The sequence below is a fragment of the Erpetoichthys calabaricus genome, chromosome 8 (genome assembly GCF_900747795.2).
Source record: "Erpetoichthys calabaricus chromosome 8, fErpCal1.3, whole genome shotgun sequence".
Taxonomy (NCBI): domain Eukaryota; kingdom Metazoa; phylum Chordata; class Cladistia; order Polypteriformes; family Polypteridae; genus Erpetoichthys; species Erpetoichthys calabaricus.
In genome coordinates, this window is record NC_041401.2 from 69,140,648 (window position 1) to 69,262,543 (window position 121,896).

Sequence of the window (121,896 nt, forward strand, 5' to 3'; positions counted from 1 at the left end):
ATAATAGCCCATTTTATTAGTCAATATTATGTTGATTTACCTTGTTTGTTTTAGTCAATCAGGGAAATGTAATGAAAAAAGATGTCAACCAACCCCCTTCTACTTCCTGACAATGCCCCAGCTCACACTGCATGGGTTGTAAAGGCACCTCTGTAAAACTGTGAGGGCAAAGAGATGCCAAACCCACCCTGGCCCCATGTGACTACAGGCTGTTCACCAATATGAAGGCATATTTTTCCTGTGAGTTGCACAATGTCAGTGTTGAAAATAACAAGTCACCTACAGAGAAGTGGTTGCCACATGCAAAACATTTTTGAGTGGCAGAGAAAAGCTTTGTGATCATAATAAATTTATTAGTATTTGTGTGTTGTATCTTGAAACATAAAGCTTGTTGGGATTTTCCCTGGAATTTCTCTTATGTGATCAGGTTCAAAACATTTGATCAGTCTTTGTATAATTAACCAGAGATATTTAAATATTGGCTAGCATTAAACACTTATTACATCTTGCCTGAAGAAGGGGCCTGAGTTGCCTTGAAAGCTTGCATATTGTAATCTTTTTAGTTAGCCAATAAAGGATGTTATTTTGCTTGACTTCTCACTATGTCTATAATGGCTAATACAGTACAACAAACATTGTGATTTGGAATGAGAATTAGCAGCTGATGATAACACAGGCCCAGGCTTGAGAGGCACTTAGCTGAAGAAGTATTTGTCCCAGCTAACCTAATGCAGTAATTTCTTTAATTAAATAGCAGTGTGTTTGCTTCATCTACTTGTAAGGATAGTTGGAATTACACTTGATGTAACTAAAGTAATTTACTTTAACTTATTTAATTAGTGTTTGTTCTATCAGAAGAAAACAAACATTTCAGGTATGTAAAAACCCTATTTCCTGCATTTAAGTAGTATGCTGCCAGTGTCATTCATTTTTCCATCTAATGCTATACTGTATCTGTCTCACATAAAAATCCAACACCCGTGTAGTGCTTCCTGTATGCATGCATAAATCAAAGGACAAGCTAACAGTAGCTTTACTAATACTTTATATGAGTTAGTGGTAATCTGATTATGCTACAAACTACATTTTAAGTCACATTAACTCAATGTGACAAAAAGCTGTATGTAGAATAATATTTTAAGTTCTTTTGTTGTCAGAATGTTTTTGCATTTCACCATAAAGAAAATCAGAAATAAAATATATAGATGAATAGCACAACTGAAAGACTGCATGAGAATTAGCATGAGTAAGCTGAACTTTACATACCGTGAGTCTATAACCAGCCGTGTTGTACAATCTTCAAGTTTAATAAATTAAATACAGTGATCCCTCGCTATATCGCGCTTCGCCTTTCGCGGCTTCACTCCATTGTGATTTTTATATGTAAGCATATTTAAATATATATCGCGGATTTTTTGCTGGTTCGCGGATTTCTGCGGACAATGGGTCTTTTAATTTCTGGTACATGCTTCCTCAGTTGGTTTGCCCAGTTGATTTCATACAAGGGACGCTATTGGCAGATGGCTGAGAAGCTAGATTGCTTACTCTTCTCTCTCTCTCTTGCGCTGACTTTCTCTGATCCTGACGTATGGGGATTGAGCAGGGGGGCTGTTCGCACACCTAGACGATACGGACGCTCATCTAAAAATGCTGAAAGATTATCTTCACGTTGCTATCTTTTGTGCAGCTGCTTCCTGAAATGACATGCTGCACGGTGCTTCGCATACTTAAAAGCTCGAAGGGCATGTATTGATTTTTGACTGAAAAACAAACTCTCTCTCTCTCTCCCTGCTCTTGACGGAGGGGGTTTGAGCTGCCGCCTTCAACAGCTTTGTGCCGCGGTGCTTCGCTTACTTAAAAGCCAAACAGCCCTATTGATTTGTTTGCTAGAGATTGTTTTCTCTATCTATGTGACATTCTGTGCTCCTGACACGCACTCCTTTAAAGAGGAAGATATGTTTGCATTCTTTTAATTGTGAGACAGAACTGTCATCTCTGTCTTGTCATGGAGCACAGTTTAAACTTTTGAAAAAGAGACAAATGTTTGTTTGCAGTGTTTGAATAACGTTCCTGTCTCTCTACAACCTCCTGTGTTTCTGCGCAAATCTGTGACCCAAGCATGACAATATAGAAATAACCATATAAACATATGGTTTCTACTTCGCGGATTTTCTTATTTCGCGGGTGGCTCTGGAACGCAACCCCCACGATGGAGGAGGGATTACTGTACTGCTTGCTAGGAAATGAGCTTGTGTGTTCTGAATGTTTTTTGGAGGTTTTTTTTTGTTGTCAGCCAAAGTATAATTTATCAGATCCATGATGCACATACGAATCTAATGAGTTGGATCCATATATAGTGTAAACAGGGTTGGCTGTTGTTTTACACAGTCAGGATAGGCTACTACTCAGTACTAAATTGGATTTTGTCCATTCCAGAACAAATGTGTGGATGAATGAATATTTTAAAAAATGTTTTAAATCTTGAGAAGGGTGTTCCTTTAATTATTTATCTTACTAAGGTACTGGGCAGTCCTAATTGTTTGGGGAAAAATCATATTAAAGGATGAATGATGAAAAACGGGAGTTCCAGTTAACTTCTGATGGCTCATGGACATAAGTTGAGGTAGTTTCCCAGGTTAATTTACTTTTACCTCATTTTTAGAAGCTCTCTTCTCTTAAATTGCCTTACAAATGTACTTAGCACACCCCCCCCCTTACAATCTGGAATTCATGAAGGGCATATTGATCAAGATGAAACTCATTTTGATGTCTCTGTGTACATATGCAGCCATGCCAGAGCATGCTAGTGGAGAAAACATGGAGACTCTCATTGATAATTTCAAGCAGTTTACTTGTGACCAGCTTTTGGTCACTTGCAAATCTCTCCAATAGGCCTCCTGAGTTAAGCTCAATACTGTTTACAGTAATAGAAAAGAACTTAAAGCCAACCACAAAAAAACTTCAGAATTTGATAAGTCATGGAAAAGCAGATCACTGTACTGTACTGTACTGTACATCGGATTTCCAATACATCTCTGACTCCTGCCACGTGCAAAAGTTTGCTGATGACAATGCTATTGTGGGCTGCATCAGGAGTGGGAAGGAGGAGAAGTATAGGAACCTAATCAAGTACTTTGTTAAATTCTGCGACTCAAACCACCTACAACAGAACACCAGCAAAACCAAGGAGCTGGTGGTGGATTTTAGGAGTCCCAGGCCCTCATGGACCCCGTGATCATCATAGGTGACTGTGTGCAGAGGGTTCAGACCTATAAATACCTGGGAGTGCAGTTGGATGATAAATTGGACAGGACTCCCAATACTGATGCTCTATGCAAGAAAGGACAGTGCAAACTATACTTTCTTAGAAGGCTGGCATCCTGCAACAAGATGCTGCAGATGTTCTATCAGACGGTTGTGGCAAGTGCCCTCTTCTACGCAGTGGTGTGCTGGGGGGGGGGCAGCATAAAGAAGAGGGGTGCCTCACGTAAATTTTCAGCTTTCTGATTACAGAATTGTGAAGTCTTCACATCTGTTACCACCATTACAAATACATTAGGACACCTCATCAACAAACTCTAAACATTAATACCAGTTTTATGAGTTTTATTCTGAATCCTTTTCTGAAATCCTGTTTGCTTCCCTTTTGAAACAAGTTTCTTTTTAAATGTCTTGTCCCTCACCAGGCTGTCTGTGGAGGATTCTCCAGTTACTCCCTCAAACGTAAGGAGGCTCTGGATTCCTTGAATCTGAGGGAATCTCTCTATCTTGATGGCTTACCTCCCTGAGCTTCTTTCAAATCTTTTAGAAATCCACACCCCATGTATGCAGATACTGAATTCTCCTCTCTGTTCTTTCAAATTGAACCCCTAAGTTAATTCAAGTATGATAACTCTTCTTTTCAAACAAACTAAATTTCCTTCTGACAATATTATCACTTAGTTTCTTTAATGAACGTTGATGCAGAGTTCATGCACCTCATTTACAGTTGGTTATTTGGAAATTAATTATTTCCAAGGTGGGTTTTATCTATTCCTGCTAGGCAGCAGATAACATTTGTCGCCTTTTAACCATCATAAGTGTAGCCGCAAAACCTTGTCTCATATACAGTAAAAGCTTTTCTCACACTTGGTATGTAGAAGGCTTTTGATTGCTTAAACGGAAAGTTTCTTTGGAAGATTTTTATACTCTGGGTTTTTCTGAGAATTATATAAAAATATCACTTTTTATACCCCTCTTTTCTAATACTGTACTTGAAGTCCTTTTGCTATAGCTCGTTGCAATCTTTATTCAATCCACCCCTACTGCTGTTCACAACACCTATAAGCTAATTTCTGTATATGTTGGACAATATTTTGCTCTTTCTTGGAAATGCATCCTCTAATCTTCCTCATACTCTTAGATTGCTACAATATTTTGAGACCTCGCCACATACCCCCACCCCCACCAGCTTTGTAACATTTAAATTTTATTTTCTGCAAAATTAAATCAATAGCATACTTGCAGCACATGCAATACTACTCAATGTCCGGAAGACCTCTACCGTTGCTCTCTGTCTGGCAGTGTGAATCCCTTCCTTGCTGCCCATCTCCTCGAAAACTATGTTCAACATCATCTGTGCATCCCTCATAAAAAAGTCAAATTATCAGTATGTTCAGTTCAAATTTATACATTGCTTATACCTTGTACCTCTTAAACTCTTATCTGTGCTCTTAGTTACTGATCCTGTCACTTTCTTTTTCCTTAATTACTTCTGACATATATTTTTTGGTCATTTTTGAAATTGTTAAACCAATGTCTGTTTTCGTATACCTATCTTGTGTTCTTTCAGTTAATATTTTCTGTCTGCTGTGCTCTTTGACTTTAGGAAAGATTTCTGTAAAATTACTCCAGACTTTCAGTAGAAATCCCCTCATTCTCGTTCTTTACATTTTAGGATTCACCTTTCTTTAAGTTATCCTTACTTGAACTTTCAGAATTAAGGATCAACTGTTCATCAGGCTTCAGTATGGAGAAGTAGCAGGGCACTAAATGCATGGTTAGGAGCTGGCTGGCTGGCTGACTGTCTGGAGTTGCACTTCCAGTCTCAGTTCTTAACTTGTTTGTCTGATATAATTCTTCCTTGCTGTGGGTCTTCCTGAGTCTGCTGTACCTCTCTTCCCAGTTTGCATGAACATTAATGCACTTTTGATCTTGTAGGAAATTCCATTACAAACAAGTCTGGGAGCACCGGGGAAGTGTTTTTTTTTTTTAATGTTATTTATGTTGGCTAATGATTGATGAATGTTATTTAAATTTTTAAAAATGTGATCAAAAATTTGTGTAAGCCCCAAATTAATGAAACTGCAGGTGAATGTGAGAAAGCAAGTGGTACATGATCATAATTATAAAGCAGAATCTGGTTTATTATAGACAATCTCTTCATGGACTGTATGGCACTTTGAAGTGAAAAGCACACAATGTATCTGTATATCATAAAATTTAGGGCAAAGTATGTACCAACATTTCTTTGTAGATTAAAAAAGGGGGTTTAAAATGTGGCAGCTAGAATAGTACCTATAGATCAGCCCCTAATAATGTATCTTTAAATCATGTTCAGCATTTTGCCAGTGTTAATTGCGACAACTTAGTCTGATGTTTTAAAAATTATTTAAAATGAGAAAGAAATATTGAGAACCTCAGAAAACACCTCTGTTGAGATGAGGAAGGCTATTAATGTAAAACGGATGCTTTCATCAAGCACTCATAATTAGTCTATTACAAAGAACATTCTGAAACCAACCTACTCCATTCTCTGCTAGGAAAAACTCCAGCTCCCGCAACCTAGACCTGGCTTCATTTGTTTGAGAATATAATGTCATTTTAAATTAACAAAAGATTTCGGTTAAAAAAAAAAAAAAAAAGACAGGAGATTGTATGAAAAAGTCCAAGGTAAGAAGAAAACCTACAGAGCAATTGGTAAATAAAAGGTGCTATCAAAAAAGTTGGGTATTCACTCATGTATATTTGTTGGTCTGTCAGGTCACCTTTTTGCCACACTTCAGAAATTGAGTCATTTTGTCACATGTAACACTTGAGATGTGTTGAGTTAAAAATATGTGAAGTTTATTGTTTTTTTTTTTTGGCTTACTGTTGCATGCTTGTGCTGTCAAACCAATATGTCTTCAAGAATACATACATAATCTTAATGACTATCTTCTTGCTGCTTGTTTTCTTCTCCATTATCCTTCCTTCCCCACCCCCACCCCTTTACCACCACAGGGGCACATTCAGATTTGAGAAAACTGACGGCTCCCATTTTGACGTGCGCATCCCTCCTTTTTCCTTGGAGAGCAACAAGGATGACAAGGTACCCCCTGCAGGATACAGCTGGTAGAAGATAACTGGCAAGTGCAGTGCCATTGAAGAAATAAGCTTTGACTGATATGTTAGTTTTTTTTTTTGTTTGTTTTTTCTTTTAATACCTGTGAAGAAAATGAACCCCAGGAACGTGGGAAGACATGCTTTTATTGAGTCTACAGACTGCAGTATATGTAGGTTCAGCTTGTTTTGGCTGCAGCAGAGAAGCTCTGTATGCTGTTTGTACACAGCATGCATGTGGAGTACAGTTTGGTGAACTATGTCCGAAGTTATTTGAAAATATATTTTCTTTGTTGCCAAATGGAACTTGCATCAGTTTAATGACTGTAAAAGAGTGATACTTAATGTAAGTATTATCATCAGGCTGCTTTAGAGTTTAGTGGGTTGTGGTACTGTTTGCCATGGTTTCCTGGAGGAAGCATTCAATCACAAAGGGAAGGTAACTGGAGATGGCTCTTCAGAGCCAACATACAAGCAATTGCACAATTTCAGTTAGCACAGCTGAATTTGTGCTGTGTGCCTTGTGTATAAGGACATTCTGTGCTTAGCCATATGTGATGAATGTGATTTGAAAGCTGGGTGAATCCGGCTGATGAAGAGCTCGATTTCAAGGTGTAATGGTCTTCTGCACACTTGCACTAAAGCCAACGGCTTTTTATTTATTGCTTTGAGAAAATTATTAGGAAGGTCTATGATTCTTTTATAGGTTTCAGCATCGGTTGAGTTAAATTTTGTAAAGCTCTGCTTCATCCTTTTCTAAATTTTGATGCAAATTAGCATAACTGACAAAAATAATGACAATTCTTGGGAACACAGCCTCTCCTCTTATTCTGCATATACAGAGATGGGTTTGGCATTTATAGATGACCTCTCTAATCTTCTTTAGATGCCACCTTTAGTTACTCTGAGGGTTTGTGGCTCCATCCAGTTGGTTGCAGCAGCCACTGTGACTTGGATAGAAAGAGAACGACCTTACATTTTAAAACGGGGAGTTCCACTGATGTCAGTATGGCCAGCAAGTCATTTACTGTATCCATGAAAAAGTGGCGAGTTTAATTTTAACTAACTGTGGCACAGAATGAAGAATTATTTTCCTGACATCTGCATAACAGTAACATCACTATCATGAAATGAAACAGTTTTCCATCACTCGGTTATTTGGCTAAAAAGTAGAACTTTTTTCTTTATCTTGTTAAGCCATTGGCCATAATGTGAGGGTTGAAAAGACACACGGGGAAGGGGTAGTGGATTTGGAAATGAGAAAGTTAGGGTTAATGAGCTAATTTTAGTAAGAAACTGTAACACTTGTCCAGCTAAGAGGCAGAAAGAACCACTTTTTGCCTTCACTGTTTAGCTGGGTAACCATGCCATTCATCTTGAATAATAATCAAACAAAAGTTATCTTTGAAAAGTAATTAATGCCTTGGTATTCTCTTTTCAGTTACTCTTTTACTTTCAATAAGAAGACTAAGATTCCATGTGACTCTGATGTTCTCCTAAGCATGGTTTCGTTGATCAGCCCTGCATATTGTGACAGTCACCATGGTGTCCTTTTCATATTTTTTTAATTTTTCACCTTCTTATTTGTTTTGTGTATTTCTGTATTGTCTCTCGGGTTTTTCAGAATCTCTGCATGCTGCTTTCTGACAGTAAACTACGGTACATGAAGGAAATCAGTGAGATATTAAACATACATTATGTTAAAGAATGCAAGTAACATCCCATATGTCAAGGCATGTTCTTAAAATTGTTGCAGACTGCAGTCTGTCCAGTGTCAGTATACTTCACAAAATATGCTTCCAGATCTACCATACAAATTAAGTACTGTAATTAATACTGTAAAAGGATGAATCAAGCTAATACAAAACTGGATTTTGCTTATTATTACCTCCCACATTTCCTTGTCTTTGTAGAATAAAAACATTTTAGTAAGTATAAAAAGGCAGTTGTGAGGATTGCTTTTTTGTAAATAGGATTGCAAAAAATAAATATTTAAGTTTTGAAACTTTTTTCTTGTTTGATTTTTTTTTTACATGATTTTTAAATAAAATAAACTACTGTTTTCCTACTAAAGAGCAAAATGTTACCTATCTTTTTATTTTAAATTATTTTGTGTAGGATGAAATGTCGAACGTGTGAAAGTGAGTGAACAGTCGTCATTTTAAGGTAAATAAGATGTCATGTCTACTATGTGTGGATTTCCAAGAGAAATAGAATTGAAACTTGCATGGACTATAGTAAACTCCCAAAGAGTTCTGCTTTTTTATCACATTAGTTATTTAATGAAAGTTTTTTTATTGACTGGTACTGCATATTTGTGTTTTTGTCCACTCCAAGATTAGATGGTGATCTGATGGAATTTTTGATTTTTAAATTTGAGACAATTAATAAATAGTTTGTGTGGTGGGAGAGGTGTGAAGCTGTTAAAAAGGTGCACCCAGAAGAACTGTTGGTCTTGTTAAGAACTGTCAATCAAAGCTAATCAAATGTACCTGTCAATCATTAGGAGTTCGAATGATTGGTTAGAATTGGGATGCTGAATTTACATGTTCAGTGTGCAAGTAGCTATACAGTAGCAGTCAACGCCAGGGCTAACATGGAAGAGCGTCAGTAACCCTCTTATTCTGCTAACATGATAGTGAAGCTCATTTCTTCCATACTGCATCCTAAAATACTAAGTTGTCCCAGCAGTAATGACTGCAGTACACCGGATAAGATTCCTTTAGGAGCCTGGGTTCAAATTCCACCCCACTCTGTGCAGATTTTTTATGTTCTTCCTCTATCTATAGTGGTATGAAAAAATATTTGCCCCCTTCCTGATTTCTTATTCTTTTGCATGTTTGTCACACAAAATGTTTCTGATCATCAAACACATTTAACCATTAGTCAAATATAACACAAGTAAACACAAAATGCAGTTTGTAAATGGTGGTTTTTATTATTTAGGGAGAAAAAAAAATCCAAACCTACATGGCCCTGTGTGAAAAAGTAATTGCCCCCTGAACCTAATAACTGGTTGGGCCACCCTTAGCAGCAATAACTGCAATCAAGCGTTTGCAATAACTTGCAATGAGTCTTTTACAGCGCTCTGGAGGAATTTTGGCCCACTCATCTTTGCAAAATTGTTGTAATTCAGCTTTATTTGAGGGTTTTCTAGCATGAACCGCCTTTTTAAGGTCATGCCATAGCATCTCAATTGGATTCAGGTCAGGACTTTGACTAGGCCACTCCAAAGTCTTCATTTTGTTTTTCTTCAGCCATTCAGAGGTGGATTTGCTGGTGTGTTTTGGGTCATTGTCCTGGTGCAGCACCCAAGATCGCTTCAGCTTGAGTTGACGAACAGATGGCCGGACATTCTCCTTCAGGATTTTTTGGTAGACAGTAGAATTCATGGTTCCATCTATCACAGCAAGCCTTCCAGGTCCTGAAGCAGCAAAACAACCCCAGACCATCACACTACCACCACCATATTTTACTGTTGGTATGATGTTCTTTTTCTGAAATGCTGTGTTCCTTTTACGCCAGATGTAACGGGACATTTGCCTTCCAAAAAGTTCAACTTTTGTCTCATCAGTCCACAAGGTATTTTCCCAAAAGTCTTGGCAATCATTGAGATGTTTCTTAGCAAAATTGAGACGAGGCCTAATGTTCTTTTTGCTTAACAGTGGTTTGCGTCTTGGAAATCTGCCATGCAGGCCGTTTTTGCCCAGTCTCTTTCTTATGGTGGAGTCGTGAACACTGACCTTAATTGAGGCAAGTGAGGCCTGCAGTTCTTTAGACGTTGTCCTGGGGTCTTTTGTGACCTCTCGGATGAGTCGTCTCTGCGCTCTTGGGGTAATTTTGGTCGGCCGGCCACTCCTGGGAAGGTTCACCACTGTTCCATGTTTTTGCCATTTGTGGATAATGGCTCTCACTGTGGTTCGCTGGAGTCCCAAAGCTTTAGAAATAGCTTTATAACCTTTACCAGACTGATAGATCTCAATTACTTCTGTTCTCATTTGTTCCTGAATTTCTTTGGATCTTGGCATGATGTCTAGCTTTTGAGGTGCTTTTGGTCTACTTCTCTGTGTCAGGCAGCTCCTATTTAAGTGATTTCTTGATTGAAACAGGTGTGGTAGTAATCAGGCCTGGGGGTGGCTACGGAAATTGAACTCAGGTGTGATACACCACAGTTAGGTTATTTTTTAACAAGGGGGCAATTACTTTTTCACACAGGGCCATGTAGGTTTGGATTTTTTTTCTCCCTAAATAATAAACACCATCATTTAAAAACTGCATTTTGTGTTTACTTGTGTTATATTTGACTAATGGTTAAATGTGTTTGATGATCAGAAACATTTTGTGTGACAAACATGCAAAAGAATAAGAAATCAGGAAGGGGGCAAATAGTTTTCACACCACTGTAGCTTTACCCCTCACATTTCAAAGAAACATAATAGACTCATTGGCATCCTTCAAATTGATGTAAATGAATGTGGATAAACTATCTGATGCAGTGGTTCCCAGTCATGGGTTGGTTCTTGCCTTGAGACCAGTCCTACCAAGATAGGCTCTGTCCTTTGTGACCCTCATTTGGGTTAAGTCGGTTCAATAATGGACAGATGAATCTCTTTGTGTGCTCTTGAGTGTAAGTGTTGCATGGTAAATGTGCATTTCTGTTAACTCTTTTGTTTGTTTATTTATTTATTTATAAATCTGTGGGTTCACTCTTGACCTGCTTAAATAACAACAGCAACATTTATTTCAATAGCACATTTTCCTAGAAAGCATGTAGTTCAAAATGCGTTGAAAGATTTTAAAGTGAATAAATAAATAACTAAATAAATACACGTTACATTATATTAAAATTGGAACAGTGAGGAATTTGAGTAACCCAAGAAAACTCATGAAAACATTTGGAAACACACAACATTATTCAGAAAAAAACATTTCTGGGATTAAGATAATGTCATGGGCTGTAATATGTGTACTTTATCACTTGAAAAGAGAAAAAAGGTTTTAAAAATGGCTTTATGGCTGTAAGACGAATGGAGGTGGGCAGCTCGTATCACCAGCTGTTTAAAACTTGTCAGATCTGTGCCATACCCTGCTGTTTTTTGTTATAAAGAGTATACTTGCTGAATGTGCATTTATAGAAGGTGAGGAGTGTGCAAAAACTGATCTTAGTCATTTATGTTCTTCCCATATGGCTGTTTCAGCAGGCAGAGGCTAAGTTTTAGAATCTTGTGTTAATTAATTTGTTTTAAGCAGAATAACAGATGATAAAGCATTATGGATCCAGAACAATACAAGACACAAGGACATCACCTTACACTTAATGTAATCTGACCAGTAATCGTTTCTGTCAGTTTTATATTCCACTATCCACAAAAACTGTGTTTGAAAACTTGTTAAAAAACTAGCCGTATAATGTTGATGTCCTGTGGCATACCAACGACAAGCCCAAACCACCTCAATCCATAGAAACTGTGGTTCTATTCTGAGTTCCTCTCGCACTTCACCCTGTCACGGACCATTCATTTTGGTCACTTGTACTCATGTTCTCATATTTTCAGTCCCTGTTGTGCAACGTTTGTGTCGCATCATGTACTTAATTTCAGGCAGAATACACCATGTCACCATCTTCACTGCGATGTAGAGCAAAAGGGTTGACTGTCTAGTAACTATACAAATACAATCCCAATAGGCCAAATAACAAAGATGGACAAAATAATAATCCTTATCAAAGAGTACAATATAAAATCTTTCTATACAATTCTGAATTCTTTCATATATCATAATTAGCTGTGCTACCCATCTAGGACTGGTTGAAATGTAAGTGATCAGTGTAGAACTTAGCGTTAATGTTTGCAATGCACCATCTATTGGAATTTATTTTGTAATTCATGTAGTAATAAAATGCATTGCATCTGTCATTCCAATAGACGGAGTGTCACAAACATTTGTAGTAATAAAAGACATTACAGAAAATGTTTGTGATACACCATTTGTTGGAATAACAGAGAAATAGCTACCGGATGGACACACATATATGATGACACGCATTGTTTTATTTTATTGGATTTGGGGACTGTAGAATGAATCCAAAGGTGACATCTGCATTAAAATAGACTCAGTATTGAGTGGTCTGGGATCAAAATATATCAAGAAGTGGCTTAAACTGTTGCATCTCTTGTTTTTGTTTCATTATTGAATATCTACATACAGTATTAGCTGTTATACGAGGCATACGCACTCTAAAATGAGACTGAGATTCTTCTGTTTTACAGATGCAGGACTCAACAAACTTCTCTCCTTCTCTTCACAATTATGCAATGGTGTAATGCAGAATTCCTACCTAAAAAGTGAGCAGAATCTTTCATGTTTACAGTGTACAAATGTTTTTTAAACAGTCACAAACACCAGGCTTTCAGTTATTAAAGCAGTGAGGGAGTGAGGTAGAACAAACATGCCACCCATTTGTTATGGCAGCTCTCTCCTCTGTAAAAATCTCTGCTGGTCATATTTTCTGCGACATGCCTCTACAGCTGCAATCTGTGTCTGTAGCTGTTGCTGTGGTTCTATCTTTAAACCTATTTCCACAGCTTTCTTGCATCAAAGGTATATTAAAATAAAATTGCAAGAATCGTCTCTACATTGATAGATATAACTACATTTAGAATTTCTCCATTTTTTACTTCTGTTGCAAAGGAGCATTTGTGCTTAAAGATAGACCTTTTTTTAGGATTTCCTTCAACTGTTCCCCGGGGATGCCTTGTCTGGTAGCTTATATATGACTGAACTCCTAATCAAAGGTTGGCCCCTGCCTTCTTTTCTCATGCATGAAGTATCAAAAGCATTCACCCACATACAATACACAAGATATCCAAAGTCACCCTGTTAATGTAAAGGCAGAAATAACAAGGAATTACATCTTTAATCCTAAATAAATGGATCATTTTTAGAAAGAAGTTAAAAAAAAATGTGGTTTACATAAGTTTGTTATCTAAAGTTAGTGGAAGCACCTTCTGCTTTGCTTACAGTCTATTTGGCGATCAACTTAGAACACCAGAGGTCTCCCTTATAAATATGTGTGGAATGGAGCATAAAAATAAGCATACACCAAAAAAAAAGGAAAATACTGTTTTGTCTTGGTGAAGTTGTATATCGTTTATTACTCTACTTGCCCCTTTTGTATTCTTTATTATGTAGCCTTTGTCAGAATGCCTCAAATCCATAAAAATAATAATAATAAGTTGCATTTATAGAGCGCCTTCCACAAACCCAAGGTCGCTTTACATACAGAGTAAAAAAAAAAAGAAAAAAAATGTACACAGAAGACAAAAGTTCATAGAAGAGGAAAGTTTTCAGTTGAGATTAAAGGTGCAGTCTCGGAGAGACTGAGGAAGAGAGTTCCAGAGTTGAGGGGCTATAGCACCGAAGGACCTGCCTCCCAAGGTGGAGAGTCTGATGCGTGGGACAGTAAGGAGATTACTGCTCGAGGACCTGAGAGAGCGACAAGGAGTGTAAGGAGCTAGGAGCTGAGTGAGGTAGAGGGGGACAAGGTTATGTGTAGGGCTTTGAAGGTGAGAAGCAGAATCTTGAATTTAATCCTTGACGGAACAGGTAACCAGGGAAGCTGAAAGAGAACACTGGAGATGTGAGCAAAATGCTTTGTGTGGGTGAGGACTCTGGCTGCGGAGTTCTGAATGTAATGTAGCTTCTGTATAGATTTTGCTGGGAGGCCGATGAAGAGGGAATTACAGTAATCAATACGAGACATTATGTAACAATGAGCTAGAGTTTTAGCATCATTAAAGGACAGAAGTGGACGGAGGCAGGCAATGTTACGGAGATGATAGAATGAAATTTTGGAAAGAGACCTAATGTGTCGCTCAAAGTTAAGTGATGAATCAAACAAAACACCAAAATTTCTGACAACAGGAGCAGGTTTGACAACTTTATCATCAACAGAGACAGTGAAATTGGACGCCTTAGAAAGTTGGGAGTTTGGACCTACCAGTAACAAGTTTTTTTGGCATCAAGTTTGAGAAAGTTATTTTCCATCCATAGCTTAAGATCAGTGATGCAGTCAGTGAGTGTGCTGGGAGGTGATTCTGTAGTAAGATAAAACTATGTCATCTGCATTACAGTGAAAGTTAAGGCCACGTCTGCAAATAATCTAACCTAAAGGAAGGATATAAAGTAGAAAAAGTAATGGCCCAAGGACTGAACCCTGAGGAATACCACATGACACAGGTGAGGTGGAGGATTTCTATAGCCGAGTGTGACAAACTTGCCTATTAGAGAGATATGATGTGAGCCATTGAAGGGCTAAGCCAGAGATGCCTACAGCAGAGCGACGTGACGGGGATTTCATGATTAACAGTGTCAAATGCTGCACTTAAGTCAAAAAGGAGGAGAATATTAAGTGAACCATAGTCTGCAGACCGGAGAAGATCATTAACTACACAGAGAAGAGCTTTCTCAGCGCTGTGCTGTGTGCGAAAGCCAGACTGAAAAGACTCAGAGTGTATTGTCTAGAAGAAAAGCATGGAGTTGTGTAGCAACCACACGTTCCATCACCTTAGCCAAAAAGGGAGATTAGAGATAGGCCTGTAACTGGAGAGAGAAGAAGAATCCAGGTTAGGTTTTTTAAAGATTGGCGTAACTGCAGCAGTTTTGAGGGCAGTAGGAACAGAACCTGAACTGAAACATGAATTTATCAATGAGGCAACAGGAATACTAATTTTGGATGAGCATGTCTTAAGCAGAGAAGTGGGGGCAGGATCAAGCAGACAGGAGGAGGAATTAGACTTATTAATAAGTTCAGAAATGGCAAGAGAGTCAACAGGCGAGAAAAAAGTGAGTCTTGATGATGGAGATGGCAGATCAGGATGAGTGAGTGAGTGATTGATGTGTGGAGGGGAAACTGTGAAAGATTTGATCAATTTTGGTATTAAATGTAAGAAAGCCTGACACTGTTCAATTGTATTGGGGCATGCTTGAGGAGGGGGTTGGCAGAGTTCTAAAAAGAGTTCTAGGCCTAGACTTACCACCATTTATGAGAGAGGAGTAATAGTTGGAGCGAGCAGTGTTAAGGGCATCCCTATATTTAAGTATGTGCTCAGTGTAAAGCTGTAATTGAATTATGAGGCCCTTTTTCTTATAAAGCTGTTCAAGACACCGGCTAGTGGCTTTCATAGCTCTGAGCTCATTGGTGTACCAGGGACTGGTGCGGGAGGCTGAAACCTGCCTAGTCCTTAAGGGAGCAAAGTTATTTAGCAGTTGAGAAACACAGTTGTTATAAAGGGACGCCATGTTTTCAGGAGAGGGAAGATTATGCCAAAAATAGACGAAGACATAAGGGAAGCAGCAAACAAATCAGCATTAACAGGCCTAATGTTACGATAAGAGACAGACTTTTTCTCGACGAGTATGAGTGGGGAAATCAACATGCAGTGTCAAGTCAAAACAATCCAAAGTTGAGATAAATTCAGCTGTAAGAGAGCAGTTGATATCAACATGAATATTAAAGTCACCAAGTACAATTACAGTAGGACAAAGAGATGAGATTACAGTGAGAAGTTCATGAAGTTCAGACAGAAAGTTCACCACAGTTTTGGGAGGGTAATAAACAATAGCAGCACAGGAGGGGAGGAAACCAGTTTCACAGCAATATATTTAAAAGACGTGTCTTCAAAAAAGGAGAGTTCGTTTATTGTTAAGATAGATTTATAAACCACAGCCAGGCTTCCCTTTTCTTGTAAACCTGGGTTTAGATATGTGGCTATAGTCAGGGGGAGACAGCAAGTTTAAATGTAAATAGTCACCAGGTTGTTGCCAATTTTCTGTAAAAAGAAACATGTCCACTTCCTTCTGGGAGATGAGGTCGTCAATCATCGAGGTTTTGTTAGTGACGGAGCGAGCGTTCAATAGGGCAAGCTTAAAGTTGGAACAGCTGGGAGAGTAGGACGCAGACACTTCCTGAACAGGACGAAGATGGCCCATGTTTATTCCTTGAACAACCCTAGCATTACGTCAGTGAACACGGTGAGATGTCAATATACAGTGCATCCGGAAAGTATTCACAGCGCATCACTTTTTCCACCTTTTGTTATGTTACGGCCTTATTCCAAAATGGATTAAATTCATTTTTTTCCTCAGAATTCTGCACACAACTCCCCATAATGACAACGTGAAAAAAGTTTACTTGAGGTTTTTGCAAATTTATTAAAAATAAAAAAACTGAGAAATCACATGTACATAAGTATTCACAGCCTTTGCTCAATACTTTGTCGATGCACCTTTGGCAGCAATTACAGCCTCAAGTCTTTTTGAATATGATGCCACAAGCTTGGCACACCTATCCTTGGCCAGTTTCACCCATTCCTCTTTGCAGCACCTCTCAAGCTCCATCAGGTTGGATGGGAAGCATCGGTGTTCAGCCATTTTAAGATCTCTCCAGAGATGTTCAATCGTATTCAAGTCTGGGCTCTGGCTGGGCCACTCAAGGGCATTCACAGAGTTGTCCTGAAGCCACTCCTTTGATATCTTGGCTGTGTGCTTAGGGTCATTGTCCTGCTCAAAGATGAACCGTCACCCCAGTCTGAGGTCAAGAGCGCTCTGGAGCAGGTTTTCATCCAGGATGTCTCTGTACATTGCTGCAGTCATCTTTCCCTTTGTCCTGACTAGTCTCCCAGTTCCTGCCACTGAAAAACATCCCCACAGCATGATGCTGCCACCCCCATGCTTCACTGTAGGGATGGTATTGGCCTGGTGATGAGCGGTGCCTGGTTTCCTCCAAACGTGACGCCTGGCATTCACACCAAAGAGTTCAATCTTTGTCTCATCAGACCAGAGAATTTTCTTTCTCATGGTCTGAGAGTCCTTCAGGTGCCTTTTGGCAAACTCCAGGCAGGCTGCCATGTGCCTTTTACTAAGGAGTGGCTTCCGTCTGGCCACTATACCATACAGGCCTGATTGGTGGATTGCTGCAGAGATGGTTGTCCTTCTAGAAGGTTCTCCTCTCTCCACAGAGGACCTCTGGAGCTCTGACAGAGTGACCATCGGGTTCTTGGTCACCTCCCTGACTAAGGCCCTTCTCCCCTGATCACTCAGTTTAGATGGCCGGCCAGCTCTAGGAAGAGTCCTGGTGGTTTCGAACTTCTTCCACTTACGGATGATGGAGGCCACTGTGCTCATTGGGACCTTCAAAGCAGCAGACATTTTTCTGTAACCTTACCCAGATTTGTGCCTCAAGACAATCCTGTCTCGGAGGTCTACAGACAATTCCTTTGACTTCATGCTTGGTTTGTGCTCTGATATGAACTGACAACTGTGGGACCTTATATAGACAGGTGTGTGCCTTTCCAAATCATGTCCAATCAACTGAATTTACCACAGGTGGACTCCAATTAAGCTGCAGAAACATCTCAAGGATGATCAGGGGAAACGGGATGCACCTGAGCTCAATTTTCAGCTTCATGGCAAGGGCTGTGAATACTTATGTACATGTGCTGTCTCAATTTTTTTATTTTTAATAAATTTGCAAAAATCTCAAGTAAACTTTTTTCATGTTGTCAGTATGGGGTGTTGTGTGTAGAATTCTGAGGAAAAAAATGAATTTAATCCATTTTGGAACAAGCCTGTAACATAACAAAATGTGGAAAAAGCTGTGAATACTTTCCGGATGCACTGTACTTGGAATCGACGCGTCCGAGCCATAGATCCTTGAGGGGTCTCTTTTAGCCCGGCGAATATAGCGAGGACACCTAGTAATTCCAAGCGACTGGCAAAAACTATAAGTCAGGGAGACCAATCGTGGATGATAGTCAAGATGTTTTAAGTTCATATGGAGAATATATGAGCTGCATTGCCAAAAAAGTAGAAATCACAACACACAGCAGAACTCCAAACCAGAGACAGAACGGGCTAAGATTATCCAGACACCAGTGGACATCGTCAAGAGCGAACAGAATGCCACACAACACCATGCTAACTCCAGTTACACACGTTAGCCAACCCAAATCTCACTGCATAACCAGCTAGAAAAGGAAAAGACTGGCGACTACAAACGAAGCAAGAATAGATTCATACTCTCCACGAAGCCAGTAACAGGAGAGAAGGAAGAGAGCTCGCAGAGGACTGACACAGGTATGATCTAGGTAATTGTCAATGGCATTCATGTAGTAAGTAAAATTCAAAAAGGGTAGTCTAATCAGAAGATAAAGGTGAAAAAGTCCGATGGGACAAAATAAAACAAAACAAAAACAATGACACCACTGTTTATAAGGTATTGTACAGGTCAAATTCTATTACAACGAAGTGCCAGAGACCTAAAAAATATTTTGTTGTAATGAAAATTTGATAGTAGTGAGATTCTGTATTTGTCACTATAGTGCTTTCTTTAACTTGCATTCAGGCATTTGTAATCATTTCAATAGCTTCTTTCACGTTCATTTTTATTTCCTCCTGTCTACAAGTTATGCTGATGAGAATTTTTCTCAACATTTCCTTTGCGATAATACATTTTCAGGGCGTGAATGATGCCCTCATCCAATGGCTGAAGCCCTGCTGTGTAACTGGGTGGGAGGAACTCAGCTCGAACATTATCTAAATGTAGAAGCATGCTATGAACAGCAGTTATCAATCAGAAGCAGAATCTTCCTTCTTCGTATTGTGAGGTTTCTCAACTCTTTTCGTAGCGCCGCAGAAGCAAATCCGAGTCGGTCGCTGTATCGTCAATGGGTGATGCAAGGAACATTATAAATGCAGGGAACAGTATTATTTGGCCACTAACTTGGCCTCGACCCTGCCTGACTGCTGTGTCTGTGTATAGGAGAAGGGCAGATCCTGCTACAATAAATAACCGTGTTGTTCCTGTTTCAAGCTAAATAAAGCTGGTTTTGCTTAAGTACTAAGACTCAGCCTCATGTTTTGGGGGTGCAAGACAGTGACTCACACATCACAATATCCTTGTCAAGTTGTCGCAGCCAGTTTCCCATAATGTCTTGAGTCATCTAAGCTCGCTGGTTTGCTTTATACTCGCAGGGAAGGAATGTAACACGCTTAAAACACAGAGGACTGGACGGCTTGCCAATGATGAGAGGAATAACTGTGTTTTTGAAGTCTTCCAATGCAGCAGTTTGCATAAGTTTGCACTGAGGCCAAAGGTTTGCAACCTGATATTTTTCCTCTATTTTTGCTCGATCTTTAAAGAAAGTTGACAATGTCAGTGGTGAAAGTCTGAATTCACTGGCAATGTCTTTTTCTATTTTTGCTGGAATCAAGAACTGCAAAAATGTCAAGTTTTTTTTTCATTCTAATGTGAACTGTTGTCATTTTTCGTGTCTGCCATTTCTATAGGAGGGCGACAATGAGTTAAATTCCAATGGATGTTTTTCAAATGTTGACGAGCAATAAGCAAAAGGTATCACTGAAAACAACCGAGAACAAAAACAGCAGAAAAAACAGTACGAGGAAAGTTTGAAGAAAGAGAAAAATGTACAAAGTTTCTGTTCAGGGATCGTTGTGCACAACTGAGCTGCGACCACATAACTTAACTACTCTGTGGAGGATTAATTCAGGGCACTTAATTTTAAATGTAAGTATCTGCTCAATGTATTTCGTAGTAATGAGATTTTTATAGAGTTTGTCTTATGGGGAAACTGTTGGGACCGTAAAATACTTTGTTGTAATGAAAATTTTGTTGTAAAGATATTCGTTGTAACAGAATTTGACCTGTACTTTATAATTCTCCCCCACCTTCCCTTCTTCATCTAGAACTTTAGGCAATTGCATAGAGTAAAAGTAGGAGTTAAGTTACAACTTTTAATAATGGTATTATTGATATCATCTCTCTATTATAAAAAGAAAATCTTGTCCTGGAAAGCAAAAGCAACGCGACGATACGTGATCTTCTCGGAAAACATTTAAAAAACCCGCGAGACCAAAGAGACTTGCCACAGTGCATCTCGCGGGGACCATAAACATGAGACTTGGTGCCAAGAGATTGTCCCAGGGCCATAGCAAAAAGGACAGTGGCTGTACAGGCTTTAAAAGATCGAAGGGCAGCGCGACAGCAGACCCCCTAACCCGACAACGCGAGCAGCGTTATACGTCCTGCAAGAAAGAATTTAACCACGCCCGGGGCCAGAAATAAAGGACAAGTATTGTTTTTACAACGTCATGCGAGACCAGGCAGTGAGCCATCATTTAAAACAAGTCCACAGACCTCTAACTAAGCAGTTGTTGGATTGCTTTTGGCAGACAAGCATCGTGTGCTCCCAGCTCTTAAAACAACGACATGCGACAGGCAGAAGAGACAGCTCACAAGCAGCAGAAAGACAGCAAATGATCCAAAGACATATCCTTAGCGTGTGTTCAGATGACCCCCCCCCCCCCTTCACAACACGAGCAGCAATATACGTCTAGCAAGAAAGAGATGTAACCACGCACATGGCCGGAAATAAAGGACAAGTATTGTTTTTACAAAAGTTTTTAAAGTAAAAGTGAAAATAATGCATATGTAACAATTCCCAAGAAAATAACAATCTCTTTAAATTGTAGATTGCCTGCCTAAGGTAAAGTCATCCCTGTTGACTGGGGACGTGGGAATGAGGGGTCCTTTCATCAGATTAGCGCTATTTCAGATATGGAATGGCAAAGTGGGGGAGGAAGCTTGATGAATGAGGTCTCCAGGACTTAAAACAAATCCAAATCATATGTGATATTATCTAATGTGAAATTCTACTCCGTACTTCTAGAATTTTTATTTTTATACTGTATTGAGGATTTATTCTGTTCTATGTATTGTACTGTATTGTATTGGGGGGCTGTCAAGAGGCAGGGCCTGTTAAAGCCCATTGCGGCACTTCTTGTGTGATTTTGGGCTATATAAAAAATAAATTGTATTGTATATCCAGTAAACCAAACACAGGGGTGGACGAGCGAAGCGAGCAGAGGGTGGAGCCCCCTAGTTCATAAAATTATAATAATGAAGCTAAGTGTAGTTTCAGGTGGCACACAGACTTGTAGTTGCTTAAATGTCTTTGGTCAAGTCATCATTTTTAGTCTGTTTTTTTCAGGACAAGCCGCATGCCTATCTCAATATGGCTGCCGAGTTGTGTTCTTCATTATGGTCTTCTCTTCATGGCGATGGTGTGAGAGAGAGAGGGAGGGGTAAAGCAACCAAAATTTAAACATACCCTGTCTAAATCCTTAGGACAATAGGGCGTCATGGTACAGGAGGACCTTTGATTCAAAACCAAACCTAATCAGCCATATTTCAGACCAACGGGTGCACACACTACCTTTTCAAACCTGCCCCCAAGACCTAAAGCTAAAGCTTGCCAGCTACTGTAGGTTTTGTGAACCACCAGGGGTGTACAGTTCCCCAAAGCCGGACACAACAGACACAGAGCCAGTCTTGCCACACAGCACCTGTTTATTTTAAGTGGAGAAGCGCTTTTCCTTTGCTTCCCACTACACAGCACAGTACGGTACAAAGCACCAATGCACTGTCCCTTTCTTCTTTTTTTTCCTTTCATTCTCTTGCCTCCACTCCTTCTCCAACAAGCTTCGTTCACCACCTCCTAACATTGGCTCCTTGAGTTGTGGCAGCTGGTCCCTTTTATAGAGCACTGGAAGTGCACCACGTGTTCTACAATCTCCTTCCGGCTGCATTTTCAGGTGTGGCAGCAGCCCTGCCAAGTAGTGCTCAGCCGTTCTCCATGCACCCCCTGGTGGTGGTCGTCTCAGGCCCCAGCAGGGATGAGCTTCCGTGCTTCAAACCTGTGGCATTGTAGCACACCACGGGGGCTGCCCTCTGTCATCCTGGGGGAGGTACTGCCCTGTGCAAGCTCCTTCCCCTGGTCGTTCAGCAATGGAGGTGTCCCAGCCAGGTAAGTATCCCAGCTATCCGTTACAGTTTATAACCTTCATGTGGGGGTTGGCTTATTAAGAATGTCCTGCAGAGAATTCCCCTTGCCAAACCGGTTTGATGCACACCCCCACCCAAACCGTGCAATAAATTTACATCCTGAGTCCATCCTAAAGACTCAGGGTTTGGTTAGCTAGACATGAAAGCATTGCTTGTCTCAGAAATGAAATAGAACATTCCCCCTTAAACACTAATACTACATTTGCTTTGTCTGACTTAAAAATGAAGGTATACAAAATATCTCTCCATCACAATGCAAATGCCAAAAAAAAGTAGATTTATAAAACCTGGTGTATGCACATTTCTATACAGTTTATGAATAACAATCATCTTGTAAATATGCATTCATGAGTGTGCCTTGAACCCTGCGCAGTTACCACCATGAAAAAACATATATGGACTATGCTAATCAACCTCGTACATATGCAATCCTGCAGTCCTCATTGGCAGGAAGAGCAACCTCCCACATAACACAGCATGACACTGCCACTTTCATTTATAATACCCTCAGCACAATATTGAACCACAAGGTCGGTGAAAGGCATAAGGTACCAACATCCAAGCAGATATCACCTGGCACATGTAATAACGTGATTGCTGTTACAATGAATAGTACAGGCCATACGAAACACTGAGGGTCCAACCAGTTACTTTACCAACAAACCAGCTACCATGTACAATCCCATCACGTCTGATAAAGCTACTTTACATCAAAATGAATGAATCCTGTGTTAAACCCAGGGCACTGAGCCATGATGTTTGTCAGTCTCATCTTGGCATCACAGATGATTTGTGCATTAATAGAATGTCACTGCTTACAGTTAACAAAGGCAGCTTCCATCTTGCTAGGTGCCCTCATTGCAATATGAGTGCAGCAAGTTGCTACGATTACGTTAGGAAAACTGGAAACTGTCGAACATTGCCTTTTTATGTTGGCCTATACGGAAACTGAATGTACCAACACATCAGTTGGTTAGTGGCTTCTACCACAGCTGGCATGATGATGTGAAGATTGGCTGAAAGATTCCTATGAAGTTTTCTTTTAGAAATCCTGACTTTTCGTGGAAAGTTGTAAATATACCGGGCCTCTTTTTGCAAGATTTATAAATATGACCTCTGGATTGCAATTTTATTTCAATCTTCTTTGTAGAAGACTTCAAGTTCAGTCTAATTGTGAGAGTATATATAAGTATTGTGGAAACCAGGGACACTCCAGCCACCCCAACACAGACAGGCAGAGACACAGGTGCAGCACACAACACATTTATTTCCGTGGGGAAGCGTTTTTCTCCTTCACCCCACAACAGCAAAATATAAATAAGGAAAGCACCAAAGCCCAGTCGTTTTCTTTTCTCTATTCTCTATTTCTCCGTCTCCACTCCTCTCCCAGGAAAGATTTGTCCTCCTCCTCCTCCCGACTCTGGCTCCCCAAGTACTGGTGGCTGGTTCCTTTTATAGGGCACACAGAAGCACTCCAGGTGTCCAGTGAGCTTCTTCCGACAGCACTTCCGTGTGGGGAGATAATGTCCTGAATAAACTCCCCTGTTCCTTCTACTAACAAGGTGTCCCAGCTGGGTAACGGCCCCAGCGGTCTGCCACAAATTATATAAAATGCTAAGGTCTGTAACACAATTACTTGTGAGTTAGCACCTTGATATTGGTTTTGATTAAAAGCTTTATGACCTGGAAATTCAAAAAATTGAAGATAGAGACAACCTCTGCAAACTCACCTGCATGTGTGTGTTTTATTTCAGTAAAGTGGGAGATGCAGGATGCAAGAACGACAAAGGCAAAGAAATGCAGACGATCGGAGGTCTGTGTGTTTCACTAGTATATACATACATACATAGTGGAGGTTCACTGAAGGTTTGGGGGTGCATTTTTGCAGAGTTGGTGATTTGGTCAAAATTGATGACCCCCTCACAACTGAGAACCACAGGCAGATTCTTATCCCTCTCACAATACTATCATGGAGGCATCTGATCAGTCCTAATTTCATTCTGCTTAAAAATGACCCCAAACCAACAGCCAGAATCATATAAAAAAAAAAATGCTGCGATAGGAGGAACAGGGAGTTCTGCAACAGATGGTGTGGCCTCCACTCAGCTCTGATCTCGACTTCATCAAGGCAGTCTGGGATTACCTGGAGACCGAAGTAAGAAAGATGGCCAAAGTCTGCAGTGGAATGGTGGCAGGTTCTCCAAGAGGCTTGTGAACAACCTAAAAATGTGAGTACCTTCAGAAACGTCACTCAAGTTGACCTAAGAGAAATATTGATTTTATTTGTTTGGTTTTTTTTCATTTACTACACTGTCTAGGGAGTTTATTGATTAATACAGTTTCAGGGCATATTAATTTTGAAAGCACTCCTGCCTTACGTAATTATTCAGAAGTACGTAAGACTTTGCAAATCACAGTGTACAATAAAAAATGGTAAAATATAAAAAGTAAAATGGACAATTTCTTTTTTTTACTTCCTTTTTGCAAGGTGTTCCTTCCTGATGTTGTGTGCTTGCTTTGGACCATTGCTGTGCAGAGAGTTGAAATTCCTCATTAACTTCAGGTTTCAGGCAGTGGCCAGCAGGTTTCATACTAAAATTTCTTAATATATTTTAGATGTTTATTTTCCCCATTAAACTCACCTGTGTACTTTTGCACCTTATGAGAAGCAGCCATCTTAGATGTTAACATCAGTCTTGATGAAATATGTGTTCTTTGTGTGATGAGCAGTGCTGTCCTAGCACCAAAGACCTTTTTTTAATAATTGAGAGTAAAATGTGCTACCTTCATCTCTTCAGACCATTCCACTTTCCATGGTTCCATGGGTTTAAAATGTTAAGGTATCTTCTTGTAAAATATATTTTGGCTTAGATGTTCTTTTTGTGTGGAATGGCTTTTGTTCTTGTTACCCTACTGCATAGCTCAGACTTGTGGAGAATATGCAAAATGGTCGTGTCAAGCACCGCGCTTCCAGTTACCGTTTTAATTTCCTACATCTCCTTTAAGGCTGTTGTTGGCTTCTTTTGTCAATTTGAGAAATACCTCATGATCTGGTGATGCCATTTTCCCTCCGCTTCTTAATCATTTTCTTCACAGTGTTCCATGACATATGTAATCTCTTTTGAAATTCTTGCATCTTCCTCTCGTGATCCATAACTTTAAATAATGACATCTCGTAGATCAATGTTTCTTCTGTGTATCCAATAAATCCAACATTGATATCTAATTTTAGATGTGCTAATAAAAATCACTTTAATGAATATCTGGAAAATAATTGATCAAATCTGAAAACTGTTACAACTCATACATGTTACAGCACTAATACTGCTATGCCTGTTACAAGGCCATTCACGCTTACATAACCATGGCATTGAAAGTTATTTTTTTTTTATCTTAGTTATATTCCTTAAAAGTTATACCTTTTGATTTCCACTAGAATATTATTAGTTAATATATAAATGTGTCATATGCTTTGTCTTGATTTCAAAGTTTACATCACCCAAAGGCAAAATTGGATATAGCATATATAATGCCAATTTCATTCTTTTCATTCTGACCACCAGTGCATCATCTTGTGCAGCAAGGAAATGCAACTTATCAAATATACAAAAGCTCTTTGAATCTTTCTTGCTAATAGTACATCTAGACAGAACAATGGTGTATTAGACATCAAAGATATTAATTAAAGAAACTTATCCTCTACTAGTACACCCCTTTGAGTCAATGATCATGCAGGATAAAAGCTGTTTATTGTGTCATTAATTATTCCTCAGTAAATGCCTTAGAGGTAGCATCCATCACAGCAGTCTGTTACAGCATGTTCTGAATGGTCAGAAAAACAGAGGGCAGAGGTTTGATTTGTAAATTGTTGAATTTACATTCAGAGTCAATCAATGTATACATTTACTCTGGTTGGTTCATTGGTTTACAACCAAATGACTTAATAAAAGTCTAGTTTATTATATTCTGGTATGTCTTATACCATTTGGGTTGAGCCACCAACCCAGAAATGTCTGTGTATGTTGGCATCAATGCCAACACAACAATAGACTTCATAGCCATAACACCTGGCAATAATTTGAAATCTAGGTCAAAGCTATCATATGTAAAAATGTACTACCTTAACAAATTGTCAACAAAAGTTCAGAAACAATGTTTTTATGACCAAACAGTAAATTTTGTGAGCTGGTATGTCAAAGTTCTCAATTATGAATTAAAGAGAAAGAAAGCATTCACTCACTTAACAGGTTTAAATGCCAAGATAGTATTTTACAGGAGACTAACATAATAATGAAGGACCAGGTTCAGTTGCAACAGGATTGGATTGGCCAGATTTTCTTTTTACGAAGAAAACTAGGGTGTGGGAATCTTAATACACAGAACTATCCCATTTGTAGTATCAGACATAATATGTGATCTTGAAAGGTGAGATGTCATGGTGATGAGCAATTTGTTTAATACTAAAGTGATTCTGATAAATATGTATGCACATAACAAGGATGATAGAGATTTCATCCAATGCGTATTCACATCTATTCCCAATGTGAACACTCTTAAAATTATAAAGACTGGAGACTTTGATTGTGTTTTAAATCCAGACCTGGATAGGTCTTCAACTACAGCAGCGATAACATCTAATACTGCAAAAATAATTACACAGTTTGTAATTGATCACAACTTATTAGACCCATAGAAGTTTTTAAATTTTCACCTAAGAGCTTATTCCTTCTTCTCATAAGTTTATTGCTGTTACTCAAGAATTGATTATTTCTTCATAGACAATAATTTTTTCACATTATCATATCATGTAAGTACAATAATATTGTTATCTCTGACCATGTCTCCCTGATTATGGATCTTAACTTATTATGTCCTACACACTCATCTCATAGCTGGCATCTTAACCCCCTGTAATTAGCCAATGAGCACCGTACAGTATTCATATCCAAGCAAATTGATTATTTACTGTAGACAAATGCAGGATTCTCAGGGAAACTCTGAAGGCATTTTAAGAGGACAGATTATTTCATATCTTTCTCACAAATACAAATTGAAAACCAAGAAGGTTATTCTATGAAATTACCAGAATAGAGCTAGAATACACCAGGGGCCTCATGTATAAACGGTGCGTACGCACAGAACTGTTGTGTACGAACGTTTCCACGCTCAAATCGCGATGTATAAAACCTAAACTTGACGTAAAGCCACGCACTTTTCCATGGTACTTCATACCCTGGCGTACGCAATTTCTCCGCTCGGTTTTGCAGACTGGTGGCACCCAGCATCAAAGCAGTGCTACTGTTCCTGTGTGGTTACCCTTTCTTTTTCAGATCCACATCCCTGACGCGGCTTACTGTTTATTAGTGTAATGCATCTGATTGTAATTAACCTGTAGCAATATAATGGTCCAGGGAATAGCCATAGTATTCCAAATACCATAACTGCTTTAGCGTTGTTACTCTCAATGCATCTTCTTCTTCTTTCAGCTGCTCCCGTTAAGGGTTGCCACAGCAGATCATCTTTTTCCATATTACTCTCACTGCACCGCTCGGAGTCTTTACAGGGTATATCACTGTATCTGAGTGGGGAATCACAGCAGCAGCTGTTCTGAAAGAGAATTATCGGTATACAGTTTCAAGCACACACTACCTCAGCCACGGCAAAACGTGTCAAAGCCTTTCCTGTACGGACCTCGCGTTTCAGAAACAGTTTCATCCCAAGAACTATAAACGCACTCAATCAAGTGCTCCTTGTAGAACTGTTTGTACTTATAAGTACAATTACCCCACTGTAAACTTGCACTACAGTTATAATATTGCACAACCTGCGCTACTTTATAAAGCACGTATGATGACGATATCATTTTTAAGATGAAATGCAGCAAAGTATGTTGCTTATAGTATACAGATAAAACTTTAACTTCATTTAAATAATCAGTATTGTTAATAATTAAACATGTGAGGACACGGTGCCGCAGCGCTAGCTAGTTCACGGATAACTCCTGCCTTGCGCTGTATTACTGCTGGTGCTGACGCGACACTGGAAGGATAGACGGATAGAATAATTAAACATTTACTACAAAGATATTTCAATGTTCCTTAAAAGTTTTGAAGAATCGGCATTCTAAGCTTACAAATGGCTTAACGGCTATTACAGAGCTGGTTGTGTGGCGATTGGGTATTTGGAGAAAGAAAAGTAAGGACAGGAATTGGAGGTTAGTACGTTTGAAAGAGACAGTACTTGTGTAATAAATTATTTCATCAAAGGTCGCGCATGACGCAGCAAGCCTCTTGCATGAGATATGATTAATCACTGCACCACCGTGTTCCCATGTTTAATAACATGCTTTCATTCCTATCATCATGAAAAAGATATCACGTATACATCTCAGTATTTTAATTATTCAGAGAGCTGTAATATCACAAATGTAATGGATTCTGTGTTCTGTCGGAGAAAGAGAAAGAACGGAAGCACGTAGTGATTCACACACACAGAGCACATTGAAGATCAAACACAACAAAGCATTTAACGTCCTACTTTAGTTACGATGGGATTTGAGAAACTAGTAAAATAAACGATTTTAAGATGAAGTTTATGATGTTCTACTTTAATGACAAAATAAACTACGTGATTAAAGTGGAAATTTCGAGATTAAAGTGGACATTTCGTGCTTTTTTCCCCACTGTGTGCCTGTTTTTTTTCTCTGTACCCTAATAAGCTTTCATATGACACTCAGACGGTCCGCTACGAGTCGCCTTTTCACGGCGACTTTGATATGTGACAACTTCTTTTTTTATTTCGGGCACTGTGCAACTTTGTGAACTTGAGCTTTCGAGTTTCTCCAACACTATGTCACTGGATCAATTTTTTTTTGTTGATTATACCACTGTTTAAACCAACAAATAGTACGTTTTTCCTTTGCCTCCACTTGGTATTCGCTGAAATTCTTATATTTTCTCCTGTGCTTTTCCCATTGTCTTTTCACAGAAGGCTATTTATATCGATTTGCATATTCAAAGAGGCATAATTCTGGGAGGAGTTGGGGCAGAACAGACGGCACGTGCGTTACTTTTCACGCTGATCTGGATTTATGTAGCTGAAGAACGTGGAAGTTTGCGTACGTACAGATTCCTGCATCTGGATTTTTCTGTGCGTACGCACATTCCCACTTTTGTGCTTACGCCATGTTATAGTGTGAGTTCTACGCACGGCGTTATGTATGAGGCCCCAGGTCTCCAAGTTAAGTACTTTATAGGAAAACACAGGTTTTGCAATCAGAATTTAACCTCTTGACTACTAAAGAAATACAACAGCTCATCTTTAAATCACAATATCATTATTATGAACACAGAGAGAAGGCTAATAAGATTTTAGCTCAGCAAATCCACAAGCAGGAAGTCTGCAATGCAATAACAATAATCACCAACACAGACGGAGATAAAAACATAGACTATCAAAATATAACTTACACATTTAGAGAGTACTCTAAGTCCTTATATTCTACTCGGTCTAAAGAAGATAAGACGCAATCTAATGAGTTCTTTGACTCATTTAAGATACCACAGCCAGATACACTTAGTGCTGTAGAACTGAATAAACCTCTGACACTCAGAATTAGTAAATGCTAAAAACTCACTTCAAAGTGCGAAAGCAGCCAGCCCTGATGGCTACCCTGTGGAATTTTATAAAAAAATTTCAAATAAGTTAGCTCCACTATTATTAGCAATGTTTACAGAATCTAAAGACAACAAAATTTTTCCTTAAACTTTACATCAAGCATTAATTTCCATCTTTCCTAAGAAAAATAAGGACTTACTACAATGTGCATCATATAGACCAATCTCACTCCTGAATGACGTTAAGATACTCTCCAAAGTTCTAGCTAGAAGGATTGAGAAAGTGCTTCCTTCTGTAATATCGCAAGACCAAACTGGATTTATTAAAGGCAGACACTTAGCTTCTAATCAACTATGTTTGTTTAATATAATATATCCACCCATTAAATCTAGCACCCCAGAGATCTTATTATCTTTGGATGCAGAGAAAGCATTTGATATGGTTGAATGGGACTACCTATTCACCACATTGGGCAAATTTGGTTTCAGCCAAAACTTATTTGCATGGATCAAACTATTCTATACTAGTCCAGAAGCTTCAGTTCATATTAACAACATTATTTCGGACTACCTCAAACTAGAGCACGGTACTGGACAAGGATGTCCCCTATCACGATTGCTCTTTGCAATCCCCTTTGAGCCATTGGCTGGTTACTTTTGAAATGCAACAGAGATAAAGAGGGTTTTCAGAGACGGACTTGAACAGAAAATATTATTATATGCAAATGATATGGTACTGTATACTGTATATCTGACCCCCAGAATTTGGTGCCAGCAGTATTAAAAGCACTAGTTGATTTTCAAAAGATATCTGAACTCAAAACTAATTTGAATAAAAATGTACTTTCCTCAGTGCACCCTCTAGCACACGATACTAGACTGGACACCTTCCCATTTAACTTAGTAGATCACTTTAAATATCTATTGGTGAATCTCTCAAGTAAATACAACAAAAGTTTGCTGTCTGCACTGGAAAAAAAAATAAACAAGATGTGTCCACCCTCCATCTCACATTAGCAGGGAGAATCAGCACTGTTAAGATGAACATCTTTCCCAAGCTTCTTTTCGTAATTCAAACCATCCTCATATACATTAGCAAATCTTTTGTAAGAAATTAGATTCAATCATATCCTCCTCTATTTGGAATTCGAAATGTTCATGCATCCAAAGGACAACTCTATAATGACCTAAAGCAGAAGGGGGCATGGCATTACCTCCATCCATCCATCCATTTTCCAACCCGCTGAATCCAAACACAGGGTCACGGGGATCTGCTGGAGCCAATCCCAGCCAACACAGGGCACAAGGCAGGATGGCATTACCTAACTTTTAATTTTATTACTGGATAGCATATATACAAGGTATAAAAACCTGGACATCGACGCAGATCAATGAATATCCATAAGCCTGGTCTGCAGTAAAATTAAAATCTTGCAGTACTTCTTTATATAAGAAATTAGATTCAGTCATAACCTAATTGATTTGGAATTTAAGATATCCATGCATCCAAAGGGCGAGTGTACAATAAACTAAAGCTGAAGGGGGCATGGCACTACCTAATTTTCAGTTTTATTACAGGGCGGCAAATATACTGGCCATAAAGACCGGAACATCGACGCAATATACACAAGCCTGGTCTGCAATAGAATTAAAATCTTGCAGTACTTGCTTATGTTCCCTGCTTTGTACCCCAGTAAATGCAAATTATTGTCAGTACACTAAAAATTTAATTGCCCTTCATTCACTCAGAATATGGAACCAATGTAGGAAGCACTTTTAAGACAGAGAAGCTCTTATCTGTTGCACCTTTACATGACAACCATATTTTTCCAACCTCACAAACCTATACAGTATTTAATACTTGGAAAATGTCAGGATTTAAAACATTTAGAGACTTATACATCAATACTGTTTTTACATCCTACGAGCAATTAAGCTTCAAATTTAACATCAACACAATTTTTCCACTACTTTCAAGCTAGAAATTTTGCTTAACTGCACCTGCCCAATTTTCCTCACATTCCACCTATTCTATTTATTGATCAGTTTTGAAGACTCAGATAGGATTTCCATAAGTTATAAAAACATTTTAAAGTCCCTTCCTTTCAAAGACCCCGAGTACAATGGGGAAAGGATCTTTCACTTAACATTTCAGAAAAGGTGTAGAAGGCAGCCATTGCATAGAATACACTCTAGCTCCATATGTGCAAAGCACTCAATTATTCAACTAAAAATCTTCTATTGAGCGCATTTATCTAAATTAAAACTATCCAAATTGCTTCCAGAGCAAGATTCAACCTGTGAATGTTGCAGTCTAGCTCCAGCCTCACTGGGCCATGTATTCTAGACATGCACCAAATTAACATCATTTTGGACCAAAATCTTTAAATTCCTTTCAGACAAACTTTGTGTAACAATCTCTCCTAATCCAATAACAGCTGTGTTTGGTGTACTCCCAGTCAGCCTTAAAGTGGAGAAGGACAAACAAACTGTAATTGCCTTTACTTCACTATTAGCTCGTAGACTTGTCTTGCTCAACTGGAAGAATCCCAACCCACCACCTTTAAGTCAGTGGGTAACTGATGTCCTATACAATCTGAAATTGTAAAGAATGAAATTCTCACTTAAAGGATCTGTTCAAAACTTTTTTCTTTAATATGGCAGGATCTAATCAATAATATTTTAGAATAATCATCTATATTGGGGAAAAGGATACTCTTCTTTCATTGCTGCTTCAAAGATTTGCTTTCTCGGCTGGTTCTCCTCTCTTTGTTTTGGGTGGGGGTTGAATTTTGGTTTTGTTAAGTTTGATTTGATTGCATGGATTGTTATTTGCTTTTAATTAAAATCAATAACAATACACAGAAATTTCTATTTTTTTTATATATAGCAGCTGTCCATTCTGGTTGTTTACAGGATATCTGCTGATTTCTTAGTCATCTTTTAGTACATTTTGTGTACTACATCTTTGTCTTTGTTATTCACTTGACCTTTATCTGGATTCCTGATATGCCTGAACAGGTTTCTGACATTTATTAACCATTTATGGTATTTCATTAAGATGAATGACATATTACCCTAAAATTATTCTCTCACACTGATTGATCAGGTCGCTTTTAAAAAAGCCTTAAAGCTAAGGTCACAGCAAGACAAAGCCACGCTTAGCCAGTGTGTTCCATAATGTTCTAATGCTACCAGAAGAAAACAAGAGGGCTAGTGGCAGGTTGCAGGCAGGTATGTCAAACGCCATTGTCAGCAGACACTACAGATCAAGTTACTCCACTGTCTCCTGATTGCAGGCACATTTTGAGCAGACCAACGAGATCTGGTTGCCCTCAGGTGAACGCAGCAAAGCAAAACCAGTGCATCAGACTTATCCACCTGAGTTATTGTTTAAGATCTGTGAACCGTACTGCTGCTGAAACTGCTTGCAGACATGATGCTCACAACAGTGGCAGGACAAAGAGGAACATGCTCCATGCTGCTGGTCTTAGAGTCAGGTGACTGGTTAGGGACCCAATGCTCATGCCTCTTAAACACCTGAAAATTCCAGGCCACGCACAGCTGCCCTAGTGAACGAATGCTGGTGTGCAGATGCTGCCTTGCCCTGCCTTCTCTCCTCACCTTATCCCACAGAGCACCTTTGGATTGCAACATCTGAGGACAAGACCCTCTCCCTCCTAATGGCCAGTAACTTCATCAGGCCCCTCTACAGGAGCGTGATAACATAGACTCACTGGCTTTGTGTACCAGAGCTGTGCAGCAGTGGCGTAAGCAGGAAGCAATTGCTCAAGATACTGGCAGACTGCGGCTGATCTTAATCTTTAGTGGTTATTGTTTTCCAGTTGTTTTTTGTTATTGAACCATTTTCTTTTCTTACTATTCTCATTTATACACATCAATCTGAAGTACAGATTATCACAGCCATAGAACTCGAGTAATTAGGAGGGATCCATCATAAAAGAAAAGCTTTACTTTGACATTCCTACAGTACACATGTGTAATTAGAATACATACAAAAATCCACAGAGAAACTCTTGATCTTGTAGATAAATAGATATGATTTAAATATGTCTTCCTGTTATAACATGTGCAAACTATGTAAGCCTTGCATGCAATTGGGGATTAACAATGTACCAAATACCAAAACTACAAGACATTGTTCATATTTAAAGCTACTTGCCAGCACTTGGTTCTGATTTACAAAAGTTTATATTTGCAAAGGTAAGGGTAGTAAGGGTAGTGTACTTTTGTTATAACTTCAAAGCAGATCTTTCTTTCTTTCAGCACGTTCCACTTTTATGCATGAGAGGATTTTCAGCAAAATAAAGCCTAGGATGCTGTGAGTATACAACTAGTTTTTTGACATGTGGATTACACAACACAAGTAATGAGATTTTTATTTGGAGGTTTTTATATTGTTTTCTGTTGTTCAGCATTGCTGCCCTTTGATGCCTATGGTATCAGTAATTGTGTTACCTTCATTCTCTGTGAAAGTATGCGATTAATGATTTTTCTTAGCCATTACTGCAAAAAAAAAAAACACACTGGGTAAGTAACATAAAAAATATTTTTAGGTGGAGTATTCCTTTAAAAGTTTGATAAATTTGAATGATGATGCTGTACATTCAGTAAATGCTTTCCCACCTAATTGGGGCAAAAATGCAGTTTGATGACTTTAAGTGTTCTCTGTGAAGGCTTATATTTTTTGAAGTGTCCCCTAATTTTGTAAAATTGCATGGTGTGTTTTATGCCTTCATGATAGAATGAATAACCCCAAGAAACATACCTGTACATGGACCCTGCTAAACGTCTGAAGTAATCACCCATCCAGCAACTGGGGGCATACAAAATAAAAAAAACTAATAATTCAGCATGTTGTTAATTTATATATTTGAGATTATTATTTTTTTCATATTCTTCAAACCTGCTTACAGCATTCTATTTATAAGGGTGAAAAGATAGAAAATACTCAATTAACCCATTCTACCACCTGCACACACACACAACTAGTCCTTCTTGTAAAATCCTAACCATTTACTATACAGTATTTGACACTTTTTTTTTTCTTCGTAATTGCAAACTTCCGCCTCTTTTCTGCAGACTAAATTAGGTCACCACTTTGCACTAAATAAAGGTTTCTTCTTCCACACTGTGGTCCTGAGCTGCTGCTCAGTTAAATTAAGCCGTTTGTTGTTCAGCAAAATACCACAGAGCTTCCTCGTGGTGGAGTCCTGCCATCTCCGCAAGGCACAGAAAGCACCTGAGAGACCATTTCAAGCAAAATGCACTTGTTAGAGTGCTTGATGGCACAGGAATGGGAGGACACTTGTGACAGCACCAGGGACTGAGGATGGACATTTCCTGTAAGTTCATTTCTGTGTATTTCTGTCATGAAGATGGTTGCTGTCACTAAGTAGGAGACTTTAAAATGGGATGTTTCTTCAGCTGCCATTAAAAAGAGTCTTGTGTGTTTTTGACATTCTCATGTTCTGTAAATGATAGAGAAGCATGTGAGACAAAAATTGGGAACCGCCATATAGGGGATTTTTGTGTTGTGTAAACCTGTGGAAATTAGCGTTTGCTGATTTTGTGATGATCAGCTGGATTTGGCAGGAGAGACGACTTCACTGGTGTGATGAACAAAGATGAATGAGTGTGTTGGCATACAGGTGAATATACGAGTATATATAGTGTGCTTAAACCTATACAAACATGCTGTGCCCTTTACAAAAATCATCAGAAATTAGTTAATGATGACACTTTCTAACAGAAGTAATAGTTTGCATTTATGAGAAATAAGTCATCTTTACTAATATGAAAGGGAAATGTATATAGTGGTTTAAAACTTTACTAATAAAGGAAAAGAAACAGACTGCTTAGATGTTTTCCCCCTGTAACCTAGTGGTTCTAACATTTAAGGTGCAACAAGTTGCCTTAAGATGGTGGTGCAGTGGTTATCACATTCATTTGACAGATCCACTCTCATGGAGCGCTAATATTGTAGAGTTTGCCGCTTGTCCTACTGACTTTGAGTGTTTTTCTCCGGTTACTCATCACAAAGCATGTATTAGCTGGCCCCTAATGAGTCTGGGTATGTGCATGAGTGGGCTACAACAGGCAGCCATAATATTAAATTTGCTTTATGGCACTATAAAATAATCTGGTTTGTCCCTGGTCTTTGTGAGGCTTCCTGGCTAGGTTATCAATTTTAAGAAAAGTACAAAAATGAAGACTTCACAGTTTAGGAGTATGCAGATGGTGTTTTACAGGAAGATGAGATTAAGTACAAGTTTTAGTCCAAAATTGAAATTGCAAATATTCCACCTCACTTCTCTTCAAGCAAAGTCTGTCACATTTGTCAGACTACTTGAAAAAACAGATGGGCACTACAAGTTAAAATGGCGTCATTTTCACTTGAGTGAAAATGAACCTTCCTTGAGCAAGGGTGTGAATCAAAATACACAACTTAACCTCAAGAATGAAAAGGTCATTGACTGTGAGTGACCAGCCTGTTTGTACTCTAGAAGCCTTGAGAGTTTGCACCCTTGGAAGCATGTCCAGGAAATGTGGCAGAGCAGGACCATCTGGGTGGTGGTTGTGTAATGGTGCAGGTTGTGGGATGTTCTGGCGTAAACAGAGCAATTGAATGCTTTATTTGTGTTCTTGATAAAGGCAAAGCCATCTGGTAAGTGTGCCAGAGCCAATCAATGGAGTGAAGTCAAGCATATTTTGGTTCAGAGCTTCATATTTTTTAATAAAGAGCACAGAGAGAATAAATGGAACACGGTAAAACTTGTGCTGTATTTGACATGAGGTGTCCTTTCACTGCAGTTTGTTAAGACTGAAAGGCAAGAAGAACAGCAATGAAGATTAATCTATTAAAATACATACAGTATATGCTTAATGAAATGCTAACGTCCCATCTGCTATCTATACTGCCTCTCTATAAACTTCTCTGCTCTCAGAATTTGTTCTTTTTGTGTATGATTGAACTCCATAATTCCTGTAACTCTTTGTTAGGTTGGAACCAAGAACTCTCCCTCTTTGTATTTCTCAATTTAGTGTAGTTTCACAACTAGATGTTTTAATCACATATTAATAAATCGAATGGCTTGCTGAATAATTGAATCTATAGACTACAGAAAGCATCTAAAGTAGGGCCGCTGGGGGAGATTGGGGTTCACAGACATCGCTGCAGGTCTCCATATTATTACAGGAGACCGCACCAGTGATTATAATCAATAATGTTATAAAGATGATGGAAGATGATTCATTCAACAGTGATTTAAAATTGCTACACATCACAATGCTGTATGGGCATCCAAACCTAAAATTAGAACTGCCTCATTATAAAATGGACTGAAATAAATGTGTTCCATCAAGAGACAGTCACGCTGTTCCCATTTGCTTTCTTTCTACTGTAATCTGGACGGTGACTCCAAAAAAATTGCCTTTCATTCTGTTTTACCGGTGTACGGTAGCATTGGCTTTTTAGGTGATGTAAAGTTTTGCTTTTATTAAAAACTGTAGTGTCATCAGATCATTTTAGAGTTACTATCACGTGTGCTCAGTCTAATGAAATTATTATCTGCATATTTGACCGACACAGCGCAGGACACCACTGTCCTTGTCCAGTGACCCAAATTTCATACTGTTGTTTATATATAATATCCTTCCATGCATTTTCTAAGCCTGTTTATAATAAAACATCAGAAAATAATAGGTAGCGGAGAACAAAGCAGTCAAGTTTCCTTTCACATACAATTGTGTGAAACTGACGCTAAACTTTGTTTCACCAAGCTCACTACAAAGGGTGTTTTAGAGTTTTAAACATTTTTTAGAACATTGCTCCTTAACAGCTTGGCAACTCCATACGCCACTTTTGCACCAATATATTTTTCAGAAGAGGGCCTAGAGGAAAATAAATGGGGGAAAAACTGCATTTTAGGAAGTTCTACATGGCTAAACACAACTCGCGATGAGACAAAAAGTCGTACAAGCTGTAATCCAGCGAGGGAATAAAATTGTTGTTCAAGTTAAATGAAAAGAAAATGCTGTATCTGTGTTATGATTTGTATTATTCGTTAATTTTTTTTATCCTTTGACCTAAACAAGGGGGGTTTAAAAATCAGGGATTCTGATTTTGAAGTGCTCATAATTTATTAGTATTTTGTTCCCAAGCTATATTCTTTTTTTTTATTGTTATTTAGTGGATCCCATTGTCATGACGTGGGTCTCAGTTGCCAGGGGTGTGGCCTCAAAAATTGGGAAATGAAGGGGTCAGTTAGATGAAGAGTTTAAAGGTTGTCTCTCTGAGTTTGAGAATAACAAACTTTTTTCCGATTGCTTCAAGTCTTTTTGATTTCCCAGTTCACAAAGTTCTGCTCGTCACTGACTTCATTTTGGATTTTGTTTTGGGTTCAAAGAAACATTGGTTTGATATTTGGTTTTGATCGTGGCTAGTTTATTTTGGCTTCATGTATCTCCCAGTCATTTCATCCCTCATACTATCTCTGTTGCATCAGTCAAATCTGGGTCTTAGATGAGATCTCGTTTTGGCCAGTATGAAACTCTTTGTGCACTGATAACAGTGTCCCCTCATCAGGCACATTACAATCTTGCTGCCTGATGGGAACTGTAGTCCCCACATACTGGATTTTGGGTTGCCCTCCAATCACAACTTCTCTCCTGATACAACCTACAAGCTGTATTCTAAGTTAGAGCAGCAGCAACTCACGTGAAAATTTTTTGAAAACTGGTTCAGCCACTTTTGCCTGATTGGCGAACAGACAAAAAAAAAAAGCTTATGATTGTTTATTTGTATATGTACTGTATATACACTCTCCGGCCGCTGTATTAAGTGCACCTTGCTAGTACGGAGGCGGACCTCCTTTTACTTTCAAAACTGCTGTAATTCTTTGTGACTTTGATTCAGCAAGGTGCTGGAAACATTCTTCTGGGATTTTGGTACATACTGACATGATAACATCATGCAGTTGCTGCAGGTTTGTCAGCTGCACATCCATGATGTAAATCTCCCATTCCTCCAGATCCCAAAGGTGCTCTATCAGATTGAGATCTGGTGACTGTGGAGGCCATTTGAGTACAGTGAACTCATTGCCATGTTCAGTAACCCAGTTTGAGATGATCTGAGCTTTGTGACATGGCGTGTTATCCTGTTGGAAGTAGCCATCATAAGATGGGTACACTGTGGTCATAAAGGGACGGACATGGTCAGCAACAATACTCGGGAAAGCTATGGCATTTACACAATGCTCAGTTGTTACTAAGGAGCCCAATGTGTGCCAAGAAAATATCCCCCACACGATTACACCAACACAACCAGCCTGAACTGTTGATATAAGGGAGGATGGATTCATTCTGTCTTGTTCACACCAAATTCTGACCCTACCATCTGAATGTCACAGCAGAAATTGAGACTCATCAGACCAGGCAACGTTTTTCCAATCTTCTATTATCCAATTTTGGTGAGCCCATGCAAAATGTTGCATCTGCTGGCTGTTCTTAGCTAATATCAGTGGCTTCCAGTGTGGTCTGCTTCAAGGTTGGGACGTGTTATGTATTTATCATTCTCTTCTACATACCTCGGTTGTAATGAGTGGTTATTTCAGTTACTGTTGCATTTCTATCAGCTCAAACCAGTCTGACCATTTTCCTTTGAACTCTGGCATCAACAAGGTATTTTTGCCCAGAGAACTGTCACTCACTGGATATTTCCCATTTTTCAGACCATTCTCTGTAAGCTATACAGATGGTCAAGCGTGAAAATCTCAGTTTCTGAAATAATCGTCCGTCTGACACCAACAGCCATGCCACATTCAAAGTCACTTAAATCACCTTTCTTCTCCATTCTGATGCTCAGTTAGAACATCAGCAGGTTATCTTGATAATGTCTATATGCCTAAATGTATTGAGTTGCTGCATTGATTGGCTGATTAGATATTTGCATTAACAAGCAATTGAGCAGGTGTACCTAATAAAGTGGCCAGAGTGTGAATACTGTATATGCAATGGTATTTGTATTTATATACAGTAGAACCTCTGGTCACAAACGTTTCAACACGTACAAATCGGGTTACGATCAAAAAGTTTGCCAAAATTTTGCATCTGTTCATGACCACACGCTCTGGTGGCGATCAAAAACACTGGCAGCCAGTTTCTCTACGCGCCAATGATTTGCCATTCTCCGTTTCCCATTTTCTTTTGTTTGCATATACACGGCCTAACAAAGCAGCTGATGTTGCAAAAGGAATTACAATGTTAACCAAGCAGAGGCCTCAAGTGCTTGAAGAGGTGGAAAAACTGTTGCTAGTGTGGTTGAACGAGAAGCAACTTGCAGGGGATAGCGTAAGTGAGGCGATCATATGTGCGAAAGCCAGGAAGATTCATGGTGATTTGCTGAAAACAAATCCTTCTTCGAGTGGCGAAGGTGAGGAATATAAAGCCAGTAGATGATGGTTTGAAAAGTTTTTGCAAGAGAAGTGGCATTTAATTTTTTTCTCCCTGTGTTTAAAACTCATAAAAAAGTGTTTACAGCGAGCAGTTCGTAAGGGTCTAGCGCAAACTCTTACAATGTTAGTTTTCTCTGTTGTTCAAGGTTTTTTCAGTGTTATTCAATGTTTTTACGTTTAGTTTACTATTACACTGTGCATTGTGTGGTATAATTAATTATTTTTGTGCTAAAAAAAAAATATATTTACATACGGTTTGTACAGTCTGGAACGGATTAATGTGTTTACATACAATTTTATGGGGAAGTTACGTTCGGGTCGCGTCCAGAGTTTTGGAATGAATTACAGTCGTGACCAGAGGTACCACCAGGTATATCCCATACCTAGCCAGGAGGCCATGGCAGTTAGGGGGCCCATAAAAGGGCAAGATATTACCTGCCCATCCACAAAGAAGGATTAAAAAAATTCTAAAACACAGGTGGCCACGTTGCTGTCTCGGAGGGATGGACCAAAGACCTTCAACTAGTGTGAGGCTATTGTGATGCTTGGACAGGGGAAGCAAACTATCAGTACTGCATGCCCTTCCGATATGCTAGATGGCAGCATCCTTGGGCTAGGGCCACATGGACTTCTGCAAGGTACGCTGGGAAATGCAGTCTTGTAGGGCAGCTTTGTCGGGTTCTGTGGGTGCTGACAAGGTTTGCTGCAGGCTTTCATTATCCTTACTTTATAGGACTTTTATTGAACTGGAAGTACTTCCATCAGAATATGCCCTAGCACTAGAATTACTCCTGGGTCCAACACAAAAGAAGCAGCTCAGTCTCATCTAGGCAAGTTGGAGTCTGGTGTGGAGGACGGACAAACTCACTTGGGAGGAAAGGAGAAGCAAGCAAGAGAGAAAAGAATCTGAATTGGTGATTGAGATTATTAACAGAGCCTTTTGTAAGGTAATTTATCATAATAAACCTTAATTTTGCACCTGGAACTTCTCTATGAGGTTAGGGGAGCTGCACAAGTGGCATAGTGGGCAGGATTTTCTGGCAGTCTGCTTGGCAGGAAGCTGCATTTAAAAATACTTTTCTTGTGGCCAAAAACACCTCAGACCCACCATACATGGGGCACCCTAAACATGACTGTTACCTTTAAAACCATTGGGAAGAGAACACCCAAGAAAGATGGCAACACTTCAAGCAACCAAGGTGCCCACCTGTATTTTGGCATTCTTTATCAGTTTTTGGGGACGGGCAGAGAACCTTTTCCCCTTCTTTGTGCCCCGTCACTGCCGTGGCCTAAATAAGGTAAATTGGTTTCAAGCTGCATTTAAAAAACTCTGCATGATGTTTTACTCAAACTATTATTGTTTTAATACTTGTTTTAGGCCCAGTCCACTTAGAGAGTGCTCTAAAAATCTTTGATCTCATTTCACCCCAGCGTATTGCACCAACAGAGGCGTCATGCAAGGAACCTTTTGTGACTAACATTACGGCCAAAAACCACCAGAACACGTGGTATATCATCCATGATCTATCCCCATAACTGAACTATTCTCACCCTCAAACAAATGCTGAATATTCCCTTCATTCATTTTGTGGTCTTATTTATTGTAAAGCAGAGTTGTGGGTAAGGGCATGCACACAACCATCTTAGAGTTGCTAATTTATCTCACCCACAAGCAGCCATGGGGGGAATGTGCAGACCGTTTGAACAAGTTCAACCCCTAAAGCTGTGAAAAGGAAACTCACACTGCTGAGACTCTGCAATTTCTTACTGACTTCTTAATGACTGCCATGCACACTCCTGTCAAGGCCATGATTCTTGACTTCAGATAAATAGCACATGATATTCAGTTTTAGAGCCCATCTACTGTGTTTTTCTCAAATATTTAAACTCCCCGAGAGTCATCAGTGGAGTGGAGCAAAGTAAGTTTTGAGGACATAAGGAAGAATCTACTGAGCTTGTGTTATTGCTATTTCTATATTTGACATCAAAGTAATGAAAGCCACAAAGCAGCTCATTTTGCTGATACTTGTAATCAAGGGCTGTCAGTCACTTTGTTGCAGCAGACATTGAAAGACCTGGACGTTCCACATTGTGAAGCCAGAACATCTTCTCTGAATCAACACATTAAGAAACTATGAATCTTCATTGTCCTTCTAAAAGGTATGTTGAGGAACTTAGTGTCAAATTTCATGACTATTGTGTCTCTGTGTTTGACTGACATATTGCACTATGTAGTGAGCCATATGAGGAAGGCATGGTGGCACAGTGCGTTGTCTCACACTGAGCCCTGGTTCAATGACTGTCTTTCTGGGTTTTGCACATTCTCCCATTCTCATGCAAAGTTATGTGAACTAGTCACTCTAAATAAGTAAGTATGTGCTTCGATGGACTAATGTCGCATCCAGGGTAGCTTCCTGCCTTGTGCCCAATGCTACTTGGATAGGCTTCATTCTCTACAACCCTGAACTGGATTACACCGGTTCAGTAATGGACTGACATGACTCCTTAGGCCAGTGGCACCTTACACAACTTCCAGTCGGAGGAAATGTCAAACTTGATGACTGCAGTTGCTGATCTTGTCGCCTGAGTATGTCAGATTACATGACTAGAAATCAACAGGGTATGTCAAGTTAGACAGCTGTGTGGCATCTTTCCAGCACAGTTTCATACTTCCAAAGTATCGCAAGCTCGACACATCCTGACAGCTAATAACCTGCGGCCAGACCAAGCCATGGCTGTACAAATGCTTTACAGATGTGGCGACTTCAGCCCCAATCTCTGCACCTTTTCTTTATTCTATCATGGTGCATAAAATGCGAGATATCAGACAGATGAGCTTCTCTTCTGTATTCCTTGTAGTTGCATTATATGTATTGTTCATCTGGGTGAGGGCTCAGTGATGGACAGTTCTTGCATACACAGAGCCCTCACCTACGACATATGACTAACTCAAATCGCCTGCCTGGATTAAGTCATTGGATATGTCAGGCTGCACCACTGGAATCTGCAGGAGTACCCTGTGACTTGCTAAGATTATAATTAAAACCTGCAACTGGAAAAGTTGTGTAATGTGACAGGCCCTTTACCCTTCAACAGGCTTCTTGGCTGCACCCTGCCACTTAAAGGTATGAGAGAATGAGCCCAAATGAAAGTTGTCCTTCACTTTTAGAACCCTTCTTGTCTGTAAAATTGTTTAAAAAGCTCTTCACTCTTGACATATTGTGAATGGTAAGCTCGCCGTGGCCTAACAGTGTGTTCTGTCCAAATCAGTTCTATCCTGTTTAAAATAATATTCTTCCCCTTTTTTCCGGCATTGTTCATAGCTGTCATTTTTTGTTTCACCTGTCAGACTTGTGTAGCATTTTGATAAAGCAAACAGCTAGCATTTCAAAGAATCTGAGCACACACTTGTGACAATCAGTATTGCAGAATCCATCAGCGTAATGTGGAAATTCTGGGTTTGAAATTGTGGCCATGCTTTTTTATCCACAATATAGAATTAGCATGATAGTTAACACAATTAAGTATGTTACTCAAATAGAAAATGTAAAACATAAATCAATCATTTATTACAGAAGAACCAATCTATAAACTGAAAAATATAAAATTCTGTTAGTCATGCAGTAAATATACATAGAACCATATACATTATATTTTTTATTAAAAAAGAAGAACCAATTTTACATAAGAGAAAAGTAATCTATACAAAAACCAAAAAAAACAATTGGTAACTAATAATACATTGCAATAGGATATATGAGAAATATTAACATATTTATATGAGGCTCCAATGCATTGATAAGATGAAAATCTCTATTAAAATTTCCACAAAGATTACAAAAGTTGAAAAAGTGAAACAATTGAAAGATTACAAGTGCCAATAAACATACCAAAGGACATGGAATAGTAACCTTCAAAGAAAATTTATATAAAAAAAGTGAGGTAGGGGTGATAAAAACAAACAGGGTGTCTAAAATTACATGCCTAATGAATATAACAAATGAAAAACAGTGGGAGCCCACTGAGTGGACCAGTGAAGGCCTGGAAGAGTGTGTGGCACTGAGCTATTACTGGGAGTTGTTTCACTGGACTCCTGACCCTTAAATGTGATACAATGTGTTGGCTGATGCGTTTCGTGGAAAGACCTCTTCTTCAGGGCTCAGCATACTAAGTTTAAACAATTGCATGAGGCCAGGCAGTCTCACAGTTGATCAAACTTTCTAGCAATAATCAGAAATGGGAGCTGACTGAAGGGGCTTGAATCCAGCTGAGACAGTCCCTGCACAGCACAGAGCAGTCGACAAATGTCTGAATGGAAATCGAGGCTTTTTTATATAAACTTAAATATATATGTTTCTATACTTGCATATATTTACTGCATGACTAGTGGAATTATATTTTTTCTGTTTTGGTTCTTCTGCACTAAATGATTGATTTATGCTTTACACTTTCTATTCGTCTTTTCTACTTAATCTTTCCTGCTTGTTGTATATTGTGGTTTAACAATCGGTAATCTGATTATTTTGTATTTTTTATGAATTTCATGGTAGTTTTATTTCATCTTATTTTTTATGTTATAGAATAAATAGTAAATCTTTGAATGGTACAGGAACTGACTCCTAAAAACTGACATGATTTTTAGAATGTTATTACCTTACCTTACCTTACCTTACACTGCTTGTAATTAGATGACAAGGTTAATTTAACTAAGGGAAGGAAATGAAAGAGAGAAAAGCAAAATAATGTTATGAAACTGTGTATGGGTTCATAATAGCTGGCCTCGTGAGAATGCCAGAATAAAAAAAGAGAGAGAAGTGAAAGAGACAGAAGTGTGCTGACAAGCCAGCTAGGAGCTCCCACAAAACCGTACATCTGGCACAAGAAACAGCGTGCGTCAGCAAAGAAGGAAATGGAACCTGAGTGTCAGCAAGAAGAGGCCAGGGTTTTCAGATGAGAAGTGCACAGTAAAGACTCCCAAAAGTTTGGAAAAGGAGAACATGCTGCACTGGGAAGATGATGACATCATATAAAGGGATAAAAAAAAAAAAACAACATCAGTGATGCAGACGGTCTATAGGGTGAGTGTGAATGTAAAGGAAGTTAGAATGGCCTGTAACCTGGTATGGCTTACTAAAGTTTTACAAGGAATATTTGCTGGCAAACCTGCAACAATTCTTCTGTTTTACTTTATAAATAACCTTGCTCTGTGTTTTAATTTCACCTTGGGAACAAATAATTATCCATCTGTCTATCTGTATGTCTGTCTGTCAGTCATGTAGTGCATCTATCTATCTATCTATCTATCTATCTATCTATCTATCTATCTATCTATCTATCTATCTATCTATCTATCTATCTATCTATCTATCTATCTATCTATCTATCTATCTATCTATCTATCTATCTATCTATCTATCTATCTAATGTATGTATGTAAGACCCCAGCCGCCCCTTCAAACTTGTGTTGAAGTAAGCAGGTTCAATGAATAACGTGATGGTGTATTTTACTTTAATGTAAATGAAAGTTTGGTCATGGGGTCAAAATTTTGCTACTGAATGAATTTCTGATATACTGTGACCTTTAAAATGCAGAGAAAAGTTGATTTTAGCATGGTGTTTGTAGAAACCTATGTACAGTGATAACTTCCAAAACAATCGAGTGATCTTTTTTAAACCAGTTGTGCTGTGTTTGCCTTGTTCAAGGCTCCAGGCCTGTTGCTTTTGGTCCAGTTCTTACCTCATTATCCTTCAGAAACAGTCTGAAGTATGTTCAATGACAACTACAGCAGAAAATGTTTCATTTAAAGAAAGACTTTTGCCATCTGCTCCATTTAGTAATGCGAACAGACCTATTGATTTTTAAAGTTCTTTCAGAAGTAGTTATTTAAATATACAGGTATGCATGCAAGCACACACACTCCAAAAAATGAATAAGTGAAGATAGCTAACAGTTTGTTTGCCCTACTGGAGCACATGCTGGTTGATGAAGAGAAAGAAATGCACACTCATAAACGCACAAAGACACCACATACACATTTGTAAAGGTCAACGTGCACAGAGGCAGTAAGCCCCCCTCTACCAGTCTGTGTGTCTGGGCAGCTTGGTAACTTCATGTGACTCAATGTTCTTACCTTCAAATTAAATATTACTGAAGTTGTTCACTTGATTCAATTTCCTGTTCATTTGATTTTACATTTATTCAAATTTATAATAAATATTATATATGTTAATGTATATGATTGTATATTATTGCACAGTACAATTTGTTGTATTGTAAAATCCTCTGTTGGGTGATTTCCTGTGGTATTGCTAAAATTGAAATTAAATGAAGGTTCTGTGTGGACTATTCCATACTTATTTTTTACATATATAAATTAAGTTATAGTAAGTGATTATACGAGTTTCATATTCAAACTCAGGTTCTGCCATTTTGAATGCTTTCCTCTATCACATTTTGATGTTAAAATGGAGGTGTGCTGGCTTTAATGTCTAATGTAATGATGCATATAGTCATGTTTTCTTTGTCATTTTAAGATTGCATTAAGCATAGGCAACTATAATATCCATGTATTTGAATATATTGTGTGCCATAATTCACAGATGTCTTCAGGTGCAGTCACACTAAATGCACACAGCATGTATGGGAGATGGCTTTGTTGGTAATGGAGCCATGTGACCCAGCAGCAATGTTTATAATCTTATATATTTTTTGCCTATATTTATTTTTAAGCATTTTGCTTACTGGCTGAAGTAGTTAACCGTAGAGGAACAAGCTGACAACTGTAGTCTGTGCTTTTTAGGAGTGAAAATATGAGTAAACATGTCCAAACATTATAAATTGAAGACTTTGTTAGGCACCTCCACTACATGACGGGTATTTTCAGTTAAACTAATTATAAGATAAACAAGTTAAACCTGAGATGACACAGTTGACCATTGTTTAGTGCTTTTGCCTTGCAACTACAGAATCCCAGTCTGAGTTTGTACTTTCTCACCTTGTCTTTGTCATTGTCCTCCTATTTGCCAAAGATATACAGTACGTGTTAGATTAACTGGGGGGGCTTTAATTTGGCCCCGGTATAAAAGTGTGTGTGCATGTCCTCTGGGATGGACAAGTGGTCCATCTGGCATTGACTGTAGCCATACAGGACTTACTGGGCCAACGTACAGTGGATTCCCCAATAACTCAACATATATATACATTAGGGCTGGCCAAGTTAACTGGCAGCAACAGATGTTTTATGTTGATTTATGTGTGAAAGCTTTGCTTTGAGCACTTTTCAGAAAAACTGAGTTTTTTGGAAAAAATATTAGCCCTTAAAGAGTTGCTACTGAACAGACTGTGTATGCTGCTCCCTGATAAAAGAAAATGTTTCTGCTGGTATCTGTTCAGATAAAAAAGAAAACCGATTTAGAAATGTTAACTTGCTATTGCTCAGAAGGTGCCTGTTATAATGTTGTGATCGTGGCTCTGGACTCTGAGGGTAACTTGTTTTTCTATAACAAACTAGATAAAACGTTAATGCCCCAGCAGTGGCAAATAGCTTTGGTTTTATATTTGATTTGATTACATTAATGTTTAAGCTGAGATTTAAAAGACATATTTTAACTGCTACTACTTAAAGGGAATACAGGCTGTTAAAGAGCACCTTATTTGTATAAAATGTTTGCAAACCAAATACACGCAATACACTACTTTTGAGTTCATTATTGAATTTTGCACATAACAATGTGATTGTCTGTGATTAATCACGATTAAAAATTTTAATCCCTGCCCAGCACTAATATACTGTGTGTGTGTAAATATATATATATATATATATATATATATATATATATATATATATATATATATATATATATAATGTATGTGTGTGTGTACAGTGGGGGAAATACGTTTTTGAGCCCCTGCTGAATTTGTAAGTTTGCTCACTTACAAAGAAATAAACAGTCTCTAATTTTTATGGTAGTTTTGTTTTAATGGAGAGAGACAGAATATCAACCAAAAATTCAGAAAAACCACATTACATAAAAGTTATAAATTGATTTGTATGTCATTGAGGGAAATAAGTATTTGATCCCCTGAATTCTGGCTCTCACAGATTGACTGTGTGCCCATGTGGCACACAGATTTCAATCAATCAATCAATTTCAGATACTCCTGATCTCAATTCATTATGTGTATAAAGCACACCTGTCCACAGAATCAATTTCTTCCATTCCATCCTCTCCACCACCATTGGCAAAACCAAAGAGCTGTCAAAGGACGACAGGGACAAGATTGTAGACCTGCACAAGCCTAGAGTGGGCTACAAGGCCATCAACAAGAAGCTTGGTGAGAAGGTGATAGCTGTTGGTGTGATTATTCAGAAATGGAAGAAATATAAAATGACCATCAATCACCCTGCTGTCTCCCTGTACAGAATTCTGTACAAGCTCAGCTGCCTTCTCTCCCATTTATGTTTGTTTGTCTGGCTTTGCCAACACTGCCCAAATTGTGCCTCTAAGTTGACATAGCGTGACTTCATGCCCTGCAGCCAACTGCCATCTTTCCCAAGATGCTTGCAGTGTGTTTTCTGTTAGCTCGGGCATGTCAGGTCACTTTAACAGTAAAGGTGACTTCACGAAATGGAAGGATGGAACACTTATTGTATTCAATTATAGATCTGCCATTTTGTCTCACTGAAAATTTAAAAAATTATTTTTTGTATCAGAGTTATGAAATATTATTTTAATAATTAGCATCGCTGAATGGACCCTGTATGAGTAGGAGTGGGCATGTGTGCAATACATGCCCTGTAATGGACTTGTGTCCTGTCCAGGGTTGGTGCCTGCCTTGCTCTTTATGATGGGTGACTCTAAATTGGATAACCTGATATGGAAAAGGAATGAATTTGTTTTAGTCTCTAAGTTCCCAAAATTGTAAGTATTTGAGTTTATTTATATATTTACTTTGAAAGGTGCGGTACACCAGTTCCTATTTTAGTGTGAGTTTTACTACTATGAATATTTAAGATCCATTTTATGGTATATTCATTTTAATTATATTTTACGACTACTACGGAAAAACGTTTTATATTTTATTAACACATAATACACAACATTCTCAAACTCTCTTAATCCAAATAAAGGTTGTGGGAGCTGTAGCCCATCCCAGCAACATTAAGCAGGAACCCACCCTGCATCACAGAGGCTTGTCATACACACATCCATGTGGTGTCAGTTTAGGATCACCGATTAACTGAACACACAGACACTCCTTTGGGATGTAGAAGGAAAAGTGTGTAGAAAATGCCACGCTGACATGTCAAGAGTGTGCAGATGACACAAAGCCTACAACTTGCTTTGAAACATTCACATCTAGGATGTTGGATGTGTGAGGCCGCAGGGTGAAGCAGCACACCATCAGGTCATCACATTTTATTGACGATTTAGATTTTTTTTTTCTCAAAAGTACTATTAAGAGAAATGTACAATATAATTATAAAGCCCTGTGCTTTTTCACATACAAGCAGCTTATTTCTTGTTATATGACTTATCAAAGAGTTCTGTTTTTTTCCCCATCAGAAAAAGTATCTCTGGCTGTCTTATTTTGTCCTCAAACACAGTATACCCCACCTATCAAGCAGACAATTTCATTAAGAGAGAATCTTCCATTATCTTGTCCTCTTTTCGGCCATGTCTCTTTCTGTGGTTTTTCTCAGTTGTTTCCTACTCTCTGACTCTTACAGCTACACATTTGGTTTTATCAGTTGTTTCACATACAGGCGTTACTGAATTTTGCCCGTCTATGACTCATTGTTTCTGTATAAAGGATGTGGTCGTTGAGAAAAGGCTCTGCAGGAGACCATCTCTGACCCATGACTGATGTGGGTGACAATGCACTCACTGTACATGTGCAACGTGAGCAACCAACTGCATCGAAATTTACTTGACTTTCCACTTCAGAAAAGGTGCAAAGATGTGTTTATAACCTACTGTAATAAAAGATCAAACTGAGAGCTTATCTATGGATAACTAAGTGGACCGTTCGCAGTCCATCACTGCAGTTCTAGGCCCCAGTTACTTTTATAAACTAATTTGCTCCTTGGGTCCCTCAGTATTAAAACAGCCACTCTGGGAGGCTGAAGTCTCATATCGTGATCCTGACCTGGCAGCTTTCATTATGGATTTTTCTCCAGTGTACCTGGAAGGGTGAGAGAGTCCGCCATTGTGCTCAAGGCCCCTTGTTAACAGCTCGATTGGTCATTTGGCTTTTGGAGATGATCCAGTAGCCCAAGTTCAGTCTCCGCCACTGCAGTCATGTCTAGGAGGACACGTGACTGACATAGATGAAGTGTCTCCTTAAGTGACTGCCTGAGCAGAAACATCTGACTTATCCAGCATCTTCTTGGATCTCAAAGACTTGCATGTTGGGTTGTAGAAATGCTTCATCCTAAAAAAGAATATTTTTTATATCCTACTTACACAATGTAGTTTATAGTGATGGACAAGAAAAGATTTTAATTTCATGTTTGTTTGCAGAATGGAGATAAAAATGTTTCTGAACAGAACTGAACGTCTATGGTGAGCAATGGTGGACAACAACAAACAATACCATACACCTATGAAAAAAATCCTTATGTTACTCGAGTCACATAATCCACATCTTAAGTCATCCAGTCATATGCTCACAATGCCCCAAACATAAATATTCTTACTTTGAAATGGTTAAACTAGCTGTTGAAATCTAAGTAATCGACATTGACCTCATTTGTAGTGCATAATGCGATGCATGCGTCTCTGTTATATGCCATTTGTTATGGGATTCGTAAAAGCATTGTTGATGTTTGTGATGTGCCATCTGTTGGAATGGAAAATGCAATGCATTTTATCAGCACAAATGTCTGCTGTGCCATCTTTTGGAATGACAGAGACATAGCAACAGGACGGACACACAGACATCCATTTATTAAGGTGGTTAAATCACCTTCGGAAAATGGCCAAGTACATAAAAATTGAATTGTTTGGAATGTTGTGGACATACAAATGGATAACTTTGAATGTGAATTGTGCAACATGAGTAATGTGAGATATTTTATGGACTTTTTTATATTGTTCACTCTTGTCCACTTACGACTCCTATTCTATCAGAAACTTTATTATCTCAATTCTGCTTTAAAACATGTGATGAAAATTGTCACTACAAACTACACAAGGTTAGTAAAATGTAATAAAATCTCTTTTGGGTAAAGTATTCCTTTAATTTGGCACTCCAAATTGCTCCACTATGGAGATGAGTGTGAGTACAACCCAAGGTGGAATGTTGTCCCAACTAGGGTGGGTTCTTGTCTTTCACGAGTGGGCTGTGGTTTCCCGTGACTCTGTATTGGTCTTTTTAAAGCAAAATTATCAGAATTTCCTTTTTCTCGGGTAGTGGATTTTAGAAGTATCAAATCTCTTCAGGTTTGATTCCCACTGGGTACTATGGAATACCATTTGTGCCAAAATTAAAAAAAATAAGATTACAGTTATGAAATAAATAACTACATGCAAAAGTACAGTGATATATATAAATGAGTAAATAAATTGTGAAAAAAGCAATTAATTTAGTCTTCTAATTATTATGAAAAGTCATCTAACTATTATGTAATACAAAATCATTATTGTTATTAAAGGTTTTATTTCACAATGGCCATATTTTTAAGGACCATTTTTATTTCACAGTGTGACTTTTCCAAATGGCTCTTATTTATTTCCCAATGCCTTTTTTCATGATGGTTCCGTCACTTATCAATGAAAATAAGTACTGCATCCCATTTACCATTGAAGTCAGATGTTGGATTTGGGAATGACATTACATCTGAGTTGCCTTCTTTCCCAATAAACTCTAGCTGTGGACCAGCAAAACATTCAGAAAACCAATATGGATGTGTCTAGGGAAATGTTTCTTGTGCTTGCTCCATCAGAATAAATAGCAGTTGATAAAAATGCATCACGGTATGTCGTGTATCCAAACATTGTAGCAACATGTCCACAGATAGAAGTTGGACAGTACTATGTGTATGACTAATTTAATAAGACACAAATATGAGAAATGCTAATAAACAGCAGAATAATACAGATTTCACTAAAATTTGTAACATCGCCATTTTGGATTGACATCCTGATCTGAAGTTAACTCAGACTTGATAGACCAGGCCTGAGTTTCCGAATTGGAAAATTGACTTAAGAGGGAGTTCCAGTTGAGAAGTCCGACTAGGAACTCAGAAATTCAGACTTCCCACTTCAAATGGAATGCAACATAAGACCACCTGGCTTAACCTGTTTCTATTGGTTAATCATTTGCTGTTGATTACTTTTCCCTGGTGGTAAACTATTTGAGACAAATAGGCCAACAGTTGGAAATACTCAGACACTTAAGTGCTCTTAAAAATGTTGATGTTGTTGAAGACTTTAGTAGTTTAAGACTAACTGAGAGCCTTACTCACAAAAAAAATGCGCGTGAAGAATTCACATAGCCACGCATTAATGTTAAACGTCAATGGCCAGAAATTCAACCTGACATTCTTCCTGGAAAACTTTGTAAAGTGTTTGACTCAGTTGATCGAGTTGCTCTATGGAACACCCTGAGACTTTGTGGGACCCTCCTGAAGTTGCTGCGGATATCATAGCCAGCCTTTACACTGGTACTGCGAGTGCTGTGCAGAGTAAAGGCAGAACCTCTGCGTTTTTACCAGCTGATTCTGAGGTTTGTCAGGGGTGTGTTCTTGCTCCTACTCTGTTCAATGCTTGCATGGACTGGGTGTTGGGCAGGACCATGGGGTCCAGAGGCTGATTGGGATCCTCGAGAAAGTGAGCAAGGACTCTGATTGTCTGGGCTTGCAAGCATCCTGGATAAGAAACAAGATCCATAGCTTTAATGACCTCTTGGGCACAGCCATCAGCAGTGTGTCTGTCTGTGGAGACAATGTTTACACCATTGAGAGATTTTCTTACCTCGGCAGTGACTTTCACGTCTCTGGTGACTCTTCCTATGAAGTCAGTATATGGGTTAGGAGAGCATGGGGGGGTCATGAGGTTGCTGGAAATGGGTGTGTGGTGCTCCTAATATCTTTGCAAAGGGACAAAGATCCAAGTCTTTAGAGTCCTGGTGCTTCCTGTTTTGCTATATGGCTGTAAGCTATGGACAGCATTCTGAGACAAAGACTGGACTCCTTTGGTGCTGTGTCTTTTCAGAGAATCCGTGGATACCGCTGGTTTGACTTTGTGTTGAATGAGCGGTTGCTCACGGAGTCCAGAATGAGACACATTACCTGCATTGTGAGGGAGTGTCAGTTACGGCACTATGGCCAGGTGCCGCAATTCCCCAAAGGTGATCTGGCTCGCCGAATCCTCATTGTTGAGGAACTTGAGTGGCTAAACTAGGCCAAGGGGACGCCCATGTAACACCTGGCTGCAGCAGATAGATGGTCATTTCTGGAGGGTGGGACTGGCTGGGGGGATACCAACCAGGATCATGAGCTGTTCTGTTCTGTGGTGGGTGTGGCAACGTACTGTACCAGTGCATGCTCCCCAAACTGACCTGACCTGATACTTCCAGATGATATTCTGTGCAGACACTGTACTCAATTGATCTTCAGCTACCCAGAATCTCTTCATCAGCGTGAATAATTTGAGGATCAATTTTGAGCATTCCTCAATATATTGTCAATTTGTCTTAAAACAGTGTCATGCTGTAACCGACAGGCTGCGCTTCAGATTGGCAGCACCCCACCACAGGGCTAGATGCTTGACTGACAGTAAGCCCGTTGGAAAGAAACAGGGAGGGAACCCCTGCATTCCACAAGCTTCAAGATCATTCAAGACGATGGACAGAGACTTTAAAATAGAGAATGGGTTGTTACTGTTTTGTTACTGATTTGGGGAGAAGGAAAGCGAGGGAGAGACAGAACGACCGTGAAAGGGCAATCACAGCTACCACCGGCAGTGTTACATTAAGGAGGGGTACAGAGCGCAACCAGCAGTGGGTCTTCTTTTACCAGGTGTATCCCCTGGAATGTAACAGTGAGAACAGTGAAGTTGTTAGGCTTTTAATGTTCATTCTTTTATCATTTAATAAATACACCCATTGCTTGGTACAGTTACAATATGTTAAACCGTGTTTATACATTTCTCCTGCAAAACTAAGTATCATAATGCTTACTGCCTCTGTGTTTTGTCAGATTGAATGTGAGGAAAGAACAAGTAATGCTAAAAGATTTGTGGGTAACCCAAGGTCCAGCCAGTTGGTCCTGGTTGTCAGTTGACAAAACCTTCATAAACGAGCTATTCGGAAAAGTCGCTTTGTGAAATAAAAAAGGGTCTTTACAAATAAGCCCATTGTAAAATAAAATCTGCAATAATAATAACATAATGATTTTGTATTTCATATTAGTTTGTTGTCTTTTCATAACAATTAGATGACTTTTATTTAATTAACTAGGAGGCTCTGCCCCCTGCTTACTTTGCTCACCAACCCCCACTCGCAAATGGGGAAGTGGATGTACAATTTAAACAGATTGTTATTTTCATGGGAATCGCTACATATGCATCATAGACCTAACTATTTTACATTACAGCAAGTAATTAACCATAGTAAAAAATAGTAAAATGAAATAAATTGAAAGAAAATTATGTTTCATGTTGCGTTAGAGGTATTCATTGCGTTATACGTTTTTGTTCTGTTTGGCTTTGAAATTAACATGCAAATACTTTTTAAACTTACACTTATACTGTAAAACTTCAGTAAAACAATTTTTTTAATTAACTTTTCGTCAATATCAAATTGAATTTTGATTCCGTGTTTGGACTTACATCGTGACAACATAACATATAACTGCCCGTGAGTGAATATCGTTTCATTCTCTCTAATAAATAAACCAACTTTTTCGAATGTTTGTCCCTGTGATTTGTTAATTGTCATAGCAAAAGCTATTCTAACGGGAAATTAAATGTTTTAATACGAATGGCATATCAAGATCTCAATTGGTGTCTAATGGTATCAGGGGAAGATGTACTATATTACCTTTCTTGTCGCCCGTTAAAATTTTACATGCCATTTCCGTGTAACTGAGTAACAGTTTTTCCGTTAATTCATTTGACTTCATCGTTTCTCTGTGTTAGGATTGCCCATGTACTCATTTCTTCTGTTGATAACCATTCGGGATGAAATTCTTCAATAAGATTTTGACATCATAAGTCTTTTTTTTATTGGGAACTTAAAGTGAGGAAAATGTAAAAATCTATAAGAGCTGAGAACGCAGTAATGTATCTGACAAAAAACATTCACACGAATGAGCGGTGAGAGGACCGTGGGCATGGTTGGAAATGGTTGAGAGGAGGGCAGGACTTGACAAAATCTCTTGGAAAAAGTCTCATCTCAAGATCTTCTTTTATAATAGAGAGACATGTTTTTTCATAACTGACATAATGTATTTTTCCATACGATAATTTATTTCATAACTACTATTTTATTTACTCCATTTTGGAAAAAAATGCTATCCCATTGCGTACAGGTAAGGAGCCAGTCCTGAGTGTGATGCCAGCACTTTTATTTTATTCTTACCACATTTAGCATGCATAGCCATGCTGTTTCTTCAGTGTTCTTTGTATGGGTACTTCCACCTGTAGAAAGCAGCCATTTTGTTATATGCAGGACATGCCCCTTTGATTAGTACAAACTGATCAGGCATCTTTAGCAGCTGTCTCTACTTGTCAGATATTAGTTTCCATCATAATGCTGATTGTAATAAATTAGACAGCCTGAATAAATATTGTGGATTAACCCAGTGTGGGTGACCAGAAAATAGGTAAATGAGTCTCCATTCACAGATTACCAGAATTAGGGAAACTGAGCTTAGTGCGAGAGAAGAATTCAGTTAATGGTGGTGAAGGGTGAAGTACAAATGAAAACCTCCAGAATAACCCAAGTTCAATAGCTGTGGCTTAGTGGTCAGTGACTCAGAGTGGCAAGGTGTCTGGGCCAGCTAACCTTGAGTATTATGTTTGACTGCAGGAGATGCCTTGAAATCAAATGGAATGAATCTGTATGCAATTGAATCTTGCTCAGACACTCTTACACTAAAAGAAAGTGCATTAGCTGACACAAAACAACCAACCCCTGCATTCTTTAAGAAGTCAGGCTGTCAAATTTTATGAGAGATCCTTCTTAATGGATTTTTAAGAGTGGTGCTTTATAGCTTCCTTCACCACGCAAAAACAATGTTTCTCATTTGTTGTTTCTTTTCTCTCATATAGTCCCTTCCAAATCTTGATAGATGTCACTGCACAACAAGACATTTTATAATACGACTTCTCCTCCAACACACAATTTAATGGCACAGGTAAGTTAACAAGATTCATCTGCCCTGGCTGCTGGCTCACTGCTGTGCTGAAGTGAAAATAAGCTGTACTTCATTTTGGAATCTGTGGACGGAGGACAAGCCAATTCACCTCAAAGAAAGTCCAGCATCAGCAAGAATGACACCGTGTGTGTGCCACCATATATTGGATGTTTATATAAATGTGAACAGGATGTCGCCATGTTTCCTCTGCAACTGGCAATGAACCTAAACAGTTTGACAATACCCTACCTATTGCAGACACTACGCAGCCGCTAATGTGGCATTATTTTTGTCTGTCTCCTACCCAATATTGACCTGGGTGGGCGCACAATGACAATCCTGTCTTCTCTCATTAGTCTGGCTGCTAACACAACTGTTTTCACTCTTCCAGAGAAACACAGCATGAATGATCATTTTCAGTTATACCTTTTTGGCGCTTTCGGGATTGCCACAGTCCTGGCAATAGCCCTGCTCTTCGTACTGTACTGTAAAAAGTAAGCACTTAACTTTATCTTTCCTGTATTTATTGTATAGCTTGAACGATGGATGAAAAAGGCCACACTTAAGCCTAAGCAGAACATTAAAATGTCAAATGCAAAAGATACGAGTCAGGATTGTGAAGATGTATGCATGTATGTCCCTTGTATTCAAATAGTAAAAGGTGTGTGTGGTAACATACTAAGCACTCTCAGAAGATATGGAGGTTGTTTCTAGAAGTACAGTAGTTTTTTAGCTTTACTCATAAAAATGTATTTTATTTTGACTCAATATGTAATGTATTCACATATAGTATCAAGTGGCCCATTTCGTATGGATGTGAAATTCTTACATTGTTTAAAGTTTTTGGTAAACTTTTCCTGCTCCATTAACTAGGCTTTTCCTCCCTAACACAGAATTAGGAAAAAGTAAATTCAAGAGTAAATGACACATTTTTTGTATTTTCTGTATTTTTGATTTAATTGACAAAGATTAAAAAATCTAGTTTATATACTTACAGGGAAAACAGGATTACATAATTTTAAAAATGATTGACTGCATCGTTTAAAACTGTTCACAGTGAATGGTGTCACACAGTAGTTCTGATATAAAGTGTCATTTAGGTATGCTTTAACTGTCTGTCCATTATCTGTTCCTGCTCTGTCCCTCTTTAAAGATCGTTTATCCATAACATAACATTCTCTGACCTACCTAATCCAATTCAGGGTTGTGAGGGGCTGAGCCAATTCTAGCAGCATTGAGTGCAAGGCAGGAAGCAGCCATGGATGCAGTGCTGGTCCATCACAAGGCATTCTGTACTATAATATTACATCATATATAATCATATTGTTATAATTATTATTATTGTTATATTTAAAGAATTTTCTGAGATAGACCTGTTGCTATTGCCTAGGTAGTTTTATGTGGTATGTATGTACAGTATATGTTTTTAGTAGATTGTGTTTGTGTTAAGAAATTTCCTCACTGTGTGAAATATATTTTAAAATGGGTGCTTTCTGTAGTGTTATGTATATGTATTGGTTTCTAATGTCTGTAGGCTTTTGTGTAGTGTATGTAGGACGACAATGGGCACAATGATCACCTTGTCCATTCTGCACAAGTGCCGTATTTCATCCGTCATTATTACTGAGTAATGTACTGGTCAAAAGTTTTAGAACACCTGTATGAAAATCAGTGCTTCTCTACAGACAAGGGGTTTGTAATTAACCAACAATAGTTATCAATCCCGGTGGTATTATGCTATTGGGCAGATTCGGAGGGTGCAGGGGTTGCTGGGAAGACGGTTAATTAAGCAGCCTCTTTAAAAAGGAGCCAAAAAGACACTGAGGGAATCGCAATCATCTTTGTATATTTGTTTCTATGCATCACTCACTATTGAATTACAGTTTCATTCCGGATTTATGTGATTGTCTTGTGCTTGCTTGTTTATGTGATTTTCTCAGAGTTGGTAAACATCTACGTCTGGGAGCGCTCCCAACTTTTCCAGATGTTCACACAACATCTGGAATGTGGTAGGAGAAATCATTCAGGAAACTGTTCACTTGGCATCTCAACTCATGCTCTCCATCATCCACGCCTGTTGGATGGGACTGTGTTGTTAAGTGTTGATTGTTCATCGTCTAGTGCTTGGGGTTTCATTAGGTTTCTTTTGCATAATGCTCATAAATTATTATTACCGCTGGGGACACTGTTTTTTTAATATTGTGTTGTTTTTTTTCTCTTCATTATTTGCTTACTATAACTTTAATTTCCTTATTATATCCCTATTATTGATTGATTAATTGAGCTTCTTTATCAGTGCCTCTGTGTGAGTGTGCGTGCCAAACCAAGGCTGGGTGTGTTCCTGGCGTCCCAGTAGTAAAATAAAAAAATCATTGTTTTGGTACGGTGTGGATCTTAGCATTCTTGCGACAGATACAGACCACAAGAGAGGGAAGTAATGTGTAGTTAAGGAAGAGCTTCTGAGGGCCACAAACAGTCTACTGCGCCATTAGCTATCAGCATATGAGGCCTTTCCCCTAGTTTATTAAATATTTTAACTTTATGAACTTAAAATTCCAAAATGTTCCCACAGGTACCGGCATTTATACCAAGAGCTAAAACTGCTCCAACATGCCAACAAACTCACTCACATTTCCAACGACATGTCCCATGAAAATGTGCCGGACGCCTCTGTGCAGTGCATGCGTTACCAGGTTGAGATGGAATGTGTAACAAGTGGCACCTTACGCAGGGAAACAGAGCCACATTACAACAGATCTGTGTGGAAGCCTCCAGCAACGGAAGTTGTTGAGTTTGAGTATGCGACGTGATAGGATTTGAATGTATATGGAACATACACATCTGGAAACCACTGGGAACAGCATTCCATTTATAGGTAGAGAGGAAAAATACATTATTCTGGGACACCATGTTAAGGCAAGGCACACAGAACTTTGTAAGCTGGTGATGAGGGCATGGCCGTAGTTTTCATACCACACATTGGGTCCATTGATATGATTAGAGCAGAACATGAAGGGCACAGGGATATCAGAACACAGTTGCAGATGAAGTGCATCCCTTCATGGCAGCAGTTTACCCGCCTGCCATTGGACTCTTTCAGTGGGCTATTGTGGTGGAAATTTAACATCTTATTAAAGAAAGAAACATCCTCTAACACCGGGGTGTCGAATGCCATGCCTGGTGGTCCACAGTGGCTGCAGGTTTTCATCCTAACCGTTTTCCTAATCAGTGACCAGTTTTCAATGCTAATTAACTTCTTTTCCCTTCATTTTAATAGCCCTGTTTTTAAGGATTTGGTGCTCTGAATTGATTTCTTTCTTCAATAGATGAAAGACAAACAGAAATGAGATGTGAAACAAGCTAACAGATGACCAGCTACATTGGGGTTACAAACTCCAAACAATTTCACTTGAATCACTTTCTTAATGAGAAGCCGGTTCTTGCTGTTAATTAAACTCCTTATTTAATTCCATGGCTTGTTGCTGCTCTCATACTGTCACAGCACACATTTCTAAAACTGTTGATATTCTGTTTTTTTTATGTGCTGGCTTGTTTTGTGTCTATTATTTAGCTGCTAATTAATGAAAAAGAAACAACAAAGGGGCCTGAGTCAAGTTAATTAAAATTAAGGCAAAAGAAGTAAATTAGCAGCAAAAACTGGTCACTAATTAAGAAGGTGGTTAGAATGAAAACCTGTAGCCACTGCGGCCCTCTAGGACTGGAGTTTGACACCCGTGCGACAGGACAATTCAGTAATCAGGCAGGAGAAAAGCTGTTCATTGTACTGTATCTTTTAATGACTCCTCGGCAAAATGCCTTGGAGGGAGCATTCTTCAAACACAGTCTGTTACAGCAAGGTCAGAGAAACATAGAATATAGGTTCATTTTATAAACTATTGAATTTACATACTGTGTCCGTCAATGCATACATTTTACTCTTGTTGGTTCATTGGTTTACATCCAAATGATTTATATAGAATAAAAATCTATTATATTATATTCTGGTTCTTCTTATACCTTTTGAGATGAGACACCGCCCTTGAAATTTCTGTGCATATAACAACTGTCCAGTCTCATTTATAGGACATCTGCTGATTTCTTAGTCATCTCTTAGTCATCCTTCAGTACATTTTGTATATTACATCAACCTTTCTTCTGGTACATTCTTTATTTACTTGACCATCTCAGTATTTTTCCTAAACCAAATCTTATATTTCAGTATACATTTGTTGTTCACTTGACCTTGATTTGGTTTCCCACATTTATTTACCCATTATGCTAATTCATTAAGATGAATGCTGTGTTACCCTAAAATTATTCTTCCACACTATTGACCAAGGCCAATATTAGATTTCAGTTTTAATAAGGAAGTCAGTTGCTGTCAGCCTATGGAAAACAGTCTGACCATCAGATACAGCGCAACATCCCTTTTCTTTCTTGTTATTTGGGGGGGGGGGGGGGGGGGGGGGGGGGGGGGGGGACATTAAACTGATGCAGATGGCATACAGCTCTGTGATCTGTGCAATAAACATGTCTAATGCTACCATAGGTGGATGAAAAATTCTCCACTGTATGGGATAGTTTAAAAAAGCTTTGATTTCATGCAGTTTGCTATACCTGAATTTAATACACCACAGCAATAGGATTGGATTATTGCCCATATTTAAATTAGAGTTTTACCAGCTCTGATTTACAGCTAAAGCAACAAGAGGAGTGACTCAAAATGGTGGCGGCAGTTCAAAGCGTAATTGAGTACCCTCGATTCTTGGTAATATAATAATAATAATAATTCATTACATTTAATATATAAGTTGCAGATATTCTTTCAGCATTCAGAAATTTTAGATGGATTCCAATCATGAATAACAGTGGGCATGAAATAATAACTATATGGTTTTTGGGGCAGCACTTTTGTGTTTTTAATTAATAGTGATGCACGGTATGGGACAAGCCTCGTTATCCAAGCTGTTGTTATACTTTTAATTGGAGTTAAGCAACTAGAAATAAAGATGACAAAAGGTGATTAAAGAAAACTGACACACCACAAAAAGCAAAAGTTCAAGTTTACATTCTTCATAATCTATCTTTAAGAAAGCAATATAGATATAAATATAAATAATTCTGGCTTGTTGTTTTGAATTCCTCGGCCGATCTGTTTAAATTCAGTTATAACAACTAAAACCATTCAGAATGCACTGTCTAATTGAGCTTATTCTAAATGTCAGCAAGGAACTCTGGATGCCTGGATTCAAGACTCTCTTCCATATAATCCATATTATCTAGTGAAATTCTATCATCATATTCCATCACGCTTTCCTCTCATAATTATTTTTCAGGCTCCAAGGTTCACCGTAAATGACCTCTCCTTGCTCCAAATCGTAAAGGCTGGGAAGCTGGCACTGTTTTACAAAGGGAAGCTTAGTCGGGGAACATGCAAAGGACACAAACTCACCACCTGCAAGATCTTCAAAGAAGGTGCTACTGCTTTGCCCTTGTGTTGCTTAGATTTCTCTGTACTTTTTACAACTCGACTGCATGGTAGCAGAGAGAAACCTTATGAATGCAGAGTGATAGTAGGAGGGCACTTTGGGTAAACTGCTGAATGTTAGCTTGGAATAAGTTTAAATTTTGAGACATGCATGGTATCACACTGTGGTGGTCACATAACCATTTCAGATACTTGATAAATGAATAATGTAACAAACTGTTTTCGCAGGAGTCACCTTGAAGACAGTAGAAAATGAGATTGCAATCATGAAGAAGCTAGGACATCACCATAATATACTACAGCTGCTGGACTGGAATACCACCAGAGGTAAGATGTTTGGTCATGAAGGTTTAGGTACCTAAAATATGATGATGGAAATATGGCTTGGCTTTACAAATTTGATATTATATTTATGATGTAAGAATTAAGTTGGAATAGGCTACGTATGAAGTCAAGTAAGGAGCTGATGTGTACTGGTGCTGTGGTATTTTTTACAGAGCCCTATGTTTTTCTAATGGAGTTCGTAAGCCAAGGCACACTGAAGACTTTCCTCCTGCGGTACAAGGAGCCACTGAGTTCCAGCAAAGATTCCCAGCACTTGCTCATGGTGGCAGCCTACCACATTGCACTAGCAATGGAATACGTACGCTCCAAAATGGTAAACCTCTTATGAAAATTCTTTGAATCTAAGATGCTGAAGGGCTATGGCAGCCAGAATTTAAAAATTTACAGTTGTGGTCATGCTTACATAAATGTCTATTGAAAAGAGTGAGCTGAGCTTTTCAGCCTGGTTGTTTCATTTTTAAAATATTTTGGACAAGAACTGTGAAGTGCTTAAGTGCTTGTAATGAAGTCCATAAAGTCCATAGCAGAATGCTTTAAATAGAAAGTCAAAATCTGTACAGAGCACTTTTAAAGTTGTTTGGCAATGTAAACCAGGCTCAAAATGTCATCAGATGGAGAATTAAAAAGACTCTGGAAAATTAACAAAACAACTCCACCTACAATGTCATTTGTACTGTGCATAACTTAACAAGGGTATTCATTGGTGAAAATCTTGACTTTGAAGGTGCAGTCTGGGGATTTTGCAGGAATACTAACAGCATCCGCCTACAGAGTGCTGAGTTCTTTTATAAATATTTTTAGGTTCTATATTTTTCTGCTCAAAGATATTTCCAAAATGAGGAAAACAACTTAACAATAAATTGTTGTAGTCTCCAAACTGGACAGAAGGTATGTTTAACTGTAGAGTCCAATAACAACTTAATGGCTTGGCTAGATTTCTATTTGACCACAGTGACAGGATAAGATATGTTTTACTATGGATGCTTAGAGAAAGGGGCTAGTTGACTTGTGTCTGGAACCGTACACCTCCTATCATGCTCCTCAAGATGAGGCAACGGTCAACTAGTAATAGGGAAGCAAGTGAATTCAATTAAATGATAAGCTTATCAGTTCATTTTTATTTTATATGTGATAATTGAGCAGTACAATCTTTATTATAATAATCACTCAATTTGAGGAAACAATAACTCAATATTCTGTCATTTATATTCCTTACAAATGCTCAGACTTTCAGATTCTATGTGTGTAACTCTCACCATTAGTTTATAGGTTAATACCTTCTAACTCTAAATAAACAGTGGATATTCTGAAAATCCAGTGGTCACTAACAATGACAATGCTGTGCTGCTGTACAGGTGGTTCATGGTGATCTGGCCTTAAGAAACATCCTTGTTGGCCGCTTTCCTCAAGAGTGCAAGATCACTGAGTTTGGACTGGCCAAAAACTTCTCTCGCATGAAGAGCCGGCGAAGCAGTCACAAGAGGCAAAATATGGTAATAGGCAGGAAGAAAAATCTGTATTAAACACGTAATAATTTGTGCATGTCCCAGTACAGTTGATTGACTGACTGTTATGAGAGGTTTTGATTCTTGTCTTCCAGGACCAGGTGCCTCTTCGGTGGTACCCTCCAGAGTATTTCAAACACAACTACTACAGTTTCAAGGGGGATATCTGGGCCTTTGGCATCTTACTTTGGGAACTGCATACATATGGTATGGATGAAAGGATATATCTCTGAATGTGAATGATAAATATTGTATAGAGACTTCTTTATGAAATGATAGATAGATATGAAAGGCACTATAATTGATAGATAGATACATATGAAAGGCACTAAGATAGATAGATAGATAGACAGAAGTGTCTCCATGTGGAATATCATGTCTCATTGGCAAATAATAAAAAACTGGCAAACCTAGCAGAATGAAAGAATGACTTATTCTAATAGTAGTATTATCATGGAGTACAATACATGGAGTACAGTGAAATTCCTACTTGTGTGTCCAATCAACATGCAACACGTCTCCACGCTCTGGCATCATGATAAACACAAATATATCAAATTACATAACTTCCTTTTATTCAGTTGAGAACACAAGTTAGATTTATGTATGTTTGTGGCCAACAAATGAAGTTATATTTAGATTGACTTTTTGTTGTTATTTATTTATTTTTTATTTTTTCCTTCTGTAAATCATACTGCCATTAATACTGGAGAATATTAATAGGAAAGATTTTACTAAAAATTGAATGTGCGGTAAGCTGTATCATACAGTATATTTTTTTATTTTTTCATATTTTAGTGTATAATTCATCATAACATGCAGAAAACAATAAGAAATAAAAAAATGTACAAATATTGTTAAATGAAATGCCAAGTACAAACTAATATCTACTCACAAGAAAAGACAAAAGAAACATAGTTTACCTAATATGTCTTATTTTATATAAAATACATTTAAAACAAATTCTGTTTATATTCATAAATATGTCACAAAATGTCCAGTGAATTCTTCAGTTTTTAATGAATGTGGTTAGCAGTACTCCTCACAACTCCAGAGCCTACGTTCAGTTCCTGGCCACATCACTTTCTGTGTGGATTTGACAAACTCTGCCCATGTCTACTTGTGATTTTCTGTGGTTATTTTGATTTTCCTCCCACATCTGTAGGATGTACTGGATGTGTTGGATTTTGAATTTTTCTGTGCATAGATAGATGTGTGAGTGAGCCCTGCTAAGAACCATCCCTATGGACCATTGTTGGTCCCATCTTGTCCTCAGTACTCCTGGAATAGGCTTCATTCCTGCAAATTGAACCAAAATAAATAGATGTGAAATAAGATGGATAGGTCAACTTTACAGACCCCCATGACCCTGTAATTAGGATATAGCGGGTTGGATAATGGAAGGATGGATGGAGGTAAACTTTAGCATGTAACTAGAAATTTCCAGATATATCTCATTAGGCATTAAGCAGTTAATTACATGATTTACAGTTGGTTAGATCTGAGTATATATTATCCATGTATTACATGTTAATAACTGTAAGATACCAAATTAGTTACATGAAAATATATTAAAATATAATTTTATTTTTATATGTTTCTTCATATACAAAAAATATATGAAAGATGTAATTCCAATAATTGACCAATCCTTTCTAAAAATGTTTGCCATTGACAATCTGTTGCTTCTAAAGGTCTTAAATAACAATGACATGAGAATTGCAGGCACACAGTTTGCAGAAAAGGAATTCCCAAGATTAAAACACAAAAATATTTCCTGCTATATATCATATGCCTATACAATATGTCTTTTTTACAACCTCAAGACCAGTAAAAACCCACAGAGATATACATTTGTATTTAAAAAATGGTGTTTTTGAAAACCATTCATGAGGAATGTGTGCTTCCTCTCACCTCCTGTGCCCACCAACAGAAACTGACAGCCTTAAGCCCACATGTTTCATTTGTACAGCAATTCAAAACCAGTAGGAAGAAGACTTGCAGTAAAAAGAAATAGGTAGCCCTCAGACAGAGAGCATATAAATTTAAACATTTGAATTTATCCAAAAACAGTAACAGAAGTGCAGCTCATGAAGAGCAATTGCTGGAAATCTACAAAGGGATTCACTGAGCATTGCAGATCACCTTCTCACAAAACCAAGCTGGCAGTGTAACAGCAACAAAAAAATAAAACATGGTACTTATTAATTTATCTATGGAGCAACTGCAAAAAGGTGGAAAACAAAAAAATGAAAAATAAAATAAAAGAAACCTAATGGATATTCTGTTTTTCTGCTAAAATTCAAACATCAATGTATTTTTATTTTGATGCAATTATGGTTTAAAGCAAATAAAACAATAAAAAAGTCAAAACACTATGAAAGGAACACAGACCAGTACCTTCAACGCATGACCCTCAAACAGAAATCTGAAACACATCCAAAAACCTTGTCTTGCGTTAATAATTTATTATCATATCAGTTACCAGCTTAAAGATGTTGTCACAGCCTGAAAGCATATACTGTAGGCATGAATAAATGAATAACATTTATGTTCTATACTTAGATAAATAAAATGGTATCAAACAACATGGTCTCCTATCGAATTTGCTTACAACTAACAAAATCTGTTATTATGTTTGAAATAAATAGGAAATAGGAAGCAAGTAATTAGGATTGTGCACTGAAATATCGCTAAGTGGCTGCTTTTAACTTCAGTAATCAGAGGTTGTAAATGCATACTAAAACATTGGAGTCACCTAAAGTTTTAACATAACAGAGCCTGGGGAGCCTGGGCCTATCTGAGCAGCCCTGGACACAGGGCAGGAAACATCCCTGGACAGGTTAGCAGTCCATCTCAGGGCCCCCTCATGTACACACTCACTCTTAGACATTATATAGTGCCAATACAGAACTGTCAATTAACTTATAGTAAGTGTCCTAACCTAAAGTAAATTAAGATAGATACTTTAATTGCATTTTAAAGTATCAGAAAGCAACTTCCTGTTCATCTGCATATACTTAAAATAGAGGCAATTTAACAGATCTGCAGTAAAATGTATTTCAGGAATTTCTAAAATACACTTCGGTATATCAGTACAAATGCGTTCTTGGCTTTCTTTAGTAGCTGCGCCATCTCTGTAAAGCCGTGTCACTCAGCAGAATGGCAGCGGCTGTTTTTTCATTGCATCTACCTCTGCAATCAGAAAGTCTTTTTTTTCCTTACTGTACTTCTTGTTTAATTACTTCAGCCTTTAGATTGGTGATTAAGAACAAGTTTGACATTTGGTGGTGGAGCTTCTATCATTTTTGTGGGTTTTAGTGCAAAGAGGTGTTTTAGAGCCCTTAACACCGCATTGTGAAAACCTGTTGTTTGCAGTCCACTTTTCTACTGATTTTATTGTGTTAAAAAGAAATACCTATGAACGCTTTGAAATCACTGGTGCCTCCTGATTCACCGGGTTGAAAAAACCCCCACCTATGAAAGACTCTTCGACTCCTCCGGAAGTCGAGTTATGCAAGATGTTGAGCTATTTGGTGTTCCCTCCTATTTTTAGCTCTCTAGATCTGAAAACCCCTTGCTTTTAGGCTATTGTTGCACCTTATCTTAGGCAGGAAATGACACCTTATGATAAAGAGTAAACCAAAAGATGTCTTCAGCAAAAATGATCAGAAGGACTTGATGTTGTGTGGGTCATATTAGCCACCAACCGGGGGTTCACCCCCCTAAATGGGATATGAGGGGCCAGAGTTACTCCTTTTCACAAAAATCTTTGAAATAATTGTGATCAGTAATATCGGCATATAGAGTGTCATTTTATGTGATTTTGAGGTTGCTGATAACAAATATGATGATATTTTTCATATTTGATTCTTTACCAGCAGCCATAACCCTTTAAGAGTCACTCTGAGAAAGTTAAAAATGACCAATTTCAAACATAAGCATGTGGGATATCGTTTTAGACTATTTTAAGGCCAGTGACTATGATTTTTATGTTATTTTGATTATTCACTAGGAATTTAGCCTTCTATTGAGCTATATTTAAGAGTGAAAAGAGACAAATTTCTGTTACAATTGAGAATATTTAGACTTTAAACAGTTAAATTGAAGGACACATTTTAATGTTTCAAATATGTGACATACAGTACTGTGCAAAAGTTTTAGGCAGGTGTGAAAAAATGCTGTAAATAAAGAATGCTTTCAGAAATATAAATAATTGTTTATTGTTATCAATTTACAAAATGCAAAGTGAGCGAACAAAAGAAAAATCTAAATCAAATCAATATTTGGTGTTACTACCTTTTGCCTTCAAACCAGCATCAATTCTTATAGGTACACTTGCACAAAGTCAGGGATTTTGTAGGATTATAGTCAGGTGTTTGATCAACCAATTATGCCAAACAGGTGCTAATGATCATCAATGTCACACGTAGGTTGAAACACAGTCATTAACTGAAACAGAAACAGCTGTGTAGGAGGCTTAAAACTGGGTGAGGAACAGCCAAACTCTGCTACCAAGGTGAGGTTGTGGAAGACAGTTTCATGTCATGGCAAGATTGAGCACAGCAACAAGACACAAGGTAGTTATACTGCATCAGCAAGGTCTCTCCCAGACAAAGATTTCAAAGCAGACTGGGGTTTCAAGATGTGCTGCTCAAGCTCTTTTGAAGAAGCACAAAGAAACGGGCAACGTTGAGGATCGTAGACACAGTGGTCGGCCAAGGAAACTTAGTGCAGCAGATGAAAGACACATCAAGCTTATTACCCTTCGAAATCGGAAGATGTCCAGCAGTGCCATCAGCTCAGAACTGGCAGAAACCAGTGGGACCCAGGTACACCCATCTACTGTCCGGAGAAGTCTGGCCAGAAGTGGTCTTCAAGGAAGAGTTGCAGCCAAAAAGCCATACCTCTGACGTGGAAACAAGGCAAAGCGACTCAAGTATGCACAAAAACATAGGAACTGGGGTGCAGAAAAATGGCAGCAGGTGCTCTGGACTGATGAGTCAAAATTTGAATTTGAATATTTGGCTGTAGCAGAAGGCAGTTTGTTCGTCGAAGGGCTGGAGAGCGGTACAATAATGAGTGTCTGCAGGCAACAGTGAAGCATGGTGGAGGTTCCTTGAACGTTTGGGGCTGCATTTCTGCAAATGGAGTTGGAGATTTGGTCAGGATTAATGGTGTTCTCAATGCTGAGAAATAGAGGCAGATACTTATCCATCATGCAATACCATCAGGGAGGTGTATGATTGGCCCCAAATTTATTCTGCAGCAGGACAACGACCCCAAACATATAGCCAAAGTCATTAAGAAATATCTTCAGCGGAAAGAAGAACAAGAAGTCCTGGAAGTGATGGTATGGCCCCCACAGAGCCCTGATCTCAACATCATCGAGTGTGTCTGGGATTACATGAAGAGACAGAAGGATGTGAGGAAGCCTACATCCACAGGAGATCTGTGGTTAGTTCTCCAAGATGTTTGGAACAACCTACCAGCTGAGTTCCTTCAAAAACTGTGTGCAAGTGTACCTAGAAGAATTGATGCTGTTTTGAAGGCAAAGGGTGGTCACACCAAATATTGATTTGATTTAGATTTCTCTTTTGTTCATTCACTGCATTTTGTTGATTGATGAAAATAAATGATTAACACTTCCATTTTTGAAAGCATTCTTTGTTTACAGCATTTTTTCACACCTGCCTAAAACTTTTGCACAGTACTGTAACTATTCTTGTTTATTATGTACAATCTACCTCATGATGTAAATCATTACATTTCTTATGAACACCCTTAATTAGAGTGTCTGATACTAATTACAACTTAAGTTTTTTATTGATTAATGCTTCTTACATTAATAATATGTTGAACATGGCATTGATTTGGGTTTTAAGTATGGAACAAAAAGTGACCTACAGATCTGCTTTACTGCAGAAGAAATCAAGATTTGAGTCAGCAGACTCCAGCATTAAATGGTGAAATACTGACCTGAATGTGCCCAGCACTTCTACCTAAGAGCGTACAGGGATTATGCCTAATAATCTGACAGATCTACTCAAATGCTTTACAGTCCACATTTGCAGGTATTTGTTTAAGCATACTATGTCTAGAAAAAATAGAGGCTTGCTCATCCTTTCACGACTTGGCAAATTCTCTGTTCTAAAGCAAAACTTGGTTAGAAAAATGTGCCTAAACTATACATAATTGTATCATTTCTGACTTTATTGACACAGATTGTTGTAAAATACCTTCCAGAAATGACTACCTGCTCATGTTTATCATGTTGTTGCTTTCAGTTTGCACCAATTGAACAGAACACAGCACTATAAATAAGGCTCATTAAAAATAATGCAGATAATTTATAACATTTTACATCATATAAAAGGAAAGCTTATTATTCAGAAATGTACAGCAAGTCCTGCAAGACTACATTTAATACTGACACTGAAATGTAAAGTCTGGTCTTTGTTTTAACCTGATTCATATTAGTTGAGTCTCTAGGGAGACGGAGCCCACCTCAACAGCCTCAGGAGGTAGGATGATAGTCAGTCACCAGGGGCCTCATGTATAACGCCGTGCGTAGAACTCACACTATAACATGGCGTAAGCACAAAAGCGGGATTGTGCGTACGCACAGAAAAATCCAGATGCAGGAATCTGTGCGCACGCATACTTTCACGTTCTTCCACTACATAAATCCCGATTTGCGTGAAAAGTAACGCACGTGCACGCGCCTTCTGTCCCGCCCCAACTCCTCCCAGAATTACGCCTCTTTGAATATGCAAATCGATATAAATAGCCTTCTGTGAAATGACAATGGGAAAAGCACAGGGGAAAATATAAGAATTTCAGCGAATACCAAGTGGAGGCAAAGGAAAAACGTACTATTTGTTGGTTTAAACAGTGGTATAATCAACAAAAGAAAGTTGATCGAGTGACAGAGTGTCGGAAAAACTCGAAAGATCAAATTCACAAAGTCGCACAGTGCCCGAAATAAAAAAGAAATCACATATCAAAGTCGCTGTGAAAAGGCAAGTCGTAGCCCACCGTCTGAGTGTCATATGAAAGCGTATTAGGGTACAAACAAAAAACATATGGGACACAGTGGGGAAAAAAGCACAAAATGTCAACTTTAATCTCGAAATTTCCACTTTAATCACGTAGTTTATTTTGCCATTAAAGTAGAACATCATAAACTTCATCTTAAAATCATTTATTTTACTAGTTTCTCAAGTAGCACGTTAAATGCTTTGTTCTGTATTTGATCTTCTATGTGCTCTATGTGTGTGAATCACTACGTGCTTCTGTTCTTTCTCTTCTCCGACAGGACACAGAATGCATTACATTCGTGATATTACAGCTCTCTGAATAATTAAAATACTGAGATGTATACGTGATATCATTTTCATGATGATAGGAATGAAAGCATGTTATTAAACATGGGAACACGGTGGCGCAGTGCTTGTTCATGTCTCACGCAAGAGGCTTGCTACGCCATGCGCGACCTTCGATGAAATAATTTATTACAGAAGTACTGTCTCTTTCAAACGTACTAACCTCCAATTCCTGTCCTTACTTTTCTTTCTCCAATCGCCACACAATCAGCTCTGTAATAGACGTTAAGCCATTTGTAAGCTTAGAACGCAGATTCTTCAAAACTTTTAAGGAACATTGAAATATCTTTGTAGTACATGTTTAATTATTCTATTCGTCTATCCTTCCAGTGTCGCGTCAGCACCAGCAAGAATACAGCGCAAGGCAGGAGCTATCCTTGAACTAGCTATACGCTGCGGCACCGTGTCCTCACATGTTTAATTATTAGCAATACAGATTATTTAAATGAAGTTAAAGTTTTATCTGTATACTATAAGCAACATATTTTGCTGCATTTCATCTTAAAAATGATATTGTCATCATACGCGCTTTATAAAGTAGCGCAGGTTGTGCAATATTATAACTGTAGTGCAAGTTTACAGTGAGGTGATTGAGTGCGTTTATAGTTCTTGGGATGAAACTGTTTCTGAAACGCGAGATCCGTACAGGAAAGGGTTTGACGCTTTTTGCCGTGGTTGAGGTAGTGTGTACTTGAAACTGTATACCGATCATTCTCTTTCCGATCATCTGCTGCTGTGATTCACACTCAGATACAGTGATATAAATACTCCGAGTGGTGCAGTGAGAGTAATATGGAAAAAGATGATCCGCAGTGGCAACACCTAAAGGGAGCAGCAAAAAGAAGAACAAGATGCAGTGAGCGTAACAACACTAAAGCAGTTCTGGTATTTGGAATACTATGGCTATTCCCTGGCCCATTATATTGCAGCAGGTTAATTACGATCAGATGCATTACACTAATAAACAATATGCAGTTAATTTCAGTGTATTTATAAAGCCGCGTCAGGAATGTGGAGCTAAGAAAGAAAGGATGAGCACACAGGAACAGTAGTTTGACCATTCTGTGGACCATTATATTGTTACAGGTTAATTACAATCAGATGCATTAAATTTATGAACGATATGCGGTTAATTTCAGTGTATTTGATAAAGCCGCCGCCGTGGATGTGGATCTAAGAAAGGGTAACCACACAGGAACAGTAGCACTGCTTTGACACTGGGTGCCGCCAGTCTGCAAAACCGGGCGGATAAATTGCGTACGCCAAGGAATGAGTTACCGTGGAAATGTGCGTGGCTTTACGCCAAGTTTAGGTTTTATACATCGCGATTTGAGCGTGGAAAGGTTCGTACGCAACATTTCTGTGCGTACGCACCGTTTATACATGAGGCCCCAGATACATTCATTCACAAACTCCGCACAAATAAAATACAGTTTGGCTGATGTGCAAGAAGTCAGGTGGCAACACTATCAGCTAAGTCATCATGCTGCCATGAAACACAACTCTTTTTAGATTTGTTGGTGCAACATTTGATACAAGCAAATTCTGGTATGACATAAATTAACCTTTATCCTACTTAAACTTAGAGTATTACAGTATATAAAGAGAAAAAGTAACATGGCATACCCTTGCCAGCTCCATGTATTATGAGTAAATTGGCACAGGACATGAACTAAACATTTCAAAATTCAACACTGGGATGCAAAGATGTCTTCAAACAAAAAAAATATACAGTAGTGTTGCATGTCAATGGACTACAGACCCGACTCCAGATCAAAGTCAATCAGTGCCACATCTGCAAGAAGTAATGTAAGATTAAATGAAATGAACAAAACTCCCATCTCTTATCAAACCCACTTAATGTTGTTCAGGTCTTGTAGAAATGGAGCCTATCCCAGCAACACTACGCACAAGGCAGGAAACAACTGTGTATGAGGCACCAGATCATCACAGGACACACACACCCACATTCACCCATATGGGCCAGTTGATCTATTAAATGTCTTTGGGGATGAAGGAGAAAAAAGCATTTAGGCAGTCAGTGTTTGGGTCAGGATTCAAACCCAAGTGTCTGGAGGTGCAAGGCAGAAGGGCTAACCACTGCACCATCATGGGACTATGAATAAAATGTCGAAGCATAAAATTCTTTAAATAGAAAGCAAGCAACCTACCTAGTAAAGAGGAAAGAGTCCCTACCTTGGACATCAGTAAGGTTTTTGCTTTGATTTACCTGTAATGTCTACATTAGGGCAATCTTGTGTGTCATGTTAAGAAAGGTACCATGTCAGTGTCTTTAGGGTCTTGCTAAAAATGTAACACAAATATGAAAAAGTAAAATTAACAGTGATTAAAGAACACTATTAAATCAACCATTTAATGGTAACGTATTTGACATTTTACTGGTAATCCGGTACCTATGCATGAATCGCACTAGCTGGCTACTGACACAACAGTAGAAACGTCATGATGTTTAATGATGGAAAAGTGCATACACAGTGCAGCGGTCTGGTGTGTCTGAAAATTAAATCAGAGTTCCCACATTTCAAAGCTGTGTAAAAGTGTTAACATTCCATTTTATATCATACTACCTTACAGTGCTCAATATTTTGCTAAATATTGTGATCCTGTTAGAAAGCTATGTATTATTGCAATTGTTTAATAAAATATGTGCTGTGGATTTTTAAAATTAATTCTACTGTTGTTCTGAGAGTGCTGATGCAGTGGTGCTTTGATGACTGCTGCTTTCTCACTGCATCAGAAAACTGGGTTTAAACTCCAACTTGATTGTATTGATGTGCAGTGTGAACCATCTACACATTGTTTTTGTGTGCATTTACTGTACCTTAAGGTAATTTGGGTTCCTTTACATCTAAGTGATCGTCAGATTGATTGTTGCTGTATAAGTGAATGTGCCCTTTGGTGGATTGACATTCTGTCCAGAGGTGATTACTGTTCTAAAACTGTTGCTATCATGTACTGAACTACACAGAATAAAATACAAGCAGGTCGACTATTGTTAGTATAATAAAAAATATTGGGGCGTCATGGTGGCGCAGTGAGTAGCGCTGCTGCCTCGCAGTTAGGAGACCCAGGTTCGCTTCACCGGGTTCTCCCTGTGTGGAGTTTGCATGTTCTCCCCGTGTCTGTGTGGGTTTCCTCCGGGTGCTCCGGTTTCCTCCCACAGTCCAAAGACATGCAGGTTAGGCGCATTGGCGATCCTAAATTGTCCATGGTGTGTGGGGGTGTGTGTGTGCCCTATGGTGGGCTGGCGACCTGCCCGGGGTTTGTTTCCTGCCTTGTGTCCTGTGTTGGCCGGGATTGGCTCCAGCAGACCCCCATGACCCTGTAGTTAGGATATAGCGGGTTGGATAATTGATGGATGGATGGATGGATAAAAATATTGTATTCCACCAACATGAGCCTTTTCTTGTATTTTATTCTAGGCTGTCTACCTTATGACCATCTGCACACATCAGAAGATGTGGTATTCCACGTCTGTTCTGGATACCGGTTGAAGAATCCTGAAAACTGTAAACCTGAAGTGTAAGTTTTACATTTTTCATGAAAAATCTATTTAGGAATACTTCTGCCTCAATGCGGAATGGGAAGGGTGTGTGTCAGTCATTAGGTGAGTTTGAAAAACCACAAGTCTATGTGGATCAGAGTTCATTAGGAAATGAGGCTATCTTTAGAAGTGACAAAGAACAAAGAGAGATCTTTGCACTTATTTATCATAGGCCTGGACTTTGACACCTCACTGTTGGGTAACCATGTCTGTGCAAATGATTTTTTTGCTAAGTCTTACTTTCTCCCTGTGCTGTAAAGCTAAACATATACTGTATGTGAACAATTGTGAAGTGTCCTGATTTTGCAATTGACTTCAGGTAAGGAGTCTAAGCATATAAGCAATAAAAATTCAATAACAATAAGTAAACTTGTTGATTTTAACTGTATTATCAGCTACAGAAATATTAATCGGTATGTTACAAGTTGATTACAAATTTCACTGAGCAAACATTTGCAGAAATAATCTCTTTTGGCACCTTTCATGGTAAACACAACCTAAAATGTTTTAAATGTAAATTACAATATTATTTTCATAAAGATATATTTTATATAATTGTGGGTTGGTGGGTAAAGATGCTTTCTAAGAAATACAGGTTTTTTATTGGTATGGACTGAAGCTGCCAGGTTCTGGTTTTATTTAAAAAAACTCCCAAGACATTAGAACAAGACTTAAGGCCATGTCACATTACGTGACAGTTCCAATAATTTTTCAGTCTTTGACTTTGTTCACATAATATTAGAGAGTCAGGGGCAGTCATGTAGCGTGACATACTCAGCAACTCAGTCCAACTAGTCTGTGACTTGCCCCAACAAAATGATTTTGTCTTGGGTTTTAGGGGTGGGGCTTGTGGGTATGAGAGCTGACATCCAATGACCATATAAGGCAGTGACACGAAATAATGAATACAAGGTTTTTAAACCTTACAAGCAGAAAAGAGTCTCATGTTGTATGTCCTACAAAAGAACAAAAAAATGGGCAGAGATTGTGGCTGAACTCGCTGTACCTGTAAACCTTTTGCATGGGCACCAGCTCTGTTAGGCAGCATGTTATTTATTGGCTGTTAGAAATGGGGTAAATTTGTGATACTTAAAAAATGTGAAACTGTGCTAGAACATCATGCAGTCACATAATCTGTCATTCCTAGAAATTTCTAGTTGTATAATTTAACATCCTTGGGTGGTAAGATCAGTAACAGCAGCTGATAAGTTTGACATCTCTTCTGAACAGAAGCCTTGTAATATGACATCATACTTAGTTTTCATTTATAAATAGCCCTACTTTAATGTTTTTTTTTTCCCTTTGTTGTCTGGCACTTACCTTTGTTAGCTAAACCCAGACCTTTTGATCTACAGTATGACCTTAATTCTCAAAGATTAACTTGCCCCTCGGTAAGTAATTAAATTTATGTAGCTTGGAGAATTGGTATTTTTCACTGTGGTTATCTAAATATAACTTTGTAAACCACAGCCATCTAACTTTTTCTGAATATGTCCGTTGGCTGGTGAGGTTGTTTTCAAGTAGTAAAACATAAAATACTACTATACAAGCCTAAAACACAGGCTTCACCCTATATACGGCATAAATTCATTTAAATCTAGAAGTTAAACATAAGTCCATCACCCACGCCATCAAACATAATTCAAGGAGTTAGTGTCCAAATTCCAGAAGCAGGATTGTAATACTGTTCTTCAAAGGGTCCGAAGCTCATTGATTCTCAAAACACTCTCTATGCTGATCAGTACAGTTGTACTAAGAAGTTTTTTTTTTTTTTTATTTTTTATTTAGAGGCTGAATCACTTTGGCCACCCTTCAAGGGGGCTAATGGAGGTATCTCATTTAAAGCTGATATTCCCTTCCTTAAAAATAAAATCATGAATTATTTAAAAAAAAATGTGATTTGATTTAATGCAAATACTATGGCGCCCTGCCTGGGGTTTGTTTCCTGCCTTGCGCCCTGTGTTGGCTGGGATTGGCTCCAGCAGAGACCCCCTGTGACCCTGTAGTTAGGATATAGCGGGTTGGATAATGGATGGATGGATTAGGCACTGCTTCTGTCAACTCATCACCTGCAAATTACAACCTGTTCTATCTGTGGTGTGATTTTCTCTGTTGCTGCTATTCTGTTGGCTTCTTCCGATTTCTCATCACTTGCTGATGCTGAAGCGCGTCCTGAGCACTCTGCATCCTATCTGTTTATATACACTTTGGTGAAGTAAAGACACCTCCGACACTCACAGCAAGGTCAATATGATACCAAACCACCAGGCCAAAGGTTACAATGTTCCAAACTCTCAGAAGCTGAAAGGTATGGAGACCGTATGAACAGCCTTCACAATTAAGTTAACCTACAGTAGCTGTGTGAGTTATGATATTCTAAAGTTTTGCTATTTTAATGCCAGGAGAGCTTCTATGGGTTTTTATTTGTTTGACAGCAACACTCAGTTTGATGTCTTAAGACTTTTGTTATGGTATGATAGCACCGATTTCTTTTTAGCTACTTATCATTACTTATTATTTAAGACCTCACACACAAATGAAGGTTCATGGCTGGAATGTTGTGTTACTACCCTTCATTTTATTTTTCACTGTGGAGGTAACTTTTATCAACTGTTTTCCCAACTCACCTCAATCCTGTAAGCCAAAAAGGTGTACACATATGGTCACTAGTACTGCAAAGGTTTTTGCAAAAAATATCTGAACATACTGTACGTCAGCAGTGTGCCTGAAGCAGAAGGCACTCAAAACCCTTTTACTAGAGGTGATAGCACTGGTAAGAGAGAAATGGGACTACATGACCCTAAAACTGACATTGCATACAGCATTTCTTCATGGAAAATATTGTACGTGAAGCACACTCTCAACTACTATTCACCATTATAATTGAATTTCATCAGACAAATAAAGAAAGAAAGAAAAAAGTACTAGGTTTAGGAAGAAATATATGTAATTCACTAACATGGTCCACCCATAGATCATCTGTAACATGTGACACAGGCTGTCCTGTCTGCGCCCACCAGTTTTAATGCCCTTGTAATGTGAGGTTCATGAACCTGGTAATAAAATCTGTAAGGAGTTTTCTTCAAGTAAGGGTGAGCCGAACATTAGAAAAACAGCACAACAAAGCTTGCCAATCCTATCCACCTAATTCCACCAAAATAACATTAAGTTTTGAAGGTCTGTAACAGCCTACTCTCTACCACAAAACTTTGTCATTTATTCTATGTGTCTATCATTCCTTGTGTGAAGAAAAACTTTACACATTTCCATCTGTACCCCCATGTTCTTGCTGTGCTCATTTTAAAGTAACAGTCTGGATCCACTGTACTAATTCCTTTAATAATGTTGCCCAGTTTATATGATTTTCCATAACAAACAAAGACAAAACAAGGACAGACTTTCCTCAAAGTAGGAAGTAACACCAGCCACACAAAAGAATTCTAAGTAAATATTTTTAACCTTTTTTTGTCTGGAAGCTTTCTAACAATGAGGTGCAAACAGCATGGTGGAAAATACTGTAGTAGCTAACTTATGCAGTTTTCATCTGAATGTTCTTCATTAAGTAGTGGATAAGAACAATATTTACAGTCAGGTCCATAAGTATTTGGACAGTGACACAATTTTTAAAATTTTGGCTCTGTACATGACCACAATGGATTTGAAATAAAGCAATCATTATGTGATTGAAGTATAGACGTTCAATTTTCATTTAAGGGGTTTACCAAAAATATCATATGATCCATTTAGGAATGACAGTCATTTTTATACATGTTCCTCCTACTTTCAGAGCCTCAAAAGTATTTGGACAAACTAACATAATCATAAATATAATTATAATTTTCAATATTTAATTGAAAATCCTTTACAGCCAATGACTGCCTGAAGTTTGGAACCCATGGCCATCTCTAAGTGCTGGGTTTCCACCCTAGTGATGCTTTGCCAGGCCTTTACTGCAGCTCTCTTCAGGTGCTGCTTGTTCATTGGACTTTCTGCCATCAGTTTTGTCTTCAGCAAGGGAAATGCATGTCCAGTTGGGTTGAGGTCAGTTGATTGACTTGGCCTTTGAAGAATATTCCACTACATTGCATTGAAATGCACTGGGTTTGCTTTCATAGTATGTTTTGGCTCATTTTCCATCTGTACTGTGAAGCGTTGTCCTATAAGTTTTGCAGTGTTTGGCTGAATCTGAGCAGATAGTATAGCTCTGTATACTTCAGAATTCATCCTGCTACTTCTGCCAGCAGTCATATCATTAATAAACACCAGTGACCCACTTCCATTGGCAGTCATGGGTGGTCATGCCATAACTCTCACTCCATGGTGTTTCACAGATGATGTCGTATTCATTAGGTCATGAGCTGTTTCTTCTCTTCTCCATACTCTTCTCTTTCCAACATTCTGGTATATATTAATCTTAGTTTCCTTTGTTCAAAGAAAATTGTTCCAGAACTGTACAGGCTTTTAAAAAATGTTTTCTGGAAAAGTCTAATCTTCCCTTCCTATGCTTGAGGTTTACCAGTGGTTTGCACCTTTTGGGAAATCCACTGTCTTTACTCTCATCTTTTGATTGCAGACTTTGACAATGATAGGTCTTTCTCCTGGAGAGTGTTCTTGGCTTGGCTAAATGTTGTGAAGAGGTTCTTCTTCTTCTTCACCAAGGACAGAATTCTGAAATCATCCAGCACAGTTGTCTTCTGTGGTTTTCCAAGCCTTCTGGAGTTGCTAAGCTCACCAGTGTGTTCCTTCTGTTTAAGAATGTCCCAGATGGTTGATCTGACCACTCCTTGTGTTTCTGCTATCTCTGTAAAGGGTTTGTTTTGTTTTCTCTGCCTAATGATAGCCTGTTTTTACTCTTACATGGACAGCTCTTTGGATCTCATATTGAATGCAAATTCCGCACTAGGAATCAACTCCAACGACCTGCTTAATAGTTTATGAAATAATGAGGGACCTGCTATCACCTGGTTGTGGAACAGCTTATCAGTCAAATGTCCAAATACTTTTAAGCCCCTGAAAATAGGAGGACCATGTGTAACAATGACTGTCATATGATATTTTTGGTAAACCCCTTAAATGAAAGCTGAAAGTCTACACCTCAGTCACACAGTGATTGCTTTATTTCAGATCCATCATGATTGTGTAAAGAGACAAAATTATGAAAATTGTGTGACTGTCCAAATACTTATGGGCCTGACTGTATAATAGAGAAAAAAGTTAAATTTTCACAGGTAATTATATATATATCTTTCCATACAATACTCTGTTAACTGTCTCAAAAATGTAAAAGACACATTGTCAGCAATTTCTGACAGAGCAGAATGAAACAAACTATTCAATTAACAACAGACTCCCTCCAGAACAACCGTGACCAAGTTTATAAACCAATGTTTTAGGTAATCTAGTGACATTTAATGGAGATTGTTTGGGGTGTGTGGATGACTGTACCCTGTGATGAGCTGAAGTCTTTCTGCCAAGCTGCTCCATACACAGTCAGCAATGTAACGTATGAAGTGCTGCACATGTGTACGCACACCATCATTACGGCCATCTTTTGAACTGCATTATTGTTTGTGCTGGGCACAATGAAACATGGTGGGTGTTTTTGAAGCCTCCTTCTAAATCAGTCAGATAACTCTTTAAATTTTTAAGAAGAGCATTTTTTGGCATCGGGCTGCCAGATGTTTCAGCAGTAAGTAGAAAATTCATTCAAGGATGACTGGAGAAAGGCCGGGTCTAATTCGATGTAATAGCTCTTCTGTTTGTTACCTTCTCACCAGCTTTCAGATAATGCAGGAATGCTGGATCACGTCCCCGACTCTGCGCCCCACCTTCTCCAGTATTGTCAAGACTTTGGAGGACATCCTGGAGATGGAAGCAGTGAGTACAGATGTAACCTTTTATTTTACTATCTCTGATCCTTTATCTCTTAAACATTTATCACCTATAGATGTTTGCATTACACTTTTATAGGAATTTGTTTAAGCAAGTAAGATGGACAATTTTTCAGATTCTGCTGATCATATCTTACCTCTGCCTTGTACCTCACGCCTATTTTCTGCCATTTTTGTTCTCTAAAAACTGTCTGGAGTCATCTGTGTTCAAATATCATATCCACTCTACTACCTTTTTCTCTCTGATCATGAAATCATTTTTTAGTGATGGATGATTTTCATGCATGACAATTTCTAGAACCGAAGCCAGCTTCTGTGTCTTTAGCCACGTTGTGTATTTAGATGGCTGGTATAAACTTTCGAGTTTGTCAGATGTAAAATATCCAGCAGTGCTGTACTTTAAAAAGGTTTCTACTATTTTGGTTCTTTTTTTCTGTCTTCTTTTACTTTCCTTACTGGTTAAGATGTCGCTATAAAGCCTGTAAGAACAAATTAAGAGACAAAAACAAAACATGTTGTGGCCAGACGTTTATTGGTTGGCCTAATGTTGTAATATGTTTTAAACACTAGATAGTTAACACTCGCTCTCCTCCTCAGTAGAAACTGGCTAGATGAACAAGTGTTGAATTTCTAGCCATTAAGCATTACTGTGTGGTAGATAAGAGCTGCTTAAGTTGTAATGATGACAGTTACCCCAAATGTTAGGATTTCATTAGATTTTAACTTTTTCTGGGCATTTCCATTTTTTTTCTAACCAGTGGCTTTAGTATGAATGTACATTTTGAACATCTGGGAATTCAGGGTTAACATTATTTTCTAGCATTAAAATATGTGTCTGATACTTGGCTCAGGCTTTATTTACTGATTTTTGTTGCAATGCCATTTTTGTTTTTTGGATGTCACCATTTTGAGCTCCTGTTGCTTGAACGTGATCAGGAGGGATGTGCCTCTTGAAGTCACATCAGGCGACGTCTTCAGTTTATAAGCTGGCGCCACGGAGATCTCATTGTCCAAGTTTGTGGATTCCTGGTGAATACTCTGTGCAACTTCCTTAAAAAATTTTTCAGGCAAAAGACTTTACGTTTAGCTCTTTAGACTTTGATTCTTACTCTCCCTTTGTGGCTTGATGAAAAATTGAACTGATTGTTGTGGTTTTGACCCATGCTTTATTTTTGACTTTGGTTTCTTTCCTGTTCCTTCTTTCTTACATTCTCCACATCAGCCTTAGCATCAGGCACAAGGCAGGAATTAACCCTTGACAGACTGCCAGCCCATTTGAGACCACACTCAAACTCACACTCCCTAAGGCCAGTTTAGAATTCTCAGATCACTTAAAATAGATGTTTTAGGGATGTAAGATTAAAACCAAAGTACCAAGAGAAAAAAAAACCCCACAGAGACAGGAGGAGAGTGTGCAGAATTCACACACATAATTCTCAGGCATGGATACAAACCCAGTCAACAGCCAATATATCAAAACCAGCACATGCTGTGGTCCTACAGCTTTGAGTCTGAGGATCTCTATATAAGATCATGCATAAAGAAAGCTGGGATAGAATAGGACTGCTTCTAAGTCCATACATCATCTGAAAATCACTAACTGACATGAGCTACAAGTTTCACAAAAAATGTTTTAAGTTGACCCAGTTGAACAATTTTCAAATCACTTAATACTTCAGAGACAGCATACCATCAAAAGGTGCTTCACTATAACAGCTAGTACAATGTTACTTAAATAATTCACTTAATATTTACAAATCAATGTGGAGTGAGGCCTGATAAGTATTTAATGGGTAGGCAGGTCACCCAATAGTCCATGCCAAGGTGTTTCATCATGATAGGCAATAACTAATATTCCAAAGGAAAATGGGATCCATACAGCCTCGAGAGGAGCTGTGGTATTGTATGAAGAAGTCAGGAGTGGCAGAGAAGTACGTAAGAGTTGTACAGGATATGTACAAGGGAAGTGTGACAGTGGTGATGTCAGCGGTAGGAATGACAGATGTATTCAAGGTGGGATTACATCAGGGACCAGCGCTGAGCCCTTTCTTATTTGCAATGATGATGGTTGACAGACCAGATTAGACAGGAGTCCCCGTGGACTATGATGTTTGCTGATGACATTGTGATCTGTAGCGATAGTAGGGAGCAGGTTGAGGAGACCCTGGAGAGGTGGAGATATGCTCTAGAGAGGAGAGGAATGAAGGTCAGTAGGAACAAGACAGAATACATGTGTGTAAATGAGAGGGAGGTCAGTGGAATGGTGAGGATGCGGGGAGTAGAGTTGGCAAAGGTGAATGAGTTTAAATACTTGGGATCAACAGTACAGAGTAATGGGGATTGTGGAAGAAAGTGCAGGCAGGGTGGAATGAGTGGAGAAGAGTGTCAGGAGTGATTTGTGATAGACGGCAAATATCAGCAAGAGTGATAGGGAACGTCTACAGGACGGTAGTGAGACCAGCTGTGTTATATGGGTTGGAGACGGTAGCACTTACCAAAAAACAGGAGACAGAGCTGGAGGTAGCAGAGTTAAAGATGCTAAGATTTGCATTGAGTGTGACGAGGATGGACAGGATTAGAAATGAGTACATTAGAGGGTCAGCTCAAGTTGGACGGTTGGGAGACACAGTCAGAGAGGTGAGATTGCATTGGTTTGGACATGTGCAGAAGAGAGATGCTGGGTATATTGGGAGAAGGATGCTAAAGATAGAGCTGCCATGGAAGAGGAAAAGAGGAAGGCCTAAGCGAAGGTTTATGGATGTGGTGAGAGAGGACATGCAGGTAATGGGTGTAACAGAACAAGATGCAGAGGACAGAAAGATATGGAAGAAGGTGATCCGCTGTGACAACCCCTAACGGGAGCAGCCAAAAGAAGAAGAAGAAGAAGACAGAAATGTAGCACAAAGTGTTAAATCATGGCACTCAAATGCATAAAGCTGTGCTGAAAAGGATACACTCAGAGGTACCTTTTGACATCCTTCATATAGGGGTAATTATCTTTCCATATAAGGGCAAGGGGACCCTGTGTGTGGAGAATACACATTCTTGTCATGTTTGGAAAATCTATATTGCCCTCATCTGTGTGTCTGTCTGTGTCTCAGTGTTTAAATACAAAGCCACGTCTTCTATCCCTTGCTTCTCTGGCCCCGTGCAATCCTGAATTTTATTAAGTGGGTATTTGAATAGATAGATGGTGGAAAGACTGGATTTTGAAATTCTGCTACTATGAAACACTAAAAATACAGCAATTACATTGACTTTTATATTTTATTCATTCTTTTTTGTTGCAATGTTTTAATGTCTCTGAAATAGGACTATGTGAAGGTGGACAACATGCTGATGGAAGATGATATGGAAGACTTGGATTTATAGACCAGAGCACAAACAATGGGGATCACTCTGCTTGTGTTGGGAATGCATGAGGCTTTGAAAAGTTCAGTGCTGGCAATGAGTCAACAGACTGCAGTCACCCTGTACGTGAACCACCACCAGACTTTATAGCAGAAACTAAGAGTGGGATTTCAGTGGACCACCTGGAAACTGTTGACTCGCTCCTCAAAATTAGGAATCCATACCTGTTCATTAAAGTGAAGATGCATTGTATGCACTCTTCTTGAAATCCAAATGGTATGGTCTCACTTTTTGTTGAGCCTTGGTCAGTGGCTACCTATCTTCTCTTCACTCTTACATTGACCCCCAAACACCCAATCCCTGACTGTAAGTAGCCAGTGGGTGTCATTTTATGCATTTTTCAATTGCTGTGCCTCACTCTTTTTCCACCAGACTGCCACAAATTTCACAAGTCAAATATTTTAAAAAGAGACATTTATTTGCTTTCCTACAAATGGAACAAATCAGCTGGATATTGGATCTAAAAGTATGGTGACCTGAGCTGAAAAAGCATAGACAGAAGTGTGAATTCACCCAGGCATCCATATTTTCACATGGTTTTCAAGCTCAGATTTTGGCAGTGATGTTAAGACTGAGGCCCTTAAACTGTCTGTTAACACTTGTGGCTTATTTTTAATGGTGTTTGTCAGTTGTGGTTGCACTTGGAACTGTACATGAAATCAAAACTGCAAAAACAATCAGAACTGTAGCCCATCTGTAGTATGAGACCCCATCTAGCTTGAAGTGACGAAGTCATTTGCATGGTTAAAGAATAAAACAAGTATCCAAAAAAAGGACCTGGACTTGCACCCTGAGATGCCCTGCAACTGATCTGCCACCTTTTTTGTGGAATATCAATAAACGTATACAGCAATGTCTTTGTTTCTTTCTCCAGTCTCATGTCCTTTTGGACGTCGTTCCATAGTAAGAAGATCAGGATTCTGTTTAATTTATTATATTCAACTGTGACCCACCTAATAATAGACATATATTATTTTTTGTAATCATCTCAAAGGGATTAAGATTTCTTAACCTTGGAAAATTAAGATAAAAACCTGATCATTCTCCCTATAGTGAATTCAGAAAGTATTCAGACCCCTACTCTTTCTGCTCTTTATTGTGTTGTACATTTAATTTTAAATGAGTAAATTTGTCACTTTAGCCTATTAATCTACACTCACTGTCCCATAATGACAAAGTGATAACATTGTTTTCAGAAAAGTTTGCAAATTTATTAGAAAATCAAAAACTCAAACTTCTCATCTATATATGTGGTCAAACCCTTTGCTGTGGCTCTCCAGATTGTGAACAAGTGGATTCTGTTTGCTCTAATTATTCGCGAGATGCATCTTGAACTTGATTGGAGTCCACATGTGGTGAATTGAATTGATTGGATATTGTTTAGAAAGTCACATACCGGTGCATATAAAGTCCCACGATTGACACTGCATGCCATGACGAAAAACAAATCACCAGGCCCGGCCTTAGGCATAGGCGAAGTAGGCGACCGCCTAGGGCCCCGGCGTCCGGGGGGCCCCGGATTGACGGCGGCCAGGCCCCCGGCCCGCCCCTCCCCTCGCAATGCATTCCAAAAGTTTCAAATATCCCAAAAAATAAAAAAGGACAAAAAAACTAAAAAAAGAAAAAAAACAAAAAAACTAAGCTGGGCTTAGCTACATACCGCCACGTGGTGCCCAGTGGAAACAGTTCAAACTGGCTAAATTGTAGCAGCTAACTACTCCGGGCGAAAAAGGGACGCAGGGTGATGACCTCGTAACGTTACAAGAAAATGTCTCCTTGGTCTAATTTTCACGCATTTCGCAGAGCTTCCAGGGGGGCTCCTGGACCCCCCTTTCGCCTAGGGCCCCATAATACCTAAGACCGGGCCTGAAATCACAATGTCCAAGGAACTCTCTGTAGATCTTTGTGATCAAATTGTGATGAGGCATAGATCAGGACAATGGCATCAAACAGTTTCTAAAGCTTTGTGTGTTCCCAAGATCACAGGGGCATCAATAATTGTGAAATGGAAGGAGTATGGAACCACCACAGTTCTTCCTAAAGTTGGCCATGCAGCCAAGTTGAGTAACTGGGCAAGAAGGGCCTTGGTCAGGCAGGTGATCAAGAACCCAATGGCCACTCTAACAGAGCTTCAGAAGTCCTCTGCTGAAATGAGAGAACTTATGGAAAACCGCAATCCATTAAATCAGGTGTTCAGTTCAAAGGACTCTGAGAGCATGAGGAAATGATTGTCTGGTCTGATGAGACATTTAAGTCTTTGAGCAAAACTCTAAGCACTATGTCTGGTGAAGAGCAGGCACAGCTCATCACCTGCCTAACATCATCCCTGTGGTGCCAGCATCACACTATGGGGTGTTTGTCAGCCTCAGGGATAGGGAGGCTGGTTAGAATTAAAAGAAGGATGAGTTCAGCCAAATACAGAGAGGTCCATGAAGAAAACCTGCTCTAGATTGCACACAACCTCAAATTGGGGTGACAGTTCACCTCTCGGCACAATGACTTGAAACATAATGCCAAGACTGTGCTGAAGTGGCTTTGGGGCCGACTGACTGTCCTTGAGTGGCCCAGGCAAAGCCCACACTTAAACCCCATAAAACATCTGTGGAGAAAGAGCTGAAGATGGCAGTTTACAAACCCCTCCCATCCAATCAAATGGAGCATGAGAGGATCTGTTAGGAAGAATGGGGTAAACCTCCCAAATCCAGGTGTGCAAAGCTTGTAGAGACTTACCAAGAATACTCAAAGCTGGAATTACTGCCAAAGGGGCTTCTACAAAGTACTGAATTAGGAGTCTGAATACTTCTATGAAGCAACAGACTTAAGTTTTCGATTTATAATAACTGTGCAAACATTTCAGAAAACATTCTTTCAGCTTGTCATCCTAGGTTATGGAGTGTAGATTGATAAGCAAGAAATTGCAAATGTGTTTAATATAAAATCTTCAGCACAATAAAATATGCAGAAAGTGAAGAGGTCTAAATACTTTCTGAATGCATTGTAAAGGTGTAAACATTTGCAACAAGTATTTTATAATATGGAATGAATGGGAGGAATAGTATGCTGTTAAAAATGATTCTACCTCCTTAGTTGTGCTACATGAGTATCGATGTAGAGTCAAATCTATTGAATCAAATCAAATGGCTAATAACTGGAGCAAATTTCATTTGGATGGAGTGATTGATGTTTGAGTTATTGTGCCTAAAGACACATACCCTGACAGACAAGTGGCCTAATGTTTAAATATCTTGACAACTTGAAGGTTAAATGTTGACATCCAAATATACTGTATGTCTACATAATATACATGTCTACAGTATGCAATGGGAAGGTAAAAAACAGATGGATACATAGCTGTTCCCAGCCTGTCTTAGAGTTGATGGATTCCCTTTCAGGCGTTGTGTAGAAACTGCACTCACCCATTAACTCCAAAACAGAGGTGGAATGTTTTTATAGCCTGGGGTGTTTTTAATTTTGGAGGGAGTGATTACCAGTTTGTATCTGGTGATTTAGCTCTGTTATATATGCAAATGACTGGTCCACGAGGAAACGCTCCCAAATTTGACCCTCTGCAACCTTAAGTAGGCCTGAGAATATTTTGTTGTTTTAAATTACTTAGTTTGGCTTCTTTAAAAAAACATGTAAGGCCTCTGACTCCACTATTCTATTCACCAGCACAGACAACCATTTTGGTATTTTAATTTATGAAATAGTTAAAAAGATAGGTATCATGATGTGATCTGGAAGGGACAAAAAGTTTAAAAAAAACCAAGAATAAAGCAAAACTGGGCCAAGAAGTGTGCAGGTTTTATCCTATTTGGCTGGGCAGCTTCTAAACTTTCTCCTCCTCACCCCAAAACCAAAGAAAGTAACCATGATATGTAGTAAGTCAGGGGTGGTGAACTCCGGGCCTCGAGTGCCGCAGCGGCTGCAGGTTTTCATTCTTACCATCTTCTTAATTAGTGACCGGTTTTTGCTGCTGATTACTTCTTTTAATTAACTTGACTCAGGCCCCATAGTTGTTTCTTTTTCTTTAATTAGCAGCCAAGCAATAATGAGACACAAAACAAGCCACCACATCACCAGCCCCCTTGTGCCCATTACACAATATCTGAAATTAAAGAGCGGTAATGGTCTTGGTAAGGCTGATCTCTCAGGTCACCAAAACATTTTGGACGGTGCTCTTAGAAAGAACAGAAAAACAACAGTTTTCGAAATGTGTTCTGTGGCAGAAAGAGAGCAGCAACAAGCCATGGAATTAAATAACAGGTTTAATTAACAGCAAGAATTGGCTTCTCGTTAAGAAAGTGACTGGAGTGAAATTGGTTGAGTTTGAAGCCCCAGTTTAGCTGGTCATCTGTTAGCTCGTTTCATGTTACATTTCTGTTTGGTTGCCATTTAATGAAGAAAGGAATCAAGTCAGAGTGCTGAACTCTTCTAACAGGGCTATTAAAGTGATGGGGGTAAAGTTAACTAGCAGTGAAAACTGGTCACTGATTAGGAAAAGGGTTAGAATGAAAACCTGCAGCCTCTGCGGCACTCCAGGCCTGGAGTTCGCCACCCCTGTAGTAAGTATTTCATCAAATGTCTAAAGAAAATAACCTGCACCTTAGTGCAGAAGCAAGCATAGACTTGTTATGTAGAAGGTGATCTGTTAGGCAACCAATTTACAGAGAAGTGACATGTTAAGCACTGTTGATGTTATCTAGTGCAATTAACTAAATTTATTATTACAACAGTATTTAATAAACGTTGTAATTAAAAGTTCAGTTTTTCTTTACGTTTTACAGTACATGGTTACAAATTCAATTGTGGACATTTAGGTTCAGTTGAAATTAAACCAACTGGTGTCATGATCTTGGCTGGTTAAATTTATGAGTCCTTTTTGGATAATTTGGATTACTTTTTTCTTGTATGTTGTTTTTCTTTGTTGCTTTGCTGGTGAATGTATTCTCAGTTTCGCACTACGTTATTTATCCTTCGGCTCTCTGCTTCTGTCTGTACTACTCGCCTCGACCAATGTTTTTTAAACAAGTCGTGTCATTGCAACGCAAAGACATCAACCAATAAGCGTTACTCTTTGACGCACTGCAAAAGATGAAACATTAGCCAATGAGACGACGAGTATAAACGAGGCGGCCAATCAAATGTCTGCTTGAGCCTCGGCGCCCTTCGTCTCTTCCTGTCAAGACAGTTTCCAGATTCATTCGGACGCGGAGGTCTAACTGTTTTGCTATTATTTCAGCACACCTAGATTTGTAAACCGTTTTGAATTTAAAGGGTTTATAACCACTCCACAGCCGGCCTCTTGTTTGTCAGACTATCGCAGGGGGTGTGCTGATTTGTTCATTTCAGTCATTCATCTTAAATTGTGCCGCGATGGCTGCTTGCACCCGTTTTCTGGAGTGGGTGTTCTTCTTGTATTTTGCATCTCACATCCCGATTACTGTGTTCATTGATTTGCAGGCTCTGTTGCCCAGCAACGTCTATCCACAGAGCGTAAGTACTGAGCCGTAGGGCGCGCGGGAGGGTGAGAGCAATAAGGTTGTGTCATACGTTGCCGAGCCAACAAAATTAAGCGTCATTTTCTGCATTTCATTGAAATATGTTAATAGAAGCGAAACTGGTGTGCACGTTGTCATTAAACGGTCCATGTGGGAAGCCTTTATTTACTATTGCACGAGGGCATCTAGTGAATGTCGCGTTTTTTTAATTGATGTGTTAATACTTGTACATCTAAATGGTTATAATAATTTTGCTGATAAACGTGTGTAGTACAGCTTTCATTAGATAATAGTATGCACTGAAACACATAACCTGTTAATGAACACCAGTTACGGAAAATGTGTGAACATTTCATTCACTTGGAGTAAATTAGTCACTTTTATCTCCATAAGATGCCACGCAAGTAAACTAAATCACCCATCCATCTACCGTCTAAGCCCCTGGGGACTAGTGACTAATCCATCCTGGACCCTGAAGCAAAGTGGGAGGCTGGGAGAAGAAGCCATTGGTGTCCATGCACATCCGCTCATCACATTTATTCTTCCCAGTCGCCCTAACAGTGCAGGAGAACACCGAGAAAATACAGGCGGACATGATAAAAACTCCAGAGAGTGAGTTATATTCTTCAGAGGCGCAGAGCTATAGTGCTAATCACTACGGTAAAGTGCTTTACTCTCTCGCTCGATAATAACAACAAAAACCCCAAAGCAAACGCTGTCCTTAATAATGTTTCTTTGACTCTACCGCCATCTTCAGACAGGTCGGACATAAATCAGAACTGAGAACAGATTCCTGGATGTCAACAATTGAGCAGAAAATGTTAACCCCGTGGGCTTATGATACGAATCTGCTAGAATGTTTTCACCTAAGTGGATCTTTCTGGAAACTTAATTGCAGTATTGGTAAGGTGGGTGCGCGAGTGTTAGCTCTGACACAATTTGCAAGCCTTTAAAGATGGGCCGCACCCTGCTGCAGGTTTTCTACCAGAACTTGAACCCTGGACCACATGCTAAGGTTATAAAGTAAGTTGACGGAAAGACGAATGGAAGAAAAATAGGGCTGATTATTTGCTGTTCTTTCAGACTACCCATTAGTCCAGTACCCCTAGGTCAGTGATTGAGTGGTCTTTTCCACTTTTACCTGATTAAAATGGGTGGTCCGATCTCGGGAGTCAGGGTGGAGTCACTGGAGGACGTGGTAGAACTGAGGTCACTTAGGAAGCTGCTTACTATTCTGGACAATGATTCAAACCCCCTGTAGGTGCGTTTTGCTAAACAGAGGAGCACATTCAGTTACACATTGAGACAGCTGTGTTGCTCCAAGGTTTGTTTTGTGAGTTCGTTTCAACTGTCCGCCATCGGGCTCTTCTGATGAGTCACCCCTTGGCAGAGATGGTCTTGTTCCCTGTGTGCCGAATGGCACTAAGCTGGTCTAAGCAGATACCTTAGTAGAAAATTGCGCAATGTGCCAGTGATTGACATCCCGTACTATGAAACTGGAGCCTAAACGTATGTGCAATTCAAATTACTTGACACTTGGCAAATATCTACACTTTGTTAATGAACTTATATTTGTGTATTTACCTTTACTTATTTGGCAGATTCCTTTATTCAAAGCAACTTGCAACATTTCAGATACAGTGGGTTGCATTTCTTCCGTTTATTTCCAATTGGAGCACAGGCAGGTAAAGTGAAATGTCAGTAGCGGGATTTGTACTAACAACCTCAGGTTTGAAGTCCAAAGCCTTACCCACTACACCAAGCTGCTTTGTTTGCATACTTAAGATTATGATAGATAGATAGATAGAACAAACTTTTTTTTTTTGACCCCTGGAGAAAGTTGTTAAATGTAAACTTATGCATTTTGTTTTGTCTCCTGTTGCAACTCTGCAGTTGTTTTTGGGGTTAAAAAGTTTCTGCCTATCTTAAGGGCCCACCATCCCACCTATACCCTGCTCCCATCTGTTCTCCATTCCCATTTCAGGAATAGAATATTAAATTGGGGATATGGCACCAGTCTATGATTGATCGATGTTCAGACCAGTGCATGGATCGACACTTTTGAGACTTGCCAGTCACGCTAATGTGCATGGAGCTGCAATATGGAAGAAAGCTGGGGGTAGCAAAAGGAAAGCTTCAATCAAAGCCATGTTCTTGGAGCCCCTAAACCTTCCTTCACTATGCCACCCAAGTCGGTACATTTCAGGCCCGAATTCAATTATTGTGGATTACAAACGTTCTGTAGTTTCATTAATAATAAAACAGAATTTTACAGAGAGTGGGTAAGCTGAGCATCTAGTCACTGTGCAAGCTACTGTACATAGAATGTGGACTCCCAATTTCAAATTCACTCACTTTAGTGTCTCATGCCTCATGGGTTCTTTTCACTTCTACATCATTATATTGGATCATTCTAAAACCATCAGCAAAAAAAATAAATGTACCTTAATAATTCATTACATTTTATATAGCGCTTTTCTCAGTACTCAAAGCGCTGTCCACAAGTTAGTATTCCTCTCTTCACTTGTTTCTGAATGAGCCTAGCTCATCAGCATCAATCGGGACTCCACCATGACTGAGGAAGAAGTCCTTTGTGGGGACAACTGCTCTCATTTATCTGCAGGGTTTTTTTTTGAGGAAAATTAGAGAGCCTGAAGGAAATCCATGCCATCTCCAAAGAGATAGAGGTGAAAAAGACAGATTCCTGAAGCTGTGAAGCAGCAGTGCTAAATCCTGTGCCACCTATTAACTGGGATAATTACATAATGCATATCATATTTTCAAAGTCTGTATTTAAATAAGCAATAAAATCACATTTTGTGGATTTCTAAATTTCTTTTACTACCATTGTAAAGATCATTTTACAGTTGCATTACTTTTTATTTTATGTGTTGAGTATGTTCCATTTATTTTCAGCTAAAAGATCTGCTGAAGTGGTATGTTCAGACATACAAGGATCCAATGATGATGAATCCACCTTCCTGGTTCAAATCGTTCATCTTTTGTGAAGCCATTTTACAGCTGCCTTTCTTCCCAGTTGCAGCCTATGCTTTTTATAAAGGTATGGCCAATTTAAAAATACTTTGTCCAAGCAGATTTGTAAATGGCTTTTTGAGGTCTCCCTTCTATTTCACTGTTCCTGAAGTCTTATCCATTGTTTTTCTTGTTATATGCATGAAATTGGCACTCTGTCATAGTTGGTTCCTGCTTCCCACACTATTGTTGGAATATGTTGTGATTCCCATAACCTTCTATAGGGATAAGCACATTTGAAAAATGAATTCTTTTACTGTGCATATGTGTGTCCAACTTTGATTTGGTCGAGTATTTTAAAGCCTTAGCTTAAACTTAGCCAAATTTCTCTAATTTTTTTCATTATCACAAATATTTGGAAAGATTTATGAAGTGGTGGCTCTGAAGTTAGGGATTTGCACTGGCAATCAGAAGGTTGCCAATTCGAATCCCGTAAATGCCATAAGTGACTCTGCTTCATTGGGGCCCTTGAGCAAGGCCCTTAACCTACAATTTGGTCCATGCTGGATATGACGTTAATCTGCATCCAGCCCTGCATGTAAGGCCCTCCAACCTGCAGGGAAAAACTTGAGGGTTGGAGGCAGAATTGCCAGTCTGGCCACCATAAAAATCCTCTCATTGGTTCCATTCCATCTGAACTTGTGTGGTGCTGAGGTGGTGTCACCTGTTGCATGGCTGCACTTGGGTCCTAATCTGGGTTTATCATGTGGTGGGCGCGGCGATGTGCTGTATCAGCGCTTACTCCAAACCTCAGTTATCAAATAGTTCAAAGTAACAGGTCACTAATATTATACTCGTTAGTATTCATCAACAATTGCTATATTGATTTTTGTTGTTATTGGTTTTATTTAGGAAACTGTAGATGGATCCGAACTCCAGCTATTATCTACTCCACTCATGTGGCCACCAGCCTGATTCCCATCCTTGGTCACACCCTCTTCCACAAGTTCCCTAAGGATGGAATGTTCCCAGGGCCTCAGACCCTACGAGAACGAGTGGCACTTATGGGCATCTATATACCTTATTTGGTCATTCCCATCTTAATCCTGCTCACCATGCTGTATAGTAAGGCCTACAACATACAGGTGCGAGGTGGGAAAGGTGGATCTATGGACAAAAAGAAGGGCAAATGAGCAAGGGATAGCTGATTTAGTGTGTGTTTTAGAAGTATGCAGTACTTTTTTGAATTGAAATGCCTTTACAAAGTAAAGGGCTCACACTACACGGTCATCAGAGGTCGTTCTATTGGTAGGTCTGCTCTGGACATTCACCCAGATCAGGTCTGCTTCTAGTCAGAGGGTAGCGGGTTCTGTTTATTCCAGGTGATCTTTTGGTTCATTAATTGTTCTGTTTGGATAAGGATGATTTTTATTTTGTACCCATGCAAAGAGTTCTTTCATTCACTTTTTTATAATGCTAAAACTGTTTTATAAATGATAATGCCAGGCCTTGCCTTATGTTCTTCCATTGCCAGTTTTTTTTTGTATTGTATTGCTTTCTTTACAGTTCAGACTAACATAATGCATATCCCACAGAAAACCAGGACTAGAAGTCACATTCCTTCACTCATTCTGGTTCCAATATCCAGAGCTACATACTTGAATAATATCATATAGCCAAAGTTATTGTTTTGAAAATACATCATTTTTGTAAAATAAATGGATCAATTCACATTAATGAAAATAATTAAGTTCGACATCGATGGGAAATAAGAAAATCACATGAGCTGACACGCTGCACAGTCTACACTCTTATTAAATGGGGAAATGTGAACATCTCTTTAATACGAAATTGCAGGGGCAGGCAGTAGTCAATGAACCAGAACGTTTGTTGCTTCCTTTACAAAGAGGTAAAATGTTTAAGGCAAATTTTAGTCTGTCATTAGAAAACTGTAAATCATCCTTGAGAGGCATTCCATGACAAGATTTATAATGGTTGGTAAATTTAAGAATGTCAACGCTCAGTCCAAAGTTGCCACTCAAAAATTCATTAAAAATTCTGTTAAAATTTATGAGAATATGGGAGCATTATGCATTAATTGTTTTGTGTAAAAGTCAAGAGTTATTTAAAATTTACATCCATGTCTCAACTCCTTAAAATTAACATAAAACACAGTATCTGTTCATCACTCCTGATGTACAAATCTGTCTAGCCAGAGTGGAGTTTGGGCAACCTCATGCTAACATGCTCGTTTTCAGAACTTTCACGTAAAGAGAGGTAATGTAGAGAGTGTAACGGTAAGTAAGGTGACCTATACCCTGCTCTAGCATTCCTGAAGTGAACAGAAGGGTCACATCTGTAATCCTAGCACCAGAGACTTGTGACATGTTACAGGATTAGCACATGCAAGTAAGAATTTCACTGTACTCTGTACATGTGACAATAAAGATCTTGTATACCTGTTGTGAGGAGCAAAAATAAATAAATCTGGGTTCAGAAATACCAATACCATCTACCTGACAAAAAATATAAAAATCTCATATAAAAATGAAGCTATTTTGTTTGAAAGTGAGTTATAGGAATGAATGACACCAAAGACCCCTGATCTGCAAACACTGAATTGTAGGTTCTGTAGAAGTGGCCGGCTTGAAACAGGAAAACAAAATCCAAAAAAACAACACTGAATTCCCATCAATGCTTCTTTTTTTTGTGGTTGCTGATATGCACTCTTTAAAAACACAGTTGTTTCTTCTTGGGCATATGAAGATTTACATTTGTTGAGAATAAGGTACACATTATTATTCAAGTCTGTTTGAATAGAATTTGTTGTATTGGGTTTATAAAATCAGAGAGTAATGAGAGTAAATTTCAAATAAACACTTTATGACTACACAATATAATTGGGGGTGTTAGCAATAAATGTTATTTTTATTTTGTTTTGTTACTTGTTCAATTGTGACTGATTTATAAATAAAATTTTGTTTTTTTTGTTTTATTAAAAATAACATTTAATGCTGGAATAATGTAAAAAACTTAGCAGAAAATTACAGAACTCTCTAGCGAATGCTATTTGTTAAAATAATTCCTTATAAAACGCTTGTGCCTTACTCACTTTTGTAGTAGGCACAGGCGAACTGTAAGCAGATGGGCTGTCTATCATACTGCCAGTTGTCAGCAGTTAGTTAGCCATTATGCAACATCTTTTGTTGAATATTCTGTACAACCAGGAAAATACTGGCAGAACGATTGAACTTGCTCTGCACACAGTGAATGGAAAATTTAAAACAAATAAGAACAAGGTATATTACATAATTATACAGTATAGTAATAATATGATATCTACTAGATAACCATATTGCCACTCGGAAGCAGAATAACATCCAGGAAAAGGTTAAATAGAAAACAGATGTACAGTACTTGATTTCATTGTACCTTAAACATTATGAATTAGCCACAAGTTTACATCTGAACATAACATTTACTTTGGTCTGCCGCTCCCTTAAACCGTGTGAAAAGGAAACATTTGTGCAAATTCTTTGACCAAGAGAACAAAATGCTTTTAAAATATGTTGCTTATTCTTATTGTTACTACTATTCTAACATTAGTAATTTCATCAATATATATATAAACTAGAAAAGAAAGCTTTTTTTTTTTAAGGTGGTGAAGTATAAATAATACAATATAAATATATGAAATGTTTCATTTTTAAGTGGCTATGCTCCTGGCATGCTTTAAATGCCCCAAAATATTTGTTCTCCTTTTGAGGAAAGATTTCAAAAAATATTCCACTGGAATGTCATGTTTTCTTTTTTATCCAGTCGTTTTTGTCCATTTTGATGTGGTCGTTTTTATCACAACAAAGGCATTTTCAATGTTTTAATATCAGTATCCACAGGTCTTAAATGAGGAATGCTGGGTCAGCATCTTCATAGAACCAAAATCGAACAACTCAAAAAGAATCTCATTTCTGCAGGATAAACTGGTCAATGAATTCATTTTGTTCTGCTTCAACCTTGGAAAGGGCTTCATATTCTATTCGATACCTGGAAATGGGGTAAGACAAACCAGATTCAAGGCACCTTTCAGAGTATGTACAGTATTAGAAAAAATAATTTAAGAAAATGTGTATTGCACACAGTATTAAATGTATCTTTAAAATGTACAGCAAGATGGAGGAAAATTTAACAAATCTACGAAAAGTGCATCGCATTTTACTCAGTGTTTTCTTACTCATTCATTTCCCATAAAATCTAATCTGTTTTAAATTTAAGTCGTAACCAGGGACTTGAATTATAAAATTCTCAGTAATCTAATGATTTAACTGGCCATGCTACCTGTCAGAGACTTGTTATAGAATAATTTAAAAATGTTTGTTGTCTTTTGCCCTCATCTACATTCAGCCCCTTCCCTGTGTTAACCAGCAATCATTCTCTCGAGTGCATTCCCGTAAAGCCTGTGTCACAGACTTGCTCATTATTTTCAAGCATCTTTCTTGCATCCTGCCCAGTTTTGTTCTTTCCATCTTTGAAGCGGACTCTCTCATCATGCCTCCTATGCTTTCCCCCACACTCATGCTTCCCCTTTCGATCACATCATCAAAGCCAAACTGAGCAATCAGATTTTGTTTGAGGGACTAGTTAGGTTTATCTCTCTACTATATAATAAAACACTTATCAGTATCTACAGCAAATTTCATAGAGAATACCATCACTTTAAAACAATACAAAATCCACATAATAACCAACATGTCATACATAATGTATTGCGTAGATACTTAGAAATTAGATTTTTTTTCACAAGGTTTAAAAAAGGTGGTGTGTGTGGAGTAAAAAATGTAACATCCAAATCATTGTGTTAACCTTTTTATCATGAATGTTACACATTTTACCTTCTTAAGATGATCTTTGATGCAATTCTTAGGTTTCACATTACTTATGAGTACACAATTCTAAAACACGAATGAATGCACAAATACCTTAAATTAGGTCTTTATTAAAAAGAAATCCTGCCCAGTTCTTTACTTTTATTTTTGCACCTAATATTTGCTGTCTCCTACTGTTTTTATGTATTAAAATTCTCCATTGATATTAGTTATTGAGTCGGCAGGTGCTATGCTGATGTTTTAAAATGTACCTGCTAATGTCAAATTCAGACTGAATTATTCAACTAATAAGAATATCGTTGTCTTACACCCTATATTTAAGCTTTGGATGCATTTATAGGAAAATGTGTCTATCATAATTAGACTACATATTAGTCCCCCTCTTTAAGAAATGGGACCGGAGGGTGTGTTCCAACTACAGATGGATCACACTCCTCAGCCTCCCTGGAAAAGTCTATTCGGGGGGGTTCTGGAGAGGAGGGTCCGTCGGATAGTCGAACCTCGGATTCAGGAGGAACAGTGTGGTTTTTGTCCTGGTCGCAGAACAGTGGACTAGCTCTACACCCTTAGCAGAGTCCTGGAGGGTGCATGGGAGTTCGCCCAACCAGTCTACATGTGTTTTGTGGACTTGGGAAAGGCATTCGACCGTGTCCCTCGGGGAATGCTGTGGGGGGTACTCTGAGAGTATGGGGTACCGGACCCCCAGATAAGGGCTGTTCGGTCCCTGTACGATCGGTGCCAGAGCTTGGTCCACATTGCTGGCAGTAAGTCGAAACCGTTTCCAGTGAGAGTTGGACTCCGCCAGGGCTGCCCTTTGTCACCAATTCTGTACATAACTTTTATGGACAGAATTTCTAGGCGCAGCCAGGGCGTTGAGTGGGTCTGGTTTGGTGGACACAGGATTGGGTCACTGCTTTTTGCAGATGATGATGTCCTGTTTGCTTCATTAGGCCGTGATCTTCAGCTCTCTCTGGATCGGATCGCAGCTGAGTGTGAAGCAGCTGGGATGGGAATCGGCACCTCCAAATCCGAGACCATGGTCCTCAGCCGGAAAAGGGTGGAGTGCCTTCTCAGGGTTGGTAGCGAGATCCTACCCCAAGTGGAGGAGTTCAAATATCTCGGGACCTTGTTCATGAGTGAGGGGAAAAATGGAGCGTGAGATCAACAGGTGGATAGGTGCGGCATCCGCAGTAATGCGGGCTCTGCATCGGTCTGTCATGGTGAAAGCTCTCAATTTACCAGTCAATCTATGTTCCTACCCTCACTTATGGTCATGAATAATGGGTAGTGACCGAAAGAACGAGATCGCGAATACAAGCGGCTGAAATGAGTTTCCTCCATAGGGTGTTTGGGCTCTCCCTTAAAGATAGGGTGAGAAGCTCAGTCATCCGGGATGGGCTCAGAGTAGAGCCGCTGCTCCTCCGCAGCGAGAGGAGTCAGATGAGGTGGCTCGGGCATCTGATCAGGATGCCTCCTGGACGCCTCCCTGGTGAGGTATTCCGGGCACGTCCAACTGGGAGGAGGCCCAGGGGAAGATCCAGGACACGCTGGAGGGACCATGCCTCTCGGCTGGCCTGGGAACGCCTTGGGATTCCCCCGGAAGAGCTAGAAGAAGTGGCCGGGGAGAGGGAAGTCTGGGCATCTCTGCTTAAGCTGCTGCCCCCGCTACCCGACCTCGGATAAGCGGAAGAGAATGGATGGATGGATAATTAGACTAGGATAAAAAAGAAATATAGCCTATAAACTCCACTTATGTTAATTCAGAAAAGCAAGCGTCAACCACACTTGAAGAAATTTCTCTGGACAAGTCTCTGAAACAGTTTATGATAAGCTTAGCTGGTAGTTCCCCAGTCATAGGGAGTGAGAAATTGACATTTTATCTCCGTTTTAAAAGACTTGAGCTATAGAAATGCTCCGGGTGTTCGCTACTTGTATGTCTGGTGCAGTACTGTGTGCCAGTAGTAACATGCATTTTAAATAATACGACCATACAACTCTAGCTAACCCTAATACAGTCTTAAATATAATCATTTTATTTTGGCATCACATTGCATACAATACAGACTGTACCCTGCACAAAGTGTCCTTCATACAATGCACATGATGCGTTAGTTGTTGCAGATTTATATACGATGAATGATTTTATTTGCATAAACCCCTTAAATACACAAATATTGCACAGAATATGAAATTTGCAACTAATGGCTAATTTTCAAATGTTGAGGGGGCATTTTTAAAAGTGCAGTGCTAATTTCTTGTTCGACCACCACACATAATGTGTAACACTGAACATGTAACACACTTACTTATTTTACACACTGGTCCTGGGGTGTATAGGATTGAGGGGCAGGGATTACTAAATTTAAGAAGGAAAAATAGTGAGATTTTACATTTCTAGTTTATATGAGACGTGTTGTTCACATATTTTGAAGAACATAATTGCACTGTGGGGGTGAAATAGAATAAAAAAGCAAAAAAAGTGCCAGACTAATACTCTCAGTATGGAATGTATAGGGTACAACTGATTGTTAATGTAAAAACTCTTTCTTCCATCTGGCCACACTGTATATAACATGCGGGCATGATCAAGAATTGTAATTCTTGTTTGACCAAACAACAGAATTGGCAAGCCTCATTATCTAAGTGACTTTGACTGTAATAGATTGCTGCTGCCAAAAATGGTAGGTCCAGCATCTGAGAAACAGCTGCCCCCTGGGCCTTTTTTATAAAGGACTCCACAGTTAATAGAGAATGGGGTAGTAATATAAAAAAAACATCCAGAGAGCATGGCAGTTCTGTGGGTAAAAGTACCATGTTAATTAGAGTGGTCACAGTGGATTGCCAGACTCATTCTATCTAACAGAAACTCCATAAATATTCAGGTGTATCCAAGAGTGATGTGTAGGAGGGCATCTCTGAGTGCATAACATATTGAACTTTGGAGTGGATCAACAGTACAGGAGGACTCAAGATTGGAAAAATGTTGCTTGGTCTGACAAATATCAATTTCTCCTGCAATCTGCAAAAGGTGGTGTCAACAGCACAAATCTAAGGATCCAACCTGTGTTATTTAATCCATTCTGTCTGGTGGTGGAAGTGTAATGGTTTCAGAAATGCTTTTTTTGGCACAAATTAGGCGCCTTAACAAAGACTGAGCATTATTTAAAAGCCACGGATTATAAGCTTTGATGCTGACCACATCCATCCCTTTATGGTCACAGTCTATGTTTTTTTAATGGACATTTCTGGAAAGATTATGTACCATGTCACCAAGCATGGATCATCTCAAGCTGGTTTCACAGACATTTACTTGACTGGCTGATGCCTTTATTCGAGGAGACTTAAAACATTTATGGTAGAATTGGTTACATTTCTTTTGGTTTTCCAATTGGAGCACAGGCTGGTCAAGTGACTTGCTCAAGGCCAAACAGTGTCAGTAGTGGGATTTGAACCCACAACCTCAGAGTCTGAAGTCCAAAGTCTGAACCACTACAGGAGAGGAGGAATCACTTTTCCACACTTCTGTAATCTAATAAATATCACGGAGTATATAGTCATATACGCTCCAAGGCCACTTAATTAGGAGTAGCTTTCATTCGTACCAGTTGGGACCCATTTATGCCTACAGAATAGTTTAAATTTCTGAGGTATAGATTACACAAGGTGCTGGAAGCAATGCTTAGAGCAGTGGTCTTGAACTCCGGTCCTGAGCAGGTTTCCATTCTAACCCTTTTCTTAGTGACCTGTTTTTGCTGCTAATTATCTTCTTTTGAATTAATTTTAATTGAATTTGTCTTGAAGACTCCAACCCCTTAATTGTTTCTTTTTCCTTAATTAGCAGCCAAACAATAATAAGATACAAAATGAACCAAAACATGACCGGCAAACTGTATCCCTCATACAGTATCTGAAAATAAAGAAAGGTGAAGGTCTCAGGAATGCTGATAAAAAAAGAGATAATCAACAATTTTGGAAATGTCTGCTATTGCACAATAAGAGCAGCAACAAGCCATGGAATTAAAGAACAGGTTTAATTAATGACAAGACGCAGCACCTAATTAAACAACTAGTTGGAGTTTGAGGCCCTGACTCCGTTGGTCTTCGGTTGGCTCACTCACGTCACATTTCATTTCTGTTTGGATGCCATTTAAGGAAAGAAATGAAGAAATTCAGAGAAATCATCAGGGGAACAAATCTTAAAAACAAATCAATTAAAATAAAAGGAAAAGGAGTTCATTAGCAGCAAAAACTGGTCACCAGTTAAGAATAGGGTTAAAATGAAAACCTGCAGCCACTGCGGCCCTCCAGGACTGGAGTTTGTGAGACCACTGATCTAAGCAATGCTTCCAGCACCTTGTGTCTCAGAAATTTAAACTGTTCTGCAGGCATAAATGGGTCCTAACTCCTACGAACGAGAGCTACTCCTCTCCTGCTAATAAACACATTTAAAACTGTGAAAGCAGGGTTAATTTACTAGGATAAAATGGAAATCAGAGTGTAACAAATATTGACAAAGACCCTCTAGACCAGTGTTTTTCAACCAGTGTGCCATGACACAGTGGTGTGCCGTGAGAGATACCCAGGTGTGCCGTGGAAATAATAGTGTAGCGCACTTGGGTCTGAATCTGAGAGGGACAAGCTCCTTAGGTGGTCGAGACCTGTCTGAGGAGGACAAGTCTACCTGGAGAAGCTGGCATAAAAACAGCTCTGTGATCGCTATGTTAAAGCACTTCAGATGTGTCTCCTGGATGCTGGAGTCTGTCTACCTGGGTGTTTGGTCACCAGCGAGTCTCACAGGACCAGTGGATAGTGGACATAAGAGTTGCCTCTGAGGCAGAGAGGGACTGGCAAAGGGATAAAGGAGTTGGGTGATGCAACCAAAGTGGTCAGTGAATGCTGATTTTGGAGCTGCTTTTTTACATTTTTTTCTGGTAGTCCCAACCCTATGGACAGTTGAGCAAATGTATGAGATGTAATGTTTGTGGTTAGTAAAATAGTGGTGTGCCTTGGGATGTTTATGGTTACAAAATATGTGCCACCACAGAAAAAAGGTCCACTGCTAGGGCACTTTGACTGCTGATGTTACAACAGAAATCTTTATCCTGAGTTGGTCATTTGAGACTTAATATGGATGAGTGTCTTATATAACTGTTGGTAGTAATATTCAGGTATTATCTAACAGAGTTGGTCATTTGAGACTTAATATGGATGAGCGTCTTATATAACTGTTGGTAGTAATATTCAGGTATTATCTATACAGTCTCAGTCCCTGTGTCTTTTAAGAGGTCATCAGATCATTTAGACCAGGTTGTATTTCACAAAGTATGACAATTTACCTTAAAAAACACCTTCGAATTGAGACCTTTATCTAGAACTGAAACTTTTCAACACTTAAAGGCACATATCTTCAGCTTCTTTAAACTGTTATGTGTTTATTTTACAACTGGGCAGTGAAAAGGACTTGCTGAATGAATGTAGCGCAAACGTAACGTCACTTTCTGGAGAGCTGATTTTCAGCAGTCAAAAAAATGCCAATGCCTGAGTGCAGCGAATTTCAAGATAAAAATGGGAAACCTAAAATTGGTAATAACTTGCATCTATGCTCTGAAGTTTTTCATGACAAAACACCACATATAATTTTTGGAAGTCTATAATTAAAGACACAAACCTCTCCAGCTGCATTTTCTTTTCAGCAATGAGTGCCTGCAGCTGCTGCTGTTGCGATTCCCTCTGTTTGGCAACAGATTTCAATAAATTTCTGGCACCAATGGCCTATTGAAATAAAAAAGGCAGGAATCATTCACACACACTTTACAGATAATCTTTGCACATTGATAAAAATTCCTACATTTATATTTCTTCATTATTCTTGTACTTTAAGAGTTTTTCTTAAACATTTTCTGGGGAAGTCATTTCTGTTATCTTACATCTGACTAATTTCTTGATCAAAGGTCAACCCCTGCCTATAATGTGGTGGCTTCCTTCTCTACTCACACTCTGAATGTTATAACCAGACAACCACATAGAGTGGATATTTAAAGTCTGCACGCTTGCTGAAAATTTTGTTTATGTAAAAGCAGGAACCAATACCTATCATGACAGATCTTTACATCTTTAATAAGATCTTGAAAAAAATAAATGGCCAATTGATGTGCTAGGAGGACTGCGAGCAATTCAAAAACAGATCTGCTGTTGTAATTAATACAAAATATGTCTCTGTGAAGTTGTGAATTGATTTTACAGTATAATTTCTGGTATTTTATAATGTCGGTCGTATGCGGAAAACTGACGTTATTGGTCCAAGGGATTATGATATGCTAATGCCCACCTGAGAGAGTAACCATGGAACACACGGCCTTTTTTTTCCTATGTGGGTGTGGCAATGTGCTGCATCAGCGTGTGCTCCTAACCTCTCTCTCTCTATTGTGCCTATGTGACCACGCAGTAATACCCGAACTATTCCAAAGCAACTTTGGCACTGTTTTGTGTTTTTTGTATCACACACACTCATACACCTTTATCGTAAGAGCATCCCTTATCTACGATCAGAAGAATATATGAAGCTGGTTTTAAATTAAAAGTCGTTGAAGTGGCGAAAGAAATCGGTAACTGTGCTGCTGCAACAAAATTCGATGAGTCTAAGAAACTGATGTGAAATCGGAAGAGGGAAGATGTTAAAAAAAAAATTAAGCTTCGCATTTTTGAACAGGCGTATAAGTCGGGGTCTGATTTTATGATTGATTTTTTGAGTTCCAAGACCCAACTTATAAGTGAGTATATATGGTTAAGTGGTTTTTACATATACAGTACTGCTCAAAAGTTTTAGAACACCTCAGTTTTTCTTCAAATTTAATCAGTTGAAATGTAATGATTGACCAAAAAAAACTTTAGATTTAAAGTTTAGGTTAGCACAAACTGGAAAAAAAACAAAGAAATTTCAGAATATTACAAATGGGCTTTCTTCAAAGAACAACTAATAGGTTACAACCTACAGATATTCTGCAGTAATTAAAGTAAATTAAGCCTTGCAAATTGAAGCAAACAATTTGCACAGGTGTCCCAACTTTTGTTGATTACTTACACCCTCTGAAGAACTACTTGGACAATATTACTCTGTAGAAATTTCAGTGATAATGGCAAGAAAACAGCAATTAACAAAACAAATTAAACAGAGCATTATTATCCTTAGAAGAGTATGGCTTTCATTTAGAGAAATTGGAAAAAATAAATAAATAAATCAAAGTGTCAGTGAGTATGGTGTCCTACAGATTCCAAAGCCAATTAGAAACTGGACGAAACTCTGATAGGAAAAGATCTGGCAGACCCAAAGTCACAACCCAGTCAGAAGACAAGCTGCTGAGGGTCACCAGCTTGTGTGATAACACCTCACTGCACAACAGCTTCAAGAAGCACAGCTTAACAGTGGTCAAAAAACAAAGTCTCAGTTTCTACTGTGAAGAGGAGACTGTGCTGCAGGTTTGACATGGTAAGTGGCAGTAAGAAAGCCATTCCTTAAAGGACAAAATAAGGCCTTGAAATAACGGCTGTGGACTACTGCAGACTGGAAGAAAGTCTTATGGGCCAAACAATCAAAATTTGAGATCTTCAGTTCATCCCACAGGGTGTATGTACGCCGTTGAGTTGATGAAAGGATGGTTCCTCAGTGTGTGACACCAACTATCAAACATGGAGGTGGACGTGTGATGGTCTGGGGTTCTTTTGCTGGGGGCAGTTGCTTCCTTGCATAGACTGAGTGGCATTCTGAAGCAAAACGGTTGCCACATTTTGGCTGTTATATCAGCAGAAGATGGCTACTTTGTGAATAGAATTTTGTACACTTGATAATTCCGTGAGTTATTTTTTTATTTGCAATTGTTTGTTTATTCTGCACCTTCATTTCATGAAACATTAACTGCATGCATTTCCATAAAACCTGAAAAAACAAAGGTCTTCTAAAACGTTTAACCGGTATTGCATGCAACCAAAGCATTTTAGTTTTTGAACACAGAGAATACAAACTCCACCCTGCACAGTGAAGAAGCCCATTAAACTGCGGGTCACAGAGCTGTGAGGCAGCAGCATGAACTACTAATCCACCACACCACCCAGAGCCACCTACAGTATATTATATATACAGTACCAAGAATTTTAGGCCAGTTAATCAAGTTCAGTGCAGGGACCTCACAGATCACATTAGTGTGTGCAATGTACAAACTGCACTGGCTAGGGTGCCAGTCCATCACAGGGTACACTCTCACACGTGCACATAACAGGCCAGTTCAGAGTCACTAATTCTCCCAGCACGAATTGGGATGAGAGAAGGAAACCCACCCAAACACAAGAAAAATGTGCGCAAATCCCAAGCCAGCATACGGACAAGGGCCTGTACAGCTATAAGGCATCAGTGCTACTCACTGTGGTATCACCAAAATTACACTTTAGGAAATTTGCAAAGCTGCTAAATACTTTAATTTATTTATCATTCATTTCTTTACTAAGACTTTATTCTTTCCAGAACTGGTTTTAACCTGAATTAACTGCAAGCAATATAGGCTGTGACTCTTGTACACCTTGAACACCATGGAGTAGTTGAAATGCATTAAAAACACTGAATTTCAGCCTTAGTTTCCAGCTCACTATACTGTTCTTAGACACCTACAGTCTGAAATATATACATCAAGAGAACTGACATAAGAATGGCATTGCTGTCAGGATCTGAGCAGGCTGGTGATGTAAAGTGGAGACTACATTCATAGTGACACAGGATCTGCAGACTGGAGATGCTTTTGCAACTGTTTCCTGATAACAAAGCTTGTTTACTAAGTGATTATGTGCTCAAATCCAAGTATATAACAAGTCATTTTCACACACATTCCTACATTCATAAATATGACATGAGCCTAAAGTAGGATTATATCACATAAGATTTTTAGGCATGCAGAAGGAGTACTGGGTGATTGATCTTATCCTATTGCCAAAAGAAACAGAAGGCATCAATGCAAGCAAGCGTCTCACAGCCCCCCAAAAATATCTTCAAATTTAATAAAAAACAATTCAAATTCAATATGAAAATAAAAAATAAAAACATATTTGAATAATAACAGACATATATTGAAATTGTGCACAAAATAAGCTCCCAACTTATATTGGCACTATGCTCAATTGCACCCACCCACAAAGCTTTTAAAGAACATCTTAAAAGAACTGCAAAAAGAGAATAGCAAATTATAGGCATAAAAGAATTATTCAGCAGTCTGACTGCATGCTTTCTACTGAGCATCCGGTAAGGATTTTAATTAGAGATTCAATGAAAGTTTAAGTGGCTAGGATGAAAACAGGCTGCCACAATTATTCCAGAGAAAAGAGTAAGAGAATATCTGGCCAACAATATCTAACATTTTAATTTAGTTATTTTATTTGCTGTTTATCAATGGAAATATGGAATTCTTACTCTCAGCAAATAGTAGACTCAGCTACTGCTACTTAAATTATCCTTTACAAAATTTATTTAACACAAATAGGAAAAGATAATGGACTACATAAAGAAGTAAATGAAATGTAATATGTTCAGCAGTCCTTCAGTACTGATTATGTAATATGGGTGTAGTGTTTAATAAAATCTTTACTTGCAGTTTGTTTATTAGAACTAGGGGGCTCTGCCCCCTGCTCGCTTCACTCGCCCACCCCCAGGTTTGGTTAACCGGATATACAATTTAAAGAGATTGTTATTTTCATTTTATTCATTTTTTATTTCTTGATATTTGCCAGTAATAAAGCTGTAGTGAATGAGTTATTCCCCCTCCACCCCCGGGCACGCTACATGCCAGCCACTTCGCATCTCTACCTCTCGCGTTGTGAAGAGGGGGGCTGAACGCACACTAAGGAGATGTGGTCACTCCTCCGAAACCCCCTCTTAAACGGTGATACAATGGGAAACAAATACATTTTTTTTTTACCTCCTCTATGCTTGATCATTTGGCTTGCTGCTGCTGCTGCTGCTTGTGCCGTGCTGCGTGATCTGCATGTAGCACTGCATGTCGATCATTTAAAAGCCTGTAGAGCAGCTGTCTTTTTGTCTCACTTCCTTGTCTCGCGGGACGTTAAAGTGTCTCCAAGAAAATCACGTTTCGACCCAAGATTTTTTTATTATAATGGAGAGATATCGTCTCCACTGAAGCAAGTAACTATTAGTGGATTAGTTTTTCAAAATTATTTAACCCAATATTAGAGTTGCAGGTGACTGGAGCAGATCTGTACAGCACTAGCCACAGGACAGGAAGCAATTCTGAACATGAGACCAGCCCATTGTACGGTGCACACACACACACACACACACTCTCCCTCTTTCTAGCACATATTTAGTATGATCACAGCTGCTAAATAACTTAACCTGTGTGAGAGATGAGCCAGAGTACCAGGAATAAAGCCCCATAAACATGAGAAAAAGTGCAGCCATGAAACCTTAAATGCCACATATCCTGGAAAAAGGTGTTTTTTTTTTGTTTTTGTTTTTTTGTTTTAATTTAAAGCAGCCCCATTACCTGCATATAGGGGACACTGGGCAGTACTTTACAATGAGGGCTCCTTGTCACATCCATTATGCTTTAGCTAACTCATCATAAACAATTTACATTGTTCCCGCAGTATGTTGAACCTGCCTAACATGTTTCCACTTTTCATTAAGATCTGTGCAGTGTGTTTACTTACTAAAGATATTTTAATGTGCTGTAAAATCTGCAGAATTACAAAAATGGTGGGAAAAAACACTTCTACAAAGAAATGCAGTAACAGCTTCATTAAAAATGTATGTATAACTGTATACTTGCAATTGTGCATGACATTGGAAATTGAGAACAAATAGAATGCTAAAATGATGGGAAAAAATGCCTCTCTACAAGAAGCATAGCATTCCTTAATCTATTTGCATACACTTTTTGCTTTATTGTTTTTTTTTTATTCATTACTGAATATACAATCTATATATATATATATATATATATATATATATATATATATATATATATATATATATATATATACAGTGGTGTGAAAAACTATTTGCCCCCTTCCTGATTTCTTATTCTTTTGCATGTTTGTCACACAAAATGTTTCTGATCATCAAACACATTTAACCATTAGTCAAATATAACACAAGTAAACACAAAATGCAGTTTGTAAATGGTGGTTTTTATTATTTAGGGAGAAAAAAAAATCCAAACCTACATGGCCCTGTGTGAAAAAGTAATTGCCCCCTGAACCTAATAACTGGTTGGGCCACCCTTAGCAGCAATAACTGCAATCAAGCGTTTGCAATAACTTGCAATGAGTCTTTTACAGCGCTCTGGAGGAATTTTGGCCCACTCATCTTTGCAAAATTGTTGTAATTCAGCTTTATTTGAGGGTTTTCTAGCATGAACCGCCTTTTTAAGGTCATGGCATAGCATCTCAATTGGATTCAGGTCAGGACTTTGACTAGGCCACTCCAAAGTCTTCATTTTGTTTTTCTTCAGCCATTCAGAGGTGGATTTGCTGGTGTGTTTTGGGTCATTGTCCTGTTGCAGCAGCCAAGATCGCTTCAGCTTGAGTTGACGAACAGATGGCCGGACATTCTCCTTCAGGATTTTTTGGTAGACAGTAGAATTCATGGTTCCATCTATCACAGCAAGCCTTCCAGGTCCTGAAGCAGCAAAACAACCCCAGACCATCACACTACCACCACCATATTTTACTGTTGGTATGATGTTCTTTTTCTGAAATGCTGTGTTCCTTTTACGCCAGATGTAACGGGACATTTGCCTTCCAAAAAGTTCAACTTTTGACTCATCAGTCCACAAGGTATTTTCCCAAAAGTCTTGGCAATCATTGAGATGTTTCTTAGCAAAATTGAGACGAGCCCTAATGTTCTTTTTGCTTAACAGTGGTTTGCGTCTTGGAAATCTGCCATGCAGGCCGTTTTTGCCCAGTCTCTTTCTTATGGTGGAGTCGTGAACACTGACCTTAATTGAGGCAAGTGAGGCCTGCAGTTCTTTAGACGTTGTCCTGGGGTCTTTTGTGACCTCTCGGATGAGTCGTCTCTGCGCTCTTGGGGTAATTTTGGTCGGCCGGCCACTCCTGGGAAGGTTCACCACTGTTCCATGTTTTTGCCATTTGTGGATAATGGCTCTCACTGTGGTTCGCTGGAGTCCCAAAGCTTTAGAAATGGCTTTATAACCTTTACCAGACTGATAGATCTCAATTACTTCTGTTCTCATTTGTTCCTGAATTTCTTTGGATCTTGGCATGATGTCTAGCTTTTGAGGTGCTTTTGGTCTACTTCTCTGTGTCAGGCAGCTCCCATTTAAGTGATTTCTTGATTGAAACAGGTGTGGCAGTAATCAGGCCTGGGGGTGGCTACGGAAATTGAACTCAGGTGTGATACACCACAGTTAGGTTATTTTTTAACAAGGGGGCAATTACTTTTTCACACAGGGCCATGTAGTTTTGGATTTTTTTTCTCCCTAAATAATAAACACCATCATTTAAAAACTGTATTTTGTGTTTACTTGTGTTATATTTGACTAATGGTTAAATGTGTTTGATGATCAGAAACATTTTGTGTGACAAACATGCAAAAGAATAAGAAATCAGGAAGGGGGCAAATAGTTTTTCACACCACTGTATATATATATATATATATAAAAGCCAAATACAACTGACTCACTCATCATGAAATCTCCCGAACCATGAAATGACTTGAAATTTGGAATGTAGGTTACTCTTGGCCCATAGGTGTTTGCTAAGAAACGGTTTTAAAAATTTCGTGGCCCAAGCGTGAAATTTCTTATAGTTTTTTAGACCCATTTGTATGTCTGTCCGCTTTTCAGAAGAGAACTACTTCACGGATTTTAAATCTGTTTTTTTTCTATAATTTGCTTGAGCATTCCGATGATTCTGCGACTTTCTCATCGCGCTAAGTATCACAGTTCGCTTTCGGTACCGATTTACTAGCGTGAATCTTAGAGAGACTCATTGGGCTGCGGGGAAGGGGGCAGTGCCCTCCTCACTCATGCATCTGCCTCAGGGTGTAATCTTAACTCTGCTTAGTTAGTGAGTGAGAGAACTACTTAACGGATTTAGATCTTTTTTTTTTCCTATAATTTGCTTGAACATTCTGATTGATTTTGCGACTTCTCTCATTGCGCTAAGAATCACAGTTTGCTTGCAGGAGCGATATATTTGTGCTAATCCGAGACAGAGGATGTGGGCCGAGGAGAGGGGGAAGGAGTGACTACAGGAGTAGAGAGCTGGACGGGGCCCTCCTCACTGTCCTGTTTCACTAATATGCGGGCGAAGCTGCGGGGGATGGCTAGTTAAAGTACAAATAATTTGATTTAATAAGACACTACAGGAGTACATGCTGCTTTCAAATACATTACCCTGTGCATTTTGTAAGCCATTGTTATTATTATTTCAAAGTAAAATGTCAGTGTTCAAGCCAACACTGGAGCAGTAACAGGACCTCCTGGATTACCATGGGGTATTACACACACTACCTACCTCAACTAAGTCTCAGGAAAAGCAAATAAAAGACATATGATATAGAGCCATACACTGAAAATTACTACAAGCTACAACAACCATTTTTGCTACAAAAAAGTAAAGAAAGAAGGATCAAACAAGGAGTCTAACATTACATTTTTTTAAAATACTTTTTTAAAACAAAAGAAGTCTTTTTTTTTGTTTTAATAGATATTATGATGACATGGTAAACACTGTCTGGATTATAAATGCAAAGCTGTTGAAAATGGGCTTGGTAAAAACATAATTAACACAGCCTAATATGTGGTTGGGCGTGTAATCGACTGATAGATAAGTACAGTGGTGCTTGAAAGTTAGTGAACCCTTCAGAATCTTCTATATTCCTGCATAAATATGACTTAAAACGTCATCAGGTTTTCACACAAGTTCTAAAAGTAGACATGGAGAGCCCAGCTAAACAAATGAGACAAAAATATCATACTTGGTCATTTATTTATTTATTTATTTATTGAGAAAGATCACCAAGTATTACACATCTGTGAGTGGCAAAACCATGTGAACGTTTTGCTTTAAGTATTTGGTGTGACCCCCTTTTGCTGCAATTAACTGCAACTAAACATTTCTGGGAGGTCTTGATCAGTCCTGCACATCAGCTTGGAGGAGGTTTCGCCCATTCCTCCATACAGAATTGACTCATGACTCAACTCAGGGATGTTGCAGGGTTTTCCACAATGAACTGCATGCTTTAGGTCCTTCCACAACATTTCTATTGGGTTAAGGTCAGGACTTTGACTTGGCCATTCCAAAACCTTTATTTTATTCTTCTTCAACCACTCTCTGGTAGAATGACTTGTGTGCTTGGGGTTGTTGTCTTGCTGCATAACCCAGTTTTTCTTGAGATGTAGTGCATGAACAGATGTCCTGACATTTTCCTTTAGAATTAGCTGGTATAATTCAGAATTCATTTTCCTGTCTACAATGGCAAGCTGTCCTGGCCCAAACGCAGCAAAACAAGCCATCATGTTTTACAGGTGGAATGAGGTTTTCATGCTGGAATGCAGCGTTTTTCTTTCTCCCAACAAAATGCTTCTCATTTGAACCAAAAGTTCTATCTTGGTCTTATCTGTCCTTAAAACTTTACTCCTATAGCTTTCAGTCTTATCTACATGCTCTTCAGCAAACTGTAGACAGGAAGCAATGTTTTTTTAGAAACAGCAGCTTTCTCCTTCCAACACTTGCAACCCTTTCGTGTATACCACTATTGTTCAGTGATCTCCTCATGGTGAACTCATGAACATTAACATTAACCAATGTAAGAGAGGCTTTTAGTTGCTTAGTAGTTATCCTTAGTTCTTTTGCGACCTCGCAGACAGTCACACACCTTGCCCTTGGAGTGATCTTTGTTGTTGATTGGCCACTCCAGGGGAAAGTAATAATAGTCTTAAGCTTTGTCCATTTGTACACAATCTGTCTGACTGTGGACTGGTGCAGTCCAAACTCTTTAGAGATGGTTTTGTAGCCTTTCCCAGCACAATGAACATCAACAATTCTTTTTCTGAGATCCTCTGAAATGTTCTTTGTCCGTGGCATGATATACTGATACCACACAAACATTTCTGAAGATGAAACTCTTAGATAGAACCCTGTTCTTTTAATATAAACAGGGTGCCCATTCACACCTGATTTTAATCACACTGATTGATGAACATGAAATTAACTGCCAACACCTGACTCTAATTCTCACCTTCACATACTTTTGCCACTCACAAATATGTAATACTGGGCGATTTTCCTCAAAAAATAAATAAATATGACCAAGTAAGATATTTTTGTCTGATTTGTTTAGCTGGGTGCTCCAAATCTACTTTTAGGAATCTGATGATGTTTTAAGTCATTATTTATGCAGAAATTCTGAAGATTTCACTAACTTTCAAGCACTACTGTAGATAGATCGATCAATCTATCTTTAAATAAATAAATACATACATAAATAGGTAGATAAATAAGTAAGTCAAGTAAATAAATAAACACACACACACCAGAATGACTGTAAAGCAAGAAAACTAAAACTAAAACTACAAAAAAAAAAAGGAAATTCTGACTTGGCAGTCCCAGTCCCAGTGAGGCATTACGCTGACATATTGCTGTTGGTATAAAGGACCTCCAGTAGTGTTTCTTGACACACTTCTGCTGAGTAATTTGTTGGCTGAAAGTTAACTGTTTTCTATTTTAAAAGCATTTTTTATTGGGCAGGCTGCTATAATAATGGGAGCTGCACAACTCGGACCTATTTCTTTTGTTACTAGGTGATAATAAAATCAATAAGTTTAATTAGGAATAAATCAATGAACGTTTGTTTAAATATACATCTTCATAGCAATTAGATGACTCATTGGCAATGAATGAACTTCACACTCCATGCACAAATTATCACTGACAGACAAAATGCGAGACATTAAGACAGAATGCAACTGTCAACCATGTGCCTAAATGATGTGCACAGGTGAAACCAGAATGAAAAGTTTACTATATTTAAAACATTCCACATAAAGAAAACTGATTTAAAAATTCAAAAGACTTCAAAAAGCAAATGTAAGAAACATAAGCAATTACTTTCTGCAAAACATAAATGTAGCTGATAATACTCAAGAACACAATAGAGCATGATCCATAAGCTCTTTTGGAAGTTATGCCAGTTTAGCAGTCATTGTGCAAGGAACACAAGGTAATGAAGGACTTAAACACAAGTAAGAAATAAGCCAAGGCTCAGCACATCCCTAAGAAGGCACTTTCTGTCACTGTGCATTTGATTTTCTCTAACACATTCCCAAAACTTTGAGTTAAAGAAGAATTTACACATTAGTTGCTATAAGCTATCATTTGTGTATCTGAGATCACTTTAACAGATGGTTTCAAATTTTGCTCTCAGGCATACAGGTGCTGGTCATAAAATTAGAATATCATGACAAAGTTGATTTATTTCAGTAATTCCATTCAAAAAGTGAAACTTGTATATTAGATTCATTCATTACACACAGACTGATGTTTAATCAAATGTTTATTTCTTTTAATTTTGATGATTATAACTGACAACTAATGAAAGTCCCAAATTCAGTATCTCGGGAAAATTAGAATATTGTGAAAAGGTTCAATATTGAAGACACCTGGTGCCACACTCTAATCAGCTAATTAACTCAAAACACCTGCAAAAGCCTTTAAATGGTCTCTCAGTCTAGTTCTGTAGGCTACACAGTCATGGGGAAGACTGCTGACTTGACAGTTGTCCAAAAGACGACCATTGACACCTTGCACAAGGAGGGCAAGACACAAAAGGTCATTGCTAAAGAGGCTGGCTGTTCACAGACCTCTGTGTCCAAGCACATTAATAGAGAGGCGAAGGGAAGGACAAGATGTGGTAGAAAAAAGTGTACAAGCAATAGGGATAACCGCACCCTGGAGAGGATTGTGAAACAAAACCCATTCAAAAATGTGGGGGAGATTCACAGAGTGAGTGGACTGCAGCTGGAGTCAGTGCTTCAAGAACCACCACGCACAGACGTATGCAAGACATGGGTTTCAGCTGTCGCATTCCTTGTGTCAAGCCACTCTTGAACAAGAGACAGCGTCAGAAGCGTCTCACCTTTGGACTGCTGCTGAGTGGTCCAAAGTTATGTTCTCTGATGAAAGTAAATTTTGCATTTCCTTTGGAAATCAAGGTCCCAGAGTCTGGAGGCAGAGAGGAGAGGCACCGAATCCACATTACTTGAGGTCCAGTGTAAAGTTTCCAGAGTCAGTGATGGTTTGGGGTGCCATGTCATCTGCTGGTGTTGGTCCATTGTGTTTTCTGAGGTCCAAGGTCAACGCAGCCGTCTACCAGGAAGTTTTAGAGCACTTCATGCTTCTCGCTGCTGACGAACTTTATGGAGATGCAGATTTCATTTTCCAACAGGACCTGGCACCTGCACACAGTGCCAAAGCTACCAGTACCTGGTTTAAGGACCATAGTATCCCTGTTCTTAATTGGCCAGCATACTCGCCTGACCTTAACCCCATAATAAAATCTATGGGGTATTGTGAAGAGGAAGATGCAATACGCCAGACCCAACAATTCAGAAGAGCTGAAGGCCACTATCAGAGCAACATGGGCTCTCATAACACCTGAGCAGTGCCACAGACTGATCGACTCCATGCCACGCTGCATTGCTGCAGTAATCCAGGCCAAAGGAGCCCCAACTAAATATTGAGTGCTGTACATGCTCATACTTTTCATGTTCATACCTTTCAGTTGGCCAACATTTCTAAAAATCCTTTTTTTGCATTGGTCTTAATTGATATTCTAATTTTCCGAGATACTGAATTTGGGACTTTCATTAGTTGTCAGTTATAATCATCAACATTAAAATCTTGCATACGTCTGTGAGTGGTGGTTCTTGAAGCACTGACTCCAGCTGCAGTCCACTCTTTGTGAATCTCCCCCACATTTTTGAATGGGTTTTGTTTCACAATCCTCTCCAGGGTGCGGTTATCCCTATTGCTTGTACACTTTTTTCTACCACATCTTGTCCTTCCCTTCGCCTCTCTATTAATGTGCTTGGACACAGAGCTCTGTGAACAGCCAGCCTCTTTAGCAATGACCCTTTGTGTCTTGCCCTCCTTGTGCAAGGTGTCAATGGTCGTCTTTTGAACAACTGTCAAGTCAGCAGTCTTCCCCATGACTGTGTAGCCTACAGAACGAGACTGAGAGACCATTTAAAGGCTTTTGCAGGTGTTTTGAGTTAATTAGCTGATTAGAGTGTGGCACCAGGTGTCTTCAATATTGAACCTTTTCACAATATTCTAATTTTCCCGAGATACTGAATTTGGGACTTTCATTAGTTGTCAGTTATAATCATCAAAATTAAAAGAAATAAACATTTGAAATACATCAGTCTGTGTGTAATGAATGAATCTAATATACAAGTTTCACTTTTTGAATGGAAATACTGAAATAAATCAACTTTGTCATGATATTCTAATTTTATGACCAGCACCTGTATGTATGACTGCTATAAAGTCTTACCTTCATTTTTTCTGTCTCTGCTTCTTTTGCCAGTTCATCCACAAGTTCAATTAGGCCTCCAACAATTTTTTGAAATTGACCAATTTCTAAATAAAAAAAAACAATAAATTAACTGAACTAAACAATAATATTTCACTGATTAAAATAGATCACATTAAAAAGTGCAGTTAGCAGTGACTTACTTTCTACAAATTCTTTGCATTCTTCTTTAAGCTCTGTTGTTTTCTGTGCAACTTCAGGGTCTAGAACACGCAACTTGTTCAGTTCATCAAAATGAAGCCCTGCATCGGCTAAGGGGTCTTTGGCCATAGCTTGCAAAGCTTAACCTTAAAACCTGCAGCAGCACAAAAAGTACAATAAACTAAAGAGACATCGGAAGAACATGAAAAATTCTACACAGATTGTAACCATGAACTCAATGCACTCTGCAGAACAGGAGGTTAAGCCAGGCCTTGATAACAACAATGGCTTCAGCAAGCAGTGAGGATGCAGGCAGCAGTGTCAAAGTGAAGCAGGCCTGCAATTCACCCTGCTTCATTTGGTGTTCCGTGCAGAGTAAATATTGTGATCAGTAAACTCCCAGTCAAAAAAAGCTTTTCTGAGTGTTATGTATTTCAGTGTTCACCTCTTACTTGGACATATCAGGAGAAATTCAGTTCATATTTCTATTTAGGTCAGGTTTCATAACTGCAGGTATATTTGCTAGAAGTTGTAGGTATTGATAAAAACAGTATATGCTTATCAGCTATATATGATTTAGAAATTGTCAGTTAATATGTAGAATTTACAAAAACAAAACCGACAGCCCATTAGTACATGTCATGTTTTTGCTGTGTACAGGACAGAATCAACTTTGCTTTATTTATCCTGCACTCACATATTTATATGCTTACTATATTATACTAGGAAACGCATCACTTTTACCATCTTACATTATGCAAAACAGAGTGGACTGTATCAATGAAATCAAATTGAGATCCATGTTGTGCTTAAAGGCTCAATACAATGTTAAAGGCCGCCATTAAGATGATGGTCAAATCTGAGAATCATGACAAGGCTGTATGCAAAATTAACACCATATTTAACAAATAGAATGCATTATTCAAATTTTTGGTGATAACAGTATTACTTTGGATCTTTGACACAGTAATACATGGAAGTTAATTTTTTAAATATTAAATGCTGTATAATACCACATCTTGGAAGTTGCTATACATCGAAAATCATTCCCCCGTGAAAACATTAAGGAAGCAAGATAACATGAGACTTGCTCTCACAGATTCTGCCAGGATGTGTATGTGTAACTGCAAATTAATGAACAGGGTTCCAGTCACTCAGATCACAGCTAAATGACCTAGGTGGGGTAGTTTGTCTGGCCATAGCTGCAAGTTACTATACAGTATACGTAAACAATATACTATGCAGAAATAAAAAATAATATAATCATCATATTTTACCAACATTTCATATACAAAATAAACCTGATATCACTAGACCCATTTCCAGTCATGTACATCATGTCTCCTCAGAGCTTACTGTATCCATATTGTCAAGTTCAGCTCAAAGCAGACACATTCTATAAAAATAGTTATTTACAGGTTTTCTGGCACTGAATTCTTGCTCATGCTGAGTAGATAAGCTATTCTGTATTTATCACTTAAAGATATCAGTGGTTACATGTAAATCTGGCCAGAATTGCACAAACAGTGTGGGTTTATGAGGGTACAATATAAAAATGTCTAACCTGTGTGTTTAAGTTTGTAAGACATAGCTGGAACCTTCTGCACATGCACTACCACCTGTAATTGTTACAATCGCTAGACAAAGATAAACTGAAAATTTTCCTCTGAAAGATTCAAAGTTAAATTACTGAAAAAAACCTTTAACTTATATAAAAAAAAATAAAATAATAAAATCACTCCTCTGTAAATATTGTAAACTATGTTTAATAGTATAATTCATCTGGTATTTCTTTAACAGCTTTTTGCAGTTAAAAGTTGATAATATATCTTCAGCACCTCTCAAATGCTTTTACTTCTTAAACAATGTCAGCAGGTTATTTAAAGTTCATTGCCAACTTTTAAAGCCACTCAAGTGTATTAATACATGCATACGCCATGATAATTAATTATTAATTATGCCAAATAAGTCAATTACATCTCAATCCTCAAATTAATTAAGATTTACTTATTATATGGCTATGCATGAAGTACTTGATACTTTTTATTTTGTAGTCGTTCTTTTGTGTTAATTTTTATTCAGCCTTCCTTAAATCTAACTTTTTTTAAAAGTAATAAAAACTGTCAGCTGAAACTTGGCATAAATGTAAAATATCAAAGTTAAACCGTTTCACTACTTCCATTTACAACATTTTTAGGCTCTATGATATTTGACTATACACAGCTTACAATACCACTGTGACTAAAATGACAAATATTTTTTAATTCAATGTGTAATTTCTCTTTCTTGTGTCATGGTAAAATATGGACCCAAGCTTCTACTTAAAGAAATTATTTGTTGTCCTTTAACCAGATTTTTATTGTAGTAAAAACATTGATTTTTCATTGCATTGGCAGGTCATGTTATTTTTAATCTTGAATATGTCATCATAACTGACAGAAGTTAAAAAGCAGTCATACAGAATAGTCCAGTATTTAATGGAAATAACAGTATACTGGATTCTGTTGTTTTAAATAATACTTTAGGATGTTCATTTGAACTTAGACAACACTCTTAACAGCAATCACTTTCAACATTGCTGGGAAAGATAAGGTATAAAGCGTTTTTATGATTTTTACACATTAAACTACAAAAGCTTCAATTCTACTTTTTAAGACCATCTTATTTCAATATAGAACCATGTGAGGCTAAAATTCTTTCTTGCTGCACAGACCACAAGGCTGGATCTCTCTGTTTATGGTGCAAGTCTATCATAGAAAGTCACTAATAAATTTTGTACTAAAATAATGTCTGTCTTTTTGCAAGACATAATATATACAATATAAATATATAAAATGTTGTGTAGTAACAATTTTAATAGTCTGGTATTATCTGACAATTTACACCACTGTAGTCCAGGCCTTTAATGACCTCTTGGGCACAGCCATCAGCAGTGTGTCTGTCTGCGGAGTGACGGTCGACTTTGTTGAGAGGTTTACTTACCTTGGCAGTGACATTTATGTCTCTGGTGACTCTTCCTGTGAAGTCAGTAGACGGATTGAGAGAGCATGGAGGGGTCATGAGGTCACTGGAAAGAGGTGTGTGGTGCTCCTAATATCTATGCAAAAGGATGAAGGTCCAAATCTTTAGACTCCTGGTGCTTCCTGTCTTGCTATATGGTTGCGAGACATGGATGCTATCCAGTGACCTGAGACAGACTGGACTTCTTTGGTACTGTGTCTCTCCGGAAAATCCTTGGGTACCATTGGTTTGACTTTGTGTCGAATGAGTGGTTGCTCATGGAGTCCCAAATGAGGCACATTACCTGCATTGTGAGGGAGCGTCAGTTATGGCACTACGGCCATGTGGCGCATTTCCCCGAGGGTGATCCGGCTCGTAAGATCCTCATTATTGGGGACCCGAGTGGCTGGACCAGGCCAAGGGGTCGCCCACGTAACACGTGGCTGCGGCACATAGAGGGTCATTTCCGGAGGGTGGGACTGGACCACGTGTCTGCCTGGAGGGTTGCCAACCGGGATCCCGAGTTGTTTCGTTGTGTAGTGGGTGCGGCAACGCACTGTACCAGAGCATGCTCCCCAACTTGAACTTGAACTTGTAGCCCTTGGGGTACCAGTCAATTAGGAATGTACAATTTATGCTACACATTATTGCATCATCTATGCACCATTTTGTAAACCCACTTATTTCTACATCAAGAATGGGAGTCTAAAGCCTGTCCTGTCAACATCATTTGCAAAGCAGGATCGAATTTAAGTCATGGCGACAGTTCACACTATCATAAAAGATTAGCGGACTTTTCGGACGTGAGAAGAAAACTGGAAACCGTATACTGACAGTGACGGATCTGGAGTCAAACCCAGAATCCCAAGGCAGCAGTGCCCAAGGACTGCCACTCTCAGTTATGTAAACTTGAATTCAATGACATCCCGCAAACACTTCTTGTAAACGCATAATTTGCAATTAAAAGTGTCACAGTTAAAGAGCCCAGACGATTTGGATGGCTAATTTGTTTAAGCAAATGCATAAAAATTTGCAAATGAGTACAATTTCAAAAGAAGATTATCCTAGTTGGGTTTGAGTCTGCACTGCAGTTATTTTCATTTAAGATGACATTCTCAAACCTTCTTAACCCAGTTCCAGGCTCACTCCAGCAGCAGTGTGCGCAAGGCAGGAATCAACCCTGGACTGGAGTGGGTGCCAGTTCATCTAACAACCACGTCACGCGGAACAGTTGGGAGAAAAAATCCACCCAGTAAGTCAAACCGAATTCAAGCCAAAGGAACTTTGAAATCATTATGGTATTGAGGTACCCTAGCCTGTCCTTTCCAGGTATTATGCTTGTCGACGAAAGAAATTGATTCAAAACATTGAAGAATAATTCACATCTGGAAGATCGAAACAACATACACCTTGAACGTGTGTGAAAAAAGAAAGACAATCAGGATTACAAAAGATACCACTTTAAATGTACGTTACAGCAGTGGTCTTAACTTGGAGGTTGTTAAGTTGTCCCAGAAGAGTCGAGGTACGAATGCGTTATATATAAAATTTATTATTTTAAAGCTAAAATGAACAACATCTTTCATCGCCAATCGCCCCCATTCTAAAAAAAAAGCGTTTAAAGAGAGTTGCCAAATGAGAATTCCGGTAGGAAAAGGGTTAACAACTACTACATTTAAAATATTTTCAAAAACTCAAGTTAATTTTTCAAACTCACAACTAGCACAAGACAGCATATTAACTAAAAATGTTGTAACTGTGTATGCACGTGTCAACAAGAAGTGGGACTACCTATGCAGAAGTAGGCACAATATGAAAAGTTGGGGACAAGAGATTATGGACAGTTAGATATTCGCGCGACTATACAAACGATCTACTTTTTGTCACATTAAAAACACAATCTACGAGATTAAAGCAATCTTTGGAAACTATGCAGTCCTAAATAGGACTGAGTACTGCCGGAGACGTGGCCAGATGTTACATCCAACCCAGTAACTTAAGTAGGTCCCATTCTCTTTGGGCAAGAATTACACTAAAACAAGTGAAACAGCTCAGTAAAAAACAATCGGAGCAAGAATAAGATAAATTTACCTGACTTTAACCGTTAAGTTCGAAACACTACCAGATATTGGTTTCAAACTCCTCCTTGTTTCCCCGGCTACTAAGGCGACGCTCCAACTGTATTCTGCTTACCAACATGGCACTTCCGCAGCGTCTATCTGACATGCCCATTGAAACAAAAAGGGGGAAGAAATTGTACACTTCATGAAAATAATAGAAAAACACAGATTATTCTGGTAATGACTACGTTAAAATTATAATAAACTTGAAAAAATAATGTACATATAATTGTCATTACTTGTTTGCAATACAGATCTTTATCTCTGAACTTCATGAAAGTAAAGCTCACCCTTCAGCAAAACAATTGTAATGAGATCCGACTGCTTCAAGTCAT

General features: G+C 38.6%; 4 protein-coding genes and 1 long non-coding RNA gene across 5 annotated transcripts in view; 4 read left to right on the forward strand and 1 right to left on the reverse strand.

The window, feature by feature from the left end:
- The window catches only part of poldip2 (polymerase (DNA-directed), delta interacting protein 2), a 51,396-nt gene extending 43,027 nt beyond the window's left edge, over positions 1–8,369 (forward strand). The window contains exon 11 of the mRNA XM_028806727.2: positions 6,262–8,369. Within this exon, the coding sequence (XP_028662560.1) occupies positions 6,262–6,376 (115 nt within the window). The 3' untranslated portion in view covers positions 6,377–8,369. The remainder of the gene's footprint in view (positions 1–6,261) is intronic.
- A 26,654-nt stretch (positions 8,370–35,023) lies between these two features.
- On the forward strand, positions 35,024–59,513 carry LOC127529033 (uncharacterized). The gene is made up of 4 exons (XR_007935687.1): positions 35,024–35,264; positions 56,652–56,737; positions 57,131–57,231; positions 59,310–59,513. It is a non-coding gene; the product is annotated as an uncharacterized LOC127529033 (long non-coding RNA).
- A 2,233-nt stretch (positions 59,514–61,746) lies between these two features.
- si:ch211-167j9.5 (tyrosine kinase receptor Cad96Ca) lies at positions 61,747–85,180 on the forward strand. Its single transcript, XM_028806735.2, has 9 exons — positions 61,747–61,756; positions 61,946–62,212; positions 62,454–62,552; positions 62,723–62,883; positions 63,926–64,063; positions 64,171–64,282; positions 74,904–75,003; positions 80,803–80,902; positions 84,229–85,180. The coding sequence occupies exons 1-9, from the start codon at positions 61,747–61,749 to the stop codon at positions 84,286–84,288; spliced, it is 1,047 nt and encodes a 348-aa protein (XP_028662568.2). The 3' UTR covers positions 84,289–85,180.
- A 4,308-nt stretch (positions 85,181–89,488) lies between these two features.
- On the forward strand, positions 89,489–95,806 carry tmem97 (transmembrane protein 97). Its single transcript, XM_028806736.2, has 3 exons — positions 89,489–89,823; positions 92,745–92,889; positions 93,714–95,806. Exons 1-3 carry the CDS (start codon positions 89,704–89,706, stop codon positions 93,992–93,994), a joined length of 546 nt encoding a protein of 181 aa, XP_028662569.1. The 5' UTR covers positions 89,489–89,703; the 3' UTR covers positions 93,995–95,806.
- Positions 95,807–96,633: 827 nt separating this feature from the next.
- ift20 (intraflagellar transport 20 homolog (Chlamydomonas)) lies at positions 96,634–121,680 on the reverse strand. The gene is made up of 5 exons (XM_028806737.2): positions 121,533–121,680; positions 116,444–116,595; positions 116,262–116,347; positions 103,353–103,456; positions 96,634–96,845 (listed from the first exon to the last, which is right to left on the reverse strand). The coding sequence occupies exons 2-5, from the start codon at positions 116,568–116,570 to the stop codon at positions 96,764–96,766; spliced, it is 399 nt and encodes a 132-aa protein (XP_028662570.1). The 5' UTR covers positions 116,571–116,595; positions 121,533–121,680; the 3' UTR covers positions 96,634–96,763.
- Between the last annotated feature and the right edge of the window lie 216 nt (positions 121,681–121,896).

Excerpts from the sequence above, each read along its gene's own strand:
- si:ch211-167j9.5 (XM_028806735.2), top strand. Across the intron at positions 62,213-62,453 it reads CTGCAAGATCTTCAAAGAAG|GAGTCACCTTGAAGACAGTA; the intron begins GTGCTACTGCTT and ends CTGTTTTCGCAG. Across the intron at positions 64,064-64,170 it reads GTCACAAGAGGCAAAATATG|GACCAGGTGCCTCTTCGGTG; the intron begins GTAATAGGCAGG and ends CTTGTCTTCCAG.
- tmem97 (XM_028806736.2), top strand. The coding sequence starts at position 89,704 with ATGGCTGCTTGCACCCGTTTTCTGGAGTGGGTGTTCTTCTTGTATTTT. Across the intron at positions 89,824-92,744 it reads GCAACGTCTATCCACAGAGC|CTAAAAGATCTGCTGAAGTG; the intron begins GTAAGTACTGAG and ends ATTTATTTTCAG. Across the intron at positions 92,890-93,713 it reads AGCCTATGCTTTTTATAAAG|GAAACTGTAGATGGATCCGA; the intron begins GTATGGCCAATT and ends GGTTTTATTTAG.
- ift20 (XM_028806737.2), bottom strand. The coding sequence starts at position 116,570 with ATGGCCAAAGACCCCTTAGCCGATGCAGGGCTTCATTTTGATGAACTG. Across the intron at positions 116,348-116,443 it reads ATGCAAAGAATTTGTAGAAA|AAATTGGTCAATTTCAAAAA; the intron begins GTAAGTCACTGC and ends TTTTTTATTTAG. Across the intron at positions 96,846-103,352 it reads AAGAAAATGCAGCTGGAGAG|GTATCGAATAGAATATGAAG; the intron begins GTTTGTGTCTTT and ends CCCCATTTCCAG.